The following is a 144,179-nucleotide window of genomic DNA, read 5'->3' as shown; positions in this document are numbered from 1 at the left end:
GTCTAAACCAGGGCAGCTAAATTTTGCTCTAAAGATTTATTCTGCCCACTCACTCTAAAAGAAGCATAAGATTATTTTAGGTGTCTAAGGCTACTCAAATCTAGTTGGCAACCACAAAGAGTACAAGTTGCTCACAAGGATGGTGTGAGTCCTGCTTGCAGGGACCACTGCTCTTTCTCTGGGGAAGGTTGGATGTAGGAACAAGTTTTCACTAAAATGAAACATCCAAGCAGCTGTTTTGCATGGGGCCAGGTGATTTGACTATGGTAGCAATCCACCACAGCAAGGGGGCTGAGGTTTGAATAATGTTAGTTAAACTGTTCAGCACACCAGGCCATTTCTTCTGTGAGCTTTTTGACTCAAATACATGCCACGAGAAAGGACTGAAAAAAGTAAAAGAATGTTTAAAATCAAATTGTATGTATCAATTTGGTTTAAGTTATTTATTGCCATTGGGAAAAATAAGAAGTTTTGTTATTTTCAGGAAGGTTTTTTACATTTTACCTTTCTGATTACACTGGAATGCCATGAATGCAGGTTGTGCTGAGACACATAATGAAGGAGAATAAAGGCTGTCAGGGAGGTTTCTTAAATGCAGACCCATTTAAAAATGTCATTACCCTTCAATATAGCACAATAAGATGAATACTTAAAGAAAGTGAAGCAGGTCTAATGTACAAGCACTTCAGCAGAGTATTTGTGATCCACATAATGGAGTAGTGCATGCAACTTGTATACAAATTGGCATGATCTCAATCTTACATTGTGATCTGAAAAACCCACCTGAAGGGTTGTATGGAAAGCACTGTCAACAAGCCAAGATTTAGGTGGTGTCATGGGACTATATAACCACTGCAGAATAACTGCTTGTCTCTGACAGGTACAAAGTGATAATCAAAATTGCAAAGAGAATTAGCACTAGAAAACTTAATTGGTATTTGCCACAACATGAGCAGATTACATCTCAAAAGCATAAGATGTTCCTAAGGACTCTTTACTAAAATGACCAGTGTGCCACAAAGCTGATGGCTGTTTCACCAGGGTGGCAGAAGTGAAGGACAGCCTTGTGTTACCTCTGATTGGCAAATGCGTTGGTGTGCCTGATGCTTTTGTGGGACTCCGTGGCACATTAAGGGAGGTCACAGCCCAGGAAGATGGAAATTTTTGACTATTAGGCTGAGTTAGCAAGCTGAAGCTCAAAAATTTAGGTAGGCCAAGGACATCTGAAATGCTCCTCCAAGAAAGTAGAGAAAGACTGTACTGACAGGAGATTCTGGGTCTCTGTCATAGGCTGTCACAGGGAAGAGCCTGCAGAGATGGAAGCAACAGCACCCGTGCAACCTACCATAACTTGCCTCACTTTAACAATTGACTCCCATTGCTTTATACCTCAGATCAATTAAATTAACTCTTGGACTTGAAGAAGCAGATTTGGGGTCTCATTAGTATGTTTGCAAACGGGATCCCACAGAGGAAAAGTCTAACTGATGAGCTATGTAAGGATACTACCGTGAGATGGATAGAGGTAGTTTCTCGGTGCAGATCTAGCAGTGTCTGGACTCCAGGGTTCCTCCCTAGAAGACATGCAAGAAACCATCAGACTGGTGTGTGGGAGAGTTTGCTGCCTGTGGCGGTCGCCTTTCCTCTGTCCCAGATTCTGACTGTTGGACTGGCCTAGGAGTCATGGGACTGGCATAGGAGTCATGGTATCCCCTGAAAGATGGAAGGAAACTGGGAATGCATTGTAAATTGAACATAATAAAGGAAGTGGGATGGTAGCTATAACTATCACGTAATACAGATGACTACCATTAGAACATGTAAAAGTAATTTTAGGTAAATGTGTCACAAAAGCAAGGAAATTGGGATTTTTCTTAGGGAAACCCAAACTGATGCCTGCACAGGAAACAGATCTAAAGGGAGACGGTGAGGGAAAACAAAAGCAGATCTCAGGACTGGTAAGGCTAGAAGAAAACTGGAAATTTTAGGTGGGAGCAGAACAGATGGTTACCAAAACCACTGTGAATGTAGAGGCATCTCGACACATGAAGACAGTGCCTGTTCTGTGAGACTCTCTTTATACCATGTTTTATCCTGAGCATTCAGCTCCATGCATGAAACAAAACCCAAAATAGGAGCACCAGAGAAAGTCAGAAACTCACAGAGTCTGGCTCTACCACTGCTGCCATTGAAATGTGACATTAGACTGGACACAGAAGGAGTGTTCAACACGAAGGGTGAGGAAGGAATTAGTCTGAGGGTCTCAAGTCACAGAATAAAGCTCAGAAAGGGAATTCAATGCTGAATAATAGAAACAGTACAGGACTTCATTGTAGTTGCCATGTATAAGCCTGGTGGACAAGACTAAAATGAATACAAAGTCCTAAAGCTCCAGCCCCAAAACCAGGAAACCAGAGAGCCCTTTTGAGGTCTGGTGGAGCAAAGGTGAACTAGATGGACAGGACTAATGGGCAGGTCTGAAATTTGGTTTTTTGTGTGTGAAATTGTGTGAAAAGCAATTCTGTTAAAAAGCAGTTAAAAAAAGAGAAAAGTTTGAATAGATACACCACTCTGGAGTCCTAACCACAGGCAGTGACTTCCCTCACTGGAATGTCAAATTAAGGGCATGAGAGAGAAATAGAAAAGGAAAACAAAATATTTCAAACTGGAGTTTTGAAACTAGTCCTGTGAGAACTGGGTAAAGGTGTTAGGAGGTCTTCTGTGAGCTTAAAGGGATATCTGTGGAAGACAGGAGTACCAGAGGGCCACAAGGATAGCTCCATGAAGACCTTCTTGCAGTTGTCTTTAGATGGTTTGGACAGAGCACCATCATGGTTCAGGCAGGAGAACATTCACATTGCTGTGTGAATGCAGGCAGATGTAGAGCTTGTATAGGTCCCCCAGGGTAGGAGCCCATCTTCATTTATCACTAAATGTGTTTTGTCAAAGGAAACACCCAATTTCCTACAAGGCAGGAAAGACTGAGCCTAGGAGGTTTATTGGCAGGATAAGCCCCAACCCTGTTTCTGGTTATACAACTTCTTGTATGGGCATAGTTGTGGGCAAGGTATTCAACAAAAAAATGTAGCCCTCCTCTGAGCCAGCTCCCTTAAAAGGTTATGAGTAGTATTGTTATGGGGAAGGAGAAGTGTCTAACAACCCATGTGAGCTTGAATTTGAAAATGCTTTGGAAAATGGCAACAGACCAGCTGTCAGAAATAAAATAAATATGCTTCTTAGGCTGTGATGAGGGACCAAACTTGGATGACGTAACTTCAATTTGAAATTAAACAACTTGGAAACAAGTATGAGTGGAAGATAATGAGGACTCTGGTTTAAGAGTCTGCTACCACCCTGCAGGAAGGAGGAAAATTTTCTGCCCAGACCCAATTGCCAGAAAAGCCATTACATAGCGGTGTAGGTAGAAGAGCAGCAGATGCCTATGGGCTATGTGAGACTGGCACAAACCTAAAAAGGAATTCTCTACAGTGGAGCAGTGATCTAATTAAAGGCTTTGGGGAAGAAAGATGAGGGAGGTTAGATAGAACCTCAACAGCTTGTAGACAAAACCTTACACAGCTTCTACTAGGGAAGACTGTGTACATTCAGGGATCTCAACTACTGCATATCTACCCCCCCAAAAAAAACTTGTAACAAGGAGGCTATTGTAACTCCTTCACACACTTTTGCAGATGCTCTTGTCTGATACATGAGTATAATTAAAACCATAGTCATGAACAAAAACATCTGCTTCAATACTGCCCTTATCAGCAAAGCATTATGTGTAATCAAAAATTAACTCCTTTCTTATATATTCCTCTCTATAAAAATTAATTTACTTTACATGAAGATTACAAGTTTCAATAAAGAACAGGTTGCTACAAGTCCTGATTCCTGTATTTCCCTTATCTTCTCTTTACACAGCAAATGAAAATGGCTGGGAATCATCTTTGCAAGGCTTGTCTGGTTCTTCCCAGTCCAACAGACAACCTTTCATTTTGGTTCCAGGCATGGAGCCAGTGTGTGATCATTTTTGAAGGCTGTTTAGCTAAGATAAGTCATGCTTCCAAGTGTCAACATTTTCCAAAAAAGTTATATTTCATAAGACCTCAAATCAAATTTTCACTTGTGACTTATGAACTCAGGTCTGAAACATCAATTGCATAAATGTCCCAGGTTCCAAAAACCCAATGCTATCAGTAGGAGTCAAGTCCTTTGAAGATCTGGGTCTTGCAAGTGTTGATATTCCAGGGCTTTGACCCACCAGCAAGATTCTGCACATCAGCTGCTCTGTGGTAGTTGTTAATGTTCTTGGGCACAGCATCAGCTGGCAAACAGAAGGCAGTTAATCTCAGGAAAAGAGAGATTCAAATTACCTCATATTTACTACTACTGTCTTCTGAAAGGTTAAAGCACAGACAGTTATCGAGCAATTGATGCAGAAGTGCATTTACATAGGAGCCTCAAGGCTCCTAAGTGATAGTGTCATAATTAAGATCAAGATGCCAGGTTGGACAGGGCTTTGAGCAACCTGGTCTAGTGGAAGGTGTCCCTGCCCATGGCAGGGGGGTTGGAACTGTATGATCTTTAAGGTCCCTTCCAACTCAAACCATTCTAGGATTCTATGATCCTATGATTCTATGCTAAGTGTGGGCCAGATTCATTTCTGTGCTACGTCAATTTATGTCAGGGAAACTTGGCTGCATTACCATTTGTTTCAATATTGTTTCTCTTTTGCCAGCTTGAAGAAATGAAATCGCATTTTTTAAAAACTGTAGGTGATAAGTGTATACCACGATTCATTTGCAGAGACAAATCAGTTCATTTAAATACTTGTGATAGGTTTGAATGTCCAGAGATGTAGTTCTGGATATCACAGAAGAAGAGAACAGACCTAAGACTCAGCTCATAAACTCAAGCCTGAATAGGTAACTGAAAACCCTGGGCAGGTGACAGGCATCTGGGTGGTGTGACTACAGCACAGGACAATATCACCAAGAAAAGTACCTAGCTGTAGGATTTACCTCAGAAGACTTAAAAAAATGTATCACTTCAAGGAGTTTTTTTCTGTAGTTTGCTATTTTGGTTATTCCTGAAAAAACCCTTGCTCCGGATTGACTTGGCTTCAGATAGAACTGGCTACTCAGCTTTTGGGGTGAACAGAAAAGGCAACCACACACTGTGCTAACACTGTTTCTTCTTACCTCACCCTCCAGGAACCGTGTCTTTTGACCATAGCCCAGTAGGCTTGGGTGGTTCTTCAGGTTTGTTGGGAACAAATTGCTACTAAATCCCTGTGCTGATCTGTGTAAGTTGTTACTTCTCTAGCTGTAAGCATGGACACTTGAGCAGAAGTCAGAGTCACCAATCAGCAAGAATTTGGGTCTCTCACTGCTAAAGACATTCAGTGAATCAGGAAGGAGTAGGTAATTCAATTTTGTGGCCCAGGACTTCCATGATGGTGCGTAAACTTTATTGCTGCTCTGTGCAATCTCTGTCTCCCCTTTTCTTTATTTAGATGGCAAAATTTGGATTATAAAGTCACAAATTGCTCCTGCTAATGTGAATAAGTAAGTCCCATCGTACATAATAATTAAGCCAGTGGGTGGAAATCTGCAAAAGTCTATTGACAATACAAGGACGCTGTATCAGCAATACAGCAACACCAAACTATAAGGATGTACTGACATCAAGTGACTTACACCAAGGTACTTTTTCATACTACTCTGCAAGAATACTGGGCTAATTGAGCATATAATTAGACCAGACACGGAAAACTGCAGTAGTTTAGTGCTTCACATTCTTGTTTTAACTCCAGAAATATGAGGTAGAATGAGTTACAACTTCCTGACCAGTAGAGATGTTCAAAGGAATGTGTTTAGTAGGGAATGAGCTTGCATAATGCCATACCAGAAGGCTCAGCAGCAGCTCTTCATCTTGCTGCTAAGGATGCAAAGCCCCTTGCAGAACTGAGCACAAAGCACTACTACTCAGCTGTTTTAGGTATGAATCTGCAGAGTCCTACTTAGTAGCATACTTCAGTTGCTTGAAGAGCCCCTTAGTGTCATCAGAGATAAACTGGGGTTCCCTAACAACATTTGCTACAGGCAGGTTCAAGTCTACTATATGTCCTGTTTCACATCTGCTATCTCAATGCAAATCTTTCAGATGCCTCAAATATTAGGTGTCTTTTCAGATCTTCATCTAAAACCCTGGTGTCAAGCCCACTGAAGACCATGGTGGAAGGCTTTTAATTTTATTTCTGAACAAAAGTTTAACATGAATGTTAAAGATGTGGGACACTTCATCACATACTGATGTAAGAATTGGAGGCAGAAACAGAAAGACCATGAGAACACTGTACTGCCTTTCTCTGGAGAACAACAGGAAAAATCCAGATCCCCTTTTATACCTGTGTTGAATGTTTTGCTTTTATTCTTATAAACTAAGACACAGCCTTTAAAAAGTTTCTCTATTGTCACGCCAGTACTTGCAAAACAGAGATCAGCTCTATATTAGGAATTGCAATTTTGGTACTACTCAATGACAAATAAAGACATGTCCCTCTGTACCCCTTCTTTCACATATCTATCAGATATGCTGGCTGAAAAATTAGCGCTTTCTCATACATTTTTTTGATCACCAGCACTTTGGGAAAAGCAAATGCAACATACTTTTCAAGGCAGGGACTGGGAAAAAAACAAACCACTCCCATTCCTCTTCAAAACCACAAAGAAATCATGCAGGAAAAGCTGGATATTTTGTTTGTTTGTTTGTTTTTACCTAAAAAGGAAAAGGCAGAGTGCCTCTGAGGTTCAGTAAGGACTTTTATAAAGAACAGATGAGACTTGGAGTGCAGTGATGCAATGGAAGCTGGAAAGATTAGATCAACAGCTGGTAGCACACTAACACCTCTGGTGACTGGCAAGACAAATGGAAATCTGATTGCTCTGACCCCTGACTTTCTGAGAACTGACCAGGCAGTGTAACCCAGAAGACTTTCTGTATTAATTATAGGACTCAGGACATGCTCTTTCCTGGATTATCACAGTTAAACTTAGTGCTCCCAAGGCAGTACCCACACGGATACTGAACTCATGATTTATTGCTTGAGACAACACTTGCCAGGTTGGGAAAAAGGCTTTTTCCAAATCTCTGTGTGACTCCCAGTTTTATAGAGCTGAAGCAAAGTTGCTCCAGATTCAGTTGCTTTGTGTTTTAGTTATCATTGAGTTTTATGACTGCAGAATGTTTTCCCATTTATTAGGTGCTCTGCCTGGAATGCAGCATTGGGTGATTTATTACAAGCACAACACTCCCCTCTGCAACTGGTGATGTGATATTTGTCCAGCGGTGAAGGATTGTGAGTAAGCTGAATGGAGTCCATCTGTGTCCTTGGATCCAAACCAGCCCCAGTCTTTGTAGGGGCAATTTTGTTTCCTGGAGTACAAAGAACTACAGTAATTTCTATCAGAAGTGACCCCTGCACTTTTTCTTCTTAGATCTGAAAAACCTGCCCATTCTGTTGTTCAGATCTCAGAAGACAGCTAACAGGGTGATTGCTGAACCACTCTCCATATAGTATTAAGCTCTCTGATGGCAAATCAGAAGATTCAGCTTGCCTTTCCAACTTCACACTGTGCATTGCACATCTTTAATTGTCTGGGTCATGAGCTTCTCAAAGCAACACTTTGGCATTACTTCCAAAATCCAATTAACTTAGCCTGATCCTTGGGTACATTTACCCGTATGATCAAGAGATGTCTCTTCCCCAGCTGTACCCAGAGTTGACAGTGACTGGCATCAGGATCTTCAGCTGACAGACGAAACTTGGCTGGGAGCAAGGCAGAATAATTCCCCTGTTGCTGCCTTGTGCTGGTGTACGTAAACTGTAATTCTAGTGAGACCAGATTTTCCTTTCAAGAAAAGGGCATTGTTCTAAGCTGGTCCCACTACACCTATTAATTTCTAAAAATTAGATGATGCTGAACTCTTTATTCAAGCAACTCTTTCCCAGCTATAACAGCAAATGCACAGACTTTGCTGCTGAGCTGTTTTTTATTCCCCTTTAATTGGCCTACCTAGAGGCTGAGTAATCTGTTATTTTATATTTCCTGTGTTCAAATACTGCTGGGGGTGGTGGGAACCATTTTAGAATGCATTCTGTCTCACTGCTGGAATAGCTGGGAAGATTTTGAAGGTCTTCAAACACACTGGGGAGCAAGCTCACCTTGCACTATGACACAGAAACAGCAATTGTCTCCAATTTAAGCTGCAGGCAGAAGTGATAAATAAACACAGAAAATAGAAAACATGCGAAAGATTCCACAGACCTCATGGAAAACTCTTTTTAAAAGAACCAGATTGGTAAAAGAGTACCATCTCCTTCCAATGCTAAAGAGAAAGAGGTAGCAAGCGTAAGGTCTGTAATTCCTTTGGGGCAAAACACACCTTGTAATTGGGATAATATAGCATGTCACACAATGGGCTTCTGTTCTGTGAGCACTGCATAAGAAATGATTAACAAGTTAATTCCATGCCTGATCCTGACATGTCCTCTCCTTGTACACAGGTGGTGGGGAGGAAAGGAAAAGGTGCATTGCCATCTTATGGGATGGAAAACTGTCCAAGCACCACTGGGAAATGACTGAGCCTGATGCCATTTTACTGACCACACATTCAGAGATGCAGGAGCAATCTTCATAGTTACCAAGTCACCAACTGGAAAATGAGGAAATTACTTAAGAGTAACGACTTTTGGTATGGTATAGCTAAACATCTCCTAGAATGGAGACTTTTGTTTTTGCAATGTTTTTTTCCCTGGCAGTATAAGATACCAGCAACAATCTCCCAGTGCACAAATGCCCCAAAGCCCCTAGAAAGCATAAGTCTGATAGCTGCATTTCTGCTGGCAGCTTCATTGGAACCATGCTCCATTCCAGGGTAAACTGGCTCCCACTGGCCCCTCAAACATTATGACATAAGCGAAGGCCATAGCTCTAAAGAAGCTGACAGTGGTATTAATCCTCTTTCAGGAGGAAATTAGAATACTTATTTAATTTGGAAATTAGATATGTCTACAAGCATCTCTTTAAGACTTTGAGGGCACCTATCCAGCACAGGTGAGTGCCAGTTTATAGCTAGGACCTCAGAAACACACAGTTTATATAAAACATAGAATAGCAAAATGGTTTGAGTTGGAAGGGACCTTAAAGCTCATCCATTTCCAATCCCTGCCATGGTCAAGGACACCTTCCACTAGATCAGGTTGCTCAAAGCCCCATCCAACCTGGTGTTGAATATTTTGCTAGGACATTTCTGACATTTCTGCCTGGGTGCTGGTTACTTGGATTACATCTCCGGTGAGCAAAATTTAAATGGATGATATGAGCAGACTCCATATTCCCACATACTGCAAACTTGACCTATCTTTCATCCACCAACAACTAATATAGAAATAAACCTACCAAAATGCAATATTTGCTCACTGCCGCCAGCAGCAGCTCTGAGAAATCTGCAAAGTTTCTCAGCACTTTCATGGCCATTGGCCACTTGGGTGAGCTCAGGGACATACCTCTTAATATCTATCTCTCTTGTCACATACACGTTACACAGAATGGATTATTTTCAGCATTAAGTGGGAAATTCCCACAAGGTCCCAGAGACTAAGTTTGATACAGGTGTTGCTGTACCCGCAGTCTCAAGGCATGCTCCAAGGGCAGCACATAAGAGCAACAGATGAATAATCAGGCTGACTTGATGTCACAAGGTAGCACAGAGAAATTGCTTACCTTTAAAGTGTGAAATCAGGTTTCTTGAATTAAGTTTCATACCCAGTAATGTGCACCAGAGATAGCGGATCTGTGCCTCTCACAGCAGATATAAATTATGACCACGTGCCTCATTAAGATTGCCTGGTAATTCTGTTGCCCTCTTAATCCATGCCAAGGGAATTTGGAGTTAGGGATGCAACATGCTTTCCCCTTCTGCAGTTGCTGAGCAATGAATATTTTATCTGTTGGAGGGGAAAAAAGGTAGGAAGAAATCTGTGGAATTCCCCTGTTTTCAGCAGTTAGTGCTCAGGCTTCTCATGTTGTCAGATTTCTGGATACCTGCTTTGAATGCACTCTCTTCAGAAGCTCAAATACAGTAAACAGAGGGGGATGTTTGTAAGCATTTCTTATCTGACAGACACAAAATGTTTTACATGCTACCTCTGGGCAAGTTCCCCAGATCACATCAGCCAGCCTAACCAGGTGCCATGAAAGAAAATTAAACCCTGTTAATTCACTTAGTGCACTGAAGCAGATGCTGGCAAAAAAAAAAAAGAGTATGTACACTGCTGTATAATTACTTTGATTTAGTATCTGTATCTCTGATAACAGAGCAGTGAAGTGATCAGTTCTCAAATAAGTACATTTTTCATACACTAAAGAAATCTAGAAGCCTTATACTGAAGAGAGAAATTTAGTCATGGACTAATTCTTTCCAGCATCTTGAGGACCAAGTGGAAAGAGATTCCCATTGGTAAGAAGTCATGGAAGTTCACCAGCATTAAAGGAGCTCCACTGGTGGGACAGAGGATGTGGGTCTCCTATAAATAGCACAGGACGTAGGACTGAACTTGCCATTTCCTGCAGTGGAAAGAACTATTCTTTCTCAATACATCACTGAGAACAGTTCAGCCCACTAACTTAATCAGAAGGGAAATTACAAGCAACATTAGGTCTAACATAAAATTCTGATCCCACTAAAATCAGTGGGAATTTTGCCACTAATTGCACAGAGATTTTACTCCATGCCTTTGTACAGGAATGATGGGAAAGTGAAAAGCAGCAGAGAAACTTAGTGGAGTTTTGTCAGGCTTTATTTGCATGCAGCCTGCAAGTGACCCTGAGTGAGCAGAACCTGTGGACAGCTCTCAAACCAGGGAGATGATCTCCACAGCCAAGGCATTGGCCTTGCTCTTTGCCCTGCTCAGGGATGCTCTATCTCAACTAAACATAATTCTGAACTCCCTTCTAAACAAGCAGACAGCAAAAGGGACAGATGGATGACAGGACAGAATTAATCAATTTCTTCAAAGTAGTGCTTCAGAAAACCTATCAAGCCTTCAGACATGTCTGGGCCAACAGCAGCCCCAACAGACTCCTTCATTCCACAAAAAATGTTTGTCTTCATCTGTGAGGAAAACTTTCTTAGCACAGAAGCAGGAGAGGGATTCAGCTAAGCATGGCTGTCCATCTTGGAAGTAAGCCCTCCTTTGTAAGAGTCCCATTCATGTCATCCTAAAACAGATGCCTAAATCAGACCAAATGCTTCTTTCTCTTTGCAAGCTATAGAGGCCACCTATTTTAGCTGTGAATTTTGGAAATGTCCCACATCAAGTGTGATAAACCCACCCAAGCACCCTCTTTGTGCTTGGCCTTGCAGAGCACTGTGAGCCACCTTTTCCATGGTGTGACATCACTCCCAGTCTGCCTCAGTCCACTGGGTTTCTCCTTCCAAGGAAACCTCCCGGAAGACCTCTGCTCTGGCAGCTGCTCTGCTGGGCAGTGTGAATCCCCTTCACTCTCCAGCAGTGTCCCAAGAGGTGCCCTCTTTGGTAGCATCAAACAGTCACCGGGAACAGCAATTTCCATGCTTTGCACTGAACTACGTGGCTCTACACGCAATTAGTGAGAGCATCTCAAGTCCAAGGAACAGCACAACCTTTTAATAAGGTGCCTAGCCTAGTGCTGTCTGCAAGTAAAGATCCACACTATGGCTACAGCTCATCACTGTTAAAAAGGGTCCTTACCCCAAAAGGAAACTCAAAACAGAGTTGGAGGAGACATGAACCTCTAGGGGAGAAATGTATGTGTCTAAGCCATAGCTCACCTTTAGGAGTTTTTTTCTTCTAAGGGGTATCCTGGTCCTACATGTAATAGGAAATCAAGAGTCCATGTGACATCCCCCTGGCAGAAATTGGTCTAAGTGGAAAAGGGGCCATGAGATATGTGGTGAAGGGATTAACAGCAACACCCTGATAGGGATGATGGGCTGCTGATAAGGGTGATAAGGCTATCCAGGTGGAGGCCAGATGAGCCTTAATGACTGCCTCAGCTGGGTGGAAGAGGGAGTTCTGTGAACATTTCATGGTTCTGTTCATCCTTGCACAAGACCTACAGCCCTTGACCAGACTGACTGAAGGCAACCAAAACTGGTTTTGTCTCTCATTTACATATGAAAAATACACCAAAGTGAGAATGTGGCTGCCCCCGCCCCAAATCGATGAAGGCAGAAACAGGTAATGGCATTTTAACTCCTCCCTGGCAAAGGATGAGAATGTAACCCCACTCTGCAGAGAACCAATGGTCTTGCTCCTCTCTCCTCCCCAAAGCAGCGAGAGATTTGGGTAAGACTTGAATCTCCAACTACATTGGATGATACCCAGGTAGAAACTGATCTTAATGAATGACCTCTTTGTTATTTTTCCATGTGAGCTCAATTAATTGTTGGCTAGATGTGGATTTTAGCACTAATGCACTTGGTGAATTTATCAATGGGAATCCTGTATTTCCATCACTTCAATAAATTTGTGAATCTGTAATCGTGAAAGTTTGTATTGACTGGATGCATAGTGTGGAATTGGTTATAGTCAGAAATTAAGCTCAGCAATCCCCAGCCCATCTGATCCTTGAGGACTGGCTGGAACACAAGGGGGCTTGTTTTCTGCCAGATTTCTATACTCTTAATGCAACACCTGCTCCTCACCATTCTTCCTAAGTGGAAAGAATGTCATAAACTGGAATAGCCTTTGTTAGTATTTAGGTCCAGGAAAAATGCTTCTAAACCCAAGTTATGGTCAAGCAATCTTAATGCATGGCAATTTCAGTAACACTCAGAGGGGCACAAAGTCCCACACTGCCAATGCTGTCTCTAAGGAGACAAGAAATGAGACTATCTTTGCAAACTCTCTTCTTGTAACACATTAGAAATGAAGATTTTATTTTTACTTCCCTGAAGGGAAGCTCTAATATAAATAAATTATAGATGTACATTAAAAGAAAGAACACCCCCTTCCCCTCCTGCACCTACATAAAATTTGCTTAAATAACAAATCTGCATAGAAATGGGAGATGCTGTCATGCCTGATAGATGATCATGTAACAGGCCAATTGCATTACCAAGAACACAGTAAACATTTTTGCTCTCCTTTTTAAATTATGCCCTGTTGATACATGCTTTGTTTCCATAATAGGGCCAACAATGAAATTACATGTCCTACATCAAAAACATCAAAGCAAAATGCATTCATATGCTGTTGCAGATGTTTGATGCACCCAGCTTTTCAAAGACCATTTCCTGGGACTTCTTGAGAGTCTCTTCTGTTGTGGCTTAAGCCCAGCCAGTAACTCAGAATCACACAGCTGCTCGTTCATTCCTCCCCCACTCTTCCTCCCCGGGCTCCTGGAGGGATGGGGAGGAGACTCGAAAGAATGTAACTCCCACAGGTTGAGATCGGAACAGTCCAGTAACTAAGGTATAACACAAATCACTGCTGCCACCACTAATAATAACAATGATAAGGGGAATAACAACGGGAGAGAATACAACCGCTCACCACCCACTGACCGATACCCAGACTGACCAGAGCAGTGATCTAGCCCTTCTGGGTAGCTCCCACCAGTTTATATGCTGGGCATGACATGCTGTGGTATGGAATACCTGGAATACCCCTTTGGCTAGTTTGGGTCAGGTGTCCTGTCTCTGCTTCTTCCCGACTTCCCCTCCTCCCTGGCAGAGCATGAGACTCACAAAGTCCTTGGTCAGAGTAAACATTGCTTAGCAACAACTAAAACCATCAGTGTTATCAGCGTTGTTCCCAAGCTGAAAGTCAAAACACAGCACTGCACCAGCTACTAAGAAGGAGAAAAATGACTGCTACTGCTACTGCTACTGCTGAACCCAGGACAGTGAGTCACCAAATGTTCCCCCTACGATGACTTCTAGAAAGCAGAACTTTGGGGAAGCTACTGAGCCTAGCAAAGTTTTCACAGCTTTCTTACAGACCTACTGCTGTTATTCCCTACAAGCTTCAAAGCAAAGATGCACCATAAAGAGCATTGAGAAGATGCAGACAGAAAAACTGTTCTGTGGCCTCTACATACTCAGGATTACCAGAAGTCCTGGAAACTAAGTAACTGAGTCATCACAAATATTATAGATGCCTTACATTAACAGGTTGTAATGCCCTGCATTTTTCTGTGTGAAGCCCAACAACTCAAGGTTGAAGTGGAGCCTGTGGTGTGAACGCCCTTGCAGTGGAAAAAAACAACAAAGGCTGCTCAGGTACATTCTGTATCCTGTGACCAAAAACTGCTCCTGAGGATATAAAGACCAATCCATTTCACAACTATTTTAAGGCCAGTGAACAGCAATTCTTCAGGCAGAAAAGCATACAGAGAGATGAGTTGCTGGGACATTTGAACATCAATCCTTATCATCAGGCAATGCTACAGGAGAGAGTTGAGGTCAGAATGAAGGTGTCTAGTAGAGGACAGAAGAAATTCGTGCAACCACACACAAAGGTCAGCTTGTTAATTTTTGTTCCCTTCTCAAGGCAGCAGTGTGGCAGCTCAAAAATACAAGCCAGACTTCAGGGATGTAAAACACAGCGTAATAAAAATACTTTGTAGTTAAAAAAGGAACTAATCACTTCTGCAGAAGAGGCACAGAATTGCATAACTGAACTTAGCAACTTTATGGTCACCCATGTCTTCTCTTTCCAGACAGAAAGCATGCAAACAAAAGGTGACTGAAGTAATCTGGAAAACTCCAAAGGATTTGAAGACATTTCAACAAAATCGCAGTCTCTGCCAAGTCACAGTGTCACCAGGGCTCATGATCTGCAATATTTGATCACAAAAATTACAAATGCCTACAAACAACAGTCTTCTGCACTTAAAAAAAAAAAAAAAAAGCTAAATCAACCCTTGAGCAGAAAAGCAATCAAACATATTTTTGTGATACACTAAGAGTCTTGGATGCTCAAAACTAGGAATAAACTAAAAATTAAAAAAATACAAAATTTGAGATCTCCAGTTGTTCTCTTCTGGCCCACTCTGAATTTGCATTATTAGCAGAAAGAGTGGGAGTGAGAAAGAAAGGATAGGGAATAATTATGTACTCTCTTCCCAAGTCTCTGAGCTACCTCACTAAAGTGACAAAGGGGAACCACTTGTGAAATTAAACCAGAAGCCATTTGGATAACAGTGCAGTGTATGGTACCTCCTAATTATCATGGTCCCAGTGGTACAATAATTGTGATGATCACTAGGTGACATTTTGCTCCTTTCAGATACCTTCAATTGCATATTGCGCCAGCATTTCCCAATCAACAAGAAATATGGTTACAAGATGCCTGGTTTTATTCCCATGCAATACTTAATTTCTTTTCAAATACAATGTAAAAGTAGGTGAAGAACTATGCAGAATGCAAGCCCAGAACAGAGGTAAGGAGAAAATGGATTGCAAGGTCATTGTAAGATTGGTGGTGCAATTTCAGGTGGATAGACCAGCTATATAGTTTTTTTAGCTGTCTCCTATGAGTTTATACTTGAAAACTATTAAGGTTGCATATGTTAGCATTTTTGCATCCAATGATTTACTGATCTGTGTAATGGAATTGAAGCTGATAAGATGAGCTGGGAAATTAAGACAGAATTGTATCTCAATTCAACAGATGTTGCAGCCATATGAAGATTTGAAATATATATGAGGTAAGGCAGTTTTGAGCTATAGATACCAGCAGTGGACAGTTTCTGGAGATTTCTACACAGCTTGATTCATGATCATGAAAAAAATAAGGTTAATAGGAACATACCATGAGGGCTTGATACAAACAGGTCTTCTGTTACTTTTCATTCAGCATATTCTGAATATTCTGAACATAAAAAAATAATAATTCCCCAGGGAACCCTTGGCTGGATTGTAACATCGCCTCACTGGGGACACACATCTGTCCAGGTATCCCAATTCATGTGGTACTCATTTCCTTCTCACTGAATGCTTCTGGCTGCATTTTATTGCTGGCCCTCCATCTGAAGCATTTGCAAATGCATGAGTGAGTGGTTTAGGAAGCTGTCTGCCCTAAGGCAGGTGAACCCATTTCACCCAGACACCAGGAAGCAATAAGGATGGTTATCCCCAAACTGCCTTGTGAGACATGCACAGGAACATATTTCTTTCAACAGAAAGGCATAGCCCCCTCTAGAGAGAGATACTTTCATTAGCTGGTTTTACTCAGCTTGACGCTCAAACTTAGCTAATATCCCAGAAAAAGCAGAACAGGGAGCTTTCACCTACAGTGTCAGGTTTTCAGCTGCTATGTGACACTCAAAGCATGTAGGTAATAGTCAAGCTGTGCTAATTTCCAGCAGCTAAGGATTTGAACTTAACAAGTTCTTCTTAGGACTTTTTGCTGTTTCTTATATGGACAGAACGCTGTATCTAAATGGTGCATGAAGTGCAATTAGGTCTTGCTTGCTTGCAGTTGGTGGGAATTTGGACTGGGCATGATTTAGGTCTTGGTTACAGGCTGTGCAAAGCCACTTCAGAACTTCAAGTCAGAGAAAGGTCATTCTGAAGAATCCCACCAGCCACTCATGAAAGTTCAGGGCTACATCTCAAGCAACTTTAAGATTAGTTCACAGGCTTTCTCTGATGAATGATTTCTCAGTATGATTCCCAAACCTAGTCTCTGAGGAAGAAAGGGCAGTGTGCTGATCAGTTTAAAAACACTAGGTGTTAGGTGCTGGTTTCCCACAGCAGAGGTATGGCTAAAGGAATTCAGATTGCTCCTATGGAGTGATGTGTCTTAGCTGCACGGTGACACAGTTGCAACCAGAGGCATGGAGGTGCTGAACCAGACACAGCCACACAGTTTAGCTTGTCCTACTGTTAGGTGTGGTGGGATAAAGATCCAAACACTCTTTCTCTGGAAGGATTTTGGCCCAGTTCCTACATTTTTTAAACCTGGGATGTTCTGAGAATGGTCAGAAGTAAAGGCATGAGCACCTGGACACAAACGAGGGGCTGACCCTTCCAGCTGAGGTAGAACACGTGGGTGATACAGACAGCTGCTGGGCAGAGTTTTCAAACATAACCCTTCATGACACTGCCATCAATTTCACTGGGACGGAGTCACCAAGCTTGCCTGCACACATTGCAACAGTGCCAGGCATGTAAATCACTTTGGAAATTGACCCTTCAGTTTTACGAATGAAAAGGGACATCACTGGTCCCGGTATCCAAAAGATCTACCCCTTAGAGCTGAGCTGAGCTTTAGGGCCAGCCTGGGAAAACTGAAGCAAGTAATAAGAATAATCACTTTTCCTGCCTTATAACTTTGACGAATCACCTTAATGTTGACTCCTGCTTAATTAAAGATGGTGTGAATGTTACCTTTGAGGAATGAGGTGATAACTCAGTGTGTTTAAGTTGAAAGAATCAGCACAGTAATGAGTCTGAATGAACATATATGTGTTAATCACATTATCTGCAGTGACTGACTTTGATGTGTGCTTTCTGAATTAGTAATGTGTTTCAGATTAGCAACAGGATTCTTTACCCAATTATAGCAATAGTCCTGATGAGTTTGTTTTCATATTTGTTAATTTTCCCATGATAGTGTGTTTTGGAAAGTGCACATGCATTTTAAATGAATTTAAATTGCCTTGGATCTGATAAGTTATCTTTTTCCCAGATGTTGATATTACATACAATCAGATTCCATTTCCTGAATTGAATTCAGCCTCCCCCAGTGTTTTGCCACTGACTTATTTCCATTTTCTGATCTTCGCAAGCTACACATATTTAAAAGAAAAACAACCCAACCCTCCCCTCCAATTTTCACTCTAAAGGATTGCCATGGAAAGATATTTCTAAGAGGCTTGTTCATGCTGTACATACAAGTTAGGCTGCTTTCAAGCAAAGCGGATGGTGATATGTACTGGATTGTAGGAGAAACAAGTTTCACACCTTCCTCTGCCACTTGACCCCCTGAGAAACCCTGGTCAAGTCACTTTTAGAGGACATGTCTCTACCCTAAGTTTAGACTGGCCCAAATGAGTTTCCCAGGCAATGAAAAGAGAATCTGTCTCCAGAGAGCGATTCAGTTGATGCTAAAATGGGAAGGGGAGGAATTAATCACTCACTGGAAGAGTCTCTCTACCTCTAATTGGCTATCTCAACAAATAAAAGAAATAAGACAAACTAGCTGGGTGAGCCAGAAGAGGTGGCAGATATGCCATCTCAATTGCTCTTAATTTCAAGAGAATTAGACGTGAGTCACACAGTTATGAGTGAAAAACAGATTTGGTCAAGTTTTAACCAAGATACACTCTCATTCTGAGGTTTGGTTTGATTCTGATTATAATTTAAGGAAAACAACCCCAAAGCTTAAAAAAAAAACAACACAAAACCCAGACCAAAAAAGCCCCCCACAGCTTCAGTGTAAACTTGCTCTTAAACATCTTTGTTCCCTGCCAGATCCAGTTACAGGATACAAAAATAAATCACACTGTTACAGGATGCATAAAGTAAAATTTCCCTGCACAAGCTCTGCCTGATTACTGCATGAATAATTTTCGAGAAGAGATGAGATGGGAGGGAAAAGACCTTTTCTAAACCATTTTTAACCAACAAATGTGGCAAGAACTGAAATGTACAGCCCTATTCAACTCCTAGTTCAGCTGCCTAAACATCTTAGCTCCTATTGTCATCTCAGGCACTGTGGGTGTATCCTGCCCAGCCTCTAGAGCCTCTGCTGCTTCTCATAAATCCTGTATCATCTCTTGTAGACACCCACAGATACCCATGTAGGGTAGCGGCACCAGATGCCTGTGTTCAGGCAACTGAATCCTGCCCTGAAGTCCCCTGGAGCTCATGGGAATCAGCTCTTTTTGTTAAATGGGGACTATTTAAGGACTATCTAAGCGTTCTGGGATACTTGGATTTCTACAAACTTTTAGCAAGCTGCAAGTATCTGTAGGAACATAGTATTTTAAGCAATAGAAAAAAATTACAGTGCCAAAGGAAGAGGGGAGCATCTGGGCCCTGAAACAGATTGTGAAATTTCACTCAGAGCTGAATTAACACTGATTGATTGAAAAGAGATGGAAAGTTGTGCAAATCTCGCAATATTTTGGTCCAAAATGATGGAAATAGACATCGCAAAACTATCTCTAATTGACACTCTAATAAATTCTTAAATCTTTCCCTGATCTGAAATGTGTATAGTGTAGTCCATGTGGAATACACCAAATTAGGTTAAAACCTCTAATTCTATGCATTTCTCTAACACATTTAAGATATTGATCAGCCTAAGCATAGATAAGCCTATAAACACTACGAGAAGTTGGCTAGACTTCAGCATTTATCATATTCTCCACAGAGTGACTAATAAAGCTAAATTCTATTATGGCATTCAAATACATTCATATTCACCAGGTAAACAGAGATTTTGTATGTAGCGCTTGTCGCATCATTCTACTTTTCATTCTAGTTATCATTAAAAAATATGAATGAGGTTGTTGGAAATTAGAATTTTCATCCTAAGAAAAACACTTCAAAATTTCTTTTCAGGCTGCACTGTTGCCAAATATTTCACTCTGACAAAATTGAATATTATTGTTTTGATTTTGTTATTATTGAGCAGGAAATGTCAATATGAGAGTCAAAGGAAAGCTGTTCATTTATTTTTTAAGTGCTTCATTAAATAGATTGATTTCTGCTGGATACCAGCGTCCATTGAATCAACATGTTTAACTTAACCAATATTATCTCAGGTTTAGGACATATATATTACTGGGTAACAAGCCACCTTCAGAAGAGCAGGCACAGTAATCACCTCTTGACATGTGGGTTTGTAACAGTTAGGGTGCATATAAATTGGTGATTTAAATTGCAGCAGGCTTTCTCTTAGGTATTACTTTGCATTTCTTTATTTGGCAGGTCACACCAGCATCACATTGCTCGTTTGAAAATGAAGAGTGCTATAAAAAACAGGGTGTTTGTTGTGAATTGTTCCAGCTCAAGTAGAGTTTTCTTACCCCTTCCTGAAATACCCTCTGTCCTGAAGGTGTGTTACACTGAGGTTCCTTAAAGTCTGACAGATGTAAAACATCCTGGGATCAATAGAAATACCAGCTCATGGCATATTAGTCTCCCTCTCCCCATTAGCAATGCATCCACACTTGAAAAGGTTCCAGTCTTTCTTTCCAAGGACAACAGATTTCCTTCCGGCCTTCTTTCCTACAGAGTCTCAGTTTATTAAAAGCTCTGAGTATGTGGGTGACTGCATTTTGCCTTATCTTCCTTATAATGTGCACTGCCAACGACAAATGGAAACCAGCCTATGTGATAATATGCCACCATTGTCATATATAAGGACACTATAAATTTTTAAATACCATATGAAAATATACAATGAGTAAAAGTTACAGGGGAAAATTCTTGCAACGGACATCTGTAAAACAGTAAAACACGCATCTCTGTCTTGGGAAGCTGCTGATCAAGGAGAGATACACAGATTTCAGAGCTGCGCTTCCAAGAGCTCACCTCTCCCAGTTCTACCTCAATTACAAGTTATTACATTAGACATTCCAATAACATCACTACTGCTGCTGAAATGGCAAGAAACTAATTCAACAGTGCAAGAAGAAAAGTATCTGAGGGAGAAACAGCTTTTAGAACATGAACAAAATGTCACATAGCCCTATCACAGCCACAGTCTAGGGAAAAAAAAATAGCATTATAACAGATAATCATTAAACAGCATTGTAAAGAATGCAATAGGGCACTGTTTAGCTCCTTTCTACATCAGATGCTTTCACAGATTTTTGGCTCACAGGTGCTAATAAAGAGTGGAGCATCAATTTTTGTGCGCAGTGAGAGAGTGCAGGGAATCTGGCAGTGGCAGTACTGAGATTTGCAAAGAATCAATCCGAAAGCTGCATGCAATTCAGCTCACTGTTACTGTTTAGAGGCTTATGTTTTCACCCAAATAAGCACAGAGCTGCCTCACTCATGTCCTCCTCTTCCCCTTTAAGCAGAAGGTGATGCCGTATAAGTGGCCACTTTTGAGAGCTGGCCCAGAAGCACTCAAGTGAGTTCAGACTTCAGTTTACCATGTGTTGAAATGCAGAAAGGCATTCCTGATTTTCAGGTGGTCCTTATGCAGTCCTTTTAAACCGCAATTTAAGGGGATTTCAGGCACCTAGATTAAACAGAAGTATTTGATCCATTTCTCCTTTATCACCACTTCACTTCTAAATATCTTATAGAGCAAATCAGGTTGCTCTAACTCATATTTGGGCTCTGGCTGTATTGGCTGTGATGGAATTGCACTCACTGAAACCTGCAGACCTGCTCAACTTACCCTAAATGAGATTTTTGAATCTGCTCAACTAAACTGCTCTCTAGGCCTCATGGACTGCACTGGCATGATTCCCCTTAACCACAAAACCAACTCAGTCAGATGTCCAGATCTCAAATTGAGCCTCACTTTTAGAATCAAGGAGTACACATCTGGAACTCAGGTTTGCTTTGGTCTCCAAGCAGAGTGGAATACGCTGAACTATGCAACTATTTCTCTAACATCTACTGGGCTTTTGAGACAGGCAACAATTCTGCACCACACATGGCAGCAGGGGAGAAGTGAGGTGGATGAGTTAGGTATCCTCAGCCAGCATTTATCTAACCTTAGTTCTGTGTTCAGTACAAAGAAGGGGTGAGATTTGTCCAATTATACCAAGAGTCCACATTCTCAATTTTCCTAATTTTCTTCCTAGGTCAAGATTTCAATCAGTGTTATAAAAAAAATGCATGCATGTTTTCTTCCCCACCTATGTGTTGCACAAGGCACAATCTCATAAGTGTTAACTACACCTTGGCACGTATCTACTCATTTCAGGTTCAGCTCTTTGCAAGAGCAGGATTGATGGCATCCAGGGAGGCAGAACTGCCAAGGTTAAAAGGCAGCTTCTGCAGTAGGTTGCTGGGCTGAAGCAAATACTGACATGAGTGGCTTAACTCTCTTGCCCCCATACAGGTGTCCTGCGCCATCTGGCATGCTCTAGTACATCTCTCCCAGCCTCCAGAACAGGACAGATCTACCTAGCATGTCTGTCAACCCAGAAGTAAAGTAATGAGTATCTAAGTCTTATCAAGTGGCATTATATGACTAAATAGTATCTAATGGCATGGCACAGCAGTATCTGTCCAAATCCTTTGGTAGACATCTGAACCCTTTTCTTGCTCTCTCCTTCAGTGTTCACCACAGGAGTCCATAACTGAGTTAGGAAGGGAAGTGAAATGCACTCCTGGCCATAGCTGTAGGGGTATCCACTCCTTACAGTAGTTAGTGGGACCTGGGCACTTCAGCCCCTCCTGCAGAACCACTGCCTTATTTGACAAGCTGGGCAGAAATGACCCAGGGATCTCTCCAAGGTGGGAAATGTGCTATGGGTTGCTTCAGGGACAGATTCTCCCCCTGTGCCACATCCCCAAAACCAGACCTAACCATGGCACTCAGGCACATGTCCTTGGTGATAACAGGAAAGTGGGGAGCAGCAGAAGGGCCCTTGACAGACGTCACAGCAACAGCTATGTGGGCTATTATCTTGACATTGGGAGAAAATCTTGGGGGTGTTGGGGGTCAAGAAGCTTGGTGTAACTCAGCAATCACCAGAAGCATGATCAGCAGGAACTATTTCCACCTGGAAATAGTTGTCACCCTATGTATTGTCCAGAATAGAATTTTCTTGAACTGTTAAACATATGTTGCTGTAGTGGATTAGTAAGTAAAAACCTAAAATATTCAAATTTCACTGGACATCAAAGTTAAAAGCAGGAAGCCTGGAACATATAAGTTATAGTTATACCCACCTGGTTTTGGTGTTGCCACTTTCTCTGATTTTTAGCACAAAAAAAAAGATTACTAGAATTTCCTTTGGAGACAGGCTTCCAAAAAGCAGTGCTAGTAAGAATAATGAACTTCCTGTTGAGCTTAACTCCAGTTTCTTTCAAACCTGCTGAACAGTCCCAGGTTTGCTTCAAATTGGATGCAGATTTCTCAGGAAAGGTCATGAACCTTGATAATACCTTTATAAACATCCCAGCTTCAGAAAGATTTCTGGAGAAAATTAAGTGCCTAAAGGCTAAACTGCATCCTGTTTTAGAGCTCCCATGTTAAGGTCATATTTATAGGGTATAAATTAGCTTTGTCTGCTAGTAGTTTTCTGACCTTTAAGCCTTCAATGTAAAATCCTGTAGTTTTTGGCTTACCATAAATTAAAATAAACACAAGCCAGGTAGTTAAACGGATAAAATGATACAGCAGCAACAGCATATAGATGTTAGGTTCCTCTGTAACTGTCCTTTGTAAACTCCAAGCTGTCTACTCTACTTACTACCCAAAACCTGCATTAGATTTAACATTAAAATGAGAGCTTGTAGTGACGGGCATCTTTGCCCATCTGTTTCTCCTGTGAAGAGCCCGGTATTTCAGGAAACCAATAAAAATAACAGTGATGAGTTCCAAGGTTTTTTCAGATGAGACTAGTTATTTTGGATCTGTTCTAGAACTGGCCTCTTCCCAACAAGGTGTGCATAAAAGTCTGCCATGTGTTGGCTTATAACAATATACAGCCTTGCCTGTGAGTCTGTAGAGTCAATAAAGCTGCTGGAACATACTGCAAAGAGCTTGGGGCCAAAGCTGTGCTTAATGTGCACCCTCTAAATGCTCCTCTTTGAAGTCTTTGCATTTGAGACTCTAAAACTGGCCTTGGGCCTGATTCACCAAAATAACTCAAAGCTTTTTCCATTTCCTCCATCCTCTTTTTAAGCTGTAAACACATGCCCCAGAATGTCCTTGCGGGATGGAGGGAATTATTTGGCCTTTTCTGAACTTTTACTGTCCTCTTACCTCCACATTCAAAGGTGCCTGTGACAGAAAGTTTGACTGGTAACTGAAACTCTTGAGTGTTTCTGCTCCAGGCTGCAACCTTGAATGCTCCCAGTTGCAGTCTCTCTCTCTGGCTCCTCCCTCATCCCCTGATCCTGGCTGTACTGCTCCCCTACCACCTCCATTTACGTTCTCTCCATCCAAGACCCCACCAAGGCTTTGGCATCATATCACAACCCTGGCCAAACTTGTCCTCTAAGCATCAAAAGGAGGAAAGCTGGTGGAGAACATGGAAGTGAGGATAGGCCGTTTCTGCACCCTAACCTTCCAGGTACCCATGCACAGCACCTGTGGGTGGCAACAGCTGTCTCCCTGGATGCCTCTAGGGAGCAACAGGCATCGTCAAGGATACCCTGCTTACTGTTCTCCTGCAATTCTCTCAAAATCCATATTTGAGCCATTGATCCTAACATCCATTCCTTTTCCTCTTCTTTGATTGTGCCCATAATAATTTCTGCCCTCTGTCTCTTTTCCCACAGTGCTTGATGGTTAGGTCCACCACCACCAGCACCCTGACAGGAGAATGCCAAAAGAATAAAATTTCACTCTTAGAATGAGAGGGAAAGAGCAGTTTGTTCAGGTGAAGTGCAATTATTCGTGCAAGATTAGTGTATACCTAGTGACTTACTAAAGTGTTGCCACTTTACTGGCATATTAATTAAAACAAACAATGTGGAAATGATAGCTGAACAAGACATCCCTTCTTGTGTCTGCTGCCCCTAGGTAGTGACTGGGAAGGGAAGGGAATACATGATTTGCCTACAGGAGTTTAGGACTCAACCTTAGTACAAAAGTCTTATCCAAAGGCCACTGGAGTCATTCAAAAGACTGACCTGAACCACAGTTGTCAGAGGTTAGGTAAAAGACAGGGTATCTGCAGCACTAAAGATTGCTTATTCTTATTTCTGACATGTTCCCATATTGCTGCTTCTATTACGAGTGTTTTCACCCCTCCTTTCCCTGCTCCTTCCTGTCTTCTTTTAGCATAAAAAATGAGTCTGCTAGACAATGTATTCACAAGTTAACACAGTGCAACAGATTGAGATTACATTAAGAGCAACTAACAGGAAAGTTTTATATCTGAGCTCTAGAGAAAGAGTAATGAAATAGAAGAATAGAACTCACTACTGCTGAGAATCTGAGCAGCCTCAGCTATAAAAAAAATACTTTTACACAGATACATAAAATGAAATACAGTTTGAAAGCCTCTCTGCTTGGAGGGAGGCATTAAGCAGCACATAAGCATCAAGTTGATAAGAGGCACCTGGACTGGACATGCACAGAAGAAAGGTGTTTAAAAGCTAGGTCCACAGTGTACCTCCCAAAACCATCCCTGCAGAGGGTGCATTCAGGCACAATGCAGCCAAGGTGGTTTATCTTGGGAAGTGGGATCCCAGGTCCGGCTTGCTCTGTGTGGTCAGATGCACATGGTGCTCCCCATCTGTAAGTCTGGAAGCTGGTTGAGGATATCACAGGATGAAATGTGATTATATGACTGTTACTGCAATCCTATAAGCAATTTTAATGAACTATGTGGCTCTTTGTACAGGCTACAGCTACAGCAGTGGTGACATTTTCCAAAACACCCATGTTGCCTTGGCATCCTGGGCTAGGACTTAAAGTAAGGCTTGAAGTGCAAAGGTTTTGTAAGTGAGAACACCAGAAATTATCTGTCACCCATCACCTCTGAGTGGACTACCCTGGGTCAAAGCCCAGCAAGTACTGGTAACAGCATTTCTCACATGATCTCTCTTCAGATTATCTGGAGTTTATTTGGAGACATCAAGAGTTCAGTCCCTCATCTTCTTGGCTGCAATGATAATTACTTCTGTTAAACACAGGGGTCTTGTTGCCCAAGTATCCTTTGCCATCCAACACTGGTTCTTGCTATGCTGCTGTTAGTTTAAATAGCCTCTTAAATACTTTGCAATTTCTGTGGAGAGTGTACTTCTGGGGTTCAATCAAGTCATGTCTCAATCATCTTTCAGACAAAATGAAGATACTGAGATCATTAAATCACTTATCAAAAGTGTTTTCCCCAGCCCTCTAATCATTTTATGTGTTGCTTCTCCTCCCTGATTAGTTTATCCATATTTTGACACTAAAAGATACCAGTGTGGGTCTGCTCAATGCTCCCAGTTCTTTTTAACTGACTGCTCTTCTCCCAATACACCTAAAAGGTTGATCAGACACACACACACACCCAAAACACACACATAACTCCCAGTCTGTGACTACCAGCACAGACTGAACTGCTCAGATTTATACACACAAGATTACCTTCAATGTTTTCAAAACACTACCATCTATTCTTCAAGAGTTACCTGCATTCCTAGAGGCAGCAGATTGCATTTGTCTGTAATAAAAAGACCATTTGCACAGACCTAGCTGACAAGCAGTCAGAATTGCCCTCTCTAAATGTCTTGTCTTCATTATTATTTATAGGTGCTTCATCATTTTGACACCCACACATTTTATCAGTTGTGATTGCATATTTACTTTTGGATCATTAATGACACTGTTGACTAGTGCTGGGCTCAGTGCCAATCTTGTAAAATGCCAGTAAAACATCTCTAAAAGTTGTTTCATTAGCTACAGGAATGCTGTTTCACTTGTTCTTAATCACTTGAAAGTTTTCTACAGACAAGGAAATCTACTCATATGATCTATTCCTCATTATTGTCCAAAATATTGCTCAGTATTAATTAAAAGCATTTGAAAGATGCTTTGGTATATTTATGCACAAAGCTTTCCAATTTCCTTTGATCAAGTGTCAAACCAGACCTATGTTCAATAAAGCCATGCCGACAAACATTATAATTGCACTGCTATCATCTGTGTCTTCACTAATCCAATCCCATATCAGCTTTTCCATTATTCTACCCAGGACTGGAAATCCCATAAACTAATATGCAGTTAAGTGGATTGTCTGATACTTAAACATCTAAAATAAGTTCCTTGCTGAGTTCTCAAAAATGCTATGCCACATCCCATTGAATCTAGAAAAGATGAAATGTCTAAACATTTTCAATTGTTTGGCTTAATCCACTTGCAAAAACACAATGTAAGGCTCCAATACAGGGGCTCCAGAAGATTTAGCTGCACCAGTGAAACTGGTGAGGTTGGATAAAAGGTGCTCTTGGCTCCTCAGCCACTTAAAAGCTCCTTAACACAAACCTAACTTTGTTTAGCTACCTATATAATTATAGATAATATAGATCATTATATAGCCTGCTTATCACTACAGTGACCAAAATACTATACTCTAAGATTATAACTTCAGGAAGTGAATTTGGAATCAATCTTTCATCTATAAATGTCTCTGTTTAGCTCTGCATTAATCCCCACAGCTATTCACTTCACACTGAAGTTGCAAGCTCAAGTAAGCACAAATGTGTGAACTCATAATCACGAAGGAGATTTCAAGAAATATCTGAAGCTTAGCGCTTGAATTTATGGATGAGTTAGCCTGCTTCTTTCACTGTGAACAGTTTTGTCTCACAGCTTTAGGGAGCTCTGCTTGCAACTCAAGACTTTCACACTCTCATGAGAGCAGAAACACTTCTTTGGAAGTTAAAAGTACTGGTGGCCTCCTTTCTCTGCATTATTCTGTTGGTGGTGGTTGGGTTTTTTTTATTTGTGAGTTTTGTTTGTTTTGTTTTGTGTTTTCATTGGGTTTTATTGTTTTGGTTTTGTTTCTTTTTTTTTGCCAGAAAAAATTTCAGGTCTCTGGATAAGGTCCAGATCTAGAGACAGTCCAACACAGGGTTACACCACTAAACCTGAATTCTGTTCTCCTTAAATCCAAGGTTTGTATTGTTCTGCTCTTAGGGTCCTGAATTCTGCTATTTCATGGTCACTACTCCAAGGATGTCATACACTGTCATAACCTGCGGAGACCCTAGAGCATCTTTCAGTACCTAGAGGGACTGACAAGAAAGCTGGAGAGGGACTTTCGACAAGGTGAAGTAAGGACAGGAGAAAGGAGAAGCCTTTAAACTCAAAGAGAAGAGATTTAGATTACATATTATGAAGAAGTTCCTCACACTGTGAGGGTGGTGAAGGCCTGGCACAGGCTGCCCAGAGAAGCTGTGACTGCCTCATCCCTGGCAGTGTTCAAGGCCAGGTTGGACAGGGCTTGGAGCAACCTGATCTAGTGGAAGGTGTTCCTGCCTATAGCAGTGGGGTTGGAAATAGGTGATCTCTAAGATCCTCTCCAACACAAGCTTTTCTGTGATTTTATCATGATCCTATAATTACCTATTGTTACAATATGCTACTACACTAAAAAGAGCTCTACAAAGGGCCATAATGATGTGGAATAATGGCAATATAAGAGAATTATACAGAGTAAAAAAATTAAAAGTAGGCTATTAAAAATGCAGGTACATTGCAAGAACAAGTTCAGATGAAATACCCACAGAAAAGAGAGGAATAATATGAGGGCAGGAAGTCAGAGTGGCTTAGAAAAGGAAACCAACTGCAGTCATGCCACAAGACTGGCAGTTGACACTGTGTCAGCATTAAATATCACTTTCTAGCACAAACAAAAAAGGGCATCTGTTGGGTTTTGATCTGTCCATTCCCATCAGCAGAGCAGTTTTCATGTCACTGTTTCTTTTCATAATGGCAAAAACCTTCTGCTTAGCAAGTGGTATGTATCAACACCATGGACAGAGCTGCCTTCCCATATCATGCCAGACCCAGCTGGAATTGGAGCTTGTTTCACTTTGAGCACATTTCAGTACCAACACTGACACCCTCCTCCCAGCACTGTTTCCACCCATTCCCAGAGTCCAACAGCTTCCTCCTGCCAGCTGTAATTTTCAGATCAGCCACCACCAACCACAGGCAAAATCCTCCCAGCAGCTGACAGCAAATTTCATTCCCATCTGACAGCTGGTTAATATCAGAGTAGCTGTCAATTCAAAAATAGCACATATCCCATTGATGACAACATGATACTGTTGGCACAGGGGACGGTTCATGGCTGTCCTTCAAAGTTGATGACCACTGTCCACTCCCACAAACTTTGCTCCTCCAGACAGACATCCTAGTTCAAAACACTTCCCCAGGCAGCTTGAATGTTGTCACTGACAGTGCTGTTGCATCATGCATATTTGGGATAGTTGAACATCTCTTCCCCCAGCCATTCCTCCTGTAGCAATGGCAGGGTCTCTTTTATTTATTTCCTGGCTCAAGTCTTTCCATTTCTTACATTTGGCTGTGTTCCACGCACTGCTGAAAAGCCAAATAGCCAAGGGCAGAGGGCTGCTATTTCACCTTTGATAGATGGGAACTGAAGTTACTCTTGGCAGCTAACTTGAAGCTTCTATAAAGAAAAAGATGGGGCTCAGTCACAAAAGGGCCATGTTTTGCAGATTCTGCTAGAAGGTTTATGACTACCTGAGGTTGACTTTAAATCAGCATGGGGAACATACTGTTTTCAGGATTATTTTGTTGAAGTGCATTTAGAAATGCCATGGTAAGAGCAGCTACAGGCTCTATGGACAAACAAAAACCCCAAGCAAACATAAAATCAATCCCTCATTTGATCTTTTAAATAGCATCTCAGTTTTGCACTGTCAGGAAATACTGAACTGCACAAAATACAGGGAGTCTGATGTGAGAAGAGAGCCTGATGAAGTCAGAGATGTTTAATCTTTTGGAGCTTTCTTAATTACAAGAGTTCTAGTCCCTAAAACTGTTGAATCTTTCTCCATCTTTACTATATATTTTAGAATCAAAGCAAGTGTTATGGTACATATATAATATTGATGAAAAGCAGTGTGAAGTTTTGTAGGAATACACATGACATGGAAAATAGATTATAATGTCATTTAGTTTTATATGCTGTCTTTCTATCAGAAGAGCTTAAATATAACTCTCAAGCAAACAGCATCATCTTTTGATTTACACAGATAAGAAATTACAAAACAATTGCTTTGTGCAGGATCCCCTATCTAGCTCTTGGTAGAGCCATGAACAGAATGGATGACTGTAGGATTGAGTCTACTGCTTCAACTGTCAACCAGTGTTGCCTCTCATACACATACTGGCTATGAAAACTGTATGCCAGCCTATGTCAAACCTGATTTGGTTCCTAGCTGATGGAAGTGAATGCAGTTCCCCAAAACCCAACAGAGCTAGACTTGTCAGCTGAAGATTGGATCCACTGTATTTCATATTCATGTATCCCTGCAATATACTACATATATTCTAAATGTTTCTTAATCTTTTATTATTTCTACATTAAGCATTGCAGAATTTGCTAGCTTTATATAATTTAGACTTCTGAGAACACCATAACCTTCCATTTTAATATATCTTTCTAACGGATAAGTATATAAACACGTACCTAATCGGTTAGCCTTACTTTCAGGGACAATTTCTGAATAATTAAACTGATAAAAATGAGCTCTGCAACACTAAACACATAGAAGGCTCAGCATGATCTAGAGTTAATGACAAATGAATTCAGCCGAATCCATGGGAGCCTGTTTTCATGTTAGCAGTCAGCAGGAAGTAAATCCCCTTGGAATCTGGGGGTGTTTGAGACTGGAACTTTTCAGTCTTGAAGCACAAAGAGGTGAAAACTCTAGAATACTCAAGTGACTTGGAAGTTAAGGTCTTCAGACATGCACCTTTGATGATCTTTCTCTCACAAGCTCTAAGACTAAAACTGACCTGTGGAGGTAGCAGATCCTGAAATGAGTGTTAGGAAGCTGAGTCAGTAGGTGTGGAGGGGAAATAACTGCTTATGCTTGCAATCTCCTACATTCTTTTGCCTTAAGCAAATGGATATGCAGTCTCCATTATCATTGCATATGGTAAGTAATGCAATATTAAATGCCACTATTTTGAAACAGTGGACTTTCTCCTCATTGCTGTGATTTCAGGAGGAAAACCACAAAATTAATTTCATTCTTCATTTCCAGCTCTGGATGACGATAACTAACTTCTCTCTCTGAGAGATGGAGCCAGCAAGCCACGTACCACACGTCCAGATAAAGCCCCTGAGTTACAGAGCAGTCCTAGATGACAGGAAGGCACAAAAATCTAGCTAATGAAAGTGTACCATGATCTGCTGGCCTTTATCATCCCGATTTCTCTTCAGGTTAGTTCTCATCACTCAACAGACTCTGTTTAGTCAATGCACTGTGTAGCAAGTAGCTGGAGAAAGCCTGTGCTTGCTCACTCCTGCAAGAGTTCAGCAGCTATTATTTTCAGCTGGAAAAATCTGAACTGTTTCCAAACATTTTCCCTCCTGAAATACCAGAACTGATATAAAGAGCGTTCTCTGTCTGGCAAGCTTTGCTTTCTCAAATATAGCTATCTCCCTTCTGCAGTTCTTCCCTCTCTCTCTCATACATAATCCCCCCTTTTGCAGCAGGTCAAGAAAGCTTAACCCAGGAAGCAGAGTGGTAAAGTGGGCTGTATGAACAACTGTGAGCTGCAGTTAAAAAACAAGTGGTTCAGGTGTGCAGAGTATAGATTAAAACAGTGACGCCGTCAAATAAGTAATAAGAGTAATAATAATAACTAAATAAATTCCCCTTTCTTCTCCTCCAGATGTTTTACAAGTGACCTTGAATTGTAACTCAAGGCAATTTCTATCTGCTAGTCTCCTTTGGTTTCTTATGCAGATGTCATTCTCAGGTTTTCTGGATATATCAGACTTCTAGCAGCTGTCACAGGACAGTGGCAGGATTTTCCTTTTGGCTGAACACACGGGTTAGTTAAACACTACACATCCAGAAAGATGCCAAAGGGATTAAGGAGGAACTGGACCTTTTGAGATGTAGGTAGAGATTAATTCCACCTTTGTGCCTGCATCTTAGACTATTGGCTAAGATTTGACAGGTATACTGACAGCAAAACCATGTTCAGGTAAAATACTGGCTGCTATGGGAAGGCTGTGGGAAGTTATTATTCCTCTCCGTGTGTCACTTTTGAGGACACATCTGCAATACTGTGTCTGATTCAGGGCCTCCTATAAACGCGAGATGTTGACAAACTTTAGAAAGGCTAGTGGAGGGCCATGAAGGTTGTTGGGGTCTACCAAACTAGAAAACATGACGCATGAGTTCATGAACTCTGACTTTACATATGCTTTCAGCTGTAAGTGCACAGTATTACTTTTTAAAATCAGAAATGGATGAGAAACACGGGGAAAGTAAAATAATAATGCACAATGGATATCTGAGGTCCTATATCTGACACAAATGTTGCATTGTGAAAAACCACCTGGAGGTGTACATGGGCTTACATTTGTGCACATAATTAGGATAACTTTGAGTGAACATCCGGATATGGACTCAAGATGACCCAAAAATACTGACAACCACGGTTATGACATGGAAATGTACTTAAATACTTAGAATAAGGTTTGTTCCTTCCTGCCAGGGAAGTGTAAGCCAGAAGGATGACAAATCCCCAAAGTATAAGTAAGCTGTGCTGTTCTGGGCAGATGTCTATCAGTTCTATTCCATCCAAAAGAAAAAAAAATAAACTTTTGGAGATATTGCTAAAAATCACCCACCAGCCACAAGCACTGTACAGTGAGATTGCTGTTAAAGACTGTGACAAGTCTTAACCATGAGGAAGCTTAATTTCTAGTTTCTAGTCAAAGCTGTTAATTTTGTACCTACAGCTGGCTGCTCTTGGAAGAATGGCCCCAGTAGCCCATATTTTTCTCATCATGTGCTTCAGTACTAGTGTACTTCCCTAGGAATACTGACAGAACCAATCTGGCTTGGCTTTTCAATTACTGACTGTTTCTCTGCTGTTGTTTTGTTGGATGTTTTCTTTGTTGTGTGTGTGTGTGTATGTGTGGGGAGGGGCAGGTGTTTTTTGGTTTTGTTTTTCTGGTAGGGAGTTAATTTTCTTTCTGAGTAATTTTGAAATAAGGACAAGAAATTATACTGGACCCACATGTTAATGTTAGAGCAATGAATGCATTCATTCCCACAGAATAGGCAATTTTTGTAAATTTTTTTTTTATTAGTATCTTCTTGGGAGAGTATAGGAATGAAATTCAAAGAAGTATTGTAACAACAAGTATTCTTGCTACTAAGAGAAAAATACATGCATCTATTGAAGACATATCATAGTCTCTAGGTATTTAGCAGGTATTCAACCTTCCTTGCCAAGATGACGTTATCTTTGCATTTGCGAAGAATTTGCATTACTTTTTCTGTGCCTGCCTAGTACAGTTCTTGGTAAAAGTACTCATTTATCAGCACCAAGAGTAAAGAGGTAACATTAGTCCTTCAAAGTGCTTCAACACGTGCTGTTAGAGCTACTTTGAAATTTCTGGGCAGTAAGTAGCACATTTTCCCCATTTCCCATTTCCGAGCTCATTCAACAAAAAACTGAAAGCTTTTCACCCAAGCTACTGGTCCCCCAGGTTACATAGCTTGACAAAACCTTTCACAAAGCAAAAAATTTGGTGACAACTAAAACAGTTAACAAAAATGTCTGAAAAAGGAAACACCTCTGCTACCGCCACAGTCTGAAGGTTCTTCCCAAACTGCCCTGCAAAATCAAACTTCCAGGGAAGGCTGTGATGATTCCTCATTATATCAATTATTTCTGTTAATTATATCAGCATCAGGGGTCTCAGTGAGATGGGGCTTTGATATGCTAGCTGGTGTAGCATCCTTTGAAGAACAGTCTGGTGCCAAAAGCTTACAAACTAAGTAGAAAAGAATCAAGGAGAATGAGAAAATGACAGCTATTCTTGTTTTATACTTGGAGACTTGAGGGGCAAAATGATAAAAAAGCTTCCACAAAGGGTTGCAAAAAAATCTATCTTCAAGCTGAGAGCAGAGTCCAGATGTCTTTGGTCTCTTTGGAGCACAGCTGCAGGCTATTTGCCCTTGATACCAATCTGATAAAGCTTTTCAGAGTATTTTTGCTCAAGTCAGACAGAAAATTCCCTCTCATGTCCGTGTTACAGCCTGAAGCCTCCAAACAATATATGGAAGTGCCTGACAACACTGCTTCAGCCACAACATACAGGCTGCCCACCACCACAGTCATGGCAGCATTACCACATCAGCCCTACTTACACACCAGCTGCAGGCTCATTTAAAAGCCTTCTGCAGAAAGGAATGGCTACCCACCCATTGAGTGACCATCCAGGAGGACTGGAATAGCAAAGCAAAGGTTTGTAACTGATGTGGTGTTAATCCTGCCAGTAAATGCGAACTTCAATAGAGTTAGTACCGGTAATTTTGTCTCCTTTTTATAGTCACTGTTTTCAGGACAGCCTGAAATTTGATCTTCCAAATTTGATCATAAATTGGTGACTGATCTTTGCAAGAATTACTGATTTTTTTTCCCTTGTTCTTTTCTTTTAATATGACCTGGGATTTATCACATTTCACAGCTGTAAAATTTCACTGAAATTTGAGTTACAACCTATTTCCACAGAACCATACTAAAAATCTGATTCTTCTCTCCCTTATAAGAATGCTTTAAGCAACTATACTCAGGACCTCTTAAGGAGAATACCTGATTTGTCCCTTCGTGCAAATCCAGTCATTCATTTTCCACACCTGCACTTCCTACATCTACTCAGAAGTTATAAACTAGCCCTACAGAAGGTCTACATGGTATCAAGAAGACTGTGCTTGACCAAACACCAACATCTCACTTGACGAGATCCCAACATAAACATAATTAAAGTGTCCTTTTTGTTTTAAACTAATACTACAAGTAGTTCATATGTATTGTAACCCTCTCCACTCACATTAAATCAAGATGCAAAATATGCAGGAAACACATATTTCATAAAGAGAAATGTCATGCTTGGGAAGGAAACAATTTACTGCTGGCAGCTAAAGAGAGTCACTTCCTAATGAAAATGTCATTAAGTCTCCTCTACTAATGCTGCCATAACTGAATCCTGAGGATGTGCTTTGCTTTACAAGAGAGTCATGCCCTTGGTAACAGGCAAGCTCTGGGCTTTTGAAAACTTGCAGGATATTTTAAGAATTATACCTTATTTTTGAGCTGCAAATCCCTCCCTTACAGAAGTACATTAGGAATAACCCCATTGGAGTCAATGGGGTCAAACCAGTGACAAGGTGACAAGGTAAGAGAAGAGCAGAAACAGTCGTTATTTATATCACAAAACTCTTGTAAACCTGTCCCCAGCCTGGAGTAGGCATAGGACATAATAGAAAGCATTTCTATCAAAGCTTACATTTCAAGTGGGGGACATGACAAAAGATGGATGATAAAATGGAAAACCAGAGAAAGAACAGACCAGACTGATACAATATGACATCAGACACTTAAACAGGAACATCATCTTCTTTTCTTCTAAGCAATATAGAGATGCTGGCATCTCCTGAGTTCTACTGTATCCTTCTGTTGATCACACAGACCCAACTTAGGTCCCTAGCTTAGGTGCCTATGTCAACTATCATAGAATCAGGCCAAATAACTTCCCCGTATGCATAAAAAGAAGTCTAGCAGGGTGCCAGGAACTTCAGGCGAGTGGATTGAAAACTATCTGAACTGCCAAACTCAAATGTTTGTCAACAGTGGCATGAAGTTCATCTATTGGCCAGTCACTAGTGCTATAACCCAAGAGACTGATACTGGGGTCAATACTGTTTCATCTACTCATTAGTGACTTGCCTGTTGAGACAGCGTGCACCTTCAGCAGATCCACAGACAATACAGAACTAGGAGGAGCAACTGGTGCACCAGGTGGTTGGTTGTGCTGCCATTCAAAGGGCCCTCCACAGGCTGCAGAAAAGGTCAGCGAGGAATCTCATGAACTTCAGCCAAGGCAAATGCAAAGTCCTGCACATAGGGAAGAACAGCTCCATGTACCAGGATGGTCTGGGGACTGACCAGCTGGAAAGCAACTTTACAGAAAATGCCTTGGAAGTCCTGGAGGACATCAACTTCAACATGTACCAGTAATGTGCCCTTGCAGGAAAGAAGGCAGCCAGCATCATGAGCTGCATTAGGAGGAGCATCATCAATGGGTTGAAGGAGGTAATCCTCCTTCACTCGCTACTGGTGAGACACATCAGGAGTTCTGCGTTTAGCTCTCAGTAGTTCCCGGTGTCTCCCCATCTCCAACAGCTCTCCACTGACTGTCACCGTGGGTAGTTTTTCAGTCACTTATACCTATACCAAATTAGATTTTCACCAACACTTTTGTTCACTGAGTGTATAAGACTATGACTCAGGACACATCAAAAATCCAGAAAACCTCTCCCTTATCTACAAAAGCGTTTCTCCCTCTCAGAAAAAGGCATCCACTGTTGTGCAAAATAGTATCTACAGAAAAACTTTACAACCAAAGAAAATTGCTACAAATGTGATGAAGCCTGATGTTTTGAAACATTAAAAATGTAATTCCAATAATTCATAAGTTCCAAGGAACAAGTTTTAGTGTTTACAATGAAACTGGTGGTAGTCATGCCTCACAAAAGAAATAATTGATAGGATGAAATGGTTTTAATCCAAGTTGTTGCTTTCAGTGGAGTGTTTGAAAATTAGATGAGATCCATCAAGACAAAAAAAGTAAAATCATTGCACAGCAATGAAAGTGTACCTAAGTGGTTATTTAGTATTAAAAAAACCCCTTCAATACTAATAACAAAATGAAAAAAATAAATTCAGGGTGAAAGGATTGCTACACTACAACAGCATCCCCACTCAGAGACTCCCTTTCCCAATGCATGGGTTAACATGCTGCTTTTTTTCATATGTGGTAGGTTGGAATACACAACAGGTTTCTACAGGGAGAACAGGGCTGAACGAACAAAAGGACAGGTACAAGCTTCAAAACAACTCTCACAGGACACTAGGAGATGAACACCCACATCAGAGATCACCCACCTACTCTCCAAGGGTACAGCTCAGTCTTGGCACCACATTCAGCATGTCATAGCCATCCCCAAGCACACCCTCATCGTAAGCACATCCAAAAGAAGAGCAGAACCGAGGGAGATAATTGCTGCAGCCACAAAACCATCCAGGCCCTGTACCTGGCCCATAGCCACGAGTGACAAGTGCAATATGAAGACTGTTTATTTTGAACAGGAGGCACATAGAGGCCAGCTGAGGCGACTGATTATTCTCCCCCATTTCCCCTGCACATGGATGCATTCACACTCCAGTTAGTGTGAAAAACAACAAACTTGCTCACCCTTACACTGTCACTTGGGATGAACAGTTATATCTCTCAAGCACCCTGTGGCCTGCAAAGCCTCTCAGAGATTCTGCACAGTGAAGAGCACTGAGAGAAAAGCAGTGTGGAAGGGGGCAGACAATCCCTCTGCCAGGGTGGGATGGCAAGTGGAGAAAGAGACCAACGGACTGAATTCTGATACCCTGTGCTCCTTGCAGCTCCTTAAAAGGACCGAGGAGCATCTTTCCACATCCAGCCCAAGGTCCAGGGAAAGCAACAAAGCAGCATCCATTCTACCCTTCTCCAGCAAGCTGCACGTTAGCAGAAAATTCATTTAATAGATTTTTCTTTCTGCAGCTCCCTTTTCTTTTTTGTTCCCACTGAAAAGTCATAAGAAGGACAAGGGAATATAATCCACAGTATGACTTTTTCATACAGGCCTGAGAACTGCCCCACCAGGGAAACCTAAACCTGTAATTTCTAGTCCACTGTGCTGTATCACAGTTTGAGAGAGTGATAAATAAGTGCAGGTCTCAAGGAGAAAGATTTTGTGTTTAACTTAGTGCATCTGAGGCTGGTTTATTCTTGCCTTTATTTATTCTTTTCAATTCACTTGCCTCCACCTCTCCCAGCTCCTGTGGCGATTGCCATGCTCAGCTGTCAGCTCCATGGGGCACACAGAACCGTCTGGGCAGTTTTCACACCAAATAACAACACATCAAGAATGAGAACATGGCTCCTGAGGCAGCAACTGTTTTCTGTGTCAGGCCCTCATGGAGCTTCTCACCTGGGCAGAGATTGGAAATTCTCCATCATCCCAGTCCCAATTATTATAAGGAACTGTCAGAGAAAGGAAGGCCAATTCCAATAACTGAGTCAAGCAAGCAGAAAAACTAGCTGTTCTGAACAATTCATCATCTCAGACCACTGAGATGTAATCCTTTCCAAATTCAATTACAGCTAATTAAAAATAATTCTCTCTTCTGAGTTGATCACTTGCAGTTCCAAGTACTACAACTTACTAAATCCTGCTGTAAAAATGACCACACTGTAAGAAAAGTTGTAATACCATAATATACTTGGTTGGTAGCCCTCTAGCACACCGGTTGATTCTGAGTAAAGCAAGACTGGATTACAGTACTGAGTATCCTAATCTCTCCCACTTTGTCTCACTTGCCCCTCCCTGTTAATGTCAGGTTGCCTGGGAGAAAGCAGTGTTTGAGAAAAAGCTGTTGCACTTCACACACAGCTTTACTTGGAATTATATTATCTCATTTGTAAAGAAGTGATATTCTGGCTCGTGTCCACTAATTTTTTTGTTTAGCACCAGCAGAAATAGGAATATATCATTATTATCATACCACTTAGTCTGAGGTCAAGTTCTAGTGACCAGCTCCAGCATTTGGTCTGAATAAAAACACTATGTGTGGTCATCAATCTTCCTCTGACATTTGGGATGCATATGAAGCTGCTTGTTAGAATAATAATAGTAAGGAGATAGTAACCTGGAGCCATAGGCTTCATTCTGGAAAGGGTTTTAAAAGCCAAGCATCTCTCTTCCTTGCAGAGCACTGAGCAGGATCATATCTCACTCAATTGTCAGAAGTTAGATATTCATATTCTTCTCTCACTCACTCTATAACAAAGGCTCAGGAAGTGGCTACAAGAAATAAGCACCTTCCTCTGCTTACTGCCCCATGGCAATAACTGCTTAACTCCTGGACTCTCTATTAGCCATTCTTTTATTGTGTTATCTGGATAATAAACCAACTACTTACACAGCTTTTACTGACAAGATCAACTATGGGATTTGTAGTAGCAGAACAAAGTTGCTGTTTGTCTTCAAACTACCAAGATCAACATAAGCCAGAGTGCCAGTAACAGCAAAAAAATCACACAGAGGAAGGACATGGTTCAAGAGGTAAAACAATTGTCTGGTGTTTTCACCCTCATCCAAAGCAAGACTTGCCAGTGACTGACCCTATTACAATATCTGAAAATGGATGTTTCACCACACAGGCTCCAGAACAGAGGCCAGCGATCCTTTTCATAGTGCGTCACACCCTGTGTTCATAAGCACACAGAAATGCATGTCAAAAATATGATTTGCCAGGGAGATTCATTGCTCTGATACATCACCTCTTGAAGGGGCCAGAATATGGCAATTTGAAGAAAACCAGAATATCTGACTAGACCTCTAATCCAAGAAAATACCACTTCACAGGGGAAGAGATTTCCTCTGGCTCTTGCAGAGAACACACTGCACATGATGCAATTATCCACATTTTTACTGCCTTTTGTGCCTTAATTACTATTACAGTATGCCTGGCAAACCATCACTCAACAGCTTACACAGTCTTTGACTACATTATTTCATTCATTAGAGTATAAGAGCGGCCAAAGAAAGCTGCAACACAGATGTTGGTTTCTGTCCAACTACAACCCTCTAAACTCACACAGCCAACTATATGGAGAGGCCTATTTACTCATTTGAAATTAACTGCCCTTCAATTAGGCTGCACTGCATCTTTTTGGCACATTTCTACAACTGTTGAGAAACTGCAAGTATTTTAGTCCTTGGGTAGATGCTGCTCTTTGCTTTATTTGCATTTTGAGGATGCCTCATCCAATGCAATTTTTGTATCTTCTGTTCAGGTTGTCCATCCTGCTGCAAGCAAGGCTCAGCTCTGTCAAAAGCTCTTCCACTGTCAGAGCAATCTTAGCATTCCTCTCTCACACAGGCTTTCTGGAAACTAGTGATGAAGCTGACCTCCCACACAAGCACAGGGGGTAGCAACTGATGTGGGCTAGGTCCTCACTGCTGATTTTCACAGAACTTGTAGGAATGCTACGGATTTCACATCTCTTTTCTGCATCATGTTCCAAATCATGTAATCCTGTTAAGGACATTGGGTTATTAACAGATAGGAAACTGAAAACAAGAAAAAACAAAATATCATAGAAATTACAGACTAGACTAGAATAATTTCCATTGGAAGAGACCTACACTGATCATTTAATCAAACTGCCTGATCAGTTCAGGGAAAAAACAATCTGCAGCTACTGGCCTGTTCAAATGCTACAAGTGATTGATTATGGACTTATAATAATTGTTGTTCATCTTAAGAGTTTCCACAGGGGAACAAACCAGCTCTAATTAAAAGAAATTAAAAATAACTTGCTGAGATATGAGTTTATTAATAGAACAATGATAAATTACACGGTGGATTTAACTGGTGAGAAAGCACTGTACCATGCTTAGTTCAGTTCTATTTATTTTCACACAGAATGTGTACACTTAAAGCATTTTAAATATACCTCTGTTAAAATGATTTAAGGAAAGAGAAGCTTCAGTCTGTGACTCAGTAGTGGCATTCAGACAAAGTGGGGTGACTTAAAGGCCTTAAAGTAGTCCTGAGAAAGCACATCTAAAATATAGCAGCATATTTTGAAGGATTATCATTTTAGTAAGAGCACAGAATTTATACAAAGCAAGTCTTTTCTTTAAACATATGCAGTTAGGATATACCAAAAAGGTATTTTTGGTGGGTTTTTGTCTTTCCCCCCACATTGCTACTTCTGTACTGCTAAATGCACACACACTAGGAAGCAACCAGAAGCTCTCAGAAAAATTCCTGCCAAATGGGTGGGTTCACTTCAGGAGCATTTGACTCAACTATGTGGCACTACTCAGGCTGTTAGACAACTCCTGCTGTAGTGAACATCTTTTCGCCACTCCAGATACTAATGGTAACAAACTATGCAGCAGCAGATCAGATGTTTTTAAGATGTAAACTGGAGGATGCTGAGCTTGCTGGTGCAGCACTGGAGAATAGAAGGAACTTGGGCTGTTTCTACTGATCACGGAAATCCTGGAATGATCCAAACCCAAGTTTCATTCCAGAAGAAACTGAATTTTGACTTCCGTAAATGGCCTGGGAATTAAGTAACATGGTAAATCACAGGCCCCAGAAAGCAGCCAAGTTAATTGACATTGTAGTCACTGTATTAGTACATCAGACTCTGGAGTGATCTGTTTTCCAAACCACTAAGTTAGCTCAGGGACTGAGTGGCCTGTTGTCATTGGAAGGATCCTTGGTTTTTGAAAGATGTAGAATACCTGCTTTCTGCAAATCAGTCTTCTCAGGGTATAGCTGGGCATCTAGGATTTGCCATCTTGTCATCCATGTTTTTCATATTTAACGCAAATTTTTCAGTTCATTGTTATGAGACTGATACCCCAAAAATATTCATGAGAAAGTATGCAATTTCAATAATGTGGGTAAATAAAACTTTACATGTTTGGGAAGGACTGTTTCTGTGCTTGATTTCTATTGCCATAGCGATGTACAGTGGGATGGTTGGTACTGAAAAAGCACTGGTTCAGAAGAGGAACCGCAACAGTAAGCAGTATTAAAAAAGCAGCAATGTCAGTATCCTCATGTCTAGACATAACAGCACCCTGTATCAGAGCAATATCATGAAGACATATGAGTTAGTAAATCAGAATTGTTAAATCAAAGCTGTTAATTTCTGCTTGTCTCCTCGCTTTTCCTCACAAAGAGGGGATTCTGCCAATGTTCCTCAGCTGTCCTCATCTTCCAGAGCCAGGACTGAACAGAGCTCAGGCTCTCTTGCTTTCACAGTCTTTTGAAAATTGCAGGAGTTGTTAGACTTGTCATTTGGCAGCAACAGACAAAGAAAGACCAGTATTAGAGAGCTGCAGTAGGACGAAAAACCCTAACCAACATACAATTCTCTTTACAGGAGGCTGTCACTTTGAATTCACTGGTAAACACTAAAAATATGATACAGATACTGCAGACCTCTGAGAGACCTCTGTATTTCTGAGAGTTTTGTCCCTAAGTGCTATTAATCACTACTTCAACACAAAAGCAATCTCTTTTTTGAGTAAGGCAGAAGACTCTTTACTCTTACTTCTGCACCAAGCTTACATTCTTCCTTTAATCCACAGTGGAATATCCTGTTTGTTTACTTGTTTGTTTGGTCCAACCAGAGTTTGCTAAGTAAACTAAAATGGGACCCAAGAAGGAAATTTCATTAAATTTCATTTCTCTTAAGGTAGACAGTAAGCTGCAGGTGCTCAGTTGGTACAGTGAATCTAGCTAGTGGGTCCCAGCTATTATTCTAGGCTGCCGTTATCAGTTCATGAAGAGACAGGCACCTCCAGGAGGTGACATTTCACCTATCTGAGATATGCCTCTGAAACAGATGGCACAAATAGTTCACTTCCTCATGCACTACCACAGCACTCTGGCACAGCCACTCGGAAGTTCAGCACTTAGTTCAAAAGTCAGATGATGCCTGTTACCAGAAGAAATCCATCCAGCTCCTTATCTCATGTATTGAGGTGTACTAATCCATTGGGATTCACTCTGCAGAGAAACTCCGGCACTTGTACAGTTATTACATGATCTTTCCTTCAGGGTAGAAGCTCTTAGTATGAAAGCCCTCTTATTTTGAAGGCAGGCTGCATTTGGTGCAGGTTTATTAGATGTGCAGAACAGCCCAGCAGTTCTCCACATCTCAATCCTCCAAAGAACATGAAAAAGTGCTTCTGAAGACATTAAATACAATAAAACTATAATAACAGTGACTCATAGCTAAAACAACCTGGGTCTATAATCCATTTCAATGTGTTGAAAGCAGTACTAAAGAGAGTAAGAAATGTAGCTGAGTTCTATTCTGGCTTGGTATCATTGAAAGGGGACAAAATGCCACATATAAGGAGTAACTGGGACTTCTCACTTGTATATCCAGTTTCCCAGGAAGGGACATATAGGCCCAAAACCTGCTGCTTGATTTACAACTACCATTATAACATTGTACAGTTGGGAGGAGAGTCAGAAAAATGTTTGAGACAAATTTCCTACAATTTTGTATTCTTTTTCTCCATTCCAGGTGCTTCTTCTACAGTACCCTAGCACTTTTAATAGTTGAAACGTGCTGCCAGTCAACATGAGAGAGGATGAAGTGCCTTTTATTTGCTACAGTAGATCAAATTCATCTCAGGGTGGACACTGCTGGAACAAGCAGAGCTGTTCTGAATGAATAGAAGTGGAGAAAAAAGAAAATAAAAGAAAAAAAGACTCTGATTTAAATTGAACTCAGCTTGATGACTGGCATGAAGGATTCATCAAGGCCTTTAAATCATTCCTCTGGATCCCCTTACTTGTGTACCCCCAGTAGTCTTTTGCTTCCCCCATTTCCTTCTCTGTGTATCAAGAGGTCTCATGCTTCATGCATCTCTAGTTTCCATGTGCTGCTTCCCAGGAGCTGCCTTGGCCAGACACTAAACTAGCTTTCCCCCAGTAACAAGCTGGACCTTCGATAGTATATTTCTCAGCTGTTATTCAAACACATTCCTCAAGACTTTCCTTTTCAAGGCATAATTTATATCAAGTATTCTTTGTTTTCAGTAGTGCTGCATCACAAAATTAGGCAATTACACTTGTAAATCTGTCAGGGCTGTAAGTAATTACCTAATTTAATAAGAGCACTTAAAATAAAAGGCAGGAAAATTCCACTCCCTCATATGTGTTGCTTAGAGGAATTAGCCTGGGGGATATGGGCATGCTGATGAAGTTTATTTTGTTGGATGAGTAGGGTCAGCAAACAAAAATGTCCATGAATATGTGGTCATCTTAAAATGAGTTTTCCTTTGGCTTCATTCATCCTCCTTTTCTGCTCCAACTGCACCAAATAAGAAAGATTATTGCAAGGAAATAAATTTTCTACCTTCAGCTATCTAGTGGGAGGCTATAGAGAAGACAAAGCCAGGCTATCCTCAGAGGTGCACACTGAAAGGACGAGAGGCAACAGACACAAACTGCTGCAAGGGAAATTTTAGGAGGACATGGAGGGACAGCTTTTTCCAATGTAAGACTGGTACAACACTGGAACAGGTACCTGAAGCGTTTGTTGAATCTCTGCCTTTGGGGATTTTCAGCACTCAGCTGATGAAAACCTCAAACCACATGATCTGACTTTGAAGTGAATCCTACACGGGGCAGAGGTTGGACTGGAGACCTCCAGAGATCCCTTCCAACATAAATGGATCTCTAATTCTGCAAATCTGTATTTTTAACAAGCTTGCTAAGTAGAGCCAAGGTTCACTCATACAAGATCACTTCACCCTGTCAAGTTGAAACCACATGAACAGATGCTCTAGTGCTGGGATCATAGAAGCTCCTTCAGCATCAGGTGAGTGTAACTGAGGTGAAGCTAATGTGAATCAAAATTCATTAAATTTACCTGGGTAATTCATAAATTACCTGGGTAGAGCAGTTCTCCAGTGATATTTTAGGCCTAAAGTCATTGCCCATTTTCCTAAATCGCTAGAAAATGAGGAAAAATGATTAAAAAAGCTTTAAAACAAGCTACACACACAAACATACTTCCCTTTATTCCCTCTCCTCCCCGTGTTGTATCTTTTAGATACAACACCAGGGATCAAATCTCATTGCAAATACAGCATCTGACATCACTGAGAGCTTGTCTTCAACAGCGAAGCCTGCCATTGCAGGAAGACTGCTTTCTCTCCAAATCTATCATGGAAGCACCATGCCTAGCTCCACACTAGCATCCACACATATTTCAAAGCGTCTCTATTTTTCACAAAGCAGATGTCCTGTTTCCCAGCCAGTTCTACTTGAGAGAGTCCCTACACCTCCCTCCATCTGCTCCCCAGGCCTACGCAGGCAACAAACTGTGCAACCTTGTAATGATGATCTTGGCTTTATGCCTCCACAAAAAAAAAAAAAAAAAAAAAAAAAAAGTTCCTCCACTTCAGCTAGTTTTAGTATCTATAATTAGCTTCTATCAAAAAAAACATGAACATAAGACCGTAGATGTTTTTGATTAAGTTTGAGTGATGATCCTAAAGACAGCACGAGAGTATTTCAGAGCCACAAATGTTTCAAAGCTACCTTATGGACCTTTGTAATTTATAACAAGCTTTTAGTATCAAAGGCATGTCTTCAGAACGGAAACAGCATGATAAATGCTTGCTAGGGTGGCTGTAGAGGCAGGATACCATTTCTGTTGGAATTTTACCCTTCCCTTCCCCCAGTGAAAAATTTTAATGTTTCCTCAGAACAGCAAATTCCAATACCTTTGATGGATGGACAGACCTCAAGATCTTTATTCAAATTAGATGAACATGCAAAGAAGGAACAGCCCTCAAGCACAAAGCATTTTAAAACCAAATTTTAAATACCTCTGAATTTTGAAAGAGATTCAAGGTTCAGGGTCTGTCTGTTACAGGAGGGAAGAACAAAACTGACATTGGATTCAAAATACCAGTTTGATATTATAGAAGACGAACACTTTTAACATCTGAAAGTTTTAATTGTAGGTTAACTGTAAATTACAGACTGTCTGAAGTAGAAAGACTTGGCCTTACTTTTTCTACAGAATTTCCATTAAAAATATTTTTTACTTCCCCCACATTCTCCTGAACTCTACTCTGCCTAATTTCAACTGAATTTTCTTGGTGTAATGAATTATTTAATCCCTACCCACTTTTCAATCCAACACTACATCTATGAAGGTTTTCACTAAACAACCCTGAAACAAACAAAACCTCCACACACACCTGGATGAATGCTGGGGAAGCAGAGGCTCTAACAATTAGACATTGTTGTTAAGCAACACAACACTAATGAGAAGAGTTCTTTAAAAAAGGAACATCGTTGTTAAAAGGAAACAAATGCCCTGAAAAACAGAGCAATCAAAAGAACTGACATTCAAAGATACGTCAGCAACAACTATAACCTTATAGCCCCTTATCCATGCTAAAGTAAATAGATAATTACTCATGCATAAACACAAGGGCTTAGGCCTCAATAAATAAAGGATTAAACTTTGAAAACATCCACAAACAATAGGATAAAATACAAAGACTACAGACACCTCTTTTGGAAGCAAGTATGCAGCATTATGCTCTGACCTCCTGCACTTACTGGCTCTGTGAAGCCTCTATGACTATTGAAAGCTGAAGATCACTAACACTTTCTCCCTCAGTCTGATTTAAAACATGGGGAAAGTAACTGGTAAAATGGTAACATCCAAACAAATCATCTCTTCTTGAGGCTCACTTGCACAGCAAAACCTGTGTGACTCAGGCTGATGCATGTGAAATGTAGATGAGGTGTAACTTTCTTCTCCAATACAAAACCCCTGTCATTCATAGACTTTACTAGACTTACTCCTTACTCAACTTCTGTGAATCTTTGTTTTTAAACCCTTTTAGGCATGGATAGATTTCCCCACCAACAAAACTGTTGTTAATGTAAGAGAGAATCCAATAAAAGTGAAGTCTGCTGGGTGCCATTCAGGTTTTGCCAAATGTGAATTTCTGTAGATTTTCTTGCACCTTCTTTTGAAATATCCAGTATGGCCTGGATAGATCTAGCCTAAAAAAAACGTGACCTGGCAGTGTGCACTTGCAGCCTAGAAAGCCAACAGTGTCCTGAGCTGCATCTCCAGCAGTGTGACCAGGAGGTCGAGGGAAGGGGCTCTCCCCCTCTACTCTGCTCTTTTGAGGACACCCCCCGCCCCCGCCAGTCCTGCACCCAGCTCTGGGACCCCCAACATAAGAAGGATGTAGAGGTGATGGAGCAAGTCCAGAGAAGGTCCATGAAGATGATCCAAAGGTTGGAGCACCTCTCCTATGGACACAGGCTGAGAGAGTCGTGCTTGTTCGGCCTGGAGAAGAGAAGGCTCTGGGGAGACCTTAGAGCAGCTTCCAGCACATAAAGCTGCTGACAAGAAATCTGGAGAGGGACTTCTGACAATGGTTTGTACTGACAGGACAAAGGGCAATGGCCCTGTGAGGGTAGTGAGGTCCTGCCACAGACTGCCCAGCAAAGCTGTGGCTGCCCCATCTCTGGCAGTGTTCAAGGCCAGGTTGGACAGGGCTCTTTGAGCAACGTGGTCTAGTGGAAGATGATCCTGCCCATGGCATGTGGTTGGAACTGGATGATCTCCATTCTGTGATTCTATGAAAACAACATGATTTTATCCTGTTGGTTATCCAAATTATGGAATTGTCTCCAAAAGTTAGACTCCAAATCCTGCAAGCAGGGTCTAGATCAGTTAATCCAATTCTGAGTCAAATGTACTTAAGATTACTTAGGATCTTGCCATAATTCAGGGTTGTGGTGCAAATATGCAGTACAGTTGTCTTATATTTGATGGCAGCAGTGCTGAGGACTGAAAAACTGGCCAGGACAGAAGCCACAGAAACAATATAATTTTTCCTAACATATGCGCATACATGACTTTAAATGCCTGCAAGCCTATGGCTAACTTCAGCCTCATTTTTCAATCCAAACATTAACCATTTTCAATTATTGCGCAGTTTCTGCAGATTTTGGACAGTCTGGGTACAGCACCCAAACAACTTTGCAAGCGCTGGACTGGAAGTGATTCGAATTACAGTGTAACAAATGCAACTAGGCCTGAATTCCCGCAGGAGCTTAGGACAGACATTGGCTCTCAGCAAACAGCCAAGCATTCCTTTTTTAGCAGAAATACTGGTAAAAAATTAATTTCAAGATCTCATGAGTGCATAGTTGAGGCTCCAAAGAGTCAACTACACGGTACACACACAAGTATGTTATTCATGCCAGAACTGTGCATCCAATCAAGGAACGGAAACACTGCTACTGTTTGTGGTTCATTTACTCAAGCGCTCCCAAATACTGGGATTGAAATTTAGAATAGTTGAGACCACTATGACAGTGAAAATATTCAAGAAATGCATGATAAAAATTCTAACGTTACACTAAAAATCCTGTGCTGCTTTCAGAGAAGAAAAAAAAAGGAAAAAAAAAAAATTGCTGATGTTAAATGGGTTCCAAAACACCTGGAATTGTTACTGGCCAAAAAGCAAAAAAGTTTTTGAATAAGTAGTGGGTGAGACTGTAAAAAATAGAGTTTTATTAATTCATGATTGAGAAGATCATTTAGGTCTTGTATTACATTACACTTCAATTAACACCACCTCCCTACCCCAAATTGCTACAATGTGAAGTAAAAGGCAGTATTTTGTTTAAAGTTTCTCTTTTATTTATGGTTAGGAGAAGAGAAGGGGTAGCTCTCCAAACAAGCATCTGGGAAAAAACGAATCACGAGTCATGAGCTCGCCCTAGTGTTGTAAAGTAAGACTGCAGCGAGGAATTAGAAAATCCTTTGCACTTTCATAAATCATTTTACTTGTCTACCTTTTCCATATTAAAGCCAAAAATTACTTGCCTAAACTCCAATTTGTTAGTATTTAACAAATGCTTACTCATCTGGGTCTCCCATTTTACAACAAACTGAACATACTCAGATGTTTTGATGCGCATTTTGAAGTCAGTTAATCAGTTAAGATCAAAGCAGTAAACTACTGTTATTTTGCAGACCATAAGCATTGCAGTATTTACCAAGGACAAGCCCGACCAAAGTGCTAATTAAGATTTCACTCTATACCTTCAGTGTAAGACAGAAGAAAGGAGAGGAGAGAAAGAAGCAATAGGTAAAAATCTGAAGCATTTCATGTGGGATTTATAAGAAATTCCCAGTTCATTCATGACCTGGTTTTCAGAAACTTCCCCATTTACATAAATACTGTCTGCATGCAGCTACATGCTGTCTTCCTAATTTTCCTCCTCTTCCTTTTTTATTTTTAATTCCCAATAAAACAATACATTTCAAGCATACAGTTTGATGCCATTAATGATGATGCACTCCACCTTAGAGGAGAAAAAGAGAGACACTGTGTTTTTGCAAAACAGTATCTATCACAACTGGCAAAATGGTCCTCTTCAGTCTGCCTATGAGGAGGAGGACAGAAGGTATCATGAGGTGTGGGATGGTCTACACTTCAATAGATGCATGCAGTGGACTGCAAATTGTGGGACAAAAGGAAAGGAAGGAGATGTCAAGGCTTTGAAAAGTACAGTAGGAAAGTCTTTTCAAGGACATATGCAAAACCTTCTGCAGTTTGCTCAGTGCTGAAAAAAAAAAAAACAACAGCAAGCACGTTGCCCGTAGCAGGTGAATTCTTTAACAGTTAGATGCTTGTTGCACATTTTAGGAGAGAAAGGAGTGTTTTGCAGCATGCAGAGTATTGCTTTCAAACAGCCATACTGCAGAGATGTGTGTGGGGGGAGGAACAGTGTCATTTACCCAAAACACAACTGTGCCCCAAAGACATGCAGATCTTTATGATATTTTTCCTTAGAAAAAGGGACAATGACACCAGAAGAAAACTGCTTGACTCTGCCAATGCATCAGTGTTACCTGTGTAAGACAAAAAAATTAGTAATGATTTGGTATGAGATGATGGAGATCAACTCATATCTGATACCCGAAACCACTGTAAACACACAGCAGGAAAAGCTTGAGATGAACTGAGAAATTTGATGTCAAAACTAGAAGCAGAGCATTTCTGTTTATTCTTAACAGCTTTAAAGGTGTCTGAAAGAATGCTAAGGCCTTCTGGTTGCTCCATCTTCTTCTTAACCCCTTCCTAAAATTCCCTCCCAAGGAAAAAAAAAGGGGGGGTGGATCTCAATCTCAAATCAAAATCTTTTATTTCTATCTCAAGCAGAACATCTGGATTCTGCAAGAAGTAACTACTTGAGAATAAAGTGTTTAGACAGAAGATACAAGAGCAAGGCTAGGCTGGAGAGGAAGCTCTACAAAATCCACCAAAGCAAGTGAAAGTGTGAGACCCAAGGCAACAAATCATTTTGCTGACAATTATATGCACAGAAAATGGTAGTATCTCCTGTATTCTGTTGATTCATATTCTTACATCAAACGTATCTCTCATCTGAAGGGAAAAAAATCTTGAAAGAGAAAAAAGTTGTTTGAAAACTGACCTGACAGTCAGAGCACATACTTGTTCCTGTAATTTTATGCTACATTTTATTTTTCAGTCTATGTGCCTAAGGATATTATTGTTTACTATTGGACTTGAGTTAATTATTTTTCTAACAGTGCCAATTCTTATTTAAATAATATACTATTGATTTTCCACAGTCATATTGCTTTTACTAGAGACAATTCAGAAGCAGTGACATCTTTCCACAAAGTTTATCAGTTTCTCTGGATATCTGAGAGGCAGAACATTGCAGAAAAAAATTAAGTGAACTACCGAACTTACAGTGCTTCTGTTGAGGTCTGCAAGCACACGACTGGGCACCGGCTTGAGGTTTAGTTAACTGAACAGACCCACAAACCATGAAAAAATAGGGAACACAACATTAGAAACTGCTGAACAGAGTGAGAAGCTGAAGAAAATTATACACACTGACGTGCAGGATGGCAAGATTTCACACATGATGAAGGAGGAGTTCCGTGAGAAATGGCCAAATTCCAGAAGTAATCAGAGGGAGGATTTGGGGACCGGGATCTTACAAAACCAACAGGACCCAGGTAATGTCACATCACCCAGATGACCTAGATGATGGTATCAGAAATACCAAAATCTGTATGCAGATATAATAAAACTACGACCAGTGGGGAGAAGGTAATTAAGGATGGGTTGTTGATTTAGGACATAGGAGTGGAGAAAGGAAGAGATCAAAGTGCATGAGGAAAAGTATGACAAAATAGACAGAATGGGGAATAAATGGTTTTAGCTGTGTCTAAGCAGGTCACTACCCTTGTCTGACTGGCCCTGGGCCTGACCACCACCGTTTACACTATCTCCTCATTAAATCCTAATCTTAACTATTCTGTATTAGATCTCACTCTGCTCTCCACGTCTGAGAGTGATCTAAGTGTCAGCAACTGAAGAGAAGACTGTCAGCCACAGGGGTCTGTAGGTCTTTGTGGAAGCAGCTGAAGGCACTGGGGCTGTGGCTGCTTCACAAGGGGATGTCAATTCTGTGTGCATGTTGAGTGAGATTTGCTAAAAACTTCAAGCTGGACTACCTGGTGAGTAGAAGATCCACATCTGGTAAAGCCCAAGGTTTCAGCTGACAACTTGTTAAGACCCTTGGGCAAAGCCCAAGCATGGAGACTAGATGAAGGAGCCTGTGATAACATTTTAGAGATCTGTCAACATGGTGTGCTTGTGAATCTAGAGAGGCAAGGCATATAAATGTCTTTTCACTAGTGAAAACTTCAGATCTGATGAAGCAAGTAAAAGCACTAGGACATCTATGTTCACATTTATATGAGTGCAGTCGGTGCTCCTGTGGGTGCTGTTAGGAGCTCACCCTAAGATGCTCTGTGCTCATTAATTTTTATCAGATGAAATATGAAGGGAAGAATACAAGAAAAAGAGGCTATGAGCTACCATGCAAGAGTTGCACAAAGAATGAGCAACAAAGGCTACTGCTATCAGATACTGCATGAATGCTCCAAGTACAGTCCCGCTGCTAAGTGCTATTGCTTCCAAATTTCCAACAGGATAATTACAAACATTTGTTTACATTTATTTTCCAAGCATTAAGGTAAGACTACTGCCTCTGACTGCTGCTGCTTAATCTTGCTACTAATGCTTAATCTTGCATTAGCAAATAGTCTCAGAGATTTTTACTAAATTAGTTTTTAACTATTTAAAATGCAATATTCACAGAAGTATGGCAACCTGATATTAGGAAAATAATAGCAACGTTGTACTCAAAAGATATAAATGTCATTACACACACACATATAGTTAACAGTGAAGTAGGCTTCAAGATATCCTGCAGCCTCTGAACAACAGAGCTGATAAAGAACAAGGCATTCATCACACTCCTGTGTGAAATATTACAGTATCAAAAATTACACAACTGCTTACTCTCAAGGCCTCAGATGCAATAATAAAACTCAGTGGTAGAAAAGTACATATTGTTTTCATTTGTGTAGTTCTACGAAATTAAATTTTTACCTGTGTTTCATACCCTTTTCATAACAGAAAGCTGAGGTCCCCATTGAACCAGTACTCCTTTTTCACAGCAGCAAGATAGATGGATGGAGTTCCAGACTGAAACAATACCATAACTCACACTTTATGAGTTATACAAAGGATTACATTACTGTATTTCAAACTGTGTCTGGCATCTCTGTGATTACTTCCTCTGTATGTAACTCTGAAGTACACAGAACTGCACAAACCTTTAGAGAAACAGCCAAGGCTACCACACAGTACAGAAATAAAAGCTTTTTTGAAGCCCTGTTCTTTGGTCCCAGTCCTCCTTAAATAAATGGGAAGCGAAGAATGATGAAAAAGAAGCATGGTGCCACGCCTTTTCTTTTTACAAAATGAAACAGCTTTTCAATCCCACATCAAGAAAGTTCTTAAGAAAGCATCAGCCACACGCTACTGGAGGAATACAAATTATCTTCAACAAGACAGCTATTAAAACAAATATTTAGATTTAGTACACTTTTTAAACAATATATAGTAATGTAAACAGAATCCACTTCAGGACCAGGCAGATTCTGCTGGTTCCAGTCAAACAGCAGAAAGGTACCTTGATTCTGAAGTGTTCAGAAGATGAAATTCTAGTGTGTTTTTTCTTGTATCTTCATGTATCATTTTGACAGGCTAATTTTTGCATCATGGATTTACAGTTGTAGTCCTGAGCAGAAAAACAGTGCAACAGTTCTTAACCATCAGAATTTAGCATCTCATCCTTGAAAAGCTTTCCAAAACTTCTTGCTGCTATTGTTTTAATTCTTCAGTCTTTCTACCTTTGATTTCTAATAGTTAAATGTTCTGATAAACACAAGCACTTAGAAGTTCTGTTAAAGTTCTGATAAAAACAGGCAACAAGATGACACTTGCTTCAAGTTTTCTCTTTAAATGACAGATACTCAGCTGTCTGGAGGGAGATGATATAGCAGGCCTCCATCAGACCTTAACTTACACCCACAAATATAAAATGGCCAGGGTGTGCAAGCAGGAATTAGCTGCTTAGCATAGCAGGCAGCCCAGAGGTGCAGCCCAGGAAGGTAAGTCAGTTCAGTGGTGATGTTCTACATGAATGGAAGAGGTCTTGACCTAGACAAGAGCCCATGAGGAAAGATGTGGTTGTGTGGAATGTTGGGTCCCTATTCCTGAATCCAGGGCTGAGACTGCAGCAGCCTCAATAAGGCAAGTGTGCTCTGGTCAAATTACTGAATTTGGAGACCCGGAGAGGGAGTCACATGAAATGCTTGACATCTAATGACCACCCCAATAGCAACAGACATCCTAAAGATGGACTGAAAACAGGGTCTTTCAACAATGGGATGACTAATGCCAAGTTATCAATTTTGCAAGAGTAACAGAGCCACATGTATGAGTGGGTGTGTTCCAATATATTTAAAGAATTATGTACTTTTGCAGTGTAACAGTATAAAGATAGGAAAAGAGAAGCATGGAAGAAACCTTGAGATTAGGAATCCCATAATCTAATTGCAGTTTAGCACTGGAACTGCACGCTACTTACTCCCATCAGGAAAATGACAGTGATCATGACATGCTGAGCACAGAAACTGTCAGGTTTGGACTGGTAGCAATAGGAGTGTTAAATCACCTATATACAGAGTGGGCTGGCAATTCATCTGGATGAGATGCAGAAATAGAACTCCTAAAGGAGCCTGTACAGGAATCCACATGAGAGGTGCTCTTTTGCATTTAGACTCAATTGCTGCTTGGGAACCAGCTCAAGCGGAATCGCCTGAAGAGCTGTTCTTTAGAAGTGGTGTCCTGGGTTCAGCAGTAGCAGTTAATTTTCTCTTTCTTAGTAGCTGGTGCAGTGCTGTGTTTTTGACTTTCAGCCTGGGAACAGCGCTGATAACACTGATGGTTTTAGTTGCTGCTTAGTAATGTTTACTCTGACCAAAGACTTTCTGAGTCTCATGATCTGCCAGGGAGGAGCGGAAGCCAGGAGGAAGCAGACAGGACACCTGACTCAAACTAACCAAAGAGGTATTTCATACCACAGCACATCATTCCTACTATATAAACTGGGAGCAGTTACCCAGAAGGGCTAGATCACTGCTTGGTAGGGCTGGGTATTGGTCAGTGGGTGGTGAGCAGTTGTATTTTCTTCCCTTGTTATTTCCCTTATCATTGTTATTATTGGTGGTAGTGGCAGTGATTTGTGTTATACCGTAGTTACTGGACTGTTCTTATCTCAAACCCATGAGAGTTACATTCTTTCGCTTCTCCTCGCCATCCCTCTGGGAGTGAGGGGGAGGAAGGGAGGCAGTGAGAGAGCAGCTGCGTGGTTCTGATTTACGGCTGGACTTAAACCATGACAAGTGGTCAGAACACAATTAGGTTACTATAGAAAAGGGCAGATGAGTGAAGAAAACACTAGATAAAAAATGGAAAGAAATGGAACAATGTAAAAACAAGGCTATTATCATGAAAAAAGATGAACAGTCCCAAAAGCAGGAACAATCCCATCTACAAAATCTCAAACCTATACAGAATACTGGATTAGAAGCCTACATAAAACTGGCACCAAAAGGTAAAAAAGGAAAAAAAAAACCCAACAACAAACAAAAAAATTATAAATCTTACTTGGCTAAATTGGGAGCTAAGAAGGCTGTCAGAAGGAAACAGACAGAATTCAAAAAAATGGAAAGCTTGCCCACATGCAGAGAACAGAAAAGCCATATGAGATGGCAGGTCAAATGTAAACAAGAAATCAAGAAGATGAAAATTAGTTCAAACAGCACCTTACAATGGATACTCAACTTCATAGTAAAAAGTAATAAATTCTTCAATAACATTCAAGGCAGGAGGCCAGCTAAGAAATCACCACAACTACTTGATGAACAAAGTATAACAGGAGCATTTAGGGGTAGGCAAAAGTACTCTCGTGCTGGTCTCTTCTGATGAAGACCTCGGGGAGATTTCCACATCTCCAACATTCTTTATAGTGAATCAACTTCCATACACAAGAACACTGAACCAAACAAATAAGGCTACTACACCACCAAAACTGGGCAGCATTCTCTCAAATGTGAGTCTGCAAAACTGCTGGCAAAGCCACACTACACACCCTTACAAACAGATCCTCTGCCAGAGCCCTGAAACGATGCTAACCCAATTCCCATCTACAAGAGGGCTTCAGAAGGTATCTTAGAATTACAGGCTCATCAGTGACCTTCTTGTCAGTGACGGAGTCCATAACAAAGAATGAATTTTGAGCCCATGCACAAACACACGCTATATGGAAAGAGTCAGTACAGATTTGTAAAGGGAAATCCAGCCTTGCAAGGCTGCTGGACTTGTCTGAGTGTTATTAGTCAGTACCTGGAGAATCCCATAAGCATGACATATCTGTATTTTGAAATAATTTCTCATTAATAAGCTATTTTGCCCCAGGGTTGAAAAGAAATTATCACATCTAGGACATGACCAAAGAGCATTCATGCTCAGAAACATGCTAATATCACCTAACATCACCATCACAGGTGACGAACAAAGCACAATACCGTGCTTACGAGAGCAACTACCCTGGGGATGTTTCAAAAGCTCTTCGAGTTTCCTTGTGCAACACTTCTTCCCACTAGTATTTTCATACTTTGGCAGCTTATCACCAGTAATTTCCTATATTCCTCTTCACAGCAGCTCTAGAACAGGGCAAGTCAACACAAACTACTTAACATTTTTAAATAAAATGCACAGTTGTAGAACTGAAATGATTTCTAATGAGTATCTGCACCAGTAAGTTTAGTTAAAGCTAAATGCATCACTTTGCTCAAGCCCAGATTCTATAAATCAAAGTGGGTGTCACAGCCTTCAAGAGCTTAAGCACTGCTTTAAAAGAATCTGTCAATTATTTAATAGAAAACCTTTCCTACTACAGTGTTGCTGATCTATGTCTCACACCCAAGGTTAATTTAATGCTTAAAGTGTAGCACTTCAAGTACCATTGCCCGAAATAATTTATCTTGTAAAGAATGTAGAGAACAAGGAAAGACAATTATTCATGTGAATGAGAGAACATGAATCACAAAAGAAAGAAAATTGTATCTACATAATGCAGACATGCAAGGTCAATCCATGTACTAGGCGACACAATAAAATGAGATTTAAATTGTAGGGTAAAGCTACATGCAGAACATACAGTACCTTTGGAGTTTTGTTTCGTGTTTTTTTTTTGGTTTGGTTTGGTGTTTTTTTGTTTGTTTGTTGGTTGGTATAGCTGCCCACATTATTTGTGAGCAGGACTCCATTTCAGAGCCCCTACCTTGGGGTCTGTCAGCTTAATGTAGAGAACCCCAGATCCAGATGACAACACAAAGAACCACCTCCATGTCAAGGCAGATTTGCTGCATCCACTGGGTTTGGAACAGGGATGCTGAGGAGTGACCGCCCAGGCTCATCCAGTCCTTGGACACTTGCTGCTCATTCACATTGAAAGCAATGAGTCAAGTGAGACCATGAACACATCAAAACAAAAGGCCTGAGTGACTAGAGCTCTGTGACTGGCAGATTACAAGTTACAGTGAAGGAATTCAGAAACACTGCCAAGGCACATGGAAATGGTTCTAGAAAAGCCAGAGCTCATCCACAGTTCATGCTCGCATGAGACTTTTAAGGGCTGAAAGAAAGTGCTTCTTCTTGTACATTAGTGGTGAAAACACTGACCAAAGAAAATGTGGCCTGTTGCTCAGTGGAGCAGATGACTTTTTAAAGGCAAAGACACATACGGTTAAGTTAGCCAATTTCTTCTTTGCCTTATTTATCACTGATGAGTTCTCCCAAGTCTCTGAGATCCTCTCCAAGAAGATGAACTACTGGTGGTGAATTTGGTTGAAGTCAGGTATTACTTGTGAAAGCATGATTTATCCAGTTTCATAGGCATGATTTATCCAGTTCCATAGGTCCCACCACATGGGCTTCATCCATGGGTGCTGAGAACTGACTGATATCACTATCATCTTGGAAAAGTTGTGGTGATCCAGGATGGTCCTCAATCACTGATGAAAGACAAATGTTGCACCTGTCTCTAAAAAAAGGCCAAAAGTTCTACCCTTCGGCCTTCCCTCAGTTTGTGGAGAAATGACGAAACGCGCCCTCCTGGAATGCACTCCGAGTACGTGAAGGAGGAGGTGGTCATTTGGAACAGTCTATGGCAATGGACACGGTGGTCTTCGTAGTCGGCAACATGAACACCAGGCGGTGTGCCCTGGCAGCAAAGGCAGCTGACAGCATCCTTGGCTGAATTAAAACGTGGATGGCCTGTTAATTGAGGAAAAGTGACTGAAGTAAATTATTAACCCCCTTGGATCTGTACTCATTATATGAACACCATTTGTGGACATGAAATGTCACATACATTTTTGGCACCCCTGGTACAATGAAGACACTGATCAACTGGATTGAGTTCAGTAGAGAGTCATGAAAATGGTCACAGGATGGAGTACGTGTCCTGTAACATGCGACTGAAGGAATATGGCTTGTTAGACCTGGGCAAGAGAAAGCTGCAAGGAGGAAGAGACCTGTTAAACTGTCTGAGTAAGGGTTCATCTTCATAGATACAAAGAAGCAGAGAGAGACAGTGCTAAATGGGAGAACTTGAATAATACCCTGCCCTGACTATTCCGGGCTATCACCACAGTCATCAGCTTGAAGCAGCACAGACGAACAACAGCCAAGAGAACTCCACTAACGCACCCAGAAAAAAAGAGCCCCTGCTGCAGCTACTCTTAGGATTGTCACAGGAGAGCCATCAATGAGAGGTCTGAGTCACATTTCTTTCTCATGCTTTCAGCTCATTATTTCCCTACACCTCTGCCTAACTAAGGGCTGAAAAGACAGGCAACAGAAAGAAAGAGCAGCAGACCTAAACAATGCTCTGGCAACAAGGAGCTCAAACAGATTTCTTGTTTAGCCCCTCACCTACCAGTCCTTTCCTGTATGAATCAGTCACTCTCCAAAACCCTTATTTACAAAAATGCCTTTTGTTCACAAAAAGTTCATGCATTTCACATTAAAAAAAAAAAATCTTTATACATTTCACTTTCTCCTTTAACATACAATGAAATGTTCTGCATTTAAAAAAAAAACAACACAGGAACATTCACTAGTCAAATAAAGTTAATTTTCAACAGCATATAAAAATCAAGCTTAAGTTCAATTATGCTCTCCACAGCACAAAGCAAAGAACAAGAGGAGACAACAAACTCCAGCACATACATAATTGTGTGCAATTATACAAGCAATATGTAACTTGTTCTAATTACTTTGCATTGATATCACTCCATTGTATTCGGATTCTGTATCAAAAACATGTCAGTCACCTCCAGGTGTCTCTGGAAAGCTAGATCTACTCCACTCATTGAGCATTACTCTGGGAAATAACGGTATTTCCAGACACCAAAATGTTCAAAGAATATTTTAAGAATTCCTTCCAGACCTCACATTTGCTGTATTGCTGGAACTGTCACTCACATTACTGACAGCATTTCTCTTAGTCCCTTAGACGGCATACATTCAGTAGCTAGTGGTGCTGAACTAGCCAAATTAAACTACGTGCCATGCTACTCCAGCTGCTATGCGAACAGGCGGTGAGCTCAAAGTGTCTACCACTGCTGATTCTCACCAACTGGGATCTGGAAGCTGGGATAGTGGTATTTGTGAGGTTGATAACTAATTAAACCCAGAAGCCTGTAAGGCAGCCCCAGCTACTGTTACCTCTCTCGTAAGAAAATAGGTGTCAAAATCTAGGTACAGATAAACAGTGCTGCCCTTTTGCAAACGCATGCTGCATCATGTACTAAAACAACACAAAATGCCAGCAAGTTAACGCATGCATGGCAGACAGCTCGGACCGCCAACAGGCTGTTTGCACATCCAGTTAGCTGAATGGATGGCAAATTACCTCCCCCGATATCCTGAAGACACACGATAAGTTTAGTTCCATCCCAAGGCAATCATCTTTTCCCCAGATGTCCCCATATGGAGAAACTAACTAAAACTTTTGCAAAACATCATCTCTTCATGCTCTCCAAGAACCTGCCAAGAGTCCAGCACCTTCTGACCAGGTTCTTTGAAATATTCTAGATGTGGAGGGCATAATGTTCCATATCAAATTTACTTATTCATAGATATTTGATATTACACAGGATTTCTGATTTAGCAGAGCAATATAAAATATACCAATACCACAATACAAATAAAAGTTACACTTAGAAAATGTACCAGTTGCAATACACAGTTCAATCACATCACCAGTATGATCCCCATTACTGGTCTCTATAATATGTCCAGTGTTACAAACTGGGAACCCTTGGTAACTGGGAAGAAATACGTGGGTTAAAGCCAGGTCAATCCTGTTGCTCTCTTCAAAATGACTTCATGAGTTGTGTAGTTTTTATACTCTTTGTTGGGCTGAGCCATGTATACACTGGCCCTACGCTGTCTGGCTAACTCAGGAGGACATTCACACTCTTCTAAAGAACTCAAGGAGAAATATTTATACCACCAGTTGATCCACTTAACTGTTGACAGGCATTTATCTAAAACAAAGGTTTATCCAGTCCTCTTTGTGTTGAGATGAAGTGGGCTTATTTGCATTATTCTCTGAGCTTCATGAGCACATCACCTTGCTCATCTCCAGTGACCATTCTTCCATTGTAGGGGTTTACCCATTAAGCCACGTTCCATGCTTTGTCAGCCACAGAGATGACATACTGGAGTTCAGGCTGAGATTTCAGCTGATGCCCTACCAAGTAAAATTACATAAAAACCAGTTACTAGTCTTGCAGATATACTACTTGATACCTCTGCAACACAAAACTAACCCATATCAAACCACCAGGTCTGGAAGCAGCTAGAAACAGCTGACCTGGCTGGAGAAGAGAAGCAGGAAAGAGGGGGAAGAACTGTGCTGTATGCAAAGCAGCAGCCTGAGTTCAGAGATCTACTACACAACAAATGATGGGCCTTATGGATCAGGACCAAAAGGAAGATCAACAAAACAGCTGTTGTTGTGGGGACCTATCACAGTCTGTTCCATTTGAGAAGAAATGTCAGCTTCTTTAGAGAACTGTAAGAAGTATCATCATCACCAGGTCCTGCCTCTCATGAAGGATTTTTGAAGCACCTCAGCATTTCACAGAAGAGAAATGTCTGGCACAACCAGCCCAAAAGACTTTTGGAGTGTGCTGACAATAATGTTCTGATACTGTGCTGGCTAGACAAGCTGATGGAGACAGGTGCTCTGATTGATCTCCTACATATGCATATGGAAAAAACAGTGGGCAATGTCAGAGTCACATGCAAAGTCCTGCAATTAGACTGAGATAAACCTACTCAAAAATACAGCCAGAGTGTTGGTTATGCAAGAAAGCAACTCTGCAGAACAGGATTCTGGAAAGCAGGTAAACAAGATGAAAATGAGTTGGTAGGATGCACTGGCACGCAGCCACATACTATAATGCACCAATAAAAGCCCAAATGCCCCTTTGAAGTACTCCTGAAGTTGCATATGAAATACCATGTTTTCCTTTCCCCACTACTCAGTTTAAGAAAGAGATGAATGAAGCAGACCAAGTACAGCAAGGCACCAGTGAGGCAATTTTAAGGGGCTGAAGCACACAAGATGCAAGAAGTACTTGGGACGGCAGTATCTGCACAGCCCAAAAAGACCAGATAAGAGTCTAAACGATATAGACAACTACTGAAGGTGGGTTAAAGAAAAGGTAGAGCTAGACTTGTTTCAGATGGCAGAGTTAAAGGGCAAGATGAATCAGTCAGAAGCTGAAACAAGGGAACTTTTAACCAGATAACGAAAATATTATATGAAGAGTGGTCAAATATTTGACAAGGTTGCATAGGCTGTAGAATCTCCATCCTGGCAGATATACAGTATCTTGCTTTGAGCAGGGTACCCAGCTACAATACCTCTCCAAAATAAATCAGATCCCCAAGCCTGAAGTGTTATTCACTACAATCGTTCCTGTTACCATATATTGTATTGCTGGCTAATGCAGGTGCAATCTGAATGGAAACATTCTATTGCTGAATACTCCCACTTTTCTTGGGGGGGGGGAATGTTTCCCCAAACCTTCAATTGCTGAATGCTTCAGTGACTTTGCCACTATGAGAGATCAAGCTTAATCTAGCACCTGCAGTTTTCATTTGTTTGTTTTATACAAGAGTTCAATTTTACTAAAGAATATATACTGATCACCCTGAAGAAAGAAGGCTCCAGGGAGACTTCAGCACAGCTTACAGTGCCTAAAGGGGACATCAAGAAATATGGAAAGAAACTTTTAAAAAGGGCATGAGGAGATAGGACAAGGAGGAATGACTTTACACTGCCAGAGGGATGATTTAGTAAGATCTGAGGAAGAAAATTTGCCTGTGAGGGTGGTGAAGCCCTGGCACAGGGTGCCCAGAGAAGCTGTGGCTGCCCCATCCCTGGCAGTGTTCAAGGCCAGACTGGATTGGATGGGGCTTTGAGCTACCTGGTCTAGTGGAAGGTGTCCCTTCTTGTAGCAGGGCAGTTGGAACCAGATGATCACTAGGGTCCCTTCCACCCCAAACTATTCTGTGGCTCTATGATACGGTTAAAAACTGCATTAGCACAGGAATAAAAGGTTGCTAATTAATAATGTGTCTGCTTCATAAGAAAAAAAAAAAGGGAAACAGTGCTTGACTCTGACTTAAACATTCCTTCCCCAAAATGTACTATTTAAAGCAATTACTGGGATGTTTGCCGCAGCGCTACACCACGATCTCTTCCAGTTCGAAGCCGCTCCTCGGCACCCTTCCAGGGGGAGGAGTCCTCCCTCTTGCCGATGACACGGTCTCCACAGCAACCCCCCCTACCCCGGGCACCGGCCCGTTGCGCCGTGGGACCGCGGCCATTCCGCCCGCACCGGGAGCTGTAATGCCAGGAGGCGAGAACGGTTTGGTAGACGGAGCGAAGAAAACGCACCCTAAGCACACTTTGAGTTAAAAATGGAGAACTCCTTTGTGGAAGAAGTGGCTGCATCACTCATCAGAGAATTTCTCAGTAGAAAGGTAACTTGTCTCGATTTTCTACAGCAAGTTCAAATAAGAATGGTACATGAAAAGTCTAAAGTACTAATAATAGACTGGGGAATGCTGGGGGGAGGGAGAGAGAGAGCGGAGAGAACGACACGGGACTTCTTCAGCCTTAAAGCAGCCAGACGTGAAGGGCGACGGGCCGGGGAGTATCGGCACTACATTTCCCACAAAGCCTTTCCATTGCTGAACATGGAGGCCAGCATCCGCCTTGCTTGGGAAAGCCCGAGCCTCCCACACAACACGCCTGCAAAACCCGAGATTAAATCAAGAAACACAGTTTCAGGGTGGTTTTATTTATTTTCCTCAATAATTATCTAGCTTGCTGGTGTCGTTGTGTTTTCAAGAAGCGCAGAAAAATTCCCAGGAGAAATATATAAAAAAAAAAATGCAAAAGGTAAATGGTTCTAGAGAAACTGGTAACTTTTTTTTTTTAATTTTATTTTTTTTGGCTCATTTTTTGTTTCGCTCTTGATTTTAAACTTTTCTGTTGGTGCTGTTTTTGTTGTGTGTTTTTCTCTCCTTCTCCATTCCCCCCCTCCCCGGTTCTCAGCAGTAGCTTGTCAGCAACTTCTCGGGGGGGGGGGGGGGGGGGAAAGGGGAGAGGGAGGAGGAAAGAGAAAAAGAGACCATTATACTTTTCCCAAACTTAATGCTGTAAAAGGAATGTGGGACTGAGCATAAGAAAAGGCACCTTTACATTTCAAAGTGAAAGCACCAAGCACCCTGTACTTACCTTGAATCCTAAGGAAATGCTGCTGATGTCCAGCCCTGTCAGTTCTCCCATGTCAGGAATGAATTAGCTTGTACCAGAAATGAAACAGTCACTTGCCTTGCTAAGTGCTGCACAAGCTTTAATTTTCTTCACCTGTTTTGCATCCAGTCTCCAAATGCACATTTTCAATGTTTGTGAGCAAAGCTGATGCATTTGCCAACAGGATTTCAGATGCAGAATTCATTATTTGCCATTTACTGCCAGAAGAGTGAGAGGCTCAAATCTGTCAGTTCACAGATTGCAAAGATTTTTTTCAGATGAAAGACATACATTTCTGAGTTAGACAAATGTCAAGGTAAAACTGAATAAAAGCATAAAATGAAGGGGAATGCCCTGCAGCTACACAGGCCATAGAGCTTACAATACTAGTACACACTTGAACTGCCACATCTGTTTTCTACAATAGACTCTGGAGTCAAAACAATAATCCTTCACCCTTCTGCGTAAGCATTCCCCTGCTTCCCCATATCTTCAATACAGACTGGAGCCAATGATTCTTTATATACCACAACTTATCCATCATTCCCTAAATCTAAGCCATCAGATCCATGTGCAGAAAAATAAATCCTTTATTATAACAATAACCTGCCATGGAAGAAATTCAGACTTTCTATTTCAAAATGGCCATCTGGTATTGTACCACTTATAAACTGGTTTAATGCACAATAAATCAGGCTCTCCTTCCAGAAAGGGAGATGCCTGTACATTTTGTCTCTGAAGTGCCCATTTATGCTGACTAGAGATTCAAAGTAACTGAGAACATGTGAAGTCTCCAAACCAGCTGATGTCAGAGACATCTCAGTGATCTCCAACCCAAGACTGATCAGAGCAATTCATAATAAGGGCTCTAAAACCACTGACAGCTGGAGCACATTTATGTTCAGACTTCGTAATTACCCATGTCAGAATCACATTTATGAAAAGCTGTTATCACATCTTGATGGAAAAAAAACAAACACAGTGTTTCTGGAAGCATTTGTACCTGAAGCTCACATATTTGCTGGGGCCTTCATACTCATCAGCCAGCCTTATGAGGCTGTTCAGCAGTTGAAGTCACCTGCGTGGAGGCCTTTCTTGTTTTGTCATGCTCAGTAATTTCCATCTCACAGCCAACACAGCCACCTTAATTATTTTCTCATCTGTGGGCTGTAGTAAGGCAAGACTGTACCATTAAAGTACAGATTCTAAGGGTTAGCTTATTATTAATTACTGCCATCCAGAAGTTTAATATTACATCCAAAAAAGTCATAGGATCATAGAGTAGTTAGGAAAGGACCTTAAGATATATAGTGCCAACCCCCCTGCCATGGGCAGGGATGCAAGTCAAGACTAAAAGATTTGTGAAGTGGTACTGTTGCAAGTAGTCTGATGTCTGACACTTTTCCTTCTCAGGGTTTGAAGAAAACCATCACCACCATGGACCAAGAGCTTCCACGTTCTGAACTTAGCATCAATAACAGGAACGAACTTCGGAATGTCCTGCATTTGCACTCCTTGTACAAACACAACAAGGTAAGGAAACAGATGCTGCTCCCCAGAATTGGGGATCAGATACCATGAAACTATGCCAAACATATCAAGACTGTAGTATGTCCAAATGGAAGAGAACTCCATCTTTCATCTGGTTCTGCACTGCTGTGGATACATCAACAGTTCTCTAAGGAATGGAGAGCTCAACATGTAGGTGAGACTGCAGCTCGTAGGATGAAGCCAAGAACCTGGCAGTTCATAAACCCTTCTACAAACTGCAACCTCCAGTAAACCAGGAGCAGTTACTCATGTTAGTACTTTTTCCATCATTTTGGCTAGATTATTCAATTGTGGAAGTACCTTTACATGGTCATTTTTATTTGCAACTTTATTTAAGGCCTGGCAGACAAAATTATACTTCTAACATTTATTATTCTTTGAAATGCAATATAGACAGCAATATTTGATAAGAGGGACATCAACGGATGATTTCTGTGAGGATGGAGGCACAGACCCAGAGGTAGAGTGTAAGCTGGATCATTTATTGCAAAGATTACACGATATTTTTTATGCTTCCGAGCTGGGCCCGTGCCTCCATCCTCACAATTTCCATTTCCAGTTCACTCATGACTTAAGGCACCACAATGCTTTTGGTAACCAGCATGAGGCTATTCTGTAATAGATGACTTCAAAAAGATCTCTCAGTGTAGCCCATAAAAATTACAAAACAAAATTGGAAGGGACCTCAAAGACCAAGATCATCCAGTTCCAACCCCCCTGCAATGGTCAAGGACACCTTCCACTAGACCAGGTTGCTTAAAGCCCCATCCAACCTGGCCTTGAGCAGTGCCAGAGATGAGGCAGCCACAGCTTCTCGGGACAGGCTGTGCCAAGGCCTCACCACCTTCACAGGGATGAGCTTCTTCCTAGTATCTCATCTCCATCTCCCCTCTTTCAGTTGCATCTCCATAGAAGGCATTGTAGTGTATTTTAATTTTTGTGTTAGTTTTTTTCTAAATGAAGCTCTCATGTATGCATGACACACTTTCCAGAGTACTGTTGAACAGCAGTGTAACAAGTTGAGTGTTGGCCTATAATTAAAGAGCTATCTTATGCACGTGTTAAGAGTTCTATAATCCATGCTTCTTACCAAGTAAAGAAAGAAATCACAAATACTGAAGTCAGTCACTAAAAATCCTTCTTGTTCATTCTACATTCTCCTGAAGTTGACCAGGTAACATTAGAAAAGGTGCATCCTAGCATAGTCACCATACTTTGCAATGTTTCACTAAAATAAGGAATGATTGTTAGCAGGTTGTGTTTTCTGTATCATGCTTACTTCATTTAACACAGCAACACCTTCAAGCTCTCTATATTGCCCAGCTCACATCTACTTTCTTGGATTGTTTGGACAGTCATCTATGTGATACACCCACAGGCAGCTAACCCTAAAAGTAGTTAATATATTCAGCTACTGTACAGGTATAAAAAGAATATCCTTAGACTAACTACCAGTGTCAGTAGTCACCAAGAAGTTTATTTCTTTTTTTGGACAGGCAAAGGAGAACCCACTGAAAACACTTCTTGAAATTATTACTAACTACTTCCTTGAGCACCGTGGGACTTCCCGAAGCATCAGTTCGAGTTCTGCTCTGTCAGCCCCTCAAAGTAAGAGCTCAACATCCCACCAACCCAACTTATCAGACGAGGATCACGTGTGTGGGAGTGCTACTACACTCGATGAAAGCAGAACTCAAGCCCACAGGTAGAGTCTTCTCTCTCTTAATCTTGTCCAGACACTATTTTTTTTTTGTAAATTAAGTAAGGTAAGTAGTATTACAAGTTTTATCATTTATACCTTTGGCTACAGTACCTCTTAATAGTTATCCTATTAACACAAAACTTTTAAGTTTCTATATTCTTAAAATCCCCTATGCAAGCCACCCTTTCAAAAAGCATTTATATTCCCTACCAATTGCAAAGACTGATAATTTCAATTACATCTTTCAGTCACTGAAAGATGTAATTGACATAGGAATTTAAGCTTTAACGTCTTACAAGTTGGAAGTGTTCAAACTGATGCATACTCTGATGAGAAGCTAACCACCTGCACTCAAAACTACAGGTATATTCATGCTTTATATAGTTGAAAGCAAAACACACTATGTTAAATTCAGTCATTACCAACAGTACAGGCTATTTTCATCTTGCAAAACACCTGGAAACACAAATAACCAAATATTCTGACTGTACTTGTTAGTGCCTCACAGTGGATTAACAGCCCTAACTGTGCTGCAGTATAATGCTTTTAAAATGGGCACAAAGGAATAATTCATCTTCCCACCCCTCTCAGGGAATTAACTTGATTTTATTCCTGATATGAAACACAGCATGCTCCAACTAGCTAAATTCTAGAACAAAGAAAACCAATTTTTTTTAAACTTGATGCTACCAACTGAGAAACAACACTTGAAAATGAAGCAGTTCAAAAGGAGCTGCTTCTCTTTTTCAGATACAGGAGCTTTTAGCATGTTGACAAGTGATTTTCCGTCTCCCTGACACTATCCCACATCACACTGCTTCTGAGCTTGCACATGCCTCATTTTCTCCCCTTCCCCAGACACTGCAAACTGTTCCGTTCCTCCTGCGAGCCTCTCCAGTGTCCGCAGACTTTTCTTGCTACAGCAAAATGCTTTTTATGGCGGAGGGACACACTAACACCCCGTGTAAACAGCAGCACCCAGCACAGTTAAACGACCAACTCCCGCGCCCTTCTACCGCCAGCAAAATAAAGCCCCACTCCGCTCCGTCCCGCCGCCCCCCCCCGTATTGACTTGCAGGTTTCCATATAAATCCTGTGAGATTTTGTATGTGCTTTCTTGTTACTTCAGAAGCACCAACCTAACTGGTTATGTCTTCCCAAAGTGGCAGATGACAAAGTTGGCAGGAGAGGCAAGGAAGGAAAAATGGGCTGAGTGGGTGTGACGGGGGAACATGGGTTTCAGGGTCTGTCCTGATAAAAATCAGTATTTGTAGCTGATTTTTCTTTCGAAACCAGCAGAGAACCTGACCTTCACACTCCTGGGCAGGTGGCTCCATTTTTCCCTTAGATCAGGTCTCATTCCAGCCATTTTGGTGGCAAAGCGGTAGGAGAGGGCTGCAAAGCTTCCATAACAGTAACTGTCGTGGGTAGGTGATGAGTTAGCTTGGTCATGTCTGATTTTAGCCCACAAAATGGACCACTGAAAGAAAAATCATGGGAACATGCAGCTCTGTGATCCTCCCAGACATTTCCATCCCCTCTGGCCAAGGGTCTGGCCCCTCTGCCTCTGGTCAGGCATTAGCAGGTCAAACTGCCAGTGCCTGAAGTTAATTTTAATTTCAACTGTCTGGATAATTTTTAATAATGCTTTTAGGAGTAGAGAGTATAACCAGACAGGTACTCTTCACTTGTTACTTGTTAAAGAGTCTTCTCTTAAGTCAGGTCTTAAACTCTTTTTGAATGTCTGTAACAGTTTAAACAATCTCTGAGCTGAACCACTGCCCTTTGGCAGTGAGAGGTTACACGGTCTTAGGTCAGGAATAACAGTCCTCAAATGCTCCTCACAGAGACTTATCATGCTGCCTTCAGTTACATATGCACCATATCTTAACAATACAAGGCATACTACTTCAGAAACCAATTTTTAACTGGTTAAATGAAAGGAATATTTTTGTGGTACAAGGTGCTTCAACTCGTGGAATTTCTTTACTAATGGAATAGGATGAAGGAAAAGATCCTAAAGTGAAAAAACAGTTCAGTGACAGTTATCGTAAAGAAGGCTAACATTTTCAGGTTACACAGAATATAAATTTGCAAACTGACCTAAAGAGGTCTCAGTGAAGTGGGGGCTACTCAATAAAAGAACTTCCATTTAGGAGTAATCTAATACTATGCAGGCAGTGAAACAGATCCTGATGAAGAAAGTTGGACTCATCATGATTTCTTAGGGGGTCAAATGATGACTTTCTTTTTTTCTTAATAAGAACATGATTTGTTAAAATATATTTCTAAGAAAGAAATGTGTATAGTGTTGTAAAAATGGAGTTTCAGATCCATGGGATACTCACCTCCATTTCCGAAAAGCTTGTTTATAGCATTCTATAGGAAAAGGTGCAAATGTGTGAACTACACCTTCTGTTGCTGCCTGAAGAAAGAGGCTAAAGAATATTAAGAGGTCAGATGACAGCAGCATAGTAACCTGTTGCCAAGGAAAAGCACATATCATGGAATCATAGAATACTTAAGAGTTGGAAAGGAACATAAGGATCATCTAGTTCCAACCTACTGCCATGGGCAGGGACACCTCACACTAAGCAATGTCACCCAAGACTCCGTCCAGCCTGGCTTTGAACACTATCAGGGATGGAGCATTCACTTGGGCAGCCTGTTCCAGTGCCCCACCACCCTCACAGTAAAGAACTTTTTCCTTATATCTAACCTAAACTTCCCATTTTAAGTTTGAACTGAAATACAAAAGTATATTTCTTACTAAAATGTTACACATTTGAACAAAGAGTGAAAGGGGCCAGTAGTGTCAGTCTTAAGTTAATGATAAAAAGAGATGTTAGGAAAAGTGTTACTAAATTTTCAAACTGCCGAAACACTGAAGACGGAGGAGTAATGGGAATGGCTGGTGGTAGCTTAGGACCTGTTTGATATGATCTATATAGTGTGCTTTCTGTGATGGCATGGTAAATATCAGAAGCGTAAGATTAAAACATTACAGATATTGTAACCAATTGTGACACATAAATATGATATTGAAATAGTGTCCTGAAGGCCTACATCTAGATGTGAAAAGTGATTATATTTGAGTACTGTTGCTAGATAACATGTAACTTAATTTAACAGCAGTGATTTAATTGAGAGATGTTTTCATTGATTTTATTGTGCATGATTTTGCTGTTTGAAGTTTGCCTTTTTCTGCCTTGTAGATATAATGTTGAGAATTCACTAGATAAAATCTTTCCATCCAGAAAACATCAACACAAAAGTGAAAAATGCCCCACAGGGGCAGTACACAACAGTCAGTTACTCTCTGATGGGGATAAGAAGTTACAAGATAGTCGAGAAGATTTAAAAGCAGCAACGGTTTCTGAAGAGCTGAAATCCACAGTGAAGGAGAAGCCAAGGCCCAGGTCTAGTATCATTGTCAGAGGAATGATGGCCGGACCAATAGCAAGTTCACCAGAGGTGATTTTCAACACTTATAAAATACGTGGTTTGGCCATAGATTTTGTGTATAACCTTTTGTGATAAAGTAATTTGCAAATGATCATAAAATTACTTTTACATGCTAATCCATTAAATTGGCAGTCTGAAAATACGTGGTTAGAGAAGTGTTTTTAGTTAATGCAGAAATTCCGACTGTTTCAGATATAGCTACTGCATGCAAGTACCCTCTGTCTGTCTGTGATCTTAGGTTACAGGATTTCTTTATCAATTTTTTTGATTCTTGGTACCTCTTGATGGATTAGATTTTCCATTTTCCTAGAAAAATTGTTTTTGTCTTTGTGATATCTATGGCTTTCAAAGTTTCTTTAGCCGCTGTTATCACTTTTACTATTTTTTAAATTTATTTTTTTTTCCTTCCCAAAATCCCACATTTAATCAGTAGCAATTTCAAACTGACAATTACTTTTAGTTAGAAATATGTTTCTAAATTGGTCCAATCAGACAATATTCCATCAGTAAGTGCTTTCAAAACAGTTCTAAAAGTCTTGCCTCTTTTTCTGCATGCTGCTTTTATCTGGACAGGAACTTTCCCTGTGTAAAATTAGGATTGTAACAATATGAACATTTTTGTTCTTATTTTTTTTTCACAATTTTGAAGTTATAATTTAAATAATACCGAAGAGAATATGGAAGTTAAATTAGTTGGATTTTTATAAATATCTCTGATTTGGAAATAAAGACTAGATACCTGTGGCGGGAAATCTGTCTACTAAAATGCCTTTTTTTTTTTCTGAGTTGGGTACAACCCCTAAATTAAGGTTTTGGGAGTTATTTTGTTGATGTTCGTTGGTAAAAGAAAGCAGTTTTTAACAGTGTGTAGTACCTTTAATAGTGCTCAAATTTAAGTAAAACTGTACATCTGTCTTTTTTATAGTTTAAAAAAAATCTGATTTACTATATAACCTGATTTCTAGCAATAAACAAATTTCTTAACTCAGAAATCAGTGATAGAGCTTTCCTTTGTTTTCATGTTCATGTAAATTGCTAAAATTTTAATGGTACTTATTTCTAGGATCTGCAAAAAAGGAGGCTTTCAAAACGATCCACTAGCATAAGCAGCACAGCACAGTTCAAGGCTGAAGAACATGAAGGAAATGACCTGAGTGTCCCAGGTACTGATTTTCAAGAAAGCAAAGGATCTTCAGCACAAGTAAATACAGGGTTCACATCAAAGGCTATGTCAAGTTTACACACAAGTTCAGCCTTTGAAAAACTAAGAACCATTCCCAAAGATACAGATGACTCTTTTGCCAGTGTGCTCACTGAAAGAGAGAGGACCAAGACAGAAGAAAGAAAATCACTTCCAAGCTTTGGTACAGACAGCAATGAGAAAAGCCTTAAAGTGAGTGCCCCTCACAGACATTCAGGGGCTGGAAGAGAGAAGAGAGAAAGATTCTTCAAGAAAAATGAGAGTCGGTTGTCAAGCCATAGGTAAGAATATTTGTAAGACTATCATACCTAAAAGGTTGAGGAAGTCTGATGGAGGACTAGGATTGACTGAAATACGCCTTCTGATTTCACTGAGGGGGAGTGGCTTGAAGAGATGAAGATACTGAAAGAGAATTTGATTTAACTTACTAATTTTTGACATCCCAAACCACTCATGACTCCTTTCTTTGTTAGTGGAGGCACCCTGGAAGTGCTGTTTTCTGTTTACTGCTTCAGAAGGAGCTAGTTACTAGTTCAGACTTCAACCAGACTGGATAAAATTCTTTGGGAAGACTGTGTCTGACCAAGAAAGCTTTTGTACTAGCTTCACTCAGCTGTAGTTGGACACGCTGACAGTTCCTAACTTACGGAGCAGTAATTGTGGAGTACACAGAAAACGGGAAGCTGGACTGAAAGGGAACTCCCCCAGTGTACTGTTTTGTGCAGTGTACTGTGGTACTGTGCTCCATTGCTATAGTAAATGACTTGTCCCTGGGAGTGTTCCAAAACCATGTAGACAAGGGACCCTAGTGACATGATAGTGGTAGATTTGGCAATCCTAGGGGAATGGTTGGACTTGATGATCTTAAATCAACCTAGTTGATTCTGTGATTCTATGATTCTATTTGAAGTACTTTTCTTCCTTCCTTCCTTCCGAGGACTGGTTTGTTTTCAGCAAGAACAGAAGAGGGAGCTGTTTCCTAAACAGAGTCCACCTAATCTGTTTTCAGCGTATAATGAGGGCATTCCTGCCAGACGATTTGAGTTAAAGCCAGTAGAGCATTTGAATTCATGCTGAGCTCTGAGCTCCTGAAAACTCTCACTGAAATCACTAGGGCTGCTGATACTCCCGAAGTTAAGTGGAAGTAACAGAGAGTGGAAGGGAGCCTCCGAATAAACACTGATCATTATAATATAAGGCCTGGCTCTTGCAAGATTTTTATATCCCTTTGGCCAAATCCTGCAGTGTTTGAGAGCCTTTCAGGATTTTGCCAGAGTGCTTGAGCATTTCGAGGCACAAAAAATTACAATGTCTTTTTAAATTAAATTTTAAATTTAATTTTAAAAAATTATGTGGGTATTTGTCTGGATCCTTTTCCATTCTCTGTTAATACCCGACACCTCTGACATAAATGCTAATCTAAGTATTTAGATGAGTAGCTGAAAATCTATATAGGGTTAGCCACAACTAGTTCATTCCGAGGCACCTCCAATTCTATTTTTGTTTCCTGTAGAAAACTGAAAATATACAAGTGTTATTTTTCCTTCCATTTGCTGTACTTTTCAATCTCTTTTCTCATATGCAAAAAAAAAAAAAATGCACACAGGCAGGACGCATTCATTGTTTCCATATGAGAAAAAAAATAAAACCACTGCCACGCTTCAAAAGACTATGTTATTGTATAAATGCTAAGTAGCTGAGTGGGCAGAAATACCTGTCTGTATGTATGTCCTGGGGGAATACAGGTCCACGGTATTTTGACTCACATGTTTTAATGAAAGAAATGATCGTGCTTTTTTTTCATCAACTATCAAATTCTTAGCTACTGCATGAAGTGTGTGTGGCTGAGAGGCCAGATTTATGTCTTGATATTTCAGTCTTATAGTATCAACATGAAGCTAGGCCTCTGAATACCTTATTTCACATAGAAGTTTGTCCTCATTACAAATTGGAGGTTCTTTCTTCAAATAATTTTGATTTCTTGACTTGGATTTCTGTGATGACCCATATTAAATGTTTACCTGCAAAGACGGCCTTTTAACCTGGGAGAGCCTTGAATGGAAGTGGGGAAAGGTTCCCTGTTACTTAAATATCTTGAGGTGGGGTCAACCCTCCCTTGAGCAGAGTGGTTGGACCAGATGACCTCCAGAGGTGCCTTCCAACCTCAACCCTTCTGTGATTCTCCTTAATGCTGAATCCCCTATAAGGAGGAAGTATTTAGCATTAGCTGAGTACACAGAATAAAGAATGAGGGTCTGTATTGAAATGGAATTAATGATCTTTAGGAACTGTAAACAAATAAACAGTTGTTAAATTTGATGCCAGACCTTGGATTAAGATCTTTCTATTGCTTTTCCAGAAAAACCATGGTAAATAGTGAGTTATTTGGGAAGGCTAAATAGTGTTAGAAGGTCAAGATTTCCCCATGTTCACTAGCTTGAACAAACAGAATTGGGGAAAGGCAAGCAAAACCACTTCACAGCAGTTGAGAAAGGGTTCTTTTGTCTCAGCTACAGAGGCATACTACAGTTGTTGCTTATGCAGACTTTGAAGTAGAAGAGCTCTATGAGTTTTCCATGTCCCTTAATTCTATCAGTGTGTACTAGTGATGTGGAAACCCTCCAGTTGTCAGCTGGATAGTTTGTGAGTAAATCTGGGCTGGCCAGCTGCATTTTGACTGGGCAGTTCTGCAGTGTAGTGGAACCACATTATGCTGAGTTAGATAGATACTGTCTGGAGACCTCAGTTTCACTTCTGGTAGTTAAGAAGATGAACATATTGCCATGTTTGAACTTTTAGTTTCCCTCCCCAATTTCAAGAAAAATAGCATAGAAATTACAATCAGAGCACTGAAAGAATAAAAAGGTATAAAACTGGAATCAAAGATCCAAGGGAACAAGAGGTCTTAGCAATCAAGACCTGAAGTTAAGGATATTTTGCCAATTTCATAGAAATTAAAAGGGAATGGCTATCATAAAGGCAAAACGAAACGTGAATATTGTTACATTAGAACAAAAATTTCCTCCTGCCATTAGTGAGCAAAAGCATACAGCAGTGAATTCCATTGTCCAAAGGCAGAGATCTGTAATACAGTTTCAGGAGCAAGGTAGCTAATTGATTCTTCACTCATGCTTTCGTTGTGAACAGTCACCCTACTTATCCAGTTCTTCTAATTGCATCTGCCATACCCTCCTTTGCCTTGCCATCAGTCTTGGCTACAAAACTGAATGTGAGCTAGTGGTTTCCTTTCAGAAGCCTGCCAGTACAGATGGGTATTTCAGACAGGAGGGACAGTTTTATGACTGTGTAGCTTGGCTTCAGATGCTTTTTCCAACCAAAACCTAAGTATCTCTGATGCGCTTCATCTCCACCACCAGGAAAGTAACTGCCAGTGAGTTCAGAGAATTTCTCTTCCTACAATAGTCTCTCAACTGAGTTCACCTTTGCTGAGCACTCTTTAGTGTTTCCCAAAATATCACTCATTATTTGGTAATAAGCCTTTTCTGTAGCAGTGCTCTGCATTCTAGCACAAATAGGGTAGGGTTAGTGAATTGCCATAGATACCAAGTTCCTTAGTGGAACATTGCTCATATTTCATAGAATCTTAGAAGTTACAGATGGAAAAGACCATTTAAGGTCATTTGTTCCTATGGCAGGTTACTCATTACTCTCTATATATATTTGCTGTAATACTTTTTCCAAGGGTTTGTCTTGTCCCGTCTTAAATGACTTAAGTGACACCTCTCCCCTGAGAATATATTCCAGTATCTAGCAGTCCTTAGCCTGAGGAATTTTTCCCTTATATTCACGTTACATTTGATTTTTTTCTGCCCTATTATCCATAGATGACATTAGTTTTTGACTGATCTTTCTGTTCCTTGCTACACATTTGCCTATGTTCTTGTTATTCTAATTCTTCTTATTATTCTAATTCTAATTATTATTCTAATTCTAATTATTCTAACTATTTTTCATGTTCCTTTAGGCATTTTTTGTCTAAAACTTGTATCATCTGCTTGTGTTTTTATCTTTCCTGATCTGAAATGTTGCTGTTGTTTTTCTGTTAGGTTGTATTGATTTGTTTTTCTTCCATGTATTTAAGGACTCGTCTAACTTTGTCACACTGTGATTCTCACTAATACAGGGTAAGAACAATCACTTTCTACTCATGACATGATTCCCAGTTTTATAAAATCATATTAGCACATTTGTCACTGCAATTTATCACAAGTATATGCCTTCTTACCTACAGTCTCGAGCACATTGAATGCAAAATGTCTCCTCAGTGTTATAGTGTCTCTTCCTCCAAAATGGTCTTTGTAGTATCATTCTGAAGCCAGTTAATCTTCTATAGTAAGGCAATATGTGTTCCTAGAGAAAAGTTGTCTCCCTTCAACTCCCTGCATTTCTATGTAAGACTGACAAGGAGTGAATGGCTTTACTTTGCTTTCTGAACTACCTATGTCTTTCTTCACCCTGAATTGAGACCAGTACAGGTGAACCCATTGTATTACTGAAAATTCCTGCCTTTTCCCATTTACATGTTCCATCAAAAAGTCTCTGAAAATTCACTTTTATGGAGCTGGGGGATCCTTAGAGGAAAACAAAATACTAGTTTCTTAAAAGAAATCCTTTAAAGCCTTTAAAAATATTTGCAGGGTTTTGGGTTTTTTTGGTATTCTTTTAGATACCTGAGACTTTCAGAATAATATTTTGAAAGTGCTGTGGTCCTTAAAGTATTAATATTCATGCTTTCTGTTACTAACAGGAATAAAAAAGCTTATTTTGTATGTGAGGTTCAAACCTATACCTGTCACTTGTACATGATTGACTACCTAAAACTGCCAAGATCCTCTCACATGTTTTTATCCTGAATCATTCCTGGCCTCAAGCTTTGCTCATTTACATTAGAACATTAGCAGAGAATGTTGGCCATGAATTTCTGAGCAAATTCAGAGCAGGATTTGAACTTCCCTCCACCAGTATAGCCAACAAAGCAGAGCACAAGCAGGAGGTTTCTGGACTGCACTGATGATAACTTCCTGCCACAGGTGATCAAGGAATGTTTTCCTGTGAGAGTGGAAATGCTGGAACAGGTTGCTTAAGGTGTCTGTGGTGTCTCCATCCTGGAGACAGTCAAAACATGGCATGGCCTTGAGCAACTTACTGCAGTGTAACCCGCTCTGAACAGAAGGTTGGACTAGCTGAGCTCCAGAGGTCCCTTCCAAACTGTTATTCTGTGATTCTGAACTCATGACAGAAATAAAAGCGCCAAAGCAGCTTCCCTCTTTTAAATATGGGCTACCACTGAAACAGGAAAATACAGTGCCTAATGAAGGTTAATATGTGAACGTTGGATTTCATAAAGAATACTAAGCAACATTCCAGTTTTAATTGTGATTTTTTTTTCAATAAAATTGAATTTCTAACTCAAAGGAAACAGAGTTCCAGCAAAGTTATGTAATGTACACTATTTACCCAACAGTTATGCTTGGCTCCAGTCTTTTCTACTATGCATTTTGGTATAAAAATAGGTTTTCTAGGAGTAGCGAATTCTGTATTGTTTGCCCAGTGGGCTGTAATATTTCACTGTTATATACAAAATCAGTGTGTCGGATGAGATTGCTTTGTCTAAAATTATATCTGTCATTTTGGTAGTAATAAAATTTTATCCTGTGAGATGTTGAGCAGTTCCCAGAAGTACTCATCACCTTGATAGCTTATTCTGTGAAATGAAGTCTGAGCTCAGATAGCCGCATTGGGGAGCCTGTTTAAAATCAGTCAGAAAACCCCAACTGATTTCAGTATATGCAGGCACGCTCAGTGACATGCAGTGTGTATGAGCAATGTCTGAGGAATTCATTACATTTTTCCCACTATGAGAGGAAGAGGATGTATTGGGCAATAGTGGCATTTCTAGGAAATAGGAGTTTAGTCAGAGTGCAACATTTCAGATAAAAGAATGGAAAGGAATGCAGGGTTGGAGCAGCCTAGTAGTAAATTACCTTTGCATGTTTCCTTCCATCTTTTTCTGTTTGTGATCTGTGCGTAGCACCAGGCATTGTCCTTAGCCTCATGAAGAAGCACATGGCGTCATCTCAAGCTTTTGTCAATGCTGTGGTGTGGCTTTATAGGCAGGAAGCCCAGTAAGAACAGCGCAGTCGGCACCTTCCCTGAGAGACTACCCAAACCCTCCTGGGTTGTGCTCAGCTGCCAGCTGGGGAGTAAGTCTTTATTTGACTCTTGCAGTTGTCAGTCAGAAGAACAGCTGCCAAACAAAATGGGATTATCTTTGGGGAATATGGATTTAACTAGCCTATGTGCAAAGAGAGAGAGAGTTTGAAGTTGCTAAATCATACAGTAGTGAAAACCTTTAAGTATCTAGAGTTGCATAACACCTTTCATAACATAATACTTGGACCGGAAAAAAGAATCTAAAATAAAAGTAATAAACTAAACTATTGTGACTTTTGTTTTGTGCCAATGGATTTATGGCATCATAGCGTTCAACATAACATCTGTGTGTGCTGCCATTTGCCCTTTTAGTATTTTTCCAGCACCCCATAGGAAGAGGCACTTTGCAATTACTGGAAATGACAAATGGCATCCTTTATTTTTGGAAAGGATGTAAAACTGGAGACGTCCAGCCCATTGCCTAAAATGCATTCAGTCAACTGAGAATTTGCCTTGTTCATGCAAACACAGAGGGGCTCTAGGTCTTCTCAAATGTAAAGCAAGAACAGACAGTGCATATCCTGTTTCAATGGTAGAGCTTCACACCATTTCCTTTCACTGTGTCTACATACTAGCATTAGGAGAGTATGGTAGGAAGCAGCATAAGAAATTACCTCCCACTTAAAAAGCAATCAGTTGTTTGCAGGTAGCACAAGGAAATATTGTCCCCTAGTGTGTTACTCTCCCTAAGATTACTTTACGAGGACGTAAAACCTCTGTCTACAGTACATGTGCTCACCAATAGGCTGTTACCCGTATTCATCTTTTTTTGTACGATAAAATGAGATAAGAGAACTATCCTGCTCCTCAGTGTAAGCTTTTGTCTTCTTCCAATTTAACACTTGATATTAACTTTGAGGAAGAGAATTTATTTTGCTAAAATGTGTCAGGTTACAGTGGTTTGAAATATTAAAAATCTGAGGTTTCTGACAGGAAATGTAAGGCCACAAAAAGTTCACATCCTTAAAAATAAATGGCCTGAAAGTTGAAGCCCAAAATCAGACAGAGTGGGTACTTTATGTATGACAAAACACCTCATCTAATATGAACTGATAAAATATTGAAATCTGGGAACCTTTCTCAATGCCTTACGTCGTGTCTCTTAGCTGGTATCTTGTAATCATCTTTAATGGAATCTTAGCTCCCTGTTTTATTGTACTGATGCTTGTTTATGTTGCTGTCAACTGTTTTGAATTGGTGAATGGTCAGTTCACAAGAGTGGGTACTGTATTTCTTGAAAATTCCAGTGTGGGGATTTTACACCAAAAAATCTGGTAGACAAGAGTATGAATGAAAAAGCTACACTTTTATTAAAGTGGGTCTGGTTTTGTAGCTGGAAGATAAATATTCATTCACTGCCTAGGAGAGAGCATTCTGTTCAGGTGAGCCAAATTCATCATGCCATTCAAACCATCTTGTAGCTCAACCTGTGATTATCATCATATTTTTTTCATATACAAACTTTCTCAGCAAAGATGTAGTTTTCGTGAGTTTTCACGACAGTGACAACTAAGAAAATTCAGCAGGACGAATGCAGATTCATAAGTGAGCTTATTAGAAGTGCCTCTTTCAATGGCAGGTTTTTCATTTGCCTTTTTCATATCTGTCAATGAGCCATCTTTTAATGAGTTAATTTTTCATACTGATAATGTGCCAGTTGGGTCAGATGCAGGTCTTAACTAATAGGGCAGTTTGGAGTAATTAAGTGTGTGAGCTCTGTTACCTTTGTCAGGCAGACCTGTGAGCATGGCAGAATTTATATTAAATCTTCTTGACAAGGTCTTTCTTCCACAGAAATATGTTGCCTCCTATTGATTATTTCCATTGCTTCTTTACAATTGCTTTTAATAATTCTGTTTTTATAATCTTGCCCTAGAGCAGTGTCAACCTGCAGTGAGTATAATAGCCTTGTTTACCCCTTTGCAAGTAGTAACAGAATCTAATCATTTTCTTACCTACTCTGCAGATCTTACTCATACACCAAGAATGTCATATATGTGTATGGCATAACAGCATGAGACTGGATGATTTCATTGTGATTTCTAGGCATCCTTCTGACCCTAAAATTATTATGCAGAAAAGACGTATGTCCAGTAGAAAAGCTTTTGTAATCAGGCAGTGAAAGTAAGTTTTACCAACAGCCAAAGCCACTGATGATCAGTGTTTATTTTTTAAGCCACTTTGCTTATTTGACCTCCTGCATACGGCAGTATAAATAGGAAATTGAGGAGTATACATGCATTATTGTTCCAAGGAGTGCTTTCTCTGTGAGTTCAGCTATTCTGCATAAATTCAATGTTCTGCAATGCATGAAGACCAGATAGGAATGTTCAAATATTTGGAGAAAGTACTGTATAGTATGTTTATAATGAAACATATTTTTTTCCTGTCCCATTTTTCTGCCATGATGGATGGCTTCCCCCTTCCTAAATATTCTGTGTGGTTTTATGTGTACAATAAATTTTCCTGGAACAGTAACCATATGCTGAAATGGAAATTGCAATAAATGTTCCGACAGTGTTTTGAGAAACATGAGTTCCCCTTAAGGAGGGAACCTACACCTGCAAAAATACCCACTTAACCAGAAAGCACCCTGCATCAATCTTCAGTGTCAGCTCTTTCCTCAGCTTGATGGGAGTTCTCAGCCTTGAGAATTCAGAGCATTTTGCATCCTGGGCTTGGTCCTTCCTGGAATGGGTGTAGAACCAAAATCATTTAGACTTTCCAGAAAGCAATAATATTACAAAAACTGGTGCCAGGTGAGCTATATATGAATTGTACTGTAGTTTTCATTTATAGATATTTTCAGGTAATCTATACTGAGGAGAAGTGCTTGGGGCAACAATGAATCAAGGGTGCTTGTAGGGAGTGATCTACATGCCTAAACATAGGCATATAGTGCTATTTGGGACTGTAAGGTAACCAAGATATCTAATGAAGGTAGGAGATACGATACGGTACCTATAGAAGACCCAAGCCATCCGAAGCTGCAACTGAGTCCACATAGGATCCTGTAACCTGTAGTGCTGCTTTCTTAAGTGTTAGGAGTTCTGTTCTTCTCAAACTACATTAAAATGGGTTGACCTAGGAAGAAACCATATTCTCTAGGAAACAAGAAACAATAGTGTGTGATCTCAGACAAAACAAAAATGTGGACTGTGGTTATGTCTAAGAGCAGTTAAATGACATGAGTATTGGCCTGAAAAACATTTTACTGGCAAATGACTGGGAGAGATGAATATACTAGCAAGTAGCTAGCAGAAAGAAATCTCAGCTGAAATTCAATATTAGCAAAAAGCAAGGGGAGAATAGATTGTATTTTAAACTATAACACAGTCAGCTATATTAAACTCTGTATCACTTTAAAAGTACTGTTACATTCACTGAGAGCTCAATACTGCTTGTGCCACTATACAAATTTGCTCTCAGTCCTCTTATTTATAGTGACCTGCTGGACTTCCTACTTATTTTTACCACCCTATTAATGTGGATGATTCATTTCCATTCTATCTTTTCTGAATTGTGGCCATCCACATTTCATTGCATAAATCCTTTATAGAGAAAAAGTGTTTCTTTTCTCATAGTATCAAAGACTATCACTGAGAAAGGTGCCAGAATGCTTCTAGACTGGGGAAGTCCTGAGTGTGATATGTCTGTATTCTGGTTTTATTAATCTTTCACACACTGAAAAAGGAAATTAAGTTAATGGAAAATATGTGATATGACAGTAGTTGTTGCTATAATAATCTAATATCATGCATACAAAGAATGTTGCTGAGGAAATTATTACATACTACTTTTGAAAGACTGTCAGTGTAATACCTTTTTTCCCAAAGCAAAAACCAATGATGCAGTATTGCTCTTTCAAAAGAAAAAGAAAAAAAAAAAAAGATGGCCATTTTTTTTTTTGCAGTAGTTATTTGAAACTTTAACTTGGTTATGAATTCATTTTAGTACAAATTTAACAGGAAGAATAAACCCACCTCATCTCTGAAAACCTAGCATTCTGTTTAAATTCTGACTTCACAGCCAAGAAATGCTTAGTCCTTTTAGTAGTTGTTTATATGATTTTTTAACCTGTTGTTTATGCAATATGTATAATTAAATCACAAGGGCAGTTGTGAATAACCGCCACATATAAGTGAATTAGAAAAGGGCCTTGGTAAAGGACTTCAGTCTAGCGCCTATTCCCACTTATATTATTTGGATATTTCAGTAAGTTTAATGACTAATTTGAATCTTATCCTGATTCACACTCGGGGATGTAAATTTTCTTTTCTTTCCTGATTCTTCAAACTGAGAGGCAGTCAAATATATGTGAATATCCTTACTTAAAATGCAGGGCAGTCTAAAATCCGCCTCTGTGTATGAGCCTGCAGGACCTGACATATACAAAAATCACACAAATGAATAAAATATCTTTACTTGGGCATACTCCATGTTTCTTCTTGTTTATTCAAACAGCTTTTTCTCATTAAAAGTGAACATTTAGTCATTTTTGATTAATTTTCCTGTAGGAGGTCTCCGACATCTACTTGCTGTAAAGAAGACCAGATGAAAGATGTCCTAGAATTAGGTAAGTTATGCCAAGCTTCAGTTTGGCTTTTACCATCTTATTCCTCAGAACAGCTGTAGCCAAATACATATGAGTCGCTTCTTTTGTAACTTTTAGTTGATTAAGAGAAACACATGAAAGTGTTAATTCTCATATTCGTGACCCCCTGGCACTGAGCTTGCTGATGGAAGTGATTTTTCTCATCCAACACATTATATGATTTTTTTTTTCTTTCAGTTGATGTTGAGGCTGAAGAAACAACTGGAGAAGTTATTAAAAACCCGGATCTTTCAACACTGTATATGCTCCAAGTAGTATCAAAGGCAATTGATATTTCTCTTGCAAAAGTAAGACTAACAATGATTGTAAATACAAATAGATGTGTGAGAATGTTATTTCAGCCGAGTTAGTCAAACCTGCAACAGATTACTCTGTGCTGCATGTTCGTGTGTGATTTAACATGTGCTGTATTCATTCCTGACTATACTCCTTATTTGGCATTCAGGACTAAAAATAATGTAGGGGTGACATTTAAAATTCAGAAAAATAGCAGAAGAGCATGCCAGAATGCATCAGCCCACTTGAAGTACAGATAATAGCTTTAATTAAAGAAGCTTGCATTGTCTTATTAGTGCCTGTAATCAGATATTTATGTGCTTATCATCCAGTCCTTTTAATTGACAGTGGTTCAGAAGAAGTTTGTTATTCCCCTATCACTGTTTCTCCCTTGCTTATCTTCCTTATTTTGAGCAGAGATTATTACTTTTAATATTAATATTACCATTATTACTTTTAATATTTTCCTTCCAGTTCAGACAGAGGAGAGAAAAAAACCCTCAGATTAAAAATAAGGAGGGTGCCTTCCAATTTCTTTGCTAGATCAAAGAAGCCCGAGTAACTGTACAAACACTGAATAGCCTGTGCTTATGTACTCTGCTTTACTTTAGCATTAATGCAATTTATTCCGTTTAGCTATTCCTCAGTAGTAGTGGTCTGCAGGTTTTCAGGCCAAGATCTTGATTTGGCATATGCTGATGTGCCATCCGACTACAGCAGTCAAACTTTTGAGTAACATTTATCTTATACCAACAACTTTAACAGGCAAAACAGGATGCCTTTTCTCCATGTTGTGTCCAGTAGGGTCCTTTTTTTTCCCTAAGGTAACCATTAGGAGGGGTGGCTTTACTAGCTGTTAAATTTAAGGGAATATTCTGTAATGCTTCCATGTGAAACTGTACCCCAGACAATCTGCATAAAGAATTTCCTATGCTGAGCAGCACACAGCATTATGAGTTGAAGGAATATTGCAGGAAAAGGAAAAAATTGCTCCTTTTCATTTGAGTGTTACTATTTACGGTATGTATGAAACAGAAAAGGGTGGTTATAGTGAGTTAGTCATTAACCTTCCACACCCCTCCTTTCCTTTCTACAAATTTCTGTAAGAAAACATACCTGTGATTTGGATTTTATTAAAAATAAGAACTTTTTTCTTGTTTCTTTCTTTTTTTTTTTTTTTTAGGAGTTAAAAAATCTTTTGTTTGGCTCTAGTCTTTGTTGCTTCAGTGAAGAATGGAAAATACAGAATTTTACATTTAATAACATACCACAGTTAAAATATGGCATTGTGCAAAAAAAGGTACTGTAAATTACTTCCTTAAAGTGATCTTTGCTTTTTACACTGAGTTTACAAAGGCTGTGTGTTTCAGCAGTTTAAAAAAAAAAATAAAAAATAAAGGTCTTCTAAAGACTCTTCTCTTTCTTTGACTTCTCTGGTTATCACTGGATGATGTCACCTTGTCAAGTCCCGCTGGGAGACTTGAGATGGATGGAATATTTCTGAGGGAATCTTAAATTAACTGCAGAAAGTGTGCATGTGTGTGTGTGTGTGTGTGTGTGAGACAAGGAGTTATTTGTAGGGAGAAAGACAAGCCACTTCAGCTGAAAGCTAGTGGTGGTAAAAGAATAAAAGGGTGTAAATCAAGAGTCGAGTTTAAGAGAAAAAGTGTACATGGGGGTCGTGTTTAACAAGCTTAAGATGGAGCTTGATCTGTCTCAGAATGGGGGACATAGAATTGCCTGCGGTTCCTGGGAAATCACAATGATATTTTTGCTTCTTAAAGATGTAGGGGTCAAATGATGGGGGTCACATGATGGGGGCCACATCATTCCTAACGTGAAAGGGAACAAATGCCCCTGCAGTGTCACTGGGACCAGTACACTGTAACTGCTGGTAGGACCACCTCTTTTGCAGCCATGTTTCTGTAATTCTGGACTGCAGCCACAAGATGCCAGCTCCTCCATAAAATAAGGTTTTCATCAGTTCTAGGCATTATCTACCTAGTGGTAAAAAAACAGCGTTAGAAAGGAACCATGACAGTAATGTTCAGTGGTCCATAGTAAATGTTACTCACTGGCCATTAAGTTCCCTACTATAAATTCCACAAGAAGAATAGTAAATCAGCATGTTTTGCTCAGATGTGTTTATTTCATATAGTTAATATATTCCTCTTCACTTTTAAATTAATTTCAGTTGAACAATTGTTTGATTCTCTTCTGAATTAAGTTACTGTGGTGCTATAAGAAGATGTTTAGAATGGTTCCTCTTTTTTGACTGAGAGGCTTTCCCTAGTGGACTGAAATAATCCTTGCTTTTTTCCTTAATGTATTTCAGATGATTCACTCTTTAGTTATATAAGTAATTATAGAGTTAGCGTGTGTGTAATATAAATGACAAAATGGCAGGTATCAATACCTATTTTGTGATTATAGGACATTTATTTTCTGGGTTGCATACTGTGCATACTGCCTGTATCTGCAGGTCCAATTGCAGGTCTGATGCTCTACTTAGGACAACCTGAGAAATAAAATCAAACCACAGACTCTCCAGAAAACTTGCTGGCTGGTCCATACTTTCTTATCATTGTTGTTTTTTCCCAGTGAGGTAGATGGCTAGTGCAAAGAGCTATACAAAACACCAAAATCTTTGGTTAGTGATTCAAGTGGGAACTTGAGAGGAGGCACAATGCTCAGAGGAGGTAAAAGAGCAAGGCATATTTTCACCATTTGGAAAACAGGTTTGATTTCTCTTGGGGATGTTAATGTAAGCTGTGGCTCAATAGGGATCAGGAGATCTTTCATTTGTTTGCATAATCACAGAAAAGATTTTAAAAAGACTTTTCTTTGATGTTACAGATGTCTAGGCATTTTCAGGAAAAAAATAGGTGGAAAAATCAATACCAGTTAGTAACACTGATTTTCATTGGCTTGCAAAAAAAATGTAATAGAGTAAGAGAGAGCATGACAAAGTCATGGATGAAAAGACAGATGAAAGAATAGCTTAAGCCTGAATGGAAGGACATGGATTGCAAAAGTTTTCACCAGCATCAAAAAGCACAAATTGTTTTGCTCATGGAGTGTCCATTATTCCCCTCAGGGTGGCCCATGTGGAGTACTGGCTGCAGTTCAAGCTTGTGTCCTACAACGGCTTATTTTTGCAGACAGTAATAGGAATAAAGACATTCGGTAAGTCAGCAACTGACAACAGAAATATTTTCCATACATAAGTAGAAATTTATTTTTCTCTGCTGCAGCCATTCAGGAGCCTTTTGAGTTTGAACTTGTTGAACTTCTCTTTGAGAGAGAAAGTAGCATATGATTTTCTTTTATTTACTTCCCTTTCAACTGCAGTAATTTAGAGGTTGATGTTTTATTTGTATAATTACTTGCTTGTGATTAACCCAAGAACCTCTTAAAAAATCCAACAGCTTGAATTGAGGCCAATGAAAATTATTTAACCTTGAGATCTCATGGAGATGTAGTTTCAAAGAAAATCTGTTGAGGGTTTCAAAGACCATGAAATTTATGCAGGTTTTGACACTCAGAATCTCAAGGAGGGTGAAAAATTAAACTTGCAGCTATAATTTTTTTTCTTGCTACTGTGTTCAATCTTTCATAGTTGAACTCCATAATAGAATTTGAATTTAAATTCTGTGTGTATATTTTCTACTTACTTAAAGAAACATCATTAACTATTGCTGGTACCAGGGAAAGTTGCTTGGACTGCTATAACATTAATGTACTTGTCACTTTGCTAAAGGAGCAGGGGTCATTCAATCAAATGCTAGAAAATAATGTCTAAAAAGTTTACTTTTATTACCAGATTTCTTGTATTCACCTTTTGTTCTCAGTAAGAAATTAAGTCCATTATGAAACAAAAAAAATTCTCTAAGCTTTCCTGTGCTTACAGGCACAGTTTGTTGTACAGGCATAACAGTATTTTACTGGTTTATGCGGCCACCACCTTGTATTATTTGTGGAATTATACAAGTCAGAAGAAAAGCTTTCAGGCTGAGATTGTTCTTGAACTTCATTATTTTGCAATGTAAAAATGTTCATCATGTGTAAAAACTCGCCTTAAGTATACACTTTCCTGCTTGGAACTGTTTAAGACAGTGACAGGGTCTTTGTTGATTTTCCTTAGTTTTGTCTGACTGGCACTTAATGTTTATTAATTGTTTGGGCTTTTTCATCAATAATGGAAAGAAACAGGCGCCTGTAGAACTTCATTATTTGCCTTCAACACCCAGGATGGGAAGTGACAATTAACCAAAGGATTATCAGGCACTATAGGATCTACACATGTGTCCAGGTCCAGGAATGCTGGTGCGTAGGCAGTTCTGGTACAAGACAGCTAATAAGCCGTTAGGAATGTTTAAAACCAGGCTTAGAGTCTATTAAATAAATACTGAAAGTTTTAATGTTACTGCTGTTGGCTAGTTATTAGTTTCACTGATGGCTTGTGGACCCCAAGACACAGGCTAAATAAGATGCTATGAATTCATCACTTGAAAATTGCCTGTTCCTTGAAGTCACCTAAAGGCAGTTACCATAGGCTGACAAAGAGATAGGGTTAGTGGTATAATACCTGTGCAGAGAGTAATGTGAAGTTAATTCTACAATGTTAAGCAGTTCAGTTTTTTTCTTCTGTTCAATTCTTTCAGTACATCACATCTGTCCATAATTCATATGAAGAGCCTGCTGATGAGAGCACACTTTTTTAAAGTGAAAAAATTAGCTGGCAAAATTTTATTAGTCTAATACAGATTACGATGGGAGTGGACTTCAAGGCAGATTGAGGCTCATGTCCACATAAAAGAAAAATTCAGAAACTTCCATGCAAGAAAATCAGCACGTTTAGATTTTAATGCTAAGGAATCTCCACAAAATTCACCAAAGAATTATTTCTGGTGTGAAAACCAAGAATTTGTTTCAGAATGGAGAACAGCTTTGATCATCTACTCCTTGGTCCCTTTGAGTCTCAGGTCATCCTTAGTAAAAATAGAGATGTTAACCTTTTCCTCTTTCAACATTATTCAGTGATCGTAAATGTCATAAAATTATGTGGCACCCAGATAAGTTGATTGAGGCCAGATTGTTTAAACTGTAAGTGTCCCAACTCCTGCCAGCTACAACTGATCCTGTTTACATGGCAATATTTGCCTCTCCTATTTTCCCCCTGCTATTATATACACAGTTTTACAAGATTTTGCTTTATTCGTGAGATAAACATTTTTCTTATGATATGTTTGCCATAGGCAAAAACTTAGGCAGGCAGAAAGAGAAGTCTCAGAGCTTGAAATGACAGGATTAATATTCCTTTCTAATTCTTACCTGAATTTTCAAATTATGAACAACTTCACAGTAAGTGTTTGACTTCAGGCTTCTTCAACAGTCAAGAGATAATTATCATGTGTCTGTACTCTGCTGCGTCTCTCAGACACATAAATTAGTTGCTATGCTTCCCATAAATTTCTGAGTGTCTGCATTAGAACACAGGCAGAAATTAGAGAACGTTGTGATTTTATTTTTGTACTTGAAAACTCTCACCAGTTATTTCCCATATCTCACACCCTTCAGAAGGAAACATTCTCTAAATGAACATTATATTCAAGGCAGACATTGAACTTGAAAGTCTGTTTAATTTTTTGATGTTTGGTGTTCCTTGTTTAGTCTTGCAGATTATTAGATCTTTTAGTCAAATGCTGGGAACAGGTTTTGACATAATCTCCCATGCTGGTAGCACTCTAAGACTGATATTATCTGAATTTCAAAGACTGCCATTCTTGAAGCCCCTAGAGAACATTCCAGTTCTGTGTCTTCCAGGGGCATAGATCTGTTGTTCATTTCTTCAGGCTCATGGATGTTGGGTTTTATTCTTAAATCTTCCAGTTTTCCATTATGTGACTTGTTTATGTGACTGTTCAACACATAGGGTTTTTTTTTGAGTGGGCCATCCCAGTTGTCTCTTTCTTGACTATAGAAGGAACTGAGATACCTAAGCTGTTGTTTTCTGGGGGTACTTGCTGGAACCTCATGATTAGGCATTACAACACCTAGTCTCTGAAATAATGCTTCATAGTATACTATGAATCTGTGTATACTGTAATTGGGGTAGTTTGCCCTCTAATGAGTAAGCTTTCCAACACACATTTTGGTACTTGACTGTCTCTTGTATTTTCTGGACTATAGTTGTCTTCAACCATCAGAAGTTCACAGGACCAAATGCCTTACCATGGCAATTGCAGACATATTGTGGCGTGCAGGAGGCAATGAAAAAGCAATTGTAGCACTGTAAGTAGGGAAAGCAGTTTTAATTATTGAATAATGCTCCTATACTTGTGTCTGTTATATATGTACACAGTTTATAAAATGAAAGTTTTGCAAGGTGTATTTATGCAGTCTAAAATGGTTAGGGAGAAATGCAAAATGTCATTTCTGCTGTCCCAGTAACTGGAACAGAATAGTCAAATTCTTTATAATTGCTGTGAAAGATCCTGTGGATTTCATTGATGCTTAGGATTCCTCCTCATCTTTACCTGATTTTTCCAGATGCAGCATTTTGCTCCCAACAGTTTTGTATTGCAGGATATTCTATTATGGGTGGAATTAATTTCATTATGCTGTAGATGCCTACTAGTAACTTAGTTTATGCTATGCAATTCCGTTCCTTGTACACAAGACATCTAACTTCTAGATTGCTGGCTTCGGCTGTACTGGATCCTGCACAGTATTTTTAAGTGAGACAGGTTTTGTGAAACGAGGTGATTTCTTCTATTAAATCAACTAAGATAGCCGTAAAATAACAGAGAGGCTTTTAAGCCCAGAATTTCTTCTTCAAACCTTAAATAGAAGCATCAAGTTCAAAGACATTTCAAATGATATTTTGTATATTTCACATTTATAAAATATTTCCTCTGTGATGATATTGTACATACGTTCTTGTGCTTGTTTTAATGTCACTGCTGTAATATTTGTTTCCAATAAAAACTCATTAAGATCTTAAATGTATATTTCTAGTCTTTCTGTATAAACATATTAAACAGACTGAGAGAGCTCAGCACTGCTAAAGAATATGCTTAATTGATAAACGTTTGTTTAATATATAATATGAACTTATGTAAGAGGTTCTTTTTTAAAAAAGTGGTTAAAAATGATAATACAAAATCTTTGGCTCATTTTTCAGTTCATATAATAATATGTTGATTTCTCTTTAATACCATTTTGTTCCTTTTAATATGAACTTTGGTTTTGTCTGAATATCCTCTTCAGGCCATCAGGAAGACAGCAGTTCATTCCCATAGGAAAATACAAGGCAGATGGAATCTTAGAAACTGTAAGGCTCTGTGTTATTCATTCTCCATATCCTCTTTCTACATTCTGTTATTTTAGTGCAATGAATCTGATTTCCATTGCTCTTTTAGTGTTTTAAAATCTTTTATGTCAAATTAGTTGAGATCCAAAACCCAATAGGGGATAGCAAAATCCTGTAGTCTGTCTGGCTCTGAATTGTCCCAGTGTCTGTGGGCAGTTTGGACTCCCTGGAGTCCTTTTTGTACCCTATATCTTTCAAGCTTATAAACTTGCCTGCTTTTATTGATATGCAGTAAAAGTGAACGTGGATCAAGTTCACCACCATGACCATGAGCATCAAAAGGCAGTATATTCTCCTTTGCTTTTTTTTTTTTTTTTTTTTTTTAATTCCAGAAGCTCCAAATGGCAAAACGCTCTCCAGTTATGCCTTGTTTCCATCTGAAGCTCTCAAATGGCGTTGCAAACGGTGATGCCAAAAGCCAGGCTTTAGTGGTTTAAGAAAATATTACTGGCCTCCTAAATGTAGGAATGAATGTGTCAACAGATTGTCAGAACCGGGCAGTTTTGGAACAGTTGGAAGTGAAGTCTTTTATAAGTAGGGTGAATGCAGCAGAAATCCTTGGCTATAAAATGCTCTTCCAAGAGGCAAGATAAATTATTTAATTAATATGTTAACATAATTCCATGCTGCTGGCTATTTTGGAGAGCAACTAACACCATTATGCTGTCTCTAAGTCCTTCTTATCAAAGGCCATGTGGACATAGCCACAGTGAAAATGTGATGGAAAGCAATATAATCCAGATTGCTCAATCTTTCTGCATACTGTATCTGCAAGACCATAATTTCTGTCCAAATCTGAAGATGGAAAAAATAGATAAAGAATGTTGAAGTAAGGGCCTAGATCTATGAACTGTCCTGAACTTCATGTTAAATAGGAGTATTCATGGGAGTATTCTCTGAGTATGATGTGTTCTGATACATGCCTGCTTTAAACGGCTCATCACATAGGTACCAACTCCTGAGCTACTTGCCCATTCTGTCTTCTAAAGCTGCATGTTCTAGGAATCGTTTTTCATTGCATAAACAATGCTTAAAGTTGAATCAAACTGCCTGTTTAAAAAACTTAAAAACAACAAGAAGCAGTGTAAAAATTCAGAACATACGAAGTGCTGAGATACAGTATTATACAAGATAACACCGGGAAAAGGTAGATTTTGTTAGATCTTTACTCCATTTTGTTAGCTCAAATCTTTCCATTCAGATTTAAAGCTTTGTCTACTGTAGTTCAGCTTTCAGGTTATAAAAGTGAGTTGTAATTGTTTCAGTTACTTTTTTTTTTTTTTTCTTTCCCAGCTAATACTACATAGTGCCACAAGATATGAAGATCTGGTTGTTTTTCTTCAGCAGAATATTCACCAGGTACTGTGTATAGAGAAGACACTAAACCTGTTATAGTTAAACTGCCAGTCTTTCTGTATTTGTCAGTCTCATATCTCCTGAACATTGTTTCAAACACTACATGGACATGCATTTTAACAAGCAGAAGAGCAAATTCAGTTTTAGATAAATGAGAACAATTCTTTCTGCTTTCAGTTTGATTTGCATTTCTTTAGAATATGGCAAAAAATGTACAAAACAAACAAAATAAAACTCATCTTTTTCTTTTTCAGTTTGAAACTGGTCCCTGTGGGTGCATCCTTCTGACTGTGTCTGTCATCTTATCAAGATCTATCAATCTGTGAGTGTCTTTGTATCCCTGTTTTATTAATTGCAAAGTAAATACTGCAAACTGAGAAAGCAGCCATAATGTACTTAACTGTCTGGCCTTTTTGATCTATCATGATGTTTACTCTGATAAATATAGGGGAGTAATGCAGATTTATTTTGTTTTTTACACAAGACATTTATATATATATATATATATAAATGCTGTTAAAATGGCAGTGATCACTCCACCGTACCTGATACGAAGGACTTAATCTAACATTATGCATCATGTCTGAGGTAGTTGCCTATACTCCCAGTCTTGACAGTTGAAAACAAGACTGTTTTAGAGGGTTATTTATTTAGGTATCTGTCTTAGGTAGAGATGAGTAACTTGCTTGTAATGCCCAATCTCTCCATCAATGATGATGATAAAGAAAGGATTGGACAGCTAATTTTTAGGTGGTTATAAGTAATGTATGACAGTTTATGAGTGCAATAAATATGGAGAGCTCTAAGGAGTAGTCAGTATAGGCTCTTTTAAAAACTCATTGAGGTTTCCCAAAGCGCAGTTGCTGTTCATTGCTTTCATACAGATTAAATGTATTTCAGTGGTACTGTGAATAGCAGAGTGGGTCAGAATAAAAATGCTTTCTTCATTTTGTCAAATTTCACTTTTGTAAAAATCTCCTAGAGTTATCTGCAAGTGAAAAGAGCTGTTTCCTGACAACTTGCAGTAACAACTGACGTGAAGAGAGTCATGCACTTGAAAGCAGCATGGGGTTTGTTTATGTAATCTTTTATTTCTTTGCATCTCTGCATTGTCTTGAAAATAAATAGCAACTTAGTCCAAATTTGTGATATGCATTATGTTGCTCACCTACTGAGATTCCTACAAGCATTTGCAGGTTGGATTTTTTTGCTGTTTTGTTGTCATGTCTTCCTTTCGCTTACAGTAACACTACAGGCGATAGGCATGACTCCACTTTTGCACTCTTAACACAAATTATATGATAATTTTATAGCATATGTCATTTATTCTTGTTTTTATGATCTAGTTAGCAGCAGAAAGGTCCAGATAAGTAAAGGTATTTGAGCAAGAATGGTATATTTGGTAGGATCACCAAAAGCAGCAATGTTCCTAGTTGCTCTTGATTGCATTGCTTTACTTTCTGTAAAATGGTAAACATGCTATAATAATATAAGCACAGAGGTTATATTTTTCATCACCTTTCAATTCTGGACAGATGGATTATGACAAGCTAATCAATCATCTTTGTTTGTCTTTGGGAGGACCTAAGTGACTAAAAGGAACATGAAAATTCCTTGTGGTGCCTCCTTGCATTTTTAGGTATCTAAATATTTTTACAGTTCTGGTCCACAGTGTTAAAATTGTTTATAAAATGTAGCTCTGTTTTGAGGAAGATTCATGACTTTATCACACAAGTTCATTTTAACTTGGTACTGTGTAATACATTGCATTGATACCTATGTTTTGTTTATAAGAAAAAGGATTTTTTATCTGTCACTAGATACAGTGGAGTGTGTTTCCAGACCTCTGCATAATATTTTTTAGAAGTGCAAACTAAATTTTGTTTATGTAATTTTCAGCAATAGATTTGAATGGCTATGTCATAATGCTTCTCTTAGGATATTACAAATATCAAGACAAATAACTCATTGCTCATATCATCAAGAAATATGTACCATTTAGTGAGTGTTAGAAGCATTGTAAGTAATTATTTACATAACTGGCATAGTACTGGATGAATAGTTAGAGACAAATAAGAGTTGGTTTAGGTAATGGAAATTTATCCAGTAATACATCTCCCTGGAATTATTCTTTTTTTGGTCATGTTTTTTTTTAAGATAAAATTAGTGTTTTGTTTTATTTATAAAAAGAAAATTTAATGGCGGTTTCAATTGTCCTGATTTTTGTGTGCATATTCTGTTGAGCATGCTAGATTAATTAATTTTAGTTGAGAAGTTGACGTATCTTAATTTCTCAAATAATGTTGAAATGCTTCTGTTTTGGTCAGTGCTTCGTTATGTGCCCACAGTGTTGCCTCACTGGGGTCCCTTTGTAAATAACTCTTCCATAAATAATTGGCATTTCTTGTCAGCAAGTTGGAATACTAAGGATGGGAGTGTCTTGAACCGTGGTTATAATTACAACAACATTGTGTAAGATGCAGAAGTTAGTCCACTGAAGCCAAACCAAAGCATTTACATTTGGTTCAACAAAGACTGGCATTTTGATTAACGAATTTTGAAATACTTCTTTCAATCAAAAATATTCTCCGTAATGTTTTCTGTTCCATGAATAATTCCAGTGTTTATTGAAGCTTTCACTTCAGGATATAATAAGAAGAAAATAATAATTCCTTATTTTATATGGTGGGGAAGCATTAATACAAATTAAAAAGCAGAGCAGTGGATGTGGACTAAGTGGTGAAGTTGATTAATAGAAGGATACGTGTCACTGTATGGAGCCCTGTGCAGTTCAACTTATCCAGAAGTGAACTAGAAGGAGTGCAGGATAATGAGACCACAAAGCTTACAGACTTCCTCCGAGAAGTCACATCTGTGTGCATATGCTTCCCATGTTTATAACAGATGGAAGATGGCATGCAGTTGTGACCATGCCACGTAACTTGGGAGTGCTAGCTGTGGTAGTTGGTGTGGTTCAGAATACTGCAGACCTGTTAGCACCTTCTTAAATCTGTGACTGAGTTCTAGCAGTTCAGAAGGATCTCGTTGTGCTAATAATGGAGTAATCTCATCTAAGTTTAGCCTTCTATAAATTATGCCAAGTCCAGTCCTCTGCTCTCTCTGTGTTCAGTGAAAGGAGAGAAGCTTCTCTAAAAGAGAGTCATTTCACATGAAAATTAATGTCAAGAAAGGGGAGGAGAATTGCTATGGACAGTGCCTATTTTTTTTTTTTTTTTTTTTGTAATTATTACCGTAAAGAGAGCTACTAGCTAAGACTTACTTCTTAAATGTTTGCTATTTTCAGGGTAATGATCTATCTATTTTTATTTATTTTCTGTGGAAATATTTGCATCTAGGCTTCCTTTATGCTCAAAAAAAGAGGAAAAGATTATGATTTATTTGACTTACTTTGAATGTTTAGCTTAGAATGAGAGAAATTGTCTCCTGAAATGCTTACTTATCTCCCCTATATAAAAAGGAAATCTGAATAACTTACTTTTATGGAGGCTTTGCACAGTAAACATCAAGTGGTGAAATTAATTCTGCCTTAGAGTGACTGGCTGATAAAATGTTAATAAAATTGTTAATAATGTAGATTATTATACATGATGAAAACACAGTCTCAAGCTGTACTTACCTAGTGATGGGCTTTAAATAGACTATTATAAAAAAGGAGAGAGATTCCGGCACTATTCCTGCTGCTTTAATTATCTGAAGATATCAGTTCAATTTTCTATGATAGACAAAAAAGAAAAAAAGTATTGGGCATTACGGTGATAAGAAATGAGGACTAAATAAAAACATGGTAAAGTGTTTGCATTAACATATGGTCTTCTCATGTCTTTATCTAGCATCTAGCCTTATTTCCCCAGGTCAGTAAAAACACATTAGAACTAGAAGACACTGGAAGACAAAATTTCCCTTTAATGTGGACTAGCTTCTATGTGGACAGTTGGAATCTTTCCTTTTTGGCATTAAAGAGGGCTAACTAAGGTGTGATAAATATTTAGGCATCCGTGAAAATGTTGAATAAGGAATGATTATATATTATTTCTCAGGGTCCAAAACCTTGGGTATTGTCATGGAAATGCTCAGGCTTTGATTTTAAAACAACCACTTTTTTTTTTTTTTTATCACAGCATAAGTAACTTTCACTACTGGCAGATGAGGAAGCCAAAAGTATGAAGAGGTTCAAATGAATTTAGGCAAATTACTGGAATGTACATGCTTAAGTACTTTTAAATGCTCCTGTCTAGATGTCATCTCCATGTGCCCTGTTTTTGCTACTGCTGCTGCTGACTGGATGCTGGGATAGGGTGACTTTTGGTCTGGCTCCATAATTTTTACATTGTTACTGATTATTCTTGTAAATGGAAATTCCATATTTCATCCAGGTCTATCAGGCAGTTGTTCTAAATCACTGACAACCTACGTACTTTTATTTAATGAGAACGCATGCCAGGAAATGCAGGGGTTTGCTCTGCTTTGTAGATTTTGGTAATGAGTTTATCATGCTCCATGCACTAATGATCATTACTGGCAGAGCTTATAACAAATGGCCAAAGAGGAGTGAGAATTCCTGAGGAAGTTGCTGAGAACGTGGTGTTGTTTCTGGTACAGGAAGGAGCGCTAGTCACTAACAATTGTAACCTCTTTTTTTTTTTTCTCCTTACAACCAGTGAAAAATTAAAAAATAGTGGGCATATTGTACTAGCTCAGGGAACTAACCTTCCTGAATGTGCAAAATGTGTACCAAAATGCTCATGTTAAGAGCTATAAGATATTTTCTGCATACCTGGAAGAGACTGAGCTTAAGGGTGGACTTCAAGCCCCCATGGGGGCCTCGCTGAGATTGGTACATTGCATGTAGGAAAGTTATGAATACTCAGGAGTGGTTTACGCTGACCTGTTAATGGCAGCTTCAGTAAACCCACAGTCTTACTGAAGTTGCAACATGATCACCTCTAACACTTGGCACCTTCCTTACTACGCGTAGTTATGCAAAACCATAGCTGTATTGGGTTGTGGCTGGTTCTGATCCATTCATTGAAAAGCCTTCTTTAAATTTCAGCTTCTTGCCAAACAGTCACAATGTTTTCATTGCCATATTTTTCTTAGTGCACTAATGTTATTGCATAAAACCATCATTACTAGGACTTATTATAACAAAGAACATACTGAGTGAGAAAATGTTTTAGGTCAAATTCCTTTGGGGAAAAGCAATGTTCTGCAGTTTTCATGCTACCTGGAGACAATAAATAGAGGCACATTTGAAACAGACTTACTGTGTTTCTCACAAGTTTGCTGATGAATAGAATTAAAACCAGAGTGTTTGCAGTCTCTTTTGTTGACTCAGGAATTCTTTATCACTTACTGATAGCAGATCACAAATGTAATCCTGCAGTCAGCATTGGTCATTTAGGTATCCTTTCCTTTTTCTCTGAATTGTTTGTGTGAGAATAAAGAAAACAGTGGCTTTATCTGGGTGGAGAAAAAAAAACGAAAGGAATTTTGCAAGTCAAGAGGAGGCTGTGCACTTCATTAAGGTTGGCCACATAAACCTAGCAAATATACATGAACACCTTTTTCTTTATTGTGATGCCACAACTTTAATAACTATCCTTCTGTAGTCTTTACTGCTCCAGAAATGTGCACGTCCCTGTTTCATAATTATTTGTGCTCGTTCAATTTCTGAGTTCTGGGACATTTCGTTCTTTGTTTTGTCTTGTTTTGGTTTGGTTTCAAAAGCCAATGCCTTCTTATTAAATGGAACAAATGACAATTTGATTCCTTATCAGTATAGGACTTCTCACAGCAAATAGGTCTGTCCTTAATTATAGGCAGTTTATCTAGTTCTCTGAAATCTTCTATCAGTTAAAAATTTTTACTAAGAAAATCATATAATTAAAACTATGTTGTTCTGTTCCCTTGAACACTTACTTTTCATTCATGGGTACTATTTTACTGAACTAGGAAAATTAAATTTCCTTCATCTGTCATTCTGATCCAGCCTTGAAATAAACACATGCAAGCATCAAATTGTATTAATAGCTGTCCAGTATACCTATTCCATCTCAAAAAATATCCTTCCCTTTATAAGTGAAGCTAAGCTGCACTTGGCATGTTATAGGGGAGAGAATTTTTGACTTGTTTGAACTTCATGTGACAGGAAAGCCTGGTCAGACAGGCTAAAAGACCAGTGGCTACAATCGCTCTCTGGCTATGCAGAGTATCTAGCTTCAGCATTTACATAACTAATATACCATCTTTAATTAATAACTTGCTCATCTCAGGAATTTAATTTTTAAGTACTTTGAAGATGTTGAATGAACTATGCATTGTTATCACTATTATGGCCTGTACTATGCTCAGATATATCCTATTGTCAGCTTGGATTTGATTATGTAATTCTTTCTCTGGTTGCAAGCCATATTCCAATAATCTTCCTGCTTTGGTCAATAGGCAAACTATTTTTATAACATTTTTTTTTTAAATATAATAGTTCTGTCTTTATTCATCTCCACAGGACAGCATTTCACTGTGAGACATAGTGTTGTATATGTACATTTAGTATTTATAGTAATGTAATACCTATGGGCTGTAATAAAGATTAGAAGCTGTTCCTGGCAAAGAGTCAGAAGGGGTAAAGCTCCATCTATAGTCACCTTGGCATTTCACCTCGTACACCCCAATGGCTCTGACTATACGCACTAATTTACAGGGTAGACAGGTGTGTTCATCCTTGTTTCACACAGGAGAATTTTACCTCAGCTTTTCTGCATGATAAAGAGTATATATATATATGAAATTGCTATGGGTCACACGCCACCTGTCCTCAAGATCAGTTTTTTGATGTACTTCCTAATACCTAATCCAAATGTCCCCTATGGCAGTTTAAAGCCATTCCCCTGTATGCTATCCTACCTGCCCTTGTAAAAAGTTCCTCTCCAGATTTCTTGTCAGCCCTGTTAAGTACTGGGAGCTGCTTTAAGTTCTCCCCACAGCCTTCTCTTCTCCAGGCTGAACAACTGCAGCACTCTCAGGCTGTTTTTATAGGAGAGATGCTTCAGCTCTCTGATCATCATTATTATAATATCTTATTATTATGATTCTATCCCTGCCCATGGCAGAGGGGTTGGAACTAGATGATCTTAAGGTCCTTTCCAACCCTAACTATTCTATTATTCTATATTATTATTATGCTACAATTATTATTGTAGTAACCTGTATCAAGCCTTTTTTGTTCTGCATCCTTTTCTATACCCTTTCTGTACCCTTTTCTGTATCATTTACTGTGACATAACCCCGATTCTGACATGTTACTTGACTTTTAATCTCTTTTAGTCACGTAGGACATTGGAAAAGCAAGAAACACTCTGCTGGTACATGAATTGCAGGTGGAGAAATGGGTTCTCCGCCCTCAATCCACTTTCCTTAAGTGACACCTTTTCCTGTCTCAGAGACAATCTCTAATTTAGAGTTCCCCTAAAACGCACCTACTCTCCTCATGCTCTTTGGCTGGTGAAGAAAGGCTTTCTGTGAAATCATCGCTAGGCTTGTCCAAGGATAAAAGCAATTACAACTTCACAAAGGGGATCCAGTCACGTGGGGCATACTCTGCTGTTGGTAGAAATATGTTTTTCTATGAGCCCATTTTCTGGGAAAAACTTTCAGAGGTAGTGCCCCCACCCCTAGCTGAGAATGCCTGGGACACCAACAGCCAGGGGAAATTACGTGTGTGAGCAGTTTTCACTCAGTGTTTACAGTTATGTAATATAAATAGATGTCATCATGTATTTTACAGCTTAGTCTTTTGGTGTTTGAAAAAGATAGGGAAGCAGCTATTTTTAAGGGGAAGCAGCTGTCAATTACGTTACTATGCTGAAAAACAAGCAGCTTGACCTAACTGAAAAATCCGTATATGAGTGTCTCAGATCTGTCCAAGAAACATTTGTGATTTCACAATATGGAGGAAGCATGAGATTAGATGTACCAAGAACAGTGGGAGGAGAGCAAATAGGAGAGTTTTTGTGGGATCCAGTCCTTGGTAGGGAAGAATTGAGTCCTTTTTTGTTTGGGTAAGTGATCTTCTGTACCTCCTGCTTGATAGGTTGAATGCGAGTCATAATCTTCAGGATCTTCCTTATTTTTGAGGCTCTGTTGTGTGAATTAGGCAGAGGCCCTTCTGTTTGGAGTGTTCACTGGGCAAGAATGACTTGCTGCATTAATAAATATATTGATAGATGTAGCACCATAATGAACCTTAGATTGCAGCTTCAGCTGCTAAGAGGCAATAAAGAAGGGAGTTTGCTTCAGAGAAGTTAATGTTTTTCCTCCAAAGAAAGACAATAAGACAAGGATAATAAGTGAGACAGCCTTAGCATTATTTGAAGGAGGATGCGAGACCAAGGTTTGAAACTACAAGGTTTATATTCTTTCAGAAGTGAATATGCTGTGGAATATGTTGCTGTATAAAATGCTACCTTATAACACTTGAGAAAGAGGGGACTCAGGGAAAAAAGAATAAAGACAGAGATGATGGTAGAATGGGATTTTGAAGATGAGATACATGAAAGGAGATTAGGGTCTGACACAGCACAATTATGTAAGCTTCTGTCAAATAAGATAGGAAGATAAGGAAGCTGTGTAGCCTGCTAGATGAGGAACGTGACCCAGGTGGAATCATGAACACAAAGAAAAGGAACAGTTGAATTAGGTTTGAAGAAGTTTACTGCACTGAAGAAGAAAGATTACTGGTAAATGAAACCAAAAGAATGAAACAGAATTAAGCAAAAAGAAGAATCAAGAAGACAAAGAGTTTGTAATTCTGTTTGGCATCTTGCTGGGTAAGAGACTGGTATATCTGGAAATAATGCGAAAACTAAAAATAAAAAAAAAAATGGTGTGTGTGTGGGAGCTAGGATTTGCACAGAGAATGGAGAGAGACATGTGACTCCTTTCCTTTTTAAGAAAACCTGTCACCAAGTGTGGGTGCACAGAACAGAAAGTGGACTGTATACTGAGTGATAGCAAATTTGATGTGGCTATGCCACAGAAAGATTTCTTATGGCAACAGGGGAAAATTATCCAGGTTGTTCCCCCAACACATCCAGTTCTTTGTAGAACAGATCAGAATAAATCATAAAGCTGAGGAACATGTGTGAAGAGAAGGAGGCTTATTAGTTAATTCTCTGGAAAATTTTCTGATGTCTAAAGAAAGAGTGAAAAGGAATGAAAGAAGTGTGGTGAGCAATAAATAGGTCTAGCTCTAATGGTCTGAGTCTTGATGTTGGAAAATACAGAAATAATGTGGTTCAAATGAGGTCAGACCCAGACCTTGAGTCATGGAAAATAAACAAGAAGTAATTTCCTTATCATATCAATAAAAAGATAGCAGGAAAAGATGTGAAGTTTCTGTGTAGGGTGGATGTGGCTGATATTAGAAATAATTTAAGGAATGCTCCAAATCTGAATTATTATTCTGCTTTACATTTCGGTAAGGAAAACAGCATGGTGTAAAGTCAGGATAAATAATTGGAATCCATACCTAGAAATTGAACTAATTTTGTGCAAGGTAGAAATGAACCTTAAAAAGTGATGGCTACACTATCTGAAGGAAAAAAATAACCATGCATCTGTTTGCCTATATCTCATTCATAGATTTTGTGAGACTTCCTGAGCTCTCTCTCGCTTTGTAAGACTTTAGGAATAGACTTGATCCTAAAAGCTTACATTCTTGATCATACTATACTACTTGTCCTATTAAAACATACTGTAACCTTGCATCTCTGGTGCAGTAAGTCTGGAGGAGTGGGTGCTCTTCATCTTCAAATACTGAAATAACTGGCATCTCAGGCCATATAAAAAATGACAATGATGCTTAATACCTTTTTACAATAGAGGTCACCATATAACTGTGTAATAGCAAAAAATGCTTACATTTTAAAAAGGTGCAAAAGCAGGCAAAGCAACTTAGCTTCTGTCTCTTCAGGTTGTAAAGCTTTAGGAAAAATTCTGAAAAGAGAGTAAGTAACTACAGAGATAAATAGAAAATGGCAGAGAATGCAGTCTGATTTTACAGAAGGGAAGTTATAGAAGACAGAACTAATATTTTGCTTTGATGAAAGAGCTGCTTTTTTAAAGTGGGAAATGAAATAGATGTATTCTATCTGAACTTCAGTAAAGCATGCAGTTGTAGTACCAATATGTATTTTAATTAATACCAAATGAGAAGTTATTTGCTAATGTGAAAATAAAAGGTCTTTTAAAAATTGTGAAAGAAAGGGACTCTGAAAAGAGTTATCAGCGTGGGGAGGGTTACCGATGGAATTCCTCAGTGCTCAGTCCAGGATTAAACTCAATTTTTGTTCCCTACAGTAAAGTTGGAAAAAGGGAGTGGTGTGCTAATGAAATGTAATGGTGACTCAAAAGTTGAAAAAGGCACTGTCAATAGAGAGAATAAATCGTGTTGTACAAAAAGTGTTGGCTCAGTCTCATGATGAGGGCAATAAAAAAAGAATTTATTTTGACTACAAAAACCAAAAGGTCATGCAAACAGAGAGTACTCACTACTGTACTGTGGGGTTTCACAGGTAGTAAATGGCAGGATGAGGAGTTGAGAACAGTAGTGGAGCACATAGTGACTTTAAGCCCTCATTATAAAATAGAATTGGATCTACTCTTAGGGTGTGTCAGCATTAAAAGGTTTAAGAGGTGAAGAAATATTAATAGATTGTGCAAAGCCCTGATGTGTCATTGAAATACCATGTCGAACTGGGGTCAACTGTTAAAACTGAAGAAGCGTAGGGGAAGACCAGGGGAATGAGAACTCTGTCTTTCAAAAAAACCAAAATTTTTGATATTTTCTAGCCTAAAAAACTAATTTTAAAAGGATACATAACTATTTTGTAAAAAGTGGGAAGGTAGCAGTTGCAAGTAAACAAGGACTGGGAAAATTTATTTTATTTAAAGAACAATATTAGCACAAAATTAAAGTGTATCAGTAAACTTAGACTGTGAATCAGTAGATTAAGTGTAACTAGATTTCAGGTTGCTGCACTGCTATTGAGAAAAGTATGGAAAGCCAAGAAAGAAGCTAAGAAATGTGATTTTCTATGGAAAAGTGTAACCGGGATGGCGGATTTTACCTGCCAGATGCAGAGAACATCATCTTCCTTTCTTCCCCCTCTCCGCAACTCTGCTTTGTCCCAGTGTGAGATAGTCTACACCATGGTTAATATAAACACAGAATATTGTTCTCAGAAGTATCTGAGATTACTAACCCCTTAGTTCTGTAAGACTGTCCATATAGGATCAAAGAAAAGGTCCATCTAGCCTACTAGCCTGTCTTTGATAGTAGAAAACTGTGGTTGCTGTAGGAAACTGCTAAGAAATGGGGTGAATATAGAGAAATTATTCTGCTGGTATATTCTCCATGTTTCCGATAGTCTGTAATTCAGAGACTTCCTAAACTGGTAGTTGTATCCGGACCACTGAGTTTATTAGCCCTTGATGAACCTATTCTCCATGAATTTTTCTAAAACCTTTTTGAACCCTTTAATTCTTTTGGCCTTCACAACATCCTGTGGCAGTGAGTTCCCCAATGTAGTTATGTGTTTTGTGAAAGAATTTTTCCCTTTGTTTGCTTGAACTGCTTGCCCAGTAAGTCTACAGAGTGTTGCCTAATTCATGTTACAAAAAGTAGTGAGTAAATGTTCCTTAATCATCTCCTTACCGTTGAGGAGTTTTTGAACTTGCGCTGCAGCTCATCAATTGCTCCTTTTGTAGGGAAATGGTCCTCGTCTGTGTAGTCTCTCCTGATAGGAAAGCTGCTCTGTAACTTGACAGTGGTTTCTTCTGACCATCTGAACTTCCTCTGATTCTACTACATTTAAATGCTCAAGTTCTCTTACCTTTGAGCTAAAAATTATAGCAAACTGACTATTTGAAACCAGATGTTCATGCATTGCTTTTAATTGGCTTGTCCAACTGAGGAGTCTTTTCAAAACTGGCTACAGGGTGTTGTCATTTCTATAGCAACCTTATTTCTCAGCTTGCAATCTAAAAAAAAAAAAATAAACTCAGCCTGTCTACACTGCCAGCATATTTGTGAGTATGATTTATGTGTCCAGTGGTCCCTGGTAAATAGCAATTAGACAGTCATACCCAAGTCCTGGCAGGCTCCCTTTATGTTCATCAGGTAGAAAAATGGCATTTTACAGTACCGTTTCTTCCTCTACTCTGAAATTATTTAAGCAAAGTCACATAAATTACCTTCAGGGTTCAGTTTCTCACCATGTACAGAAATGTGAAGAAGCCCAGAGTGATTAGATGATGTTTATTTGCTTATCTTTAGATATAAAAAAAATCAGTGATAAGAAGCCAATCCCTAGGTGATTGATTAGCTTTGTCATCTTCCCAATCTTTTTTTTACAACTTTCTTCCGGAAATCAAAGCATTCTAGAAATGAACTCTTTTGATTTTAGGGACATGAAGTATATTTATTAAAAAGACTCAAAAAAATGTGAAAGAATGATTCTACTACAAAAAATCTGTCAAGTTTCAGTCAATGTACTGTCATACTGTGTACTATTCAGCTATTTGCTAAACACAACGTCACACGCTTAAGCAGATCCTGGTTTATTACCTTAATGTGCTGCGCTCAGGAAGACATGCTACATTCAGTGAGAAAGATAATCTATTTTTAAAAATGAAATAGTGGGTTGGATATGCCAATAGATTAATCACTTTTCACATCAAATCTATTTCTCTGAAATATAGATACTTCCTATAGTGTGCTAGCACCCTGTGACAGCAGAGCTGATGAATTAAATGTGAATTAAATGTGCATGATTGCCTCAGGATCTGTACATTCTAAGAACTTTGTGAGATTAGCAGGTATGTGAAAAAATGGTCAATAGAGAATGAAGCCACTTCTTTTGCTGGTTTGAATCCCTTTTTTCAGAGGGGCTCTTCCCTTCTTTTTTGAACATTCATTTGAAACCTTTGCAGTGTGCCAGTATAAAAAAAAATATTATGGAACATTTACATAATAAGCCAGTCACCCATCCTGTCATTTTCCACACCCCCATTGTCATTATTTAAAATCCTTATGCTTGAAGACTAGTTTTTCTCCCTCCCAACCCAAATTCTATTTTTGGAGTTGACTTGTAATTGTGTGTTTGTTAATATAGCTGTCTGTTGCCATGAACAAAGTGAGGTAACCAATTTTCTATTACAGCTTAGCCACAGAGTTAAGGACTGTAAAACAGCTAGCACTTACTTGAATGCACCATTTTTTTTTTGTTTGCTTTATATTGTTTTATTTTGTTCTCCTATCAATCCAAACAATATTTAGGGTAAATAACTGATACAAACTAACTTGTATTCTGATAATCTGGAGTTATTCCTAGTATTACAGTTTGTATGTGGCTTTTGTATTTAATATTCAATGCTCAGAATTTCTCCATTTAAACTTGGCAAGAATTTTCCTGGAAGCAAATTGAGAATTAATGTGTATGAAACATTTTTTAAATGTCTTATTTTCTATCTCAGTATTATTTGCTAAGAAAACATTCATATGATTACAGATTGTGTTATATTGTTGCATCCAGTGCTCAAAATGTTTATATTATTGATTTATATTTATGCACTTTCAAAACCTTACAGTCTATACAGTCTATACAGATCACTGTAATTAATTTTATTCATTTACCATCATTGCTAAGGTTTATACTGCCATTACAGTTTCTTCTAATTCTGGTATTTTTGACCATCTGTCTTAAACTCTTAGGCTATTTTTTAATAATTTGTATGTCCCAGAATGGATGAATGATTTTAAAACATGAGACAGATTCATAATAAGAACCATAATGGCTACCTTGAAGTTAACAAGTTACGGCAGTATGTCTGTGACAATTCAGTCCATCAAAGTTCGGGCTCAGAACGTTATAATCTTCAGTACCTTACATCCTTAACAAATGCATTATTTATAACTTTAACAGTTTCAACAAAGCTGAAGGTAAACACAGAATCACCAACGGGAGCATGGAGAGGAGCATGAGATTTATAATATGTAATGATATTTTTTTGGAAAGGCCGTTTCAGGCATTCCTGCCCTAAAAACCAACAGCATTAAGAACCATGAAAAAATATGTATAATTCATACCAGATGTATTTTGTTGATTTCTGTCATGATGAGATTTCTCCATTGCTTTAGATACTTGTTCAGAAGCCACATTGCACATAATTTTTTTTTTCCCATAATGACATTCGTTTTATGTGGTAATAATGTAAAAAAAAATGTTTGTTGCATGCTGAGCAAAAGACAGCTAAGCCTTAGGATAGAGGTACCTCATCCTGATCACCCCCTAAGGAGGGATAAAAGAAGATTTAAATATAAATATTTTTAAAAAGAACAGTACAAAATTAATGAACTATGTGGAGATAAGTTTTGCCAAGTTATTTAGTTTCTCTGAGTGTGTAAAAATACATCTGCAGTTTGTCAAGAAATCAGAAAAGCTGGACTAAGTAATCCCAGCACTGCTGAATGGAGGATTCAGCAATTCAAGGGTCCCAGGGCAAAAACTGAAACAGACAAAAGCTGAAACTATGACTTTACACACATTGGCAAGTGTGTTAATCTGAGTGTATTTGTTGCTTTCTCTCGTCTCAACAGGGTTCTTCAGCTGTAGCAGAAGCCACAGCTTCACTCACTGCATAGAGAATTCCAGCTCTTTCCTCCCAGGTTTCAGTGCAGACATAAGCCACATTACCCACATTACAACTGGTAATAAAAATCAAGCTGGGATATCTTACAGAGTGATTTGGAATTTAGCAGATTATAGTGACAGTTTTTTGATTATGCATCAACTCCGGAAATGATTCCTGCTGAAGATTTTGCATAAGCATGTTTGAACACATGCTGAATAATAAGTATTTGTCCAGGAGATTTTAAAAATCAGTATCTTGCCTTCTGACTGAAAAGGTTGTTTTGGGGGGGGGTTTGGTGGGCTTTTTTTTCCCCACAAACTTTATAGTATTACCAGGTGAGGCAAACTCCACCATTCTGTGCCAGCGCTCACCATATTTTTAGCTCATTCCAGTTACAATTGTGTATTACCATGACACTGGAAAATATTGATAATGTAGCACCAGGAAGAAATATTTGCCATTAACACTGTTCTCTTTGGTTGTGTCTTTTTACTGACCTATGATTCTGACAAAGGAGCATGCAGAGCATTGGACTGTAAATTGAGAAGGAGGGATTCAGTAGAGTCAAGCCTTTAACTCATTGTATGATGATGACTAGGACACTGACAAGTCTCCTGGCTTAAAATTAATGGGATTGTCCACTTTAAAGTGATTTAGAAATTATAAGTGGAAAATTGCATGTGGGGACATAGTAGTCATGAATTAGTTTTGTTGTTCTGTTTGAGAGCCAGAACACCAGAATGCACAAATGCGTCATATTTGCTTGTCATTAATGAATGTCTTCACAGCCTGGAGAAAACAAAACACCTTATTATCATTATCTGATATTTTTATAATGCATAAAGTGTACTCGCCTTTTGTTGATACATAATAAATACACCTGCACAGAAGCTAGTCTTTGGCAGGTATGAATAATAATCTTAAAGCCATTTAGAATAGGTGTAAAGCTCGTAGCTATATGCCTGATGTTTGTTTCCTCATTAGCAGAGTTGATTTGAAAGGCAGATGTTCTTCTTCTTGAAAATCTGTGATACACCTCTAAACTCCCATATTGTTTTTACCTACAGAAGAAATTAGAACTTCCTCCTATTGTCTTTGTCGTATGTCCCATCGTCCCTAACTGACGCATATTGTATAGTCTACTTGTTTCAAACAAGGTTATGGCGTTTTCAAGATGAAACTGTTTCTAAAACTAAAAAATGGCCAAAATCCAAAGATTATTATCACCTCATCCATTCCTTGCAGTGTTGCATGAGAGAATTTTCCATATCACAGGCACTCTTTCTGTGGACTTTTCTTTGATTTCGCACTAGAAAAAGATGTTATTGTGGCACTTTGTTATGATTACCTTTAAAACAATTTTTTTTTTAAAGGGTGTTGTTATTCAATGGCTATGATGTTTTGCATGTTCTAAGTATCATTAGAGCTGAAAATCATATATTATATTCTGATCTTGGCATGCAAGGAAATCATAATTATGTAAAGTTTGTGATGAAGACAGGGAATGTCCCAGCTTATTACGTAAGAAATCAATTTTTTTAGCAGGCCATGTATAGCAATGTTGAAGGGAAGTTCCTAGCTAGCTTTACTCTAACCATATAAATTCAACTCTTAAGTTTTTCGCAAAAAAAAATTTTCTTTAAAAAATAATTGTGCTAATTGCCTGGAAATATAAATATTTGGGTGCATAGAAAATTTTACAAGTAAGTCAAATGAGAATGAAAAGGCCAGATGTATATAGAATTGCTAAGTTTTTGGTTGATGATCATTCAGGCATTCTCTCTATCTTTGTAACAATACCAAAATAAGAATGTAGCCAAAACAATTGTGATTAATGTATTCTGAAGGGAAATAGCTTTTTTATGAACCATAGAATTAACCGATTGAGTCTATTGCCATAGCTGTCCCAGCATACAGTACGCTGTTTTTTCTCAACGCTGTATTAGACATTTATTGATGTGTAAAATAATGTTTTCAATTACATTATATCTGCAGGATAAAATTATCAGAGTTGCAGTTTTTAGGTCATTAACCAATCACTAATTCAATAACTCCAGTAGTTATGCAAGAAGGAACTTAGTTTGGGGACATGCTACTCCATATTTATCAAAAATGCAGTTTCATGGACATTTTGATATCATAAGGTAGAAAAAACGACCACACAGCAGTATTATGGACGCATAGACCTCGAGTTGTTTTGGTTTTTAATTCTCTTCTTTTCATGGACCATATAGTATATATATTATATAATCTTCAGTTTGTGGTGGGTGTATTCCAAGTACTAATGATAGTAATAATACATGCACATATTTGTGAGAACATCATATCTGAGTACTGGAGTAGGTTGCCCAGGTAGGGTGCAAAGTCTGCCTCTTTAGAGGCATTCAGAATGCATCAAGACATGGTCCTGGGCAACTGGCTCTAGGGGGCTGTGAGCAGGACGGTTAGACATGGTGACCTCCAGTGGTCCCTTCCAACCTCAACCATTCTGTGACTGTAACTCTGTAAGACAAGTAGTCCAGTAGTTCTAATTTCTAAAATTTTAACTAGTAGTGACAGTGGCTTTACAGCTATTTTCTTCAGTCTAGCTCTAACCAACTTTTACTTGCCACAGGTTTAGCTGATATATACTGTCCATGCAAAAATCACCTTGAAAGGATTCCAAAATCAAGAACTGTATTTATGGTTGAGAAACCAGTTTGGGATTTCTTCTCAAGACTTAGAAATGTTAAGTCGAATGAAAAAAAAAAAGGAATCCTGTTTAAATTTGTGTTCTTCACTCTTAATTTAATTGTATTCTCCACTCCCTTTCAGGGTGCGCAATGATTTTGACGTGCTTACAAACCGGTTGATTGGAAGCCATGGCTATTGTACTCAGGTAGGTTAAGCATGTGGTCTTTGGGGATGTCATACAACCTCTGCGTGCAGAACTGTGAACTGGCCTCTGGAAAGAGATGGCATTTGTTATTTTAAATTTCTAATGTTTTTCATTTTTCCCCATCGTGTCAAAAACTTTCATCCTTTATTCTTTTTTCTTTCTTGTGTTTTGGCATATCGTTAGCTTTGCTTTCAGAGCCTCTGCTTTTTGGCATGGTTTTCTGGTCCATGTGTGTCTGTACCTATATGTGCATGTGCTGATACTCCTCTCATCCACCTCTTTCATACTCCTTACTTGATTTCAGTGCTGAGATGCCACTGAGACTGCAAACTGTGTTTCTTCCCTGCCATTTTGGAAAGGTGACTGGGGTTGCATGCCTGCTAGTACAGCTCCTCTGTAAATGGTCATTTCCCAGCTAACTGCCTGGAAACTCCTCAAACTGGAAATACTGACGACTTATAGATGTGTCTAAAAGACATGTAGTGCATGTTCTTCTCTTCTACTGTTGCTAGAAGACTTTTAGACTGTGATTACACAGTCATTTGTCAAGAAGGTCAAATGGAACATCACTGGCAGATTAGGTGTCCTGAAAACACCAGTAAGAGCCTATAAACTTTGGGGTGTCCTTCAGGAGAAACATGGGGCTATAAATGTGTGCAGTATTTTTCAAATCATACATCAAGTTCAAACTGGCAATACCATTGCTATTCATGTCTTTGGGTATGGTAATATGGACTAATTTTTTCTGGAAACATTCTTGTTATTTTCCATCATGTTTCTTGACATATGTTATTTATTAGTAGTTAGCTTGTTCACTGCTGTAGCACATTCTGCTGCTAGATGTTGTTACATGCTGTTACATCCTAGCTTGCCCTTGTGGGATCTTACACAAACAACTTGTCTAGTATCTCTGCTCCTTAAACTTTACACACATTCACAAGGGCACATGCACACCCCTCCACCCTCTCACACGTATTTAGACACTGACACACCTGTATTTCCAGTTCAATTGGAGAAGAAGTAATCAATCTGTTATAGTAAGTACATTAGTGATGAGGAGTAGATGTGAAGCCATATGGGTGAATGTCTTACTGAATGAGTCTTAAGTTCATCCAGGAATAATCAGTGAGAAAGAAATAATCTTTTAACACATCTTGTCCAACATAGAAAATTCATCACTAAGCACATGCAGAAATATCAGATAGTACTGTATAGACTATTAATTTACATCATTCATGCTGTAGCTTTAATTGTAGAGCAAAAGGGACACCAAAATGTTTGAATTTTTTAGAAAAACAACACTCAGAAGGTTGAGAGCAGTCTGCCTCTGGAAAGCTGAACACTGAAAACTCTGCTAATATTTTCTCATTTGACTTTGGGAGTAGACTTTACCTAAAATTTCAGGGAAAAAAAAAATGTAAGCAATCCTAATCCTTACGCTAAATTTAAAGCCACCACAAAAATAAGGGTCAGGTGCATGTGTAACTATTAGTCCTGAATTAATCTTCTACTGATATCTGGTAGAGACAAGATGTTTACTGGGATTTGCTTATTTGTTTGTTTTTCAAAATGTCACAAACAGGAATTGGTGAACTTGCTTTTGACTGGAAAAGCTGTGTCCAATGTTTTCAACAATGTGATAGAGCTGGACTCTGGAAATGGCAATATCACAATTTTGAAAGGTATCACAAGCCGCAGTGATATTGGTTTGCTGTCGCTCTTTGAGCACTATGATGTTTGTCAGGTATGCTTTCTATTATTTTGATTTTAATTAAGAGTGACACAATTACATTTTAAATTAGCTTGGAGTGAGTATATCAGCTAAGAAATTATGGCCTTGATTCAGTTGCTCACTCAGAGGCGTCTAGTGCTGTTTTAGAGCGTGGTCACACTTCTGGATGAAGGTTCTGTGTTACTGCTGCCACCCCTTGGTAAATGACTTGAGCGGTCTATAGATTCTCAAGTCATACATGCCTGTATCATTTTTTAACTGATCTCCTGAAGAAGGAGTCAGCTTAAACTAACACTGGTATTTAAGTGGCTGCCATAGAGATTTGTATAGGTGAACTAGGAACTGCTCAGTGCAGTCTGTGGGGCTGAAAGCTGCTCAGCAGACTAAACATAATTATGTGCTCTAAGCTGAACAGTCTCCCTTGACTGTATTCACTAGATCTCCACTGAGAGAGATCTAGTGGAGTTGAGACACCTAGCTCACATTTGGGCACCCATGTCTTAGTCATGTATATGTAAGCAGCTGAATCTGGAGCAGAAACTCACCCTAAGAATTTAGTTTTCCACAATTTCCTATGTCATGGGGGACCAGATTGATTGAATCCTCTACTCTATGCTGTAATGGTGGTCATATTGTATTAACAGTTAAAAAAAGGGGGAGGGGAGGCAATTAAAATATGTGTCAATATAATGGGAATTGTCCTTTTAATGTCTTTGAAATTAGTATTTTAATTATAGTAATCATGAAAATTAAAAGGTAGATTAAACATTTTAAATTTTGACAGCCATTAATTTACCTCTGGAAAAACTTGTGTAAGGATTTCAGTGGTTCTCCATCAATAGACATTGTCATCAAGATTGACATCTTTCCAAAAAACATGCTCTTAAACAAGCAGTCTTGTGTTTGATGCAAGGGTATTATTTGAAGTTCTCTTGCTTGTGGTAGATGCTAGATTAGATAATTGTAACAGTCCCATTTGGATTTGCAGCCAGTGCCTCTACCAACATTTGAAAGTGATTAGCAAAGAATTTGTTTGTACTGATCTAATATAAATGTGTTACTGAAAGCAAAGCTTGATTTTTAACTGTTTTCCATATGGCTAAAGTCAGTAATGTTTTTCTGCTACTGACAGATTATGATTTTTGTTATTCTTAACTAATGAAGTCCTTTTTTCACAAGATTATAACAAGGCTTAAATTCAGTCAAGGCAGCATATCATTGTATCCAAAACAGATTAATTTGGAACAAACTGTAATAAAAATAAATTAGCTTCTGTATCTAGTTCAAGTTCCTTGTTCTTTTCTATGAGCAATGTAACATTTAAAGCCTAAAAAAAAAAACCCAAAAAATGGTTATGCACCATGATAGCATTTTTTCCATTTTCTTGTGAGGAAAATGGCATCTAGGTAGCAAAATGGTAAATTAGGTCAGTGCAGGCAGGAGCTATTTCTTTCCCATTTTCCCTCTAAAAATAAAAAGTTACTCAGAGAATCAGACACCATCTTCCACTTATTCTACAAATTATACAGTGAGGGGGGTCTGCTTTTTCTACTACTGTGCTCTTGCAGGAGCTGGACTCACAGGCAGTGATCTGTTTTCCAAGCCAGTGACTTAATCTGTTACAGAAACTCCAGTAGACGTAGTTTCCTTTTTTTTTTTTCTTCAGTCTACATTAGTTAGGCATCTGCTGCAAATTGTCTTGCTTTTTATTAAGACCATCTGCAAGTTCTCTGCATTTCAGTTTGTGTGTCTTAGCTCCTGCTGCAGTGCTGCCTTAGGACTAGGACAGACGTCAGATTCTGGTGGCCTTTGGTCTCAAGTCACTGGAGTCTCCACAGTGGCGTTTTAGCATGAGAGGACGGATTCTGCTTTCTGTTACAAAGATATAAGTTTAGAACAATTTAGAAAAGATAAATGTCACTGATAGTTTGCGGTAATGAAACTGAGAATAGCATTTGGCTGTAAGTCTTTCAAATTGACTCTTTTCTTCCTCTCAGTGTTTCCGTAAGTTGTGTCAGCATCCAGTTACATTGTGGCTCTGAGGATGGTAACAGAAACCAGTAATGGAAAAGGATTGTCATTTTGGTTTGTTGTGGGTTTTTTTTGTGTGTTTTGGTTTGGGTTTTTTGTTTCCAGGAGTAAGAAAATCCCGAGAATGCTATATGGTGAATCATAGACATTAGAGTTGGAAAATTCCCTTTAGGTCATATCCAGCCAACCTCTCAGGGGATAATTCAGGATATTTTTATGTTCTGTTATATAGCAAGCTTTCTTTAAAAAATATGTATCCATGAGGTTCCTGCCTTTCCGTTTAGCTGTCCATTTATTAGGTGATTGTTGTACATATAACTGTGATCTTACCTTTTTTCTTACATATCTCTACTCTAAAATATGAGAAAGTGCAAATACAGATTTGCAGGTACCTGCAGATATGGAGATTTTAATATCTACTATGCAGTTGGTGCTTTAAATATACTAATATTAAGTTTGACTGTTCATTTACTTAGTTTCCTCTGATTATCATATTTACTTCTAATCCAGCTTGCCCCTAAACAATTCATCCCATCCGCTAGACATTTGCAAGCTGATGTAACAGTTCCTCCCTTTTTCATCAGCACATCCTGTCCACCCCTTATTTTTATTGCTCTGCTCTAGATTTCTTCCAACTCAAAAATGCATTTAAGAAGAGATATGGAAGATTACAGGCTACATTCTGTAAATCCACATAGAGAAAGATTTCTATACCATTTTATCTCTCTTGTCTAATTAGGTGGAGTATTTGTATATAATCCACAATTTCCTTGGTATGTCTTCTGAGTTGAAAATATCTTGAGGGCATGAGAACTAAATTAATCCTTATGTCAAACTTTGGCAGCAGCACAAGTCAAAACAATATGATCAGCCCCTTTTTCTCCAGTGATTGCCTGAAGAATGCCTCTGTTGCTGATCTATTAATCCCTTTCACTGGATCATGCTGAATGTGTTATCTTTGCTGATTAGAAAAATGTGTGTTTCATGTAATTTGTCTGGAACTGTTATGTCTAAACATCACTCCTAACATATTACCATACTCAGGATGTTTTTGGTAATGTAATTACTTGTTGCAAATTTTGTCACAGTGACAAATGGATTTATTCAGTCTATTCCATATGCAAACGTTTAGTTCTGTATTTGAATGCAAAAAAACTAAAAGTCCAATTCTGCTACTTTTTGGTAGGCAAGTTACACATCTTTGGATTTCTTGTGTTTGTGCTAAGCCCATATTTAAGCTATATTATTTCCATCTGATTTTACATATTTAACTAAGATACTTAATATTTTATGTTTCCTGGGATCTCTTTAGAGCTCCGAAAGAAATAGCAACATTTCCAAAATCAGGTCAGTCCACGTAAAATTGGTTTTCCAGAGGTTTCCCTCTGTTTGCTGGCATGCAGCATGCAGCAGTTCAGCAGTAGTTTCAGGGGAGTGGAGTCTTTTCTGCAGCAGAGACAAGATCTCGGAGAAAGGGGTGAGGCAGAGAAGTGGGCAGGGCCAATTATAGCAGTTGCGAGTGAGAAAGTCCCTGCATTTGGGTCAGGGTTTTTGGCTTATATGTCACATTAAAATTGCAGGTGAAAAAAAACTGGAATGATGAAAGTTTTCAAAACTTACTGTGATGTTAAAAATAGAAGGAGATGGAAACACATGCTACTTGTATTTATACCAGATAACTTAAGACACTAACAGTGACAAAAGAGAAAAATAATCTGCATTCGCATCCGAAAAATTTAGAAGATACTATTTTTTTATTATTATTATTAATGATGATAATAATGATACTAATATCTAACATTTGTGTGTCATTTCCTGTGAGTAGGTCTGTGCTTCACAAAAGAGGCAAGTATCATTACCATTTTCCAGGGGGGTAACTGACAAACAAAAGTTAAAGTGTCATCCCAGCAAGTCATCCAATAAGCTAGTGGCTAAACTGGGAAGAGAATGTAGGTCTTCTGAATCTGTTATTCTGAAGTAAGTAGGGTACTGGCTGATGAATTTGGCCATCTTTCTGAAATGCTTTTTTGAAATCATTTTAGATATGTGCTGTTGTACGTGTAGTAGTTTAAGTATTCAAGGTTACTTTTGAACCTCAGCACTGATTCTTCTTTGTCTTCACTGATTTTCTCCTGCTTTCAACCTGCCCTGCTATGGTAGTTAAACCTACTATTATCTGACCTCCCAAACTCAGCTTACTCTGATTCCTGACGGTGTCCAAGTTTCTGCCTGAGCTGTCAGCATTTCAAGAGACTGATGCTTTATAGTTTTTGCAGTTCTGAAGATGAAGAGAGAATGTGGCATTGGCAAAGAATTTATCCTCATTTTTCCAATTTGTTTTCAAAAAGAGGGACAAACATAAATAAACAGAATTTATGCATTAAAATTCCACAGATGGGAAATATTATCTTTGGTCCTTTTGATGCAACCAGCACACTTTGTACTATAACAAGCCCTACTTGAATTATTAAATCTAGCACGCATGCTCTGTCTTCTGGCACCTCACCTGTTTGTTTGCCCTGTGGAACGTCCTTTCTGTAACCTTTTTTGCTGGGAAATATGTCTGCTAAACAGGCATCTTTCTCAGTCAGATGGTCTGCATTCAAGCCAGGTCATTGGTGGGGTTGCAGAAGGGAAAGGTTTAGAAAGAGGGTTTTAACCAACTCGCTTAAGGAGCTAACAACAAAAATATGCGTATGCAAAATGGAAACTGATGGTTGGTTTTAATTTTCCACTTATTTTTCAATAATGGGTATGTGGTGGATACTGTGCTGTGTAGATGCATTCGGCAAGGGACCCTGCTGGTTATGCAAGACATTTTTGATCACCACTGTGGGCAAAAATATGTGATACATACAAATTTGACTGAAACAAGGCTGACAAAGCATTGCCCATTTAAAAAGTCTGTTCTTCATCCCTTGTTTTTACATCTCCCTTTCTAGCCTGAAACCAAAATTTTAATGAAGTCCTATTGTCCTAGTCATTCATGGACAGTTATTTTCCCAGAGGCCAGTCACTGTTGCTGGAATATTGGCATTGATTTCTTGTCAACATCCTTACAAATAAAATAGAATCACAAAGATTTTGTTCAAGACAATAAGAACAACAAATCCCACATGTTTAAAAGAGTTCTGCATGCTTTGCAAACAGACAAAATAGAAAATGAAAAGTCAAATATTTTCCACGTCTCTAGATTACAGATACCTACATGTGGATCCAGATTTATCCCACCTAATTTTAGGTCTTTGTAGGTTGAAAATGCTTAGTTCAGTGCAGCCAGCTCCCTGTATAGCTTATGAACAGGGGGGCATCTAAATTTTTGCAAGACCTATCTTTTCCTTGTTTGATTTATAGACAGCAAAGCCTAGGGGCCAACCTAAGTTAGAGGGCCTAGAAACAGGTGCTGAAGAGTTAAGTGGACTGAGTCTTGACCTATCTTTGTCATTGCAGTGAAGCAATTTACTGAAGTGAATTATAAAGTCCTTCATGTTTGTTAAGGGAATGGCAAAGTGCTGAAGTCTGAATGAGGGTCTGAATCTCTCTCAACATTTCTCCAACTTGATGGGATGTCCCAAAAAAGCAGCAGAATGGGACATGGATCAATAAAAGGTCCTGAGGCTACCTAGTACCCTGACATATTTCTGCCTTGCCACAGCAGCATAAAAGAACATTAGTCAATAGCCAGTGCTTTCGCAGAGTCTGAGTTAGGGTTGAACGCACACTTCTTTCTGTTCTTCTTCGTTAATGTTGCCCTTCTCTCTCCTGTCCTCCCCTGCCGCCACATTCATTATCAGAAAGATTTCCTTTTCTACAACAAGAAGGATTCAAAGCTGCAGAGAAATTATCTAAGGCTGTCACACAGCATTAAGTCATTAAGTTATGCATAGTCTGAATAATAACCTTTGTGAACATTAGTTTTATTTTTCTTAATCTGATTGAAATCAAGTACGCATCAGTGGCATTATCTTTACCCTCACAGTGTCCTTTAACTAGATGCAAATATAATAGTATTGTGGCTGACCTGGTATTTTAATACTGCTGGTCAAATAGGTGAACTGAGTCAGTGGTGTTCTTGCCCATCCAAGTATATCTGTTTTGACACCATTGACACTTTAGTGTCAACGTTCACTGTTGGAACATTGTTTAATATTAATTCAGTAAAGGTCATTGCAATTCTGAGGAAAAAACATTGACAGAATAAACAATAGGTTGTGGCCTTTAACTGTGAAAGCTTTGTAATTATCCTTTTGTCTATCAATCATACTGGATTCAGTACAATTAGAAATTACACAGTTTGGCAGAACCCAGACCTTTGTGGAATCACATGGGTCTCAGTACTGTATTGATGATTGCTATGGAAAATAAGCATCTGTTGTATTCATGCAAGCAAACATAAAGCAAGAAATAATATCTAATTTATGATCTAAGTCCAACAAGCAAGGAAGTGAAATTACACTAAGTAATAATAAAGCTCCTGGAGAAAAATGGCATCACACTAGCCATATAAAGTGATCTCCCCTAGCTTTGGTATAATCTTTTCTTCTTTAAATCATAGCCACTGTATAGAAGTGATAATCTAATGTTTGTTTCTATTCAAGGTAATGGAGATGAAGAAACACAGTATCTACATTATATTTCTTTTTTGTTTCTTTTGGTATACATATGGCAAAAAATAGCCTGTTCAATGACAAAATAAAAGCAAAATGGTGAAGTACCATAAACTCGTTCTGGCAGATACTTTAGAATAATTCTCCAGTCATAAATATTTGTCTGTAGATTTAATTTCACTATTGTGCAAATGCACACTGAAGTCAGATGTGGAAAAAGACCACCCAGACTGTTGAAAATGAGCCATTTAAAGGTGCTTGCTTTTGAAAGGTTGACATTTTCCGAAGTTGAGAATTGTGTCACTGAAATTTGTGAGCATTCTTAAGAGATTTGTAAGGGAGAGAATCAGGGTTAGTGAAGTCTCCATAGGAATTAAAAACATGCAGCACGAAAAGACACCTAATTCATTAATTCATTCTTCCCCTCCTTACTTTTTTTTTTTTCCTGAAGGTTAATGATCATGTTTGAAAACAAATATTTGAATAGTAATGCATTATTACTTTTTAATGCATTGTGTTACTGCAAACAGAAAAAAAAAACAAAAAATAACTCAAAAAACAAAAGGGATTCTATTTTTGGTTTGCAAAGAAGAAATACAGCTGTTGAGCCCTTTACAAAAATAATATTTAATAGAAGAGATTCAAGTTACATATCCCTGATTTGCTTTTGGAAGTCAGAGGCAGCATTACACTCACAGGGCAGCATACAACAGCTGGAAGGAAGGGCCCCATTCTCTGGCAAGCACTTTTTGGATAACACACACTCGGAGTTTGAAGGGTTTCATGAGAAGTCAGAACTGGTGTTCATGCTTGTTCTTCCCTGTTCTGCTTCAAGGTCCTGTTATATTCCAGGATCACTACCACCAGCCAACCTGACCCATCAATTGAAGAAGCGCTCACCACTCACCAGCTGGACCAGTTAAATGAGAGCACGCTTTCAGTCTACTCAACAATCGATGCTTCAAGAAGGCGGCAGAAGAATCCTCACAAGGAGGATTGTTCTTACCTTGCCAGTAGCATGGTTCCATATTATATTTTGTAGAAAAAAATTAGACATGATTTGGGGAATTCAATGGGAGAGAGAATTTCCTTATTGGAAGTTTAGACAAAGAAATACGGAGATATGAAGGAATTTTAACCTTATGGATAAAACCCATTCCATGCTGCCTGACCTTTTCCCATTCCATTCTATTCCCACCCAGAGTGCAGGAATACTCTGAGGTTTCTGGAGAGCCACAAGCCTCTGTAAGGTGATGGTAATAGGACAGAGTGGCCGATTGTTTTGAGAAGCAGACCTGCAGTGACCAGCCAACAGCTGGAACACAACTTGATGTTAAAGGCAGCAGCCAATCCTCACCTAGAATAATTGATGTAACTGAAACAAAGACTTCCCGCTTTTTATAAAAATGAGGATTTGAACTGAAATGTTTTTAGATTCTCATTATTGTCTTAAAGTTCATGTCCTCACCTTCTTCTGCAAGCATTGTAATTGAAAACTATATATGTTTAGAGAACGTTCCTGCAGACCTTACTCATCTGAACAATTTGTCCTGACTTCAATGAGACTGTTCATGTGTGTAAGAATTGGAGTGGATGTGTGCTTTGAAACACAGTTGTATCTCTCTAATCTTGTTTTGTCAAACATTGTTTGATGAAGCTTGGAAGTTACTTTATCAGACATATGTAGGAAGAACACAATTTTAGAAGACTGGGTGTTCCTTTCTGGCTTTGATATATCTGCATATTAAAATATGTGAGACTGAATCTTTTCATCTGTATCCCTCTAATTTGCCATCTTTTATTGCATCTGTGTGTTTCCCTTTGTGATAACTCTTGTTATGAGTATTTTTGTGAGCTTCTAAAAAATTTCTTTAAGATGAGAATTTACATAAAAACCCAAAGCTGTTTTATAAAAGGCTGTTATAAATAGATATTAGTGAAGTAATGAGTCAGGGAATAGTTACTTAATTAGCTAGAGACTTGTTATGTAAGCAGAAATTCTCATTGGGGAATATAATTGAATTTGTACTCATGTAACACTTCATATATAAATTCTAAATCTCAAGAATAAAAATCCCACACACTACTTATCACTTAGTTTTGATGCTGTTTAGATTTTTAATTAAAATAGCATATATGTTGGCTTCCTGCGTTTTAGCAATTTATTTGATGCACTTGTCTGCCCAAAATGAAGAACTGGGGAATGGGCTGCAGAAGCTGTATCTGTGAATCTATATCTAGAAAGCATGTACAAGATTTTTTTTCTGTTAAAAATCTTCCAGTTTCCACTAGTACCCATGGCATATGCTGAGACATTATTTAAATCCCATAGTGGTAAACGTAGAAGTTGCAATAGAGTAGATGATTTCTGTAGATTATATCACCATATTACTATGCAAACCTCTTCAAAACTACCTGAGCCTCTAAACTAGCAAAGTTTCTTTGATCCATGTGTCTGTATTATGGAGGCAGAAACTGATCTCATATTTCTCTGTGCATATATTTGCACACTTGGCTGCCATTCCTTGTTTTGCAGATTAGTAGCATACCATCAGTGCAATATCTGTTTAGCAAAGGATATGCAGAACTGGTGATAAAGATGGTTTTACACAGCATCCTGCATGGTAGTGATTCTCTCTGTTATATGAATAATAAGCAGAGCTGTTGTCAGAAACATTCCACTGAAAGAAAACAGTTTGATTTTTTTATTTTCCCTGAGCGATTTATTAAAGATACAAAACCCAACAATTCAATGGGAGAAAAAACAGTATTATTTTGAACTTATCATACAGCTTCAGTGACAGGAATATAGCTAACAGTAAATATCTATTATAGCTGAATATTAAAATCCTAGCTGAGAGAAATTAGGTTTCTTTGCTACATTAATTAATTGTTACATTAAGCAATCTCGTCACTATTTTTACTGCTATTTACTACCGAAGCTACTAATATCATTAACTGATACTGCAGTTTTAAAGCAGCAGGATGCAGTAGGAGAATGGTATCTGTCTCAGAACACATTAGTATGAGGTGAAGAAAATACTACAAGTTATTCAGTGACCTCAGGGGATGCAGAGAACTTCCATGACTCATATCAGTATATATATATGTAAGGTTTCAAAACCATAGATACACTCTCTCAGGTATTAAAGCATATATATGTCTACTTTAAACCATAAATTCCATGACAAATAATAGCTATGAGCCTCAATTCTATGCTAGACTTGAACCTTAAAGACTATGGGGTGAAGCAGCATTTGAAAAATGGCTAAACTGATAAATGAATACACATACAGAGAAAAGTAATTGCAAATCCAAAGAATTGCTATAGTAGCCTACATTTTAAGCATCTGGTAGATTTAAGAAATATACTTCAAATCTTATTTCAGTTAGAAGGGACCTACAACGATCGTCTAGTACTCTGCTAAATAGCTCCCTGAATAGCTTAAAGTTCACTCTCCTGAAATCCAGTGTAGCAACTTTGCTGTCCTTTTTTCTCATTACAGTGAAAATTTTAAAGTCAACCATTTCATGATCATATGGCCAAGACAGCTACCTTTAAGAATAGTGACTCAAAACAAGTGCTTCTGTTGTTGCTTTCTTCTAGTACCTGAGAACATGTAAAATGTCTGGGCTATGAAGCTAGAAGAATATGCTAAAGTGAAGGGATTGTATTATATTCTTAATCCAATAAAAGATTTTGAGTTCAGTTTAGTTGCTCACACAGGGGTGTCTCATGTCATCTGAGATCCTATGAAGTCTCCTGCCTGGCTTCCAGGTATTGTTGCATAAGAGCATGGTCTCCCATTGATCTCATGTAATATTCCTGACCTAAACTCACTGTGGTTTTATAGCTATTGCAGAGGGCAGGATTCCTTTTGGTTCTGATCATCAGGGATATGATCTTTTTACTGTAAGGTTACTACAGCTGGATTTCATTAACTGCCTACCTCAGGGCTAGATGCTTGCTTGCTATGTTCCATGATTTACCAGACCTATCCTGATCTGCTTCATCAGCAGTGTATAATGAGTATTCATTAATGTTTGTGCACGGTAATAAATAAATTGTTTCTCCCCCTGCTCCCTATGATTTTCTATTGTTTTGTATCTTCCCTTTAGGTTGGTTGTTACTTGAAGACCCCTAAATACCCAATTTGGTTGGTGTGCAGTGAAAGCCACTTCAGTGTGCTTTTTAGTTTGGAAAAGGATTTACAAGGTGACTGGAAAACAGAGCGGAAATTTGATCTATATTATTATGATGGCTTGGCTAACCAGGAAGAAGAAATACGGTTAACAGTTGGTATGTACAACTCAGTAAATCTGCATTTAATCTCTGATGATGGCAACAGAAGAATCCACTAATACAAACAATGATGGTTTCAGGCATTAAAAATTAGTTGTGTGCCTGCTTCATAATTTTAAGTTTTGATGATTAATTGGAAATTAGATTTCACAAGGAAATTTTGAGGATAAGCTCCTGAAATGGTTAAATGTGAGCATGGGCTACCTTGTATAGACTGGTAAATCTTTCAGTGACGCTGATTTCCAAGGAGAAGATTGTGGTCTGGTCTATTCATGCTCCCAGGGCTATAAGCCATATTTAACTACTCCTATTCTTCCTCACATCTTCTCACATAATTTCTGTAGGCAGAAAGTGCAAGTCTTCTGTTCCTCAACCCTACACGCCTGTAGTAAAATGAGCAGAAATGGTGAGGAAGCATGAAATCCTTGCCTCCAACAACAGCTACTTCAGAATATGACAGTAATCTGCTAAGAAAGCCTGGCCTCTTACCCGCTTGTAAGCATACCTGGAAACATGAAAAAGATCTTCTGACTTGTTACACTCATTCTTTCAGGAAACCAGGCCAAATTATGCAGCTGCTTTTACAGTAATTATGTGTTTCTCCACCTGGAAGGCATTTGGACAAGGAGTATTCTGATACTTAGAAAGCTCCTACTTATTGCCATATTAAGACATTCTTGACCACTACATTTCTATTTGCTAATAATAACCTACTTATCTTTTGTTTTCTTTCCTTCAGTATATTTACACAATCTAATCAAATTCCTTCTCAATCTTAAGGAGCCACTCTATTGTAGTCCACTCTTTAGAAATAAGCTGTATTGCTTGTTTGCACCTACATTCTGGTTCTTAGACAGGATGACTTATACATGGGTGTTGTATGTTCTAATTGAGTCTAATTGAGTGGGAGTGCTGGGGGCTTTAGCATCTCACAAGATTTGATAGTAAGCTTGTCTTTTTGCCTGTTATTTATCCTCTTACTTTAATTAAAATCCCTGTCATTCTGTTGCAGTATTCACATTATATATAATCTCAAAAAATGCTTACACTTCTAGAGTTGCCAGCTGGTTCCCACATGGTCTGTCTGAGATAAAAGATTTTTTTGTGATACAGATGATACAGTTCAGCATAAGAATACAGAGATTAACATTTTTTCTATTGTGTTGTACAATGTAACATATGGTCCAAAAAGAATGTCCTTATCTGTCTTTACGTCATTAGTAAGTAAGGAATGTTTCCAAAATACAGATCTACCAAGCACTCTGAGATCCCTGGATAAGCAAGTGCTCAGAGTATGTGAAAATTTTTCTTTACTGTTCAACCTGTCACGGCATATTTGTACATTTCTCCTCAAAAACTTGTATTGAGAGGTAGATATCTTTCTGTTGTGGCTTTAAGCTCTTCTAGGAATGTATCTTAGCAAATCTTTTGTTATCTATGAAATTCTGCAAAAGGCTGTAAAATGCAAATTCCATCATTGCAGGGAAATGCTTTCCTGGCTGTACAGTAATCCCTTGTTAGGTCTGGAGATATACTGAAACTACTTTACATCCAAAGGTAGCATTGATTATACATTTAAACCATGCATACAGTACCAGATGGATATCTCAAAATTCTAAGTATTACTAGCATTTCCATTGTGGAAATATCAGCAAGCTGTGACGGTTAGGCAGTGTTACCTAACCAGAGGTCCTGGGTGCTGCATAGCCACATCTCACTGGTGCAGGTTAGCAAAGTCATTTGCTTTTCACTAGCAAGAAGGTAAATTCCTTGAAATGGGAATATTTTTTTTATAATTAGGAAGATTACAATCAAGGTCACATTTCAGGAAACCTTGAAGAAATTACACTGGGCAAGAAAAGCAAGAAAGAGTAAGATTACATTTTAGGGGTAATGGCAATTGCCACTTATACTGAGAATTTGCCCTGCTTCTCATAACCTATGAAGATGAGAAATACAAAGTTTCTTCCTAAAAGCAGGCAATGCTTGCTAGTGAATTCAACATAATACCCTAAATAGGTGAAGGTTCTTTATTATTTCCATTGGGATAGAAATTTCTGACAGGCAGGGAAAGACAGCATGCCAGTGTATCTAAATCAATAACCCTCTGCATTTTGTTCATCTTCTTTTGTTGGCTGTTTAGGGACTGAGTAGAGATTCTGCAATTTTTTTTCTATGTCACAGAGACCATGTGTATAAAAAAGTGTGGTTTTATAAGAGAGATACTGATCTTCCTTTCTAATATATACAGATAGCCGCTACCTATGTTAACATTTACAATATGGTGTCTCCAAGTAAAGATATAGGGAATTTTTATACAATTGTTTTTAATAAATCATTGTTATATCTCACTGGTGCATATTTTCAACTCAGTATCCTTTTAAAGGTGTTTTCAAAAAGCAGCTGAACAATTGCTAAAATGTATATAGCTGAGTTTCTCAGAAGATTCTTCCAGAGTCATAGTCACCATCCTCAGCCCCTTTGCAGATTGCACAGAAGGTAGCACAAGCAGGGAAATTAGCCCATGTAGAGATACTGGAGGCAGCTTCTAGGGAATGCTGGCCTATTAAATATGGCTCAGAATCCTTTTTTTTGCAAGTTAAGATAAAATTTTTCCAATGTGCAAAAAAGTCTTCTGGAAAGGTAATTAATAAACCATAACTTCCTAAGGTTGCCATTAAAATTATGAGCAATCTTTCTTCTCTGGGTTTCTTCTCTTTTCAGTTTCCACTCTTCTAAACCTGTGCTCATTATATGAGCACTCCTGAATAGCAAGTTTGTCTGCAGCTGTGCTTGCACTTAATTTCTCACTACCCTTAGCTTAGGATATAAGTGAAGATATAAGAGATCATATTCATATCCTCCTTGTGGACTCCAAGATGGAAGAGTGTAACTTCAGTATTGCTTGCTTTAAATGAGTTGTCTGAAACACTTTATCACAATTTGTTAGTTAATTAACTTAGCTAAATGTTCTTTGCCTACTCCTGTAAGATATACCTTTAGTGATATTTTTTTGCTTATTCCTTTGTATGAGAAACCTCCATTCAAATCTCTTGGTTGGAAAAACTCAAGTATAAAAATGACAAAATTCAGCAAGTTGGCAATGACAGGAAAAGGCAGCCATGCCATTTGCCTATCCTGCTACCAATACTGTAGTCAGGACAGTGGCTGTTGCTTCTCACTATGAGAAGATCCAGAACATCAGTATCAGGAATTCCTAGAGGGGTCCAAATACTTTTGGAGACCTTTAATGAACCTTTTCAAACTCTTCAATATTAGGATAAAAACAGCCCTTTGAACCTTTAAAGATTCCTGATATCTCTAAGTTCCTGAGGATCTAGGAGAAAACTGCCAGAACTTTATGTACTTTTAAGTATTGTCCATTTCCTACTACTCTAGCCCTTACAGTGAATCAGATTTTTCTGCATGTATTTATACCAACAAAATCAACAAGCAAAGGAGAGCCAGGTTCTCTCTTTGACATGAGGAAGCCTGATATATCTGAGATTGGCAGCTGTGAATATAAGAGCAATTGCCTCCCATCCTGTCTAGATCAGTCTCACAGAAGCAGACCCATATCCTATACCCTGTCTTGGCAGTTTTTGTTGCTCACAAACCACCCATTGGCTGGGTGACAGACAGAAAAGAAGAAAAAGAAAAATATGTTGTCTGCTGCAGTTTAAAACGTTTTACTCCAAAACAGGAAACAGCTGAGCAGACTGACATCCAAGCTCGTCGCAGGATGTTTTCTCCCTGGGAAGTTCAGCAACTACTTTCACTGCTGACAGATCCAGTGTCTGAGACACTGACCTCTCTGTTTTCCCCGAAACAGTGCAATTGCCTCTCTGTCCCGAAAGAATGCTCAGAGCCTGTGGTAGCTCTCTTATGTCCAACCCAAAATCATCTTCTCCCATCTGTGCATTGCTTTCTCAACAGTCAAGGGACAGTCTTTTTTTCCAGGGTGAAGGAATCTTATAACCCGGTTCCGACTGGACTTAGGATTTCCTATTCAAGTGTAGGACTTCCGCTGTCTTTAGTATTAGAGTAATAAAAGTTGCTTTCTTTGTAATTATGACATCAGCTGCAAAATAAAAACCTTATTACAGCCCTCCATGATTTTTCACTTTCTAATCTGAGATTTTCCTTGTAACTGTCTCTGTATTAGTAAACTAGCTTGGGTCAGGGCATGAGTCTGAGCACTGTCCCATGATCATCCTTATTGTTAAGTTGTCAGCCTAGTTCTGGGTATGTTTCTAGCCCAAACAAGTAATACTGGGCACAATCTAGGATCGTTCCTAACAGTGTTTACATTCAGTCTCCCCCTTTCAGCCTTTAGACTTCCACCACATGAACAGGCAGTAAGCCATTAGTGGAAAGGGTTCCAGAAGCAAAGCAGTGGTTGCCGGAATGTTCACTATAAGGTCAGCTATAAAGCCCCTGCTATTGGCAAAGTTCCAGAATCATGGTTCACACTCTTGAGCGTTCCTGGCCCTGTCTGTGTCCTCTCTGTTCAAGTGATGTGAACATGAGGTGATATTTAAGTGCCAGCAGTGTTCACTTTCCAGGATATTTCAACCCAAAGTAGATACATGCCTGTTGTGCGCTAGGAAATATACAGTGTGAGTAGTAGTCTGTCACTTCCATGGGTGGAGTCCTAGAAGCTACTGCGGTATTCTGTATGAATAGAAATATGCTCCAGGCACTAATAATATCTGATATGTCTCTGCAGACACAACTCAGATGTGTGCTGAAGATAAAGAAAATGATCTTACTCCTCCACTTGAGCACTGCATTAGGACAAAGTAAGTGAAACTAAGGTTTTAATACAGATATATTCAGTTATTGAGATAAATAATACATGTAAGGCTGGAGTGTGATAAAAAACATTGCAGGAAGTAATCTTGCAATATTACTGCTTAAAAATCAGAAAAGATCTGATAGGCCAGGCTGTGTTAATATGCACCACACATTTAATTGAGTATTGTTGTAGTTAACATCAAGCTGGCTAAGATGTTCAATTCATACGTCATCAAGAACTGACTGAGCCAAATTCAGTTTGGGAGCACAATTTGATTTCAACAGATCTAAATTCAGATTCCTGAAAGTGATTGATTACTGTTGTACAGGTATAATGAGAAAAGGAGAAAATTTCTTCAATCTTCATCAGTCTTTTCTGAAAAATATAATTTCACTGGAGGACCTGGGTATGATTCTTGATGCACAAAACCCTGTGCTCAGTGATCTCAGTTTTGTTAAAGTTTCCATATGTCTCTGGGCAACACAGAGTTTCTCAAGACCACAGGGCCCTGTGTTTTGTGAAGTCATTCTTGGCAGTTCTTAGGTCATATTTTCTCCTTAAATACAAAGCTAGTTCCTGTAGGGTTTTCATGGCCATATTGAGGTCTATATGATATTAAATTACGGATTTTGAAGTAATTTATTCAAGACATACTCAAGTTAATGAGAATATTTTCAGTTTAATGAGACGAGAGAAACAAAATGGAGAAATTTAGCTGGATAGAAAAATCAGCTTTATATCAACACCAGCAGCACGACTTTGAAAACTGCTATCTGAATATCTTTGGAACAAGAAGTAAAAGCCTCATTGTCAAAGACCATAACATTTGCTAAATCAGCAAGCCAGGCAGCTTCAGATTTCTCTTGCAATTTCCCTCCTCTCCTTGCTACAATTTGTCCTGTCAGAAAACAACAAAAAAATAAGGACAGTGGCTGCCAAAGAGTGTGTTCATGCAGGGCTGCCATTATAAAGTTACAGAAAAGTAGAGGAGGCATCCTGTAACATGGCAGCACTGATATTAGTCGAGGCTCTCTGCACTGTATTGTATTGATTACTCTGTTCCAGTGACACATAAGCATGACTAAAAACTAAAATAAGTAATATATAGCCTCAGAAACCCACACAGCGGGGTGAATAATACACTCAACTACTTGAAGTTGCTGTTAGAACATCTTTCATTCTTGGCATTCCATCAAAGTTTTACAGTTTTTGTAATGGTGATATTTGTTTATTTTAAGTTCCCTGCTTTAATCTACTGGAGGAGTAAATTACCAGCAAATTCCAGTGTAAATTTATTTTGTTTGTACCATTCTCAGGACTGTCTGATTTACCCTCATGAGTCTGGCTTCTTGTTTTCAGTATTCTCCATTTGCTTTGAGAGTATTTATTTAAGCATGGCCTTGCTCCTAAAGGTTTTTCATGTTATATTTTCCCTCTTTGTTTTAAGAACTTTTTATTCCAACTATGAAACAATATATAAGGAAAAGCAAAACCAAACCAAACTAACCAATATTTTAACAAATAGTAAGATAAATAAAGAATGTTTTATATTATGCAAGCATGGAAAATACTCCTTAACTAATTTTTAGTCAGGCAAGGAAGGAAGCAAAGAGCTGTTACTTATTTTGACCAAGCATTTTTGATGTAGCTTCTTATCAGACCTTTCTCATTAAAAAATGCAGGATAATTTCTCAGGCAATGTGGAGAATTTCACAGTCTGAACAATCAACTGAGAAGATTAACTGTTGTTTCCAAATATTTACTGGGGGGTTTCCTTTCATTCACAGGACTCATTTGTGTTTTAATCCATGAAAAGCCTTCCCATTGTTTACCCCAATACCTGAACATCACCACCCTGCTGTAATCACCACCATCATCCTGTAATGCATTGAGTTATATGCCTAGCATCTGCCTGCTGTTTGTTCTCTTATCATATCCCAAAGGGAAAACTACATATTTAATAGACTGAAGTTATTGTTATTATTATTAGAGGAGAAAGGTTGGTTTGCTTCTGCAGAGAGTGGAGACTCATGTTTTTAGTCACTATTCTACAAAATGTCAAAAGAGCAAGATTTGAGTTGAAAGGAGGTAACACATCAGATGACTAGAATCACTAGTCTCTGGCAGTCATCACTTTAACCTGCAGGTTGCCAACCAGAGCCAGTACATGTGCTTTTATTGTGGCTTTCAGCCCTAGACATCTGTAGAAGCAGTTAGATTTTGACCAAGAGATGTCTGGAATGTGCATCCTTGGGTTGTTTGGGAGATGCCGTGCAGACGTCTTATCCCATTCTTCCCTGAAGTATACTCTTGTATTGCAGTCACAATCCTCGGCATCTCTCTGCACTGACAGAAATAACATCTGTTAGCTCTCCCTGAGGGGAGTAAAACTTTGATCTGATATTATAATCTGAATTCAGTGGTATATTTTGTTAACCCTCTAGCATCAGCTTTCCTCTGTGATAGTGAAGGTGTATGATACATTAGTTCATCTGTTTCGCTTTGAAGTGAGATATCCAATGGAAATTTAGTGGATAAGAGAAGAGCATAGACATTTCAGCCTGAATTACTGGTGTGCTCTAAAACAATACCAAATTATTAATACAGGAGGTATTCTCTGAATGTTATTCCAGACTGAGCATTGTTCCAGGCCTGAACCAGTTCCTTTTGTGTTCCCGTTAACTCCATGACGCTTGAGTGAGGTGGTAGTTGAACCAGATGCGTCAAGTGTAGTTTTGATGTTGTTAATCTGATAAATTATAATTGAATCAGGAGTAGAATCTGTCCTCTATTTGAATTACATTGTGGCAGGATAGTTTGGAGATATTAAGACACTGCATTGCCTAGACAGTTTTGTTTCTGTCTGTAAAGAAAAGAGTTGTTCAGTACCATCAGTGTCACTATTTGACACCTTTTCTTATGCAGATTCAGTAGGTGAAAAAGGTTTTGAATCTGTCTTGACAGGAGCAAAGAAAGACTGCTTTTCAGTCTACGGATGTCTCAGCAAAAATTGTTTGAAAACAAACACAGGAGATAAGGCTTGTTATGAAACTTACCTTGAGTCCTGCTTCAAATATAATTTTCTGGTTAAGATCTTTATTGAATTTAAAAAGGTCAGTTCCTTACTGCATAGCAATTAGCAACATCTCAAGCCATAACAGCAAAAGTGGTATCAGCACGTTAGTATTTTCAGAGTACAGTATAGTCTCAGAGCAGATTTCATTCAGTGTGGGAATGGCCTTTGTGGGATCTGTGTGGATCCCTCTCAAAGCTTTAATCACCCTGGATATAAGGCGGAGCTTTGGGAAGATTGTACACAAAGATAAGGGATGATTTGATGGCATTACCTGGAAAATTCAGTGAGGAGAGGAGGTGGTGATTGTGCTTCCCACTTGCATTTGGTTTTTCTGAAGGATAATATTCTGACAGGGGCAGGTCTCACCACTGGTGAATGCCAGACTAGGCCGAGTATGCCTAGCTAGAACACACTCTGTTAGCTTAAGATGTGAGGCATCACCATCGTGTGTTCCTACTAAATCCTGGGATGAGGACATTCTTTCTGCAATTTTTCAATTTTTATTTTCTCAGCAAAATAAAAAAAAAAATGGAAGAATTTCACAACAGTACTCAGTTGGACACTTCCTTTGAGACTTTGCACTGAATACTGCATTAATTCAGCTTTTGGTTTTGTTTTACATTTAACTGACTTGGTCAGTGAAAGGACTGAGCTGCCATACCCTTACTGACACATTCTTTCTACAGTGACAAAAAGAATGTGGCACTCTGGTAACTCAGTGTTCTCTTCACCCCCTCACCAGTGTCTTACTACAGTGCGCACGCACTCTGAGACAGATACTAAAAACAAATGTAAATACTTGACACTTTGGACGCAATAGTTTAGTTCTCAGATGTGGACCTGAAACTTGCAAACACGAGAAATGACACAGACAAGGGTGCAATTCATGCAACGAGTGACTCTTGAGTGTACAGTAGGTTGACTCGCTTTAAGTCCGTGAGGTCATTGGAGAGCATCATCCTGCCTTCACCTAGGTTAGATCTTTGTTTTCTGGCATGATATGAAGACACATTTGGTGACAAATGCAGGATTGATACCTGCTTTGTATTCAGTGTTGGTCGTAGTCCTGGAGTGGGCAGCTGAACAGCAGCAGCTGATACAGATAAAAGATTTAAAAAAAAAAGGCTGCTAAATGAAATGATCTGGTCTCAGGGTCTCAGAGTCACGGAGTTCCTAACTAGAGGCCTGCCTGTATGGGAGCATGCAAATTACCTGTGCAAATTACTTAGTAACAACTGAGACTGAGCATTCCGGTTATATAGTGTTAACTCTTGTACCCATCTTGGGGATTCTCTACAGTCTTTTCAACACAAAGGTACTATATTCTGACTCTGTTGCTGCTGAGGACTCTATCACACAGAAAAAAATGGAGGAAGGGTTAGGAGACTTACCTCCAAACGTGGGCACAAGCACCTCACTTCTCTTCATTTCCCATTGAGAAGATGTGATTAGTTATTCCAAATGAGTCTATCCTAATCTCTCTAAGGTTCGTTGGGTGTTAGGGGGGTGTTGGGTTACCTTTCCAATAATCTCACTAACTGACAGATGTAAAATTATTGCTTTCGTTTCTAGGTGGCAAGGAGCTGTTATTGACTGGAATGGCACAGAACCAATCTTGTGACTGACCTGACCTGCACTTTATTTGTAAAGACAGAAAGGAAATGACTGAATTAGCACATACCTACAGGAAATAGGACAAGACTTGTGCGGTTTACGATGAGGAAGAATGGCATGGTTAGAAGGCTGGAAGAGTTTCACCTCAGTCACCTCATGCTTCAGATATTTTCTTATAATATAAACAACACTTACGTAAATTCCTTGTCGCTGTCTTTAACATACAGCTTCTGAGAGTTGACTGTTTCCACCACAAAGTCAAGGTTACAGATGAAGCAGTGAAGTCAATGTCCCCTTGAGGTCTCTTTCTGGATCCACTCTGTATCCTGCAATTGTTTCAAAGGATCTGATGGAAGATGCTGAACCCAGATTTGTCAGTGTATATGCCTTCTCACCTACAAAACTCCAGTGCAAGAATAAAGTATCCAAGAAACATGTACTCGCTTCTTTACCTGATTGATAGTAGTAAGTCTCCTTTTGCACTAAACACATTGATAACCATATGGGCTTTTCAGATAAAGCCTGACATATACAAAGTTCTTGTTGTGTCATAAAATTTACAGTAAGGATTACGGTTTTGTGTTTCCAGAATAGTAACACTATTACGTTCCTTACACTGTGTGCAATCAGTGTGTAACAGTGCCTCACACTGATGTAGCTTATTTTTCTTTCTGGATGAGAGATAGCTGTATCAGTATCTTTATATTTATACCATTGTAATTACTTTATACACCAGAGTTTATTTACACCAAATAGAAAAGTTCTGTGGTTTGTTTCTTTGTAAGTACAAAAAACCCCAGAAGAACTGTTAGGTTTGAAACTTAAATGGTGCCTACCTGTGATAGATACTGTTTTTCATGATTAAATAAAGTGCATGTACTGAAATGATGTACTGTGGAGATGTATCACGAGGTACTGAATCAGCAGTTTGTATTCTGACTTGAATTCTTTAAGCAACATATTTTGGCAACACTTTGCCAAAATTGGAACAACTTACTGAACTGAAGACTGGAAAAAATGCCTTGGAAAAACAGGCAGATAGATGATTTTTCTAGAATTATTCCTTTCTCTTGAGAGTCAGTATTTCATGAGAGTTTAATAAAGAACTTGCTTTTGGATATTTATGATAACACCTTCTTCCTAGTAAGTATGCAGACTCCTCTGAGACCTGATAAACTAGTTGCTCTTCCTAAAATCAATTTCCAACAAAAATGCAATGTCCTACTGTGTGCAGTATGAAAATACCAAACTGACTTTGCAAATACAGATCTTGGGGAATTAGCATTTGAGCTAGATTTGGAAACCAACCTGAATATAAGACGTAATGGAATACCAGAAAGGTTTAGGTAGCCTTTGAAAGAATACTGGTCTTCCCTTTGGCTTACCATTCATATCAAAATGCCTATATGCAGTAAAGCACCTCAGACATTCAGTTATTTTAGTTGTATTTAATTCAGTGTAATGTAATTGGTTTAGATCAGATAGGCAAACTTTAAATTTTGTGGAATTAAGATCTGCCATTCAGCCTTTGCAGCATAGGCAGCATTGGATCTGAGCTCATTCCTGACTGTACTATATGGGCGTTACTTTGCATTTAGTAAACCCTTTCATCTTTGTATATATAGGGATATGTTTGTACTGTCAGCTGTGGGTGGACTCAATACTGCCTTCAAGATACACTCATCATCCATACTTAAAGCTGTCTTTTATCAGGAAGAGCTTGCCTCAGTGCAAGCTTTAGTGTTTCTGGGAGTGGAAATCCCAAACAGTCAAAGATCCCAAATCCAAAGCCTTTGTTGCTCTTGAAATTTCTATGAACTGTAGTCCACACTTTAGTGTGATTTTCTCGCCTACCTCACAGGGCATCTATAATGTAAAATAAGATCTTTTAAAGAGTGCATTTGGACAGGAAATAGTGTAGACATGAATAATGGAAGATTTTTGGAACCAGCTTTAACAAAAAATTCCTTTCTGAATTTTCCAGTCTAGTAAACATACACCATTTAATTTAAAACATTGCTTTAAACTATGTCAGTTTGGAGATAATGTTCCACTCCCTGATAGAAGATCAGTATTCATCTGGGGAAGGAGGGAGCTGCCTTGTGACAGGCCAGATTTCATCTGACTGAAATATGTCTACAGTGCAGTTGTGTTCAGAGTAGCTGTTCTTTGTTCTGGGGAGGGGAGATATCAGGGTGTGATGTATCTTTGCTTTAGGATGAGAAGAACTATAGTCCAGACTGTAGGATGATGAGTATAAAAAGAGCCTAAGAGGACTGCTCCAAATGGATTTCACCCATGAAGACGTAAGGATTTTTTGGAGTGCAGAAAGAGTACAGATTAGTGAATAGAGCTTGGAAATAAACTGTGGTTTATGGCTAATCCTAGAGGGTAAATGAAGATGAGGGGAAGCCCTGAACTCTGTCCCTCTTTCTAAAACAGTTTGCAAAGAATTCAGAGGCTCCTTCATCACTGGTTATGGAGAGATTTTTGGTGAAACTTAATTTCTGTGACAACAGAACCTCAGTGAGACAGATCTTTCTTGCCTGTTCGCTGTCAGTGTGTCCATGTATATTTGTTCTGCAAAGTCCACTGTTCACCTGTCATCTGTTTAAGATGAACTAACTCCATATTCACCTGTGTCCTCACTCACAAAGGAAGAAATAAAGCACTTGCACTACTTCACCAAACTACCACCTGTGTAGGAAAATTCCATCAAGCTGGAGCACTGAGAACCTCAGCACTGATAAGCTTCTTCCACCATCCTTGCTTCTGGAACCTAAACCAGTATCTTCCTTCACCAGGGTTCAGTGCCAGTGTCTGTACTAGGCAAGAGAGATGGCTTTTCAAATTTACTAGGGCATCCTTCCATTATGAAGAAATGTGCAACCAGAACATTAATTTAGATCAAGTTCTTCTCAGAAATATGATAGATCATTACCTCAGTCACTGTCTGCCTCAAGAAGAAGACTTGCATATTTGTATTCAATATAAAGCACCAGAAGTTATTTCCCTTAAGACATTTACAGGGCTTTTTGGGGTCAATCATACAAGTCAATGCAATATGTTATGTGGCAATGCAGAAACCTTTGCACAGATCCGTGTAGAATCATATCCTGTTATAGCAGTGTACATCTATTTTCTTTAATTATGTTTTCCTCTGCATTGTTTCTCATTTTCTTTTTCATTGCTCAATGAATGTGACTTCCTGAAATGAACAAAACAGCAACTGTTTGACAACTGAGCATTAAAAGACACCTATGACATTGACACTTCTCTTAATTTCATTCTCTTTTTTTCTGTTGCATAAAGAAATACACCCTTTGCTGAAAATTGACCCCTTAGCTAACAACAGACATGACATATTGTGTATGTAGATGAATATGTGAACAGAGGTACTATTTTGGTAAGGTGTCATGTACAAAATGTGTATTTAACATTGTCTTGTACAGAATGTCCCATACAAATAAAACAGTTAAAGCAACAGTAATAGTAAAAGCCCAGATTTCCTCCTCTTTTTTTTCCTTTTTTTTTTTCTAATAATTCATTTGTTAGTAGAAAATAATCAGGTAGATTAGATATAAATGTTTCATGGCCCTCATCAGGTCAGTGGAGTAATAAGTCAGGTCTCCTTTTCTGTGAAAGGAACCATGGTGCTGTTGGAGTGGGATGAAGTAGCCCATACTGACCTCGGTGGTGGTCACCTAGGTGACTACAGATGCTTAAACCAACTAGTCTGAAGCTAGTTTAAACTGCGAGGTATTATCTGACTCCATGTACACAAGTCTAATGTGTTCTGACTGAAGCCTAGCCAAACAGAAGCGAAAACTGTAAAGATGTCATTTCTTCTTTGGTCTGAGTTGCATCATCCTGGTCAAAATCAGAGCAGAGGAAGCCATGCTGCAGAATTTTCCTGGGAGTCTGGGCAGGATGGTTATGGGCATACACTGAGCACGTTTCTTATCCATCTGCAGGTCTTTACAGCAGAAAAAAAAAAAGAATTAACATTATACCAGCAAACACTTGTAAAAAAACATCATTGTGGGTAAAACTCAGACTTAATTTGATGAACCTGCTGGTGTTTGTTTTTCTACATGTCTGCCCTTATACTTGTCAAATCTGAGAAAACTTTGAGGTAGGATGACTGTTGTCATGAGTGAATCTCTTCTGTCACCATGTGTTTTGTTGCCAGGTAGAGCGAAAATGACAACTTGAGTCTGTGGTTTCCAAGTCTTCACTTTTCTGAGGCAGATTTCTTTTAGTTTTTGTTCCTGATATATCTAACGGACTAATTTAAAGTGACATGAAATGGTTACTTTAGAAATCAGAGGAAAGTTGAAGAGCTTGGGAAAATGACAGAGCCATAAACCAGGTTCTTAAGAAGTAATAAGTTGCTTAGGGGCACTAAAGATCCAATTGCTGAAACTGAAGTACTTGAAGAAGGCACTATGTTCTGGTGGTGGCTCCATTAAACCACAAGCACCTCAAATCACTGGTTGTTTCTGAAAATTATGGTACCCTTTTTTTGAAGGAGTAAAATAGTTCTTCAGTGTGCTACATGATTTTGGGTACGATTACAAAAATATAATGTGATACAAATTATAGGTTTACATTATTTTGGTAACCCTGTCTCATGTTCCAGTCCCAGGGTAAGTTTACTATGGAGTAATTACTAAGTAATAATTCAGGACTGAAATATATGAAATAATATGAATTATTTCATGTTGACCATACCTTGCACATGGACAGTCATTGTTGAGTAGGTGGTAAAAAGTTAACCCACATTAAAGTTTGTCTTGTAATAATTTGTCTTTTCAGTTTGTGTTTGAAGAAATGTAAAACTTAAGAATCAAGCACCAAGGTCTTCATGGCTGATATCACTGTAATGATAGGACAAGGGGTAATGGGTTAAAACATAAGCAGGGGAAGTTTAGATTGGATATAAGGAAGAAATTCTTTGCTATTAGGGTGGTGAGGCACTGGAATGGGTTGCCCAGGGAAGTTGTGAATGCACCATCACTGGCAGTGCTCAAGGCCAGGTTGACAGAGCCTTGGGTGGCATGGTTTAGTGTGAGGTGTCCCTGCCCATGGCAGGGGGGTTGGAACTAGATGATCTTAAGGTCCTTTCCAACCCTAACTATTCTATGATTCTATGATTCTATGATTCTATGATGTGCATTATTTTATTTTTCTGCTTGTTAGTAAGATCACGTAGGAAACAGAAAGGTTTCTTCACAGAAAGAAAACAATTGCTCCTGCATGTCTGTATGATCCAGGACTCAGTCTACAGCGTAACCTAAGGAAAACTCATTCCATTAAGAACACTTTGTATACACTAGCGCTCTTCATTTGTTTTCATTGGCTAGAAAATAATAAACCTAACATTAGCCCTGAGATACGAAAGCATTTTCTCTTTAGCAGCTCTGTTTATAAAGCTAGAGAAGGAAAAAGGGCATTTTCAATCAGGTATTTTATCTGACATTTCAGCCAGGGTGGGGAGAGATTGTTGCTACAGTGGAAAGCAGTCACCTTTTGTGATAGCCCTCATTAACAAAGCTTGTTGACTATATCAACATGGAAACAAGCAGTGATTTTTAAAAAGAAAAACTCTCAAGTATGCAAAGTGACGTTTTCTAGGATAAGTACCAGTAGTCTAAGTTTTCAAGTTTCATTTTTTATGTTTTTTTTTAATTTTTCTTTTTCTTGAAGGAACTGCAACAGCTGACACTTCATGGAAGTTCTGCTTAAAGGTACAATTCATAAGAGTCATTTTATTGTGGCTTTTGCTAGACCCTCGAATTAGAGCCCTGCTTCTTTGATCTCTGGTTCCTGGCACCAAGGTGAGTTTCAGCTACTGTGTGATTTCCATGACACTGTACACATTACGTGCTATTCAAAGCCTATTTAAGAAACCCGAGATCATTTGTGAAAAAAAAAAGAGAATAATGAGATGGGTGTAGGCAGCTTGAGATGAGGTGGTCATCTGCAAATGCTAGACTCAGATACTCAGAGATGGTAAATTGAAGCAGCACTGTGACATTAATGCAGTTCTGAAGCTGAACTTATAAACCCTCATTCTTTTATGGAGTTTAATTGAGATGCAACAAGGCTAATGGGTTCAGATGCAACGCATTTTGGTTTTGCAGCTGCTTCATGCATTGCTTACTAGGAGATGTTTGCAACACAATCTGTTTGCTTAAGGTATCAATGCCTATAAAGGCACTGGAAAGTAGTGAGCATCCACAATCCCAAAATAAAGGTCTTTCATGTGTCTGAAAGTGGTCATCCGAAATCAAAAGCTTCTCACATTGTCAAGTAGTTTTGGCAATAGTTATTCTGCTCATTTGGCTTCCTGCCGTAGGAAGTTCAGTCTCATCTGTGACTCTCAGACAAGATCCATCTAATTTAGTCAGAGGTGTCTACAGGGTAGATATCTCCACATAAATCAGTGACCCTGGTTTATCTTTAAGTTATGTAGGCATGAGCCTTCAAACCTGTTTTAGATGCCTGCTAAGTCAATTACATTTTTCACTTCCCTGCCTGCTGCTGTGTGGATCTCCCATGTTTATACTATCAGGAGACTAGGATGAATAGTTCAAATGAATCCTACTGTGTGTCAATGATGAAGCTGGAAAAGAATGTATTTATAGACCCATATACTTGACAGAAGATGTGAATGAGATAATGGATTAGAGATTCTTCCTGGCTCTTGTATCATTCTTACCTCTGTCTTTCACTCACAGCTGTCAGCTGTAACATAGAGAAACGTCTACGTTTCTCTATTTCTCTATTTCTACTTCTCTGTTTCTCCCTTTGTGAAAGAACTCATAGTACTGAGCAGCAGGAATTTGCCAGTGTTTGGAGAAGGCGCTGCTGATAAAATTGGTTGCTCATGTGGGCACAACAGAAGGCATATCAGAGTTGAGACTTGGAAGGTGTCCTGGACATGAGATTTTCTAAGTGTGTGTCGATTACTTGTATGACAGCACTAGGACTGTGTCACAATCCTAAATCCTGATAAAACGCTCAGGCTATTCGTACCTTGTGTGGGCGTTCTGCTTATTTTCTTATCACCATCTTATCATTTGGCAAGGACTTCCAAATTAATCTAAGAAATATTCTGGGCATTTTTTAAAATATTCTGCGCACTGGAATTCAGCAAACATTTATTAATTGACAAAACACTAGCAAAGAATATGTAACCAAAAAAAGAATAAAACTGTTCACCTCCTCTCTGTATGACACACTAAGAACATGAGGTTAAAAGTTACGTTCCACAAACATACCTTTTGCTGAGATGCACTTGGTTTGCTAAGTGTTGTGGATATGAGCCAAAGTCTCCAGACCTTGAGTTCTGGATCATTGTTGCAGGGAGCATGGAAAAATATAGCTTTGTGACTAAGGGAAGGGAGTGGTTCACTGATCTCCACCTGTGCAGATCTGAGCAACACAATTCCCCTGAGGATGTCTGGGTTTCTGCAAGGTTATTTCCAAAGAGAAGTAAAAACCTCAGCTGAAGATCAGAGTTACTGAGGAGCCACTCAGTCAGCTGGTGCATATGACAGGGGTCACATTACTGAAGTTTTGGTAAGGAATAAATCTTAAACATAAAAATGGTGTCATCATAAGCAGGGGCAGAAGGTGCAACAGTAAGTTTTAATAATTCAAGTAAAAAGGTCCACCTGAAACACTGAACATGGAAAAGGCTATAAATTATTTTACCCTAGAGGTTACTTAGATTTTTTTCTTCTTTGTGGTACAGTTTTAGGCCTATACTTCATTTATTTGATTGACCATGAAATTCAGGAGAAACACATACTAATTGCCAAACTCATGACAAGTGCAAATCTGTTTTATCATTGTTTCATTGAAAAATACTATTTTCAGTATTTTTCCACATTTTTATTTATCTCTAGTGGAAGGTAGCTGTCTGGTATGCTATTGCATTTTCGTTGAGGAAAAGGTTCATGATTTGTGTCTTCATGTCTATGATACATCTCCATAATCCCATTTTTAAATGGCTATAGTACGTTGTTGATATGACTTCACATTCTGCTGTCATATGTTCTTTGTGTTTGGAAAATAGAAGTAAAGGGGAAAAATATCACAATAGCAAATTGCAGATTGTAAATGTCAGTCCTAGATAATGTGACAAATGAGTAATGCTTTGCAGTGGCGTGTGAAGAAAGCCGGTCTTTTATGAGCACTTCAATACAGAACGGTTTTATTATGACTGACATCCTTCTCAGGCCTGAATTCCTATCACGCACAATATCCTTCCTGAGTCCCTCTTGGTCAAGTTTGTTCTGTAAGAAACAATCCTGTTTTATTAAAGTTATGATTCCAGTTTGCAAACCTGACAACTACAACACTCGCATTTGAATCTGCTCTGCTTTTTATTGGTAGTACTTTTTTAGGAGTTTTCAAAGTGAGTAGTAGATAAACATTGTAGATGAAAATCTGAAAATTGGGCTTTTTTTTTTTTTTTTACATTATGAAGTATAGTTATAGATGCCCAACTGCTTAGTCATCTAAGAGAGAAAATAAGTGCCTAATGGCTGCATGCCACTTGCGTTGAGAAATGCATACGTGCATGAGTAGCAGAGGGCACAGAAAGAGAAATTAGAATTATAATTATTACATTTCTTTTAATTTTGGGTGGAATTGGTTAGGCTTTATGCAACAGCAATAAGAAGTCCACTAATTTTTAACAGAACACTGACTTACAAATACAAGGAAGCATCCTGAAGACTAAGCAGCTGTGAGACCATGTTAGGAGCTGATAAGAGTCTCCTCTAAGAGCACCAGCCTGGATTTACATCCTAACATCTTGTGTTCCCCAAATGCACATTGCTCCTGTCCTTTCTCCTTTTGAGTTTTCTCATCTGCTAAGAGCAATGAAAGGCACACTGTAACTTACAGTACAAAAACAGCATTAAATTTTATTCTCTCCTTGCTTCTTTTGTCCACTTTACATATCCTATATCTAACATAATCAAGAAGCCTCTTTCTTTGATGGACTCTGACAGCAAAATGTCAGTATGGTCTGAGAGAAGGGTGATATATGAGGCTTCCAGGATGCCAGAAGCTGGTGAATTTGCTTAAAGGAACAATTATATTCCTTGCTTAAAAAAATAATCAAGTAAAAGTAAAGCCATACAGAGAATATATGTTATCTACAATCACTCCAGAAAGAGTTTCCTACAGAACAACAATTACAAGTCATTGTAAGTCTCTTGGGAACAGCAGTCAAAAACATCAGCAGTTAATTACTAGAACTTCCTAAATCAACCTTCTTTGGCATGACATGAAGTGAATGAAAGCAATAAAAGCAAGGAAGTGCATTGTGCTTTGTCCTGTCCAACTCCTGTTCGGACAGGCGTAGGTCACAAGCACAAATGTAAGCAGGCATGAATTGTTGTTTTTTATATTAATTCCTGGCCTTGGGTTAAATTAAATCAGCATGCTGGAAAGGCCAAGGTGAAACGTAGGGCCAGGTCTTCAGACTGCGTAAATCCTCTGACTTCAGTTGAGTTGTACCATGGCCACACCTTCAGAGCATAGTCCCGGTGTTAGTAAAGCATCAAAGAGTATAGAAAAAGTATGCCCTAAAATGGCTAGAAACTGAATAATCTGTTCTAAATTGGTATCTTCAAAGTATTAGCTTTGGAGAATGTATGTTGTGGTGATGGTAAATTTCACGATGCAAAGCTCTGGGAGGCAGAGCTTTTTCTTTGGCTTTCCTCAATGGTAGTCAGTTTTAGGGGCAGCAGAAGGGATTGTGCATCTTCTGTGGCTGCTGGAATGGGTCTTGAAGGAAAAGATTATGAACCCTCACATTTGTTATTGGGTTTGAGGAAGAGAAATTGTTTCAAAGTTGATTTATTTGCTTTAAAACCAGTCTGCAAAATCTAGAATATTTACTTGATAAAGCAGAATTACTGCCGTTTTTCACTGATCACTTCATTCTTGCCCTTGTATCTCACAGTGGAGTGGGGGAGATGTTTCACTATCTGATTTGGTAAGTCTTCCAGGAAAAAGGAGGTTTGAGTAGGGACATGAGCAGGGCAGGGTTGCAGGCATCACATATATTTGACTCAGACTGAATGAGAAGGAAACCCGGAGGAAAAGCTGGTGTCTTAATTGGAGGGAAGAAGCCAAAGGGAAAGACACATAATAGCAAGTGAGACAGAAGCTGTGTTATCTGGAGGAGTTTTATAGGATCTCAAAACCTTCACAGATGTGGGTGAAGAGAAGCTGGTGATTGACATAGGGTGGGTGAAAGCAAGAAAGTACAATGAGATGTTGGCCAGACAATTCTCCAGATCTTGGGAGCTTAATGCAGCCTGGGCAATGGGAAGCAGAGGAGCATGATATTTTTGTATCTGCGAATCATGCTAAGTGTCATATAAGGGCTGGGCAGAAGAGTAATAAACCAGGCAGAAGGCAGGAGGCTTCCCTAATCCATTGCAATATGTGATGAAGAGCTAATCACCATAAACACAAGTGTTGGTCAAGAGGACACCCCCATAACATAATTAGTGCTGAGTACTCCGACTCAGCCACTCCTGGGGCTACTCAGGAAAGGTGATCAGACCATGGTCAGGACTCACTGAGATGGCTTGGCTTGGCCTGGCTTGGCTTGGCTTGTTTGAAGAAACCTCAGGAAGAGGACTCATAGCGGGATGCAAGAGAGAAACATTGAAGGATTGTGTAAAACTTATTGTGGGATGTTTTTACTGAAATGTGAGAGTGTGTGAAACTTATCTTAGGATATTTGGGGGAAGGATGAATCAGTGTGGCTTGGGGAGGAGCTAGTGTGGGAAAACAGAGATAAGGGAGTAAAAGCAGTTGAACATGTACAAACAAGGGCTGGCCATGAGCTGTGGTTGCTCAGCTCAGTCTGTCCTGGTCCATTTCCAAATATTGTCCTGGTCAAGGGGCTCCCTATGCTGCATGCACATGTGTGTATGGGGTCTGAGTGCCAGCAGCTGGAGAAGGGGCCATGGCTTACCAAGATCATGTGTCTGCACTGACAGGAACCAGGGAGACTAGGGTATGTGAGTGTTTTCCTAAGGAACTGCAGTCCTCTGTGTGTGTGCACGGGGGTATTACATGATTTGTTAGTGAACTTCAAACCAGACTAGCTGGTAAGAAAGGCAAGAGGTCTGGGAGCTGGGTAGGAAGGAGATCATGCCCCTGGGGCCAAACAACAGAGAGACCAGAGTCAGCAAGTTAGAGGGCCTGTAGGTCTGTGTCATCTACTGGAGAGATTGAGTTCATGCACGCCTGCTGGAAGAGTCTAGGGATGTGAAATTGTGGCAGCCTCACAGCCAGAGGGCTCTTGGATCCAGCTGTCCCTAACATCCGCTGTCCTGAGTCTCCCCAGTCATCATTCATCTAATCCTCAATGAACCTTGTTTACAGTGACTAGCTTTTAATCACACAATGCAATGTAAGCCACTAAGGGAGAGAGCAAGCTTTTGGATAAGTATTTTAAGCTATCAAAAAAAGGAATAATTTTAATATTAATACTTACGGGGGCTTGCACTTGTCCAGCAGTACTGGACAACTGAAACCCCCTGGGGTCTTTCTGTTCTCTGAATCTGTGGGATGGGAACTTGTTCCTCCATCAACAACAGCTCCTGAAAGGGGTTCTAGGACATAGTGTGTTGAGTTAAGCAACTGGGGGACATCCTGTTCTGTCCTTCATTCCACTGTAGCCATACATGAAAGCCACATCACCACCACTCTTGGTTAGAGGAGGTTTCAAATTTTCCCCTTCATAAGGTCATTTCTCTGACTTCTTGCTTGCTAAATGATTCAGATAATTTTTTTTCTCCATCTCTCTACAGATCTGACTTGTGTGCAATAAACCAATGGGTTTATGATTTAATATTTCCTAGCATCTTTTCTGTAATAAAGGTGAACGGTTATGAAATGCCTCACCAGTATGTTGTGCCTCACATCTGATATTAATCACAAATCCAAAATTAAATGTCAGGTGCCTGAACCAGAGTTTTATTGTTGATTCTTAACTTCATGGCACCCCAGTGAAACTCTGACTAATAACCAGTTCCCTTTGCTGTGCTTTTTAATGGCATATAATATAAAAAGATTCTCCCTATCATAAAACATTCCAAATCTACACAAATTCAAATAAAGAATTTATATAATTGATAAATTTTGTCTGTGACCAAAATCCAAAGTGAAGTCACCACCCATAGTCTTACAGAAAATGTACATCTACTCGCTCTTCTTCCTGTTCAGAAATATTTAAGGCTTAGATGTGCTTACCTCCTGTTTACCATTACATGACCTTCAGTTTCACCTGTGGTCTGTGATTTTCTGTTTATTGCTAAGGATTTTGAAAATAAGAGACTTTTTTATTTGAATGAATAAGCTAATAATCACATCTCAATCATGGTTTCCTAGGAAGGCTCTTATACTCATGGCCAGTTGTTGTACTATGTATGTCTGCAAATCACACAAAATTTTAAGTGTGAAAACAGAGAACAGCTGGAGGAACAAACCAAGTAAATAGGGAAAGTGATAGCTATCCAGCAGATTTTATCACTTTCTGTGTCAAAAACATGGCTATCAGGTTTCTTTGTAATCACTGCTGTGTTTAAAAACAAGTGTCTCTTCAGATTAAAGCAAAATTGCATTTTGTTTACTTAAGCTCTAGTCTGTGTTCATTTTACACCAAAAATGGAGCAAAATGAGGGAAAGAGCTTTGCTTTTTCATCTCCTTATGAAAGACATGGAGGTTATCCTGGCTGTGAGTGTGTGTGTGAAGTGGTGGTCAAGTCTGAAGCACCTCCAACATAAACTGATAACTCAGTAACATAGTTTTGTTAAACGTTATTTTCTTCTTGAAATGGAAGCTGTCAATTTAAATTTTATCCTTGGAATGTTTTGTCTGAACTCATCACTATCCCATCTTCTAGGGACAGATGAACAGATACCTTCTCCTAGCCTACCTTCTACAGCTGCTTTAGGAAAACACAGATACACTTCTGAAAACAGAGCACAGCATAAAAGAAGAATCACAGCTTCAGAGAATGCTTCAAGGGACACTTTGCTGGCAGCTGTAACAGTACAGAGGGGTTTTTTTAATCGCTCACTGTCTATACATGAATCATAGCCAGTGGCATCATGTGGAGACCATAGGCTGGTGGAAAAAATAAATTACAAAATAAATTCTAATTTTTGTGGGCTTTTTCTCCATGCTCTTTCTGAGCTTGCAAAGGGTTTAACTACTTGTTCTAGCATCAGGATCAGTGTCATTTACGCACGAGAAGCCCTTTATGATCTCAAGCCTCGGCAGGCTGTATTCCAGATGAGATTTTTGAGCAACTCCAGTGCAGTGTGTAGGAAACGGCCTCTGGTGACATTATTCTGCTCTCAGTGCCAGAGCCAGTGTGTGCCAAAATGATTGCTACTATAGCAAGTAAAGTAAGCCATGCTGCAGTTGCCCTTTGTGTAAATTAGGAGAGCTGTGAATGCCCCTAACATTCTCCAAAGCTAAAGTAGAAAACTGCTGTTTTATCTAAAATTAACAACATGCAGCATCCCACTTAAGATTGTGCATATTTTTGTGAATGCACCTATGTTGTAAAGGATATACAATTTATTAGTAATTGTTGATATTTGTTGAAAAGGCCCAGTCTTTTAATCTTGGGGAAGCGAGAAACAAAATATGTCTGAAATTA

General features: G+C 39.0%; 1 protein-coding gene and 1 long non-coding RNA gene across 4 annotated transcripts; both read left to right on the top strand.

Moving 5' to 3' along the window:
* Nucleotides 1-61,806: 61,806 nt before the first annotated feature.
* Nucleotides 61,807-133,734, top strand: MINDY4 (MINDY lysine 48 deubiquitinase 4). Of its 3 annotated transcripts, none has more exons than XM_062621345.1 (18): nucleotides 61,829-62,160; nucleotides 64,352-64,471; nucleotides 65,986-66,194; nucleotides 69,449-69,665; nucleotides 70,720-71,138; nucleotides 81,609-81,667; nucleotides 81,884-81,993; nucleotides 83,166-83,282; nucleotides 85,080-85,168; nucleotides 88,175-88,276; nucleotides 89,255-89,318; nucleotides 90,651-90,716; nucleotides 90,968-91,035; nucleotides 108,240-108,303; nucleotides 109,886-110,047; nucleotides 120,793-120,973; nucleotides 125,706-125,778; nucleotides 130,423-133,734. In XM_062621345.1, the coding sequence occupies exons 1-18, from the start codon at nucleotides 62,098-62,100 to the stop codon at nucleotides 130,469-130,471; spliced, it is 2,232 nt and encodes a 743-aa protein (XP_062477329.1). In that variant the 5' UTR covers nucleotides 61,829-62,097; the 3' UTR covers nucleotides 130,472-133,734. The 3 variants fall into 3 exon arrangements, with proteins under 3 accessions (XP_062477330.1, XP_062477329.1, XP_062477328.1); XM_062621344.1 differs by having other exon boundaries at nucleotides 61,832-62,160; nucleotides 69,407-69,665; XM_062621346.1 differs by lacking the exons at nucleotides 120,793-120,973; nucleotides 125,706-125,778; nucleotides 130,423-133,734 and adding an exon at nucleotides 113,936-115,378 and having other exon boundaries at nucleotides 61,807-62,160; nucleotides 69,407-69,665.
* Nucleotides 133,735-137,079: 3,345 nt separating this feature from the next.
* Nucleotides 137,080-143,683, top strand: LOC134165132 (uncharacterized). Its single transcript, XR_009965382.1, has 2 exons — nucleotides 137,080-138,051; nucleotides 143,415-143,683. It is a non-coding gene; the product is annotated as an uncharacterized LOC134165132 (long non-coding RNA).
* Nucleotides 143,684-144,179: the final 496 nt, after the last annotated feature.

The sequence above is a fragment of the Pezoporus occidentalis genome, unplaced genomic scaffold (genome assembly GCF_034315485.1).
Source record: "Pezoporus occidentalis ecotype Australia unplaced genomic scaffold, CSIRO_AGI_Poc_V1 ctg23, whole genome shotgun sequence".
Taxonomy (NCBI): domain Eukaryota; kingdom Metazoa; phylum Chordata; class Aves; order Psittaciformes; family Psittacidae; genus Pezoporus; species Pezoporus occidentalis.
The sequence above is the reverse complement of the archived record's forward strand: the minus strand, read 5'-3'. Positions and strand labels throughout refer to the sequence as shown.

Coding starts and splice junctions, on each gene's coding strand:
- MINDY4 (XM_062621344.1), top strand. CDS start 62,098: ATGGAGAACTCCTTTGTGGAAGAAGTGGCTGCATCACTCATCAGAGAA. Junction 64,472..65,985: donor CCTTGTACAAACACAACAAG/GTAAGGAAACAG, acceptor TTTTTTGGACAG/GCAAAGGAGAACCCACTGAA. Junction 108,304..109,885: donor GCCATGGCTATTGTACTCAG/GTAGGTTAAGCA, acceptor TGTCACAAACAG/GAATTGGTGAACTTGCTTTT.